Source organism: Micrasema longulum, unplaced genomic scaffold, assembly GCF_059751315.1.
Source record: "Micrasema longulum isolate JH-2025_06_02 unplaced genomic scaffold, ASM5975131v1 h1tg001541l, whole genome shotgun sequence".
NCBI classification, from domain to species: domain Eukaryota; kingdom Metazoa; phylum Arthropoda; class Insecta; order Trichoptera; family Brachycentridae; genus Micrasema; species Micrasema longulum.
Window position 1 is genome coordinate 1 of NW_028278724.1, and position 144,179 is coordinate 144,179.

The window sequence follows — 144,179 nt, forward strand, 5'->3', positions numbered from 1 at the left end:
AAAGTTGTTTTCCACAAAAAAACTTAAGTTGGCCAATTGAGTGTATTACTTTATTATCATTTGGGATACCCTCTATAAATTATACTGTTTTAAAGCAAATAAAATTTTGGTAACCAATGGGAAAATACTTTTTTATCTTATGATATTATAGTTTTATAGATTTTATTGATTTCTAAATGTTCCACTAAATCTTTTAAATATTCATTTGTTAATAGAACCTGCAATATGTGTAATCATCAATTAAATTAAATCGATATTAATGGCATACCTTTGACTTTCTTTAAAAATGAAATCTACAAAAAAAATAAAGTTATGATGTTGCGCCTTGAATCCGCAGCCTATATAACGCAGGTTATGTGCAGTTCTGTATGTAGGCACATAATAAATGTACACTGTTTGGTCAATTGTAGTTGTAATCTGTCTTAGAATGTGCAACTGTGTGACTAATATTCAAAAGTAGTTTTGTTTTTAACAATATGTATTACATAGGTTGTGCATGATTAGTTATTTTATGTTATGTATAATTTTTATGGGACAACATTTACAATAACAAATTACGTGGAAGCCTTTAATTTGACTTTATGATATGTATTTACTAAATAATTGTATTTTATAAACATATAAATGTCTGTTGGCTTTCCAATGAAATAAAATAAAATAGCTATAAAATATTAATATTCGAATAGTGGAAATGGGAAAACGTATTACCATGTTTCTGAAAAATACGCATTTAAAATATTTATTTTTTTAAAATGCAATGATGGTCAACGTTGCCTTCGTAGCAATCTGGGTTCAATTCCTGGCCGTCACCGCCAGAGCTATGCTACATTTACCTATATATTCCGAAATTTACTATCCTCGATAAAAATGAATAGCCCAAAATAAACTGCATGGTCATAAGACTTCAATTACAGAGAAAATAAATTGAAAAATCGCAAATATTAAAACGAAAAAGTTCGTAAATCAAACTAAAACGATTTTATATTTCAAAAGAAAAAAATGCGTCAACGAGAACTATCTTAGAAACATACCCTTTTTTCAGTAAAACAATAATGCCTTTACTTACAAAACAAGATATTCTGTCTTATGAATACAATAATTTAAAGACAAAAAACAATTTCAGACATGAGCACTTTTCTTTTCAAACAAAAAAGTGCGAAATACTATCTTTATCACTTTTAGTTGGGTTTTTTTTTATAGTTTATTGTCCGCAAGAAACTTCTTCTCAGAAAATTTGTTTTAGTAACAATTGGTATTTTTATAGTTATAAATTATTTTTATTTTATTTTTGCACCAAAACAGGCCAGGAGGCCCAATTACAGCCGTGAATTAAATCACAGAACACCCAGGCTTGAGAAAAATCACATTTAATTTTTGTGTTCTCACCGGGAATCGAACCCGGAACCTTCCGTCTGTGAGTCAAGCGTCTTGACCACTACACCACGGAGGCCGCCGTAATTAATTTAGAATACTTACAATACACGATATTAAAGTACACATAAATTTTTAAAAAATGTAAATTAGTTCGTGGAGTACCAATACAGTTTTCTAAGAACCTCAGACGTGGACTAATGAGGGTATTAGAAGGAAACTTAGAGATCTCCATTGAGTTGGTGAAGCAAAATTAGAAATCTCGCCACTCTTTTTTCGCAAATATCTCGGTAATTCTGACTGAGCTTCGATAAGTATGGTGCAAGAAGGGTGTCTAATGGTAAATTACAAAGTTCAAACTGTTATTACTTTTGAACGCAAGCAGCTAGAAAATGGAATAATGGCGAAAAATGACATTTCGATAGTGGCGTTGAAGTAATAGAAGTTGCAGATTTTCTAATTATTATTATACTTTGGACGAAAGAGTGACATGGTTTAGCTATATGCGCGGCGGTTGACATTTGTCGATTTTTCAACACCGAATCACTTCCGCGCTAGACCTTTTTATCAGACGCAAACAATACAGATGAAGCTAGGCTTTGGCTACGACCGTTTACAGCTGTTTTTGAAGCCTTTTGTCTGTCGACTAAATTTTCCATTTATTTTATTCAACGTAACACGTAACTTATCGCACAAATATTGCAACTTTTATAGAATTTGCGTAGCGCCGCCGTCGCTGTGAGCAAAAACCGTATTTTAATTACGCCTCGATAGCGAAACAACGCTGCCCTTTTAACCAATGTGTTTGAGTAATAAAGACGTATTTTTGTGATTTAAACGCCATACTTCAAATTATTCTAGTTACTTGCGTTTAAAAGTATTAACGGTTTTAAGTATGTAATATACTACTGAACACCTGTATAATAAAATACCTCAAGACGAAAGCGGGGGAGGAGCGGGGAGTTTTGAGTGTTAATTAAGTACAACATCTAGAACACATGTGCAAAAAATCAGTTGGTTAAGAAACATTTGATGTTTAATACCTCAAATTCCTGGGCTATAAGGCTTTTTAAAATAAATTTATTTATATTTACAATGTAAAATTATCAAGAAAGGCAAATTGTAAGTTCATTTAACTTAAAAGAGAGAGATTCTCTCAGTTTGAAAAGGGAAAATCAGTCAATTGAAATTTTGTTCATAAGGATGAACAAAAAACACATAATTTGATTTGGAAATGACATTGTATTGCTATATAACACCAATAATAATATACAAATAATTCCCGATAACAGATGTAAATCGTTACTTATTTTTTTCTGAAACATGTGTTGGTGTTTATTATGTATTAGCAAATTTTTACATTATCAATAACGAATTCTTAACGAAATTATTTTATTCTTATAATTTAACTTCTTTTCCACATTCGCTCATAATATAAATAGAGCAGGGGTCCCTCCGGGAGACCCAATCGACAACCAGAACTTTCGCCTCCTCCCATGTCAATCATTTTATTTTTTATCGTAGAAATACATGAGTTTTTGATTAAATTTAGATATTATTCGAAAAGTCGGTTGGAAGACTTGTGAAGTCTCATATTGTTGAAACCATTCAAAATTAATCAATTTATCTGAACACGATTGGGTATTTTCACAAATTACGAATAATTTTTAAAACACATAAAATACTTAAGAGAGGATATTTAACATACAAACGATACTAGCGATGCATAAAAAGCAAGTTTTCCTAAATTTTATAATTTTCAGGTTCAAAAACAAGTTCATACAAAATGGCTCGCAGTTGGCGTCACATCGCTTTAAAGTGGCTTCCAACAAACATTGTTTAAAAGTATGGCACGGTAACGTAATACGTGCCGTTTGTCTCAAACGTCTCTTTTTCAGGTAATTCAAAATATGCATATTTTAAAGTATTAAAAATAATAAAGAAAGAAAAAAAAATACTGTTTCTATCGTATTTTTTTGCTTATTCAAAAACAATCATACCAAAAAACGTTACAAAAAACAATATCGGGTGAAACAAGATTATTCTCACACGTTTTGGGCAAAGAAATATTATATTCCGAAGAATTAATCCTAATTGAAAACGGGCTATTATTCTGGAACCAATTAACGGAACGCTATAAATTAATCGAATAAAAAGAGCTGATATAAAAGGTCCTCTATCATTCGCTAAAAGCTGACTTGATAGACACTATAATGGGGAATAAACGCTATTGAAAGTAGTAAAAAAGGTATCTTTCGATGAATACCTGACGTTCGATGAAAAGTGTAAACCAGGGATTTTCAATTATTTGGCCCAAGAAACAGATTTCTGTTTTAAAAAATAATAATATTTTTAAGGCAAAATACCGGATTTTTTTGTCGTGATAGAACTTTTGATTGGTAATACTGTCTCTTGTCAAACTAATGATGCCAGTTTTTTTTAACTCGTGCTCTGTAACAATACTCAATGTAAAAGTGAAATAACTTACACTCGGAACGACGCACAGTGTTTCGTTTCATACAAGCTAGAAACTAAAAATTCTGAATGTACTTTTAACTCACGTATGCGATTCATTTAATCCTAAAAAGAGGTTTTTTTTATTAAATATATAATAATAATTCGTTGTATAAAAAATATGTCACATTTTGTTATTTAATAAACGAAATAAATTTTCTGGAAATTGATATCTGCATCCAATAATGTATTTAATGATCATAAATAATTGAAATTTTTACTTTAATTCTATTGACTGATAAATCGGTCAACCTATAAAATAAATCATTGAAAATTATATTAGATACTTAGGCATAAAATAAAGATTTCACCCGAGAGAACTAATCTGCCTTCACTTGTTTTGTCAGAATAACCATTTTACACCTGATTTTATTATGTTAAACATGACAACTGAAAGGGTTTAAATAAACTTAAAAGTTTGGCATTGTAAGGAACACAGAAGTGAGGCAACGGACACAGCAACCCTTGGTATCTACTGTCATCCAAGGCGTTTTGGCTGGCAAGGCCATGTACTACGTATGCCTTCCGAGAGCCTTAACCATGCTTGCCTATGTTACAAGGCATCAGGTTCTTGGCGTCCTGGTCGTCCACTGTTGACGATTTGTGGGCAGTTTGCGTCAGAGTTGCGGTACGTGGACTTAACTTGGGAGGATGTACGGGAGGTCGATCGCTTGGCCGGAGGCAGATTATGGAATCCATATGCTCCACATAGGGAGCGGATATGGTATGATGATGATAAAACTTAAAGGTTTTTAAATAAAACATTTGTTATAAGTGATTTTCAAATAGATGTATTTTGAGAAATATAAAAAGAGCATGTAATGTAGATAAGCCAAAGGAATAAAATTCTTGTTGAGAAACTCTATTAATACTAATAGAGTTCATTTCACTGGGTTTGGCGCCACAAATATAACAGGACATGGTTGACTTATTTTCAGTCAAAACGTTGCAAATTTTACCATCTACCATTGTTAAAAGCATTTTAAATTTTATGGACAATACTACACCTCCAATATTAACATTAAAATTTTCAAGTTTTTCAATTGCATCTTGAAGTTTTTCGATTTCAGACTTAGTAAGAATATCAGTTTCTTTGGCGAAAATAAATTTAACGTCAAACTCTTCCACATCACGTACAATTGTTGCCTGGAAATCTCGTATCTGGTACCTGTAAAATAACAAAATAAGATAGATGCAACTTCGTGCGGTAAAATATCGAAACTGTAATAAATTAACAATAAATTGGTCTATTGAAAAATAAAAATAATATTTTGCTACTTTGATATACTCTCCGAGATAAATTCTCGAGAAGTTAGAAATTGATATTTTTTTAACTACTGAAAAATACATAAGTTAAATTATTGTTTTTTTAAATACCTAAATGAAATACATTAAAATTTTAGAAAAAAAACTATACAACATACCTTCCAAAATAGCTTCCATTTTTTTTTAAATCGAAATAAAAAACTTTAAACTTGCTAAACAACCTTTACACGTCGGACGCCAAAATGCAAATAAATGTAATTAGGCTTTCAAAAACCAATTATCCGACTTTCATATTCTGGTATGAATCACCCTAAGCATCAATCACCCCAATTAGGCTTACAATCGTCACACTAACTATCTGGTAATGCCCCCATGACGTCATCGTTTAAGAATTCAAAAGTGACTTTTTATCTTGTAGCTTGTATGGGTCAAAACACTGTGCGACGCTTCAACGTTCAGTTGGCCAAACGTGGAGAGGTTATTGGTGAAATCATAAATTTTCTGCGCGACAACATTATTTCCAGAATTGCTCCGGTTAATTGACTTCTACGATCCAGTGGTTTGACACCATTGGATTATTTCCTATAAAACTACGTTAATATTATGAACAAACTAACAATTTTTAAAGCATTTGAAGCCAATATAACACTCAGCATTTGGAAAATAACCCTGGATTTGAATTAGAATCTGGAAAAACTGGCCAAAAATTGGACCACCAGAATGTGCTACGTAACTGCTATTCCCGGAGGACATTTCTCGGATATAATTTACCAAAAAATAAATGTTTGTTTTCATTATTTCGAAAAAAAAGAACAATCTCATTCAAACAAACATTTGCTTCGTTTATTCCAACTCAAAATTGTTTTACGCTTCAAAAAACACGGGTATAAGATAATTAAAACACCGTTATCTGGGGCGGTAGGTGATACATGCGTAGGTTGGTTTAATGATCAGTTTTTTTCATTTGCTGTTTTTTTTAATGTTTATATAAATTTATTGAAATTATTATACTATTACCCGCATCTGATAGTGCATAAGGCATTGCATTATTACACCGAATGCAGAGTATCTCGATCATTTTTTACACGAAAATTCTAGTTCAAATTTTTTAAACAAAACTGTAATATTGATCTGCTCCGATATGAAACATTTTATATGTAAATCTAATGAAATCAGTTTTACTAAAAATAATAGTAAATGTATATTCAGGAAAAAAAATAAGATGAATAAACAATAAAAGTAAAAAAATCGTACAAATGTTTTTCTTGTTCGATTGTTCGTTTTTTCATATTGTTATAATGTCTGTTTTCAGAATTTTATTATTCGAGTTCACCGTTTAAAAAAAAAATAGAATGTTTGTATTTCTACCTATACTATAAAGAAATATAAAAGCGTTATATAATGTATCACGAACGCTAAAAAAATCATTATAATATGACAATGCACTTTGACAAAACAAGACGCTTGAGTATCACGCACCGAAGTTTTTGATTGTAATTGTTTTTTCTATTATTTAAATATTTTAACTAAAAATATTTTAATATGCGTTTTCATTTTCATAAAACAAAATTAGGGGTCATATGCCGGGCCGGACGCAAGGTGCTTGCAAGCCGTTTTCACTTCGCGGGCCATAGTTTGCAGACCCCCGTTGCAAACCCGTGCACAGACGGTGATTGCTTTTTTCCAAGAAATATTGCAACGATTTATTTCACATCTTCAAAGTAATTTAATTTTCCATCAAGTCCCGTAACTAAGGAATGTTTCCGTCGAAGCTATAATCTTTCACAATATAACTTTAAAAGCTTCGTAATTTTTATGCTAATTTACCTTAAATATTAAAAAAAGCATTTAGGGACGGTTTTAAACATAATTTAAAAATATTTTTTAATGAGAAGACAGTAATGAGTTGATGACCGGATTGATGATGCCTCTAAAGCGATATAACCAGTTTGTGGGTAAACCATAACCAAATGGATCCAAGTATCAATTAATTACATACATAAATTTATAAAATAAAAGAATTTGAATCGGGTTGTCGTCCTGTGGCTAGTATCTCGGACTCACGGACCACCGGTCCGTGGTTCGAATCCCACTCTACCCCAACTTGCTTCCCATTTTCTAATAGTGAGTTATTTACAACTCGTTGGAAATGGCCGTCCAAATGAAGTATTTGGGTAAATCATAAGAACGCAATCATTTCTTTTTTTTTTTTAATAAAAAAATATAAAAGTATTAATTTAACAGCCCTCTCTCTTGAATCAGTGCCTCATGTCTGAGGATGGTGATTACGCCCGATTTCAGGCATGGCTCATCTGCGGACAGTCTCTCTCCATCTGGAACGGTATTGTGCTGGTCTGTTGGCATTTATTAAAGATAATTCTGGTAATTCAGCAACCAAGCCGTTTCATCTTGTCGGTTGACGACCACGCGTCCTTCTTTGTCCCTATCAGACTTGATATCAGAGTTCCCTTTAGAAATACGTCCAAAGAACTGTAGGATTATTTTATCGCACACGGATGTTAGTCTTTCTCTTATGTCTAGTTTCTAGAGTTACGTTCGTACGTTTGGCTATCAATGGAATTAGCTGCGTTCGTCGCTAACAACACATTTCGAAAGTTTCGATTTTTTTATTTTCAGATTCTCTCGATATCCAACATTCCATACCGTACATGAACACTCAGAAAAATAAAGCCTTCACGAGTCCCGTTTTGGTTTTAATAGTTTTGCGATTTTTCCAAATCTCCACCAGCCGACTCCTAGTACATTTTAACACCCCACGTGGGTACAAAAAATAACGAATAAAATTGATTTAGAATTACAGAATAGATATTTTGTTGTATCATTGTTTTCATAATTTTAGAAAGAAGAATGCAACCTTCACCTCCGCTTCCCTTTTTTCATCCTCTCTTACTATTTGTCACCTGCCTTATAATTTTTCCCCATTATCTCCTTATATTGTAGGCATTTCTTCTTTTTTCATTTGCCATACAGAATATGTATTTTGTTCAAATCGTTGCTTTATATGGTTAAATTTAAGTAAATCCGTCTAATTATATGGCATGCTTAGTCATTATTTTTCCCTGTGTATTTATGAAAACCTGTACATCTGTTTGTTTTCCCATTAAAATAAAAAATTGAATTAACTTTTAATAAAAAAATTCAGTAACTAATTTGGATATACGTATATTGTTTTCGAATTTGACACAGTAACTTTTTTATAAAATAATACTTTGAGGATTCTTAATAAAATGTAAATATATTCTTATTTTTAATATTTAAAAAAACTAACTTTTTGTAAAATTATTATCCAATATATTGCAATGGAACAAATTAGTTTTTTTGTATGTGAAAATTTAATACCATTTCAAAGTAAAAAAAATGTTAAGCCTTAAATGAGTGTAAAATTTCAAGCATAAACAGAAAAGGAATTACACTCAATAACTTAGAAATATAAGAAATAAGAAAGGCGGTAAATAACGATATAAATGTTATTAATAATCAAATAAATTTAAGTAATAGTCCTATTTCGAATATGTTCTCTCTCTCAAAATCCATACCCCTAGTTTTTACCCCTTCTTTTTTCCCTAAGCCAAACCTATTCTACCCTCGTTAGTTTGTAACTAACTCGCTCCGACTCGGTAGAAAACCCGTGTTGAATTTCATAAATTTACTAAAAAAAAAAATATTATAGAAACGGAGAGATAGAGGAGCTACTTATAGTGACATAGCCAGGAACCACCCATGCCTGGGAACTTCCCCGACTCACTAGAAAATCCGCGTAGAGTCGAAACCTACCTGGGTATGTTTGTAGACAGGGATTGGATCTGACTTATTAAAGAGTTATTAAGATTAACATATTACAAAAGAGAGGAAGAATATTTTTTAGAAGAAAATACAAAAATCTAGGGATTTACAAGGCTTAATGTCACGGGCTAGTTTATGTGGCTACTCTAGTCCTCGTCTACAAATATTTGGACGAAGTCCAAATATCATTGATTAAACCAACTGGTCCAAGAAGCATAAAAATAGAAAAATACTTTCAGTTAGTGCAAAATAATATTTTGTTAATAAAAAGGATACTAACACTAAATAGTATTCAGTATTTGAATGTAACCACTTACCGATTTTTCTATGTCTACCAGTTTCGAGACGTACCCGTTTCTTCGTCAGGACACCAATTAAACCGACATGCGAAACTTACATTCCTTCACCGTAGCTGTGGCACAAAAATATGAATCCAACACGGCATGCATTTTAATAAGCACACCTTTTAATGCACTGATTATTTATAAAAATATTTTATGTTGTGGGAGAAATAGTTGAAAAAAGAGACAGAGGATGAAGTGAAGATTGTAAGCTTAATAGGTAAAGGGTGACCATTACAATGGAATAACGTATAATGAGCTTTATTGAATGATTGTTTGATTATTGATCCAAGGAACATTATTCTTTAAAGCTTTCCTAATGTGATATATTTCCATATTATTTACTTTTACCCCTTTATTGTTTGAATGTAAGATTTTGACTCCAGTATCTTTATTAACCTCAAAACTGAAATTCACTTAGTGATTTGTGAATTCGGAGAAATCGTTATTGTGAAGACACCTCATATATTATTTAACACGAATTTAAAATTTCTTGATGTTCTACCAACGTAAATTGAAAGACCAGAAATGAATTTTATTTTGTAAACACCTGATGTTTGAAGACAACGTTAATGTTTTAAATAATGATAATATGATACTTACAGTTATATCTAACGGTTCATCTTCAGGTGTCAAAGCCAACGATGATTTCCTGTGCCCAATTCTTGTCCCAGGTGAACCTCCGGAGCTCCCTAAAAAAAACATACAATGAACTGTGAAAAAAGACGTGAAAACCCTGTGAAAAAAATTAAATCTGAAAAGTGGATAAAATATTTGGTAACGTTAAGCCGTCAACTTACATGGACTAATCATTTTGAACAAAATGTTAACAAACTGAGATATTCGACCTATTTTCTTTTTAAAACATTAACTTGATATGTTCATCCAAACACTAGCAAAATGGTTTACAATTGCCTCGTACAGCATTCTCTTTCTTATCAAATAATTGGATAGCGGGGCCTAAAATAATCACGCTAAGCTTTTAGAAACAGTACAAAAACAAATCATTAAATTTCTACTTTATAAACATTTAATTTTACCATTTTCAACCAATTATTCTAGGAAGCCGAATTTTTCGAGCTACGCAAAATCTATGGCAAAAAGTCTCTAAAATATGTTTTTATGGGACAACATTTATCTCCTAAAGAATAAATGGCGTATTAGAAATTCCTTATTTTTAATCAAGATTCGCGGAATCACTTATTTTTCATAGCCAAAACAGTTCAATGCCTAATAAGAGTGGACCAAAAGAAATATTGTTATTTATAATTTCTTTCTTATTGTGAATCGCTTTATTAATTTCTAAATTTTCCAAGTTGCCTAGTTTAAATATTTTATTTTTAACATAAAGAACTTTTGATCCAGTGTCTTTATTGAAATATGCATACTTTGTAATTATTGGACCACACATAAGAATAAGTTTGCGTGCTCAACTTCAACCTTAAAAATAAAAAGAACATAATATTAAAAAAATAAAGGTTAAAATTGTGTAATAAGATAGATGCCTGAAAGAATGAAAAATGAAAAAAAAAAATGAAAAAGAAATATGTTGTATTTATTGTAATAACGTAGATTTATAAATTAGTAAATAGTATTTAAATTATTGTAAATATTAGTTGGTAAACATGAAATAAATAAATAAAACAATATCGGGGTTGTATACAATCATACTCGTATATGTCCACATTTACCACATGATCATTGCAAAACATAACGTCTTTATACCCCTAGAGATTGCTTTCAGCCAGAAGGTAAAGCAAACCACCCGAAAGGGAGAGCCTTTTATACGTACATGTAACATAGAATAGGGTTAATATGAGGTTAATATGAATATTTTTAGAATCTAAAAGCGATTAAAACATATATATCCATTGTCACGGTCGGTTGGGAAGGATCGATAAACCGACTATAATTTAAACTTTGTAAGCATTTGTCCAAAAAACACTGCCTAAAAAATTTGCCCACACGAACCTGCGATCCTTCCCTCCAAAAACCAGCGGCTACCGGCTGGGTAACGACGATACAACATCACAGGGACACAGATAATCAAAATTACCAAAATTGAACACATAAATGTATTAGAGATAAATATCTGCAATGAAACACCTGCTAGACAGTATGTGAATTTACACAATTAATATTTGCTACATTTGACTCTACCTGATTTCAATTAAAATACCCGATTCTTATTGTCTATGCGCGCGGTACCCAATGCATGTACATAAGGGCGCGCAACACGTCATTCGCCTTCTGGCTCCACCGACATTCCTGTTTACAACTTGTTAGCGTCTTTTTCATTTTATATTTTATTGTGACCACATTTATCATGCGTGAAATAAATTGTAATTTTCAAATCCATTCATTTTCCTTAAGGTTAAAATATAACTATAGGTTTACAATATTTTGTGTCATTGTTTTAACTTTTTACATATTTCGAAACTAGAAAATATAATCTAAGGTTTGATCCCTATAGGGGAAATTTGTTCAATTAGTTATAAATTTAACCCGTTGTCGTTGCGCCGGCAATACCCATAAAGTGTTTTTTTTCTTAAAAGTATTTTTAATTTCTCGTTAAGATCACACAATTTTGTTTCAGAAAAATACACTTTGACTTTATATAAAAAAAAAAAAACGTATTTTTCTTGTTTTTTAACAATAAAAACATCTCTTTTACAATATTATTCTCAGCCCAATAACAATTAATGTTATTAATATAGGTTTTTTATTCAGTATCCGTTACAAGAAAAAACCAATATAATTTTAAGGTTGATAAATATATCCACAAATATACAAAGTAATATATTTTCTTTTAAAATGAATCTTAAAAGCCAAATAAAAAAGCACTAAATGCCCATACTTACAATATTGAAGACCGCAATAATATCTTTGTGTTTTTTAGAAAATAATAATTAGAAACCTGGAGTCAGGTTGAGGATGTCACTTTTATTTTTATTTATTTATTTTTATTGAAACCAATACAACCGAAATTATTAAAAATAAATACAGATTTACAAATTAAATTGACCAATTACGGGTTTTATATAGGAAGAATATTATTTAAATGCTATCTTTTACTTACAATGCAATACTTGGTTCTGCTCGTATGTATATTATTGTATTCGGAACTATTATGTAGAAGGTACTAAGTGCAGTTTATTTTAATAAAAAATACACTAATAACTTGTTTCAACAATATAATGATAATGATCTCAATAACTAAATTTATTAGTTACTCAAGTTGTTTAATAAAATCAATCCATCAGATTTGTGCACCACAACAAAATTACCCCACTTTACGGTACCTGTGTAATGGCAAATAGGGTACTCCGCACAGCTAAACCCAAAACGAATATTTCTCATACATTGATTATATTTGAGCAGCAAAGAGCTTATTACTCTATATTATTTGAAAAGGAAAAGTTTCAATCATTGCGATACCTGAACGAAATAATATTTTTTTAGGTAAAAAATAGGAGAGCGGGTTTTAAAAACGTTTATTTAAGGGCTGTTAGGTCAAATATTAAAAAAAAAGTTTATTTTAGATATAATTTGGTTATCACAAAAACCATTTAAACAATGAGTTTAAAAGACTTGAAAAATTTACTTTGTTTATTAATAGAACAAAAAATAAACTTTGCCGTTTGAAAATTAAAATTTATGAATAGTTATAAATTTTAATCTTATTTTGAAAATATTAATCAAAGTTATTTAATTCTAATGAAATTTCATTAAACTTGTTTTAGTAACAAAAGGTCTCGAATCAAACAATCAGCCATGTCAACAGGAATATATTTTTATTAAAAGGGAATAAAAAAATCTAGGCAAATGAGTGCACAGCCCGTATCATATGGAAAGTAAACATTTATCTTCAATTTATCTACAAAGTAAAATAAAGTTTTCCGTATGAAAAATAAAATATGTATACGGTTTTTGTGTAAGTGTTCAATTACAAGTTACCAACGAAAATACTTTTAATTTTCATAGAAATATACACGTTTTAGTATATAGATATCGATTGTACTGTGTACCGTCGCGATGAGTATCGATATGTACCGTTAAAATCGCGGTCCATTAAAACCACTCGCAAACGAGTGGAGGCGATATACAATAAAAATAATCGCGGTCCATATTTCGAGTAAATACGAGGTTTATAACCTGTCTTTTACTATATCACATTCCACACTGTGAATGTTCACTATCCTATCTTACCCACCCAGCAATCGGTATCACAAAAAAATATTTATAATAATTTACATATTGACAATTATTAATACAAGTCCTACTGAACTGCATATTTACAGTTTCTCGGTTGGTAGGTTACACACATTACACACTTGTCGGCCTCGTGATGTAATGGTCAGCACGGTTTACCTACTATGCGAGAGGACATTTTTACCGGACACGGAGCTATGAGAAGTTATCTATATAGGTTTAAATTAAGGAATTATGACGATTGTCCATGCGATGATATTTCTTCACAGAGTATCGAACATCTGTTATTTCAGTGCCCATTTTTCAGTTTACAACGCCATATATCTTGAAGCAGAATGCAGGAAAGATGAATATCCTTAACTAATATCCACAGTGTAGTTAAAAATAGTTATCACGCGCCATTGTTCTTGAACTTTGCAACAATGGTGATTGGACTCGCAAAGGTAATAAACCAATTTAGATTTATTTCAACAGAGAGGGAAAAAGTTTTTGAGAAGAAATTTGGAAGTCTAGGCATTTACAGGGCTTATGACCTGTCATTGGCTGTTTAAGTGGCCACTTTACACACTGTGTAACATTCACCATTCTGCCCATGTTTGAACATCCACATTTCCTCAACTCTTCCATCTGTTGACTTTTGTGAAGTGAAAGAGCTGAAACCTTTATCACGTGGGTGAGATTCATCCGGCTGAACCAAATCACCTACTAGGCAACGCCTGGAAACAATTTTCCAATTTTTATACTTCTTCTTTTACCAGGTAGTAATTCACCAATGTTTGATTATGTCCAAATGCTTGCAGACTGGCTGGATTTCCTCCCTAGGGAGTTGTTCATATTTAGATTTATTTCAACAGAGAGGGAAAAAGTTTTTGGAACAACTCCCTAGGGAGGAAATCCAGCCAGTCTGCAAGCATTTGGACATAATCAAACATTGGTGTAATAAACCAAAATCAGTGAGCGAACATCCCATTTCCAAGACAAACAAAACCCATTTTTTCCGAGTACCCTAGCTTTGTACATGACACGTAAAGCTGCTAAATACAGGGGTCCAAATATGTATTTAAAAATATATAAATAAAAAAAACCATGCAAGAGGTTTTAGGTTTGATTCCCGATACGGTAGATATGAAATATTTATTTAAAAGGGTGTTTTCCACTAGAATATGTCATAGTCCCTAGACTCGTACCTGATCATCTTACCTTCATGTAACAAAAAAATGATCAAGATACGCTGCAATCTGCAATCGATGTACCAATGCAGTGGCCTATGCACCATTAGGTGTAGAAAGGGAACGATGATGATGCTGATACACATTTAAGTCAATAAAATACAAATATATTGACTTAAGCTTCATTTTTAAAAATGATGTAACACTAATCAACAAGTATCTAGGAAAATAGCATTAAGCAAAGAAAGTTATTGTAAAACAAAATCGTGCACGTAAGTATTAACCTTTACTCTCACTTCACTATGTAAGAGGATCAGGAGAGGGTGAGAGGTTACGTTCAGTTTGGTTTTAAAATACTACCTTCAATAAGCCAAAGGTAAAAACGAACATTAGCTTGTCGAAACTTTAATATTAGCGTTGGTGAAATAAACCCTTTTGAAATAAACTTTATAAAGTATGCATTCCAAGTTTTCAAAGATTCTAGGATTTTTCGAGTGTATTTTTCTGAAAAATGTAACAGGATTAAACATTTTATTTTAAATGTGGAATAATATAACTGAAATTATGAAAATATGGTAATTGTTACACAGTGTGTAAAGTGGCCACTTAAACCAGCCAATGACAGGTCATAAGCCCCGAAAATGCCTAGACTTCCATATTCCCTTCTCAAAAATGTTTTCCCTCTCTGTTGAAATAAATTTAAATAATAATTAAAACTTGTAAATGAAAGAGGGTCGTAGGTTAGAAACCGGAGCTTAAAACAACGTCGTATAATGTCGTAAGAGTCACAGGCTAAGAAAGAGGTTATTTACTGACTGCTTTTTATAATGAAATTTGGTCGCGGAGAGTCTGAGAGGTTGATGATAGTTAATACCAACACCGTGATCTTGTTTGAATATTTATGGTTTGTAAATGAATTTTCATTATTATATAACCATTTTTTTCTAAAAAAATATTTTTTACACAAATATATTTCTGTTTTTGGTAAGAAAAAAATGTATTTTGAAGGAAAGACGGGGAAGCATCTGCGAGAGAGTGACAGAAAAACATTGTTCAAATACCAATTCATCACAATTTCCTGTCACCGCAGATGCTTTAAACCTCTCAAAGACAAAACCTATTTTCAAGAGAGGGGTTCGGGACTGGCTTTCCTTGGGGGGAGTGATTTGAGTGAGAAACTCATGGATAAGTTTATTTTCCAACATTTGAATTCGTCGTTTCATGCAATTCAAATGTTTGTATTTGTTATTTTTATATGGATTTGGTATTTTTCAATGATGTTTTTATTTCGCATATTATTCGGCTGTAGTTTGGTAAAAAGAACGCAAAATTTGGCAATCATACGATTTTGCCATTTTCAAAAAATGTTTTTTAAAATCGCGCAGTGATAAAAAAAAAGCTTAAATTAGATTAAAAAAATATATTTTAAAGGTATTTCCGTTAAAAAACATACTCAAGAATTTAATGTAACTAAAATATAATTACTTTTAGACCGTCAGATTACGCCATTTTAATATTAGACTGAACTTAGGTTTCTAGGATCTCAATAAAGAAGTATTGAACTAAAATTTGTTGCTATAATTTAAAGATAATAAATTAAATATGAAAGTGGCCGAAGCCCAATTTTAATTTTTTGATTTTGAAAAGAAATACAAGCATTTTAAGCCACATACAATTTTGTGACATTTTCCTTTTTTTTTTACGTAAAATCATACCTTCTGTTTTTTATTTTTTTACTATTGCGCGATTAAAAAAAACGTTAGTTTTAAAATGGCAAAACCGTATGATTTCCTAATTTTGCGTTCGTTTTACTAGACTACAGCCTTAACCCAGGGCTTTAGTTGTGTGGAGGACTTGCGTAAAATAAGTATTAATAAAATGACATTTATATTTAGTGGGTATACTGGCAAAAAACATTAATTAAAAAATATACGGATTTAACTTTAAATTATGCAGTTTTGTAAAATTTTTAACGCTCTACAAACTGGCAAAATACACTGGGTCAAAAACATTTAAGTTTGTAAGTGAAAATTCTCAATACCAGTCTCGAAGATGTTGCGAAAGCGACAAAACCGCTCAGTGGACATTTCAAATTTGTGAATTAAAGTATCACTCGTCTTTTATTTTTATAATAAATTACACTAGGTCATATTAAATTTTATATGTCTGTAGTTTTGAAAATAAATTTAAGGTTAAGTCATATACCGGGTATTTTATTCAGGCTAAAAGCTTTAAATAACTTAATATTTACTTTATCTAAAATTAAAAAACGGAAAAATAAAAACATGTTCCTAAATGAGCACTTAAAATCTTACTATATTTAAATTACAATGTGTGAAATTGGAACTTAACTTAAATGCTTGAATTCTCAAAACAGTGATTTGAGAGTTAAAGTTTTTTGCCAGTATACCCACGATTTTATGAAAACATGTATTTGTACAAAGTTAAAGTAAAATGGTTGCATAGACTTTGTGGCTTGCTTTCTTATTCCGTTTTGTTTGCCGTCTACTACGCTATGATACATTCCCACATATCCTATCTATAACGTACATCAAACGTGTCAAGGATATCTACCGACAGACAAAAATACTTCCTTACAAGGTGAAGCCACTGCATGACATAACCAATACTATTTTGAATATCATAAACTTTTCTGCTCACACAAATTTAATATACACATTTGGTCATGATATTTGTTATCAAAATATGCGTTACTCAGGGCATCTTCATGTGTATAAATTTCGCTCAACGAAGTTCGGCAGAAGGTCTCTGAAAAATATATGCCATTACGAATTTCATAAATTGCCCGATGAGCTTAAACATAAAAATTCGAATAGAAAATCCAAAAGTGTCGCAATCAAAACATATTATTTAAATCTTTTTGATAGTGATAGTTATTTATGTAATTTATATAGATAGTGTAAAGTACTGAGTTTCATATTTCTTATATAATGTTTTCTTATTGTTTCGAATGTATTAACTATGTATGATATTATGTATTGTCACAAAAAGGTTTTTTTTATGTGTACGGTCCCAAAAGAGTTTTTTTTTAAATAACTCCTGGAAGTATAATATATACTATATGTATTTTATGTTTTTTTTAAAAAAGATAGTTATTTATATACAATGCCAACTCGTAAAATCATCCATCATTCCTGAAAGTTAAGCCGCCATTTGAGATGAAGCCATCGATATATACCATACATGCATATGTATATATGTACAAACTATTTACGTTACTCAGTAGGACCGTCGTAAAAGGTCAAGTAAATCCCTACTTTTCCGACTTTCCGATAGGAAAATGTTCAGATCAAAATAAATATAATACCCTTCTCAATGTATTATGCTGTGCATATAGAGGGTTAAAAAACGATACTAGGTATCTAAAAATTCAATCTTAGCGGAGGAAAAACGTGATTTCTTTTATATTATTTTTAGTACCCGACCGAAACAAGATTTTCTCATTTAAATAAGTTAAAAGCCACATCAAAACGCCCAAAATCAGGCGATTTTATTTCTCACAATTTCTTTTTAAAAAAGGCATACATTTAATGGTTCGTTGCTATTTTATACGTATAACTTATATGTAACAGTTCCTATTTGAACGCAAGAGGAAATTTAACTTAATGACTACTTACTGATTTAAGTTATTTATTGACAATTCTTGATGGATCTCACAGTACACCGCCAACACATTGTTTTCAATAATTTGTCCTACTCTGTTGCATCGAAATATTATATATTGACAGGCGCCGTGGCGCAGTTGTTTAGACGGTCAACTGTGAAACTGATATTGCGGGTTCGGTTTCCGCCAGTTGCAAGAAAAAATCAAAGTAAGATTATTTCTCAATTGGTCTGGGTGTTGTGGTGTATTATTCATAAATTCCTTTTATATCATTTCTTTCTTATCTGCTGACAAGCCTCTTAAATAGAGGCTTAGCGAGTTATTCCTTTTTAAAAAAAATGTATCTACTTGTAATTAAGATAATAACATTTTATCATTCACTTTTCGCACCAAATGCTGAATATGGCACTGCATTGGTACACCAATCCCAGCGTTTCTTCGTATTTTTTTGTTACATGAAGGTAAGGTGATTAGTCTTACGCTTCAGGTACCAGTCTAGGGACTACGTTAGACTCGATACGATAGACTCGTTTTAAATAATAATGTATAAAAAAAAACTGTAAACTACTATTAACAGAATAATAACAAGGTTATGTTATAGCATATACGTTCATGAATATTTATTTTGGAGGATGGTACATAATCTAAAAATTGAATATGAGGGTTGTTGTTGTTTATTGGCACAAAGTTTATCAAATTTTGTGAGCAATGTGGAGAGTGCCACTCCTATCTTCTTTTCGACTACTAACCTGGCCTGATATTTGGGTTTTCTTGCAGCCAGTGCCGAATATCCCGTTTTGCATAAATAAAACGTTAAAAACGGTAGAAGTACTTGCATTTATTTGCAAAACAAAGATTTATACTCTCCGTTAAGATTCATGCAAATTGAATTAAGGTATCATTTCGAAACTTTTGTTTTAGTTAGCTATTACATGCTAATTCTATAATTTTATTTTTTATGTTTTATTGTTGGCGCCTCCCCTGGCAATAGTCCGCACTTCCCCTTGAAGGCACGCCTCCCAGGTTGAAAGCCGCTGCTCTAAGGTACATAATTAAGTTATTATTTAAAATCTAATTTCATAATTTTGAACACCATGTATGTTACAAAAGTGGTGGATCTGTGCAAGGAATCAGTTGGAGATCCAAATTGAACTTTTCACATTTCCCTAATCCCCAAGTTGAGTTCAAACATAGTTATTGTGAAAACAGAAGCTTTGTGCGATTTGCAGCAACGTTTAAATCCTTCTAAGCTTTTACCAGGTCCATTTAGTAGATTTGAAAGATAAAAACAGCATTCAAAGATCCTTAAATTACCGCTGGGAGAATTGAAAAATCTCCAATATGGTATTTGGGGTTTTCTTTATTCCGCGCCACGCAAATAAAATCGTACAAACAAAATGAAAATTTATAAAAAACAAAGATGAAAAACATTTTTGAGAAGAGAATACGGAATTCTATGCATTTATAGGGCTTATGAACCGTCGTTGGCTGGTTTTAGTGGTAACTTAAACATTATTTGGAATTTTATTTTTTAAATTTTATTACTTTTTCATTTTTTTATTTTCCAAAGTACAATACATTACAAATATTCGACAATATAATATAATCAACGAAAAAATGTAGATAAAAAAAAATTGTCTTAAAACTAAGGACGAGACCGCAATTTGGAAAAAATGTCCCCAAAATTTCACGGTCTGAGCGTGGGACATTCCTTTTTAAAATATTTTTATTACTCTGTAGTTATAGTACAGAAATATAATATGAAACAAAAAGCCAATAACGATATTAGTTTATACAGAGATACAAAATTTTATGTAGTTCATAAATAAGCAAACGAAATTTGTTTTCAGAAAAAATAAAAACAAAATCATGAATAGGCGGCATAAAACTCATACGACTCAAAATTATAAATTAAAAAAAAAAAACAAGATAAGATTATGCTGCTGTAGCACATACATGATTTGAAAAAATCAACTACAAAAACAAGATTTATTTGCAGTACAATAATTATTCAAAAAAGGTGTCTATCTGTGTTTTCCATGCTAGTCCAGGACCTTAAACCTACTTAAAACTTAACCAAAGATGTTTTGCTATTCCTTAGGAAAGAGATTGGATAGGAGTCTGCAAACATTTGGACATGCTCCAAACATTGTTGAATTAACTGACTGGTAAAAGAAAAGTATTTAAAATGAAAAGTTGTTTTCAGGCGTTGCCTAGTAGGTGAATTGGTGCGGCAGGATGAATCTTACCCACATGATTAAGGATAAAGCACTTTTACTTCACAAAAATCAACAGATGAAAGAGTTAAAGAAATGTGGATGTTTAAACAAAGGCAGAAATGTGGATGTTTAAACAAAGGCAGAATGGTGAATGTTACACAGTATATAAGGTGGCCACATAAACAAGCCAATGACAGGTCAAAAGCCCTGTAAACGCCTTGACTTCCATATTCCCTTCTCAAAAATGTTTTTTCCTTCTTTGTTGCAACAAATTTAGATATTACAAAGCACTCATGGTATTATATCGTACATATTAATTTTGTTAGAATGAATTGAAATTTTTCATCTCATGGTTTTGCAAACATTTTATGATAAAAAATATGCTTCGACAATCCCGTGGGTGTACAAGAGATAATGATATTGCAGATTTCATTTTGTAAAAGCTTTCGAATTAATCCAGTATATGAAAAGCAGAGAAATAACTTTTTACAATATGCATATGCTCACAATAAAAAAGGGTTTAATACAGGTAAAAGGTGCTTTATGTTATACATTTAACAAAAACTTGCATAAGACTTTTTACTATTAAACTTAATGATAATATTAGGTGCTAACATAAGTTGTGTCCGTATTTTTTCTTAATTTAAAAATGAGCACCAAAAGTTAAACAAAATAGTTAAAGTTATACGTCATTTGAAATAAAATTTTCTGCTTTACAAGACATTATTATTATTATGGATAACTTATAAAGCGCCATTTTCGTAATATAATACTTAAAAGGCGCTTTACATAGTGGTTCTATAGGTAAGTGAATTTATTTCAAGCTTTTAAATGTGTGACTTAATTCAAACAACTAATTTTGTTCTCACATGCACATATTATACGAGGGTTGCTACTTAAGTTTTGAGATATGGCAACATCAGTGTGAATATGTCAAATCTAAGATTGTCATCGTAAAGTTTTCCATTTTTAATGGTAAACGTACTAAGAACATTTTGTCATATGAGTGATATTTGTGTTGTTTACAGATAATAGAAAAAATAATTTTGTTAAAAAAAAATAGAACTAAATCGTGAACATTTTCGTGCGATGATTTTCTATGACTTTCGACGTGGATTAAACCAACAACAGTTGGTTGCAGCAATACACCGGTGAGCTGTGCTGTAAATACAGCCAAAAAAGTGTAAGGTATATAAAACTGTGCCACAATATACAGCCCTGGACAAGCTTTTCTGACATTGTAGCGCGAGTGGGTTGTTTGATGCTACGAGACTTACTCGCTGGATGGACGGCTGCGACCTGCGACTCCGTATAGCAGGCCTCAGAAAAAGGCTGGGGTAAAGCCCAAATATTATTATCAGCCAATGAGGAAGTTTAGAGTTTTTTTCATTTGTTAACATACTATTTTTTTTTCTCAATTTTTATACATCGTATTATCAGTGCTACAATTTTTAAAATTTTGTATTTCTGTAATAACTCCGCGTGTGGCGTCAGTGGTTTTTTCCAGTTATTCTCGACCAGTTTTCCCCATTGGTCCATCCACGGCAAGCAAACCGCAAGTCTTCCATAACTCTTATATCATAGGTTGATTCACACGAACCAGTGACGTCATTCTAAGTAGTTCGATTTTATTAAAATGTTTTGAAATATTTTTTCGTACAAGAAACTTTGCAGTACAATTTAATGCACTAATTTTTGGTTTGTTGTGCCGACTAACTCGCGACTTGTGATGATAAAGCACCATCATGAGCCACCGTGTTTTGCTGGTTTCCTGAATACAATCGTGGTCGCACTTCGTTACAGGACGAATTTCGTGAAGGTTGTCCGAAATCGGCAGTTTGGCCAGCAAAAATCGATGCTTTGCGTGATGATATTTCAAGATCCTCATGTGATGTATCGTGTGTTTGAGGCGTGCTTGGGCATTAGTTCTACTCACATACATTCAATATTGCATGGGAATTTGGTCGTCAAAAAGATTTGTTCGCGTTGGATACCGCATAATTTGACAATCACTTAAGAAAAGGCTCGTGTCGATTGGTGCAAATAAATATTTAAAAAGTTTAATTGCTGTGCTTCAAAAGACGTCTATAAGATTGTGACATGCAAAAAATCATGGATCTATGCATATAAATCCGAAGCTAAATAACAATCGACTATATGGGTCTTTCAAGACGAGCCAAATCCAAAAAAGTTCTTCGCGCACGAAGCACTTCGAAGCAAATGGTCGCCTGTTTTTTCGGAATAACTGGACCTGTCGCCACCGTTCTATGAGAGCAACGTAAAACGGTCAATTCTGAATGGTACACTACCATTTGTTTGCCAGAAGTCTACAAAAAAATAAGGGAAATCAATTGCAGAAGACGAACCATTTTCCTCCACGACAATGCAAACTGTCACACATCAGTTCAAACAAGTGAATTTTTGAGCATTCAAAACATCGAATTGATGGGTCATCCGCCGTACAATGATTTTTTTCTTATTCCCACATATCGAAAATAAATTGCGAGGTCAACGTTTTTCGACGCCTGAAGAGGCGGTTAATACGTTCAAATCACATGTTTTGGAGGTATTTTTATCGGACTGGAAAAAGTTCCTCGAAAATCGGTTCAAACGCATGCAAAAGTGTATTGATCTTCAAGGAAAATTTTGGAAAACAATAAAACCATTTTTAATTATAAATGTTTGTTTTTACTTGTCTATCTCAAAACTTAAGTAGCAACCCTCGTATTCAAGTTATAAGTCAAGTAGGCGAAGGTGAGCAATTTCGACACATCCTTCTGTTCGCGTTCAATCGAGGGAATAAAGCTGCTCGTGATATTTGCGCAGTGTACAGAGAAGATGCTATGAATTATTGACTAATTTGCTTATTTTTTTTTGTTGTTGTGTCTTCTTGTTTTCTTCATTTGGAAATAAACGGACAACGCTATTTTTTTGTGTTATAAAACTATTATTTGTGAAAATAATAAACAATTTTTATAAAAATGAAACAAAAGGAACACGCCAATGGTATATATCTATAGAGTTAAAAATCATTCCTCTTGTGCCATAATCCAAAAAGAAAATACGGGAATACGTTTGTATGAAGAAAAATCGGACCGCGTTTCCTCTTTAAAATTAATATTACTAAGTATACCCACAAATCTTCAGTAAAAACCGCTCGGATGAACGTAAATGAGATGTTTTAACTTTTCATTGGTAAATAGGTACCTAGGTACTTATTTATGATTGAATTCCAAAACTTTAAATAATTTAATTTCAAATATGGAATTCTTTTTGCAAATGTCAAACTCTGCTCCCCTCAACAGGGGTGGACTGTATTTAGGAATGCAATATTCAAAAATGTATCGAATGTTAGATGATTTTATTTTAATATTACCAAAAATCCAGTAAAAGGAAATAAATGAATAGAAATTATACGTAATTTAAGGTAATAATCTGATTGGGATCCACAAAAAATTAATGTTGTTTGAAAACATTTAAAAACTAACGATTTTTATTCACTAAAAAATATCATTTTTACGATATTTTTATTATATGCATTGCCGTCGAATGTAACCCTGGTAATGATTAAAAAAAACATTTACGCTCTTTACTTTTTTTCTACTTAATAAATTGAAGATTTTCTGAAAGCCGCACGTAAATCGGTCCGATAGATATTCAGTCTATAGAAGACTCACATACGAACATTGCCTTTTATATATATAGAAGAAGATGTCCAAATTTATGTAGACAAAGACTGGATTCAACATTCTAGGGAGCTGTTAATATTAACATATTGCAACAGAGATAAATAACATTTTAGAGAAGGAAAAAAAAGTCTAGGCATCCACAGGGCTTATGACCTGTCATTGGCTGGTTTAAGTGGCCACTTTACACACTGTGTATCATTCACCATTCTGCCTATATTTAAAAGTCTATATTCCTTTGATTCTACCATCTGATGACGTATGTGAAGTTAAAGAGCTGAAACCTTTATTGTTGCGGGTGAGATTTATATGATTAAATTATTTCACCCACAAACTAGGCAACGCCTCAAAACATTTTTCAATTTTTATGTTTTTTTTGGACCTGGTGCATTTATCAACAATATGTTGAGTTTGTACAATTTTTTGTAGACAAGGACTGGATTCAGCAGATAGAAAAATCAAACGAATATAAATATTCAAATATAGGCATAATGGTGAATGTTTCAGTGTGTAAAAGGGACACTTAAACCAGCCAATGACAGGTCATAAGCCCCGTGGATGATAAGACTTTTACATTCCCTCCATTAAAATGTTATTCATCTCTGTTGTAATATATATATTTGATTTTATAGTAAAATGCACGAGTCTGTGCTTGTTTATTTTAGATTATTTTTAATTATCAAAGATTTATTGTCAGCTTTTAAAAACAGTTTTCCCTACATAAATAATGAATATTGTTTTCATAGCTAAATATTGCTTAAATTTATTATGGTAAAAGAAAATCTTATTTTCTTCTACGGACTCAAAATGAAAAGACAATATGAATGTATACAGTAAAAATAATGAATGAAATATAATGATGTAGAATATGATTGTATGTGGCAAGTGACAACCCTGATATTTTTTCAATATTTTAATATGGAAATATCACAAACTTCGTAGTTACTAGGTATTCGTATACCGATAAAAAATTATAAAATGGATTTAGAATAATTAATTGTATTTTCAAAATCACTATGGCTGTTGTGGAGAAATGTTTTCATATATGAATTTAAGAAATATTTTTTTTAAATACGTCGCTAGAAAAACGCGACATACTTGGCCTTGATAGTGGTGACGTCAAGATTTGTAATAATATTCTAAACAAATTTGAATAGTCAGGAACAAATAAACATGATCGTGACGTATTAGGGGCGTGGCCAATGAAATAACCAATTGATCGGGAATTCAAAATTACAAATTTAAAAATATTTTTTATGCTACTAATATATTTTTTTTATTTGAGAGTGTTTCATAGACCTTTATTACTTTAAACATGTAAAAAAATAAATGTCCGTATTGCGTTTTTCTGAGACAATGGTGTCTTAAATGGCACGTCGTGTATTTCTTTGGTAAGCTTAACTATAAATGTTTTAAAAATAATAAATTTAAGTTTCATCTTCTTTTACAATTACCAAAAAATTTGCGGCCTACTGCAAACTAGAAAAGATTTTGAATAGACTAGACTGTGAATAGATTTTAATAATATAAATACATTAAAATATCTTTACACATCTCTAGTTAGAAGCCAACTGGATTATATTTCTCCAATATGGTCACCGAATCAAATCATTTTCTCAAATTCTTTTGACAGAATTCAGAATAAGTTTCTTAGATGTATTAAATTTAAGATGGGTTTTCTAGTAATTAATTAAATTCTAACAAAATTCTAGACTCTCTAAAATTAACTAAATTGCAAGAACGAAGAACATCGACCGATATAATAAAAATAAAATAAATAAATAAACTGCAATAGCGACACCTAGCGGCACATAAAAGTTTAAGCTGTTTTATGTTAAGGTATTATAACCTTTAGTCAAAAGTTAAACGGTAATCTGAAGGTCGACTTTAATTCCGAAAGACACGTTATAAAAGGAGAATGCGGTATATAAATCTAGTCTCCGGACAGGTTAACTACCTGAAAAGTGTTCTCGGAATATTCAACGAGCTTTTTTTTGACTCGGGTAAAAGAGAGATATTTTCATTAAAACTGGGAAATCAGCCATTTTGGAGGAACGTGGTTAGGCGTTACCAGAATACATATTTATTGGAAGGATTTTCTTTCATTAGATTGTTGCGTTTTAATTTATTACTTCATTTATTAAACAATACAAATAGAAATGTGTTTACTTTAGTGAATACTGTTATTTTTTTTTTAATTTGAAATATATATATACGCCTGAGAGTCTTTTAAAAACGCGTGCACCAATTATGATAAAGGAAAAGATACACAAAATATGAACAAATGAAATATAATTTATACATAACTAGTTACAATTAAGAGCAAATAACATGGCCAAATAAACATTTGTATAAGGTACCAACATAAACTGTCCGTTTTATTCCAAATTTAAAAATGAGCACCAAAAATAAAACAAAATGCCAAAGTGTGTTGTGTTTGCTTTTACGTTACATTTTTTAATTTTTTTATTACATGCAAGACGAAGTAGACGAAACTGAGCATTTTCGACACGTCCTCCTGTTCACGTTCACTCGAGGGAATAAAGCTGCTCGCGGTATTTGCGCAGTGTTCGGTGAAGATGTTATGAAATATTGAGAAATTTGCCGTTGTAATTGGCTTGGGTCGTATATATAATAAATACAAAAAAATATATATCCTCATTCCCTTTCCGCACCGAATGGTGTACAGGGTACTGCAATAATACACCGATCGCAGCGTATCTTGATCACTTTTGTTACATGAAGGTAAGATGATCAGTCGTACACTTCAGATACCAGTCCAGGGACTATAAAATATTCTAGTATAAAAAAACACATTAAAATAAATACACGAGTGTGCGGACGATGTATGAAGTTTTTTTATTTTTTTAGACATCAAAATAAAAGTTGTCTAATGAGTTGCATTTTTGATCAAATTTAACGTAAAAATTGTTTAAAAAATATTCCATGCTCCTTTCGGCCCCTTATCCGAGGTTTGAAGTTTAAAACTGTCTGAACATTTTGTTAATTATCTATATTGATAAAAATATTTTTATTGTTAGTAAAGATATGATTTAATCACATTACAAATTCGAACACGTTTTAAAACCACCGAAATGCAAAAAGTTTACACTCCGCGGAACTGATTCCGTTGAGCGCCTGGCTAATATTGACGAAAACAATGGCCCATGTAACAAAGCTACCTATTTATTACAAAAGTGCAACTCACGCCCTGAGATGCTTTTTTAATAAAGTTTAATGCACATTATAAAATTTAATTAGACTGATTTTCTTACTTAAATACGAAATGACAGCCGGTTTAAAGCAAACATTTTACTTTTTCATAAACTTCAAGCTCTAGTTGCGGGCCAAAAGCACTATCAAATATTTTTTGCATTCCGAGTAATCCAAAAGGCAACTTTTAAGACTTCTTTTATTTCAAAATACAGAAAAAAAATATCGGTCCACCCTAATACACATATTTCTACATAGCTAGTTATTATAGATACGACACTACGTTGCAGGTGGCAAATGTTTAAATAATTTATAAATTAAGGATGTTCATTGTTTTTTTTTTATTTGTTAATAGACTTTTAAACTAAGCCAAAATATTTATGATAATTTTTAAGTACCACTATTATCAGCGCTATGATTTTTTAAAGTTTTGTGTTTCTGAAATCACTCCACGTGTGACGTCTCAAGTTCTCTTCCGCACTTTTCGGTCAGTTTTGCCGATTAGTCCGTTCATGTACCGTAAACCAGAAATCTTTCACAACTCTCTTATCATTGGTTGATTCGTGAGAACTTATGACGTCGTTCATGGTAGTTTTTATAAGAATATTTTTTATTATTTTTTACAAGCATTTTTAAGAAACTTTGCGGTACAATATTTTTACCGCTAGTAAGCATTGTTTATATACAATTTCACGTAGGAAACTTCTTCATTGTAAATAACGTTCTTCAATTAAATAAAACTTATTATTTACTGTTTCAATATTAAAAAACACAAAAAAAATAGTAAATTGATTTAGTTTTGACATTATAAACTAATACCTATCAAGATTGTTTTTTTTATATTAAGTTAAACAAAAACCTACTTGCTTCAATTCTTACAATTTTATTTTACATTTACGCAACATTATTATTGATTTTTTTTTCATTATAAACGATGATTAATAATAAAAAAAATGTAACGTCACTGAGGGGGGGGGGGGGGTCATATAACTAATAAAATACATTTGTACATAAACTCTATCTTTATAAAAACAATCCATAGTCGGGTTGTGGTCCCGTGGCTAGTGTTGCGGACTCACGGATCAGAGGTCCGAGGCTCGAACCCCATTCTACCCTAACTTGATTTTCATTTTCTAATACTGAGTTTTTTACAACTCGTTGAAAATAGCAGAGGCATCTCTCATTTAGCGCACCGAGAGTGTTCAATATTTTGGAAGACCGTATTAAGCTTTCAAGGACAAAAACTATTTTCAAGAAAGTAATTAAGTACTGGATTTTCCTTAGTGGGAGGGATTTGAGTGGGAAACTCCTTGATGATTTTCCGAATGTTTGAGTTTACTATTTACCATATTGATGTACCATATATATCTGTATTTTTTAAAAAAATATTTTTAATGTTTCTGGTTCTATATTTGTGGTGATATACTCATGTGTCTGTGTTAACTAATTGCTAGTCCCACTCAACACAGGACTTTTAGTCCCACAGAGTTGGGACTTATGTCTCAAATTATGTACAGTAAACCTATGTATATAAATAAATAAATAATAATAATAATAATACATGATGTTTTGATTTGAATATCAAGAAGAATAATTATAAAAACAAAATCATTGTTATTAGTGTTAAATGCACGTTTATTCTCGAGAACTCAAAATAGGAATGTACAGTTATATATTTTTTTATTTATATCCCTACAGAGATGAGGTAGAATTTTTTCAAATTCAAGATTCAGGATTATGGATATTCGAGCGTTTACAGGGCTTATGACCTGTCATTGGCTGGGTTAAGTGGCCACTTTATGTAGGTACTACAACATTCCCCATTACGCTTATTTAGCGAATATCCACACCAGGTAACATTTTTGGTTTTTGTATATATGCTACGAATCAAGAACCCATCCACAAGCAAGTTGGAAGTGCCATCTATGCACTGATATTGAAGTTAAGTATTTAATTAGCAGATTACTTTATTTTATGTAGTTAAGACTCATTTACTAGTACTTAATTTAACTCGGCTGATGATTAATTTAACACGAACCAAAAAATGTTAATGTACAGTTAATTTAAACTAATATTTAATAACCTCTGCTTTATTCGTGCGTAACAATAAGTTTTCACATAAACTATTCTAGTGTACCTAATAACACAAACGAAATGTGTAGTTGTGTTTACTTAGTTCACTAGTAAGGCACTAACACATTAAGAAAGGGTAAATAAACTAATAATAATAATAATATTATTTGTGGAATGAAATTGTGTGTATTTTATCAACAGTAATTCGATTATGATGACGTTTTAAATCCAATAATATATTATTTCTTTGCAGTGTATTCCTCACTAGAAAATACCATGTTGATGAATAAATTATGTAAGTATTAAAAATATTGAAAGCACTAACTTTGTGGTCAAATTGTAAAATAAATGATGTAATAACTGATATTTACATCTAAGTTATTAATTAAAAATACTTTGTACACTTCCACCTATTTGTTTGACCAATTAGCACTTTCACCCTCTAATGGGCATCTTTAGACTGGACATTAATTACTAACTTATATTATAAATATAAGTTATGACATCATTGCAATGGATTTACGTCAAGAATTGTCAATAAATAATTGAAATAAAATAATAAAATAAATGTTAGTAAATAATGTTAGTAATAAAAATAAAGGACATATTGGTGAACAAATTGAAAAACAATATTTTCAAAGCTAGAGTCCATAAATGGATTGCTAAAAAGACTAGACAGAAAGATGAGGAATATGTTTCATATATAAGAATATAATTTTAGTTTCTTGAAAATCCTTTTTCGTTTTATTGATGTCGGTATGATTTTTTTTATTTTTATTTCTTTTGTATTTTTACACAATTGATGTGAAATTATGTGCAATTATGTATAAATAAATAATACACTGACACTCCGTACCGTGCCTGTGGGCCAGTAGAGTGGCTACATCCATAAATAAAAGCAAAAATATATTGAATGTACCGTACCTATTGTATAAACATTTTTGTTAACTATGTATTTGTATTTTATATTGGATTAAATAAATGAATAAAATTATAAATGACCACTAACCGGCTTTTGTCTGTCTACTAGTTTCGAAACGTAATCGTCTTTTAGGCAGAACATTTATCACGCTAACAAAAATATCTTACATGCAAATAATAAAGGCTTCAAAGTATTTTACTAAAATATTTTACATTAGGAAAGCTTAGAAAAATATTTTCCTTCAATTAATAAAAAAATAACCTTTTTGTATAGTCCATTATTCGATGTTTTAATGCAGCGGTCTCATTTTAACTATTAAATTCATACCACTCCCTTTTCGTCTTCCCTTTTTTAACAATCGCTCGGTAAATATTAAATAAAAAACATAATCAGTGATTGTTAGTGTTAGCTACTAATGGCGCGTGTCCTATCAGCACGTTGGTTTTATTTATTTGTGCAATTGGTTATGGAGAACGTGTTCAATGATATTTGCATGTTATTGTAATTAGTGTCCTGATGAAGAGACGGTTACGTCTCGAAACCGGTAGACAAAAAAAAGTCGGTTAGTAGATGTAAAAAAATATTTACTAACATTTATCTTCAAATATTTTTTCAGTTTATAGCTTAAAACGTAGATTCCGAGTGACGATCCGAAAACAGGCTAAAAGGCCAGTAGACCTAATTAGAGGAGCTTTAAATGCACTCATGACTTACCGTTCATAAATTCGTAATCTTCGTAGCAGTCTTCGGGTCCATAGTCTATAGGCATCTCTTCGTAGCTCGGAATCTCCCTGGTCATGATGCTGTCCAGAGATTCCAGGGTTGGCAAAGAACTGTCTCCCTCTTGGGTATCCATTGGAATGATCATTATCGCTCGTGGCGCACTTTATCTCGTTGTCAACACATCACTTTGTTTTCCACTTTTCTATTGCATACAATTGACACTAAAAATCAGTCCATTTTTTATTTTACACTGTCCTTTGATAAAAACGTAGCATGTTTTAAGGTAATTCAGTTGTATGCTTTTGTTTACTCCGATTCATTAAGTTTGAGAGGAACTAAAAGACTAACATTACGTTAACAAATTACAACAGAGATGGAGAATATTTTATAGAAGGGAATATGAAAGTCTAGGCATTTTACCGGGCTCATAACCTGTAAACGGTTGGTTAAGGTGGCCACTTTACAGACTGTAACATTCACCATTTTGCCTATGTTTGAACATCCATATTTTTTCAAATTTTTGATCTGTTGATATAAGTGCAGTTAAAAAGCTAAAACCCTTATTATTGTAAAGAGATTCATCTGATGGTATTTTTTTTACACACTAAGCAAAGCCTTGAAAACAATTTTCCAAAATTCTTCATGAACCAGTTGGTTTTATTAAAATATTTTGAATTTGTGTTAGAAGACAAAATACTGCATTTTACCCTCTATTCATTAAGAATATAATTTGTTAATCAATGTTTCCCTAGGAGGTGAAATCCAGTCTTTTGTCTACAAACATTTGAACGAACTAAAAATATTGTAACATTACATTAGATAAAAATTATTGGGTTTGAATTTCCGGAAAAGAAGCTTCTAAAACGCCGTAGTAATATTATTATAGTCATATTTGACTGAAGTTAATTTTGTTTTTTTTTTATTAGAGAATACATACTCGTATATATACGGAAAACGTTATTCAGAAAGATAAAAAAGACGTTAATATCTGGGCCTCGATTACAATGGTAAGTAAGCAGAGTTATCTTCAATTAATAATAAAATAAAATAGAAATTTCCGTACGAAAATGTGTATATTTGAAAAAAAATTAAAATATCTTCCTCGGCAACGCGTAATTGAACAAATTTTGATATAAAAATACTAAAAAAGATATTTATTTCTGAAAATAGTGTCGATCACAAAAACGGCATTTCTCGATTTGCAGAAAACACCCATAGGACTAAAAAAAATTACGGTAGGTACTTTAAAAACCATTAAAATTGATCAAATACATTATTGTTTGTGATATAAACAAAATATAATGTATTTATTAGGTACGAAGGTGTTCACGGTCACTGTTATCAATTTGGTGATGTATTGTGGGTTATGTCTTTCATTAGAGAAAGAGTAGTTTTTGAATCTATAAGTGAGTATTGTTTTAGCGTATAATTGTTTTGGTGTCATAAGTTAAAAGTGTTTTTTGGATACTTAATTTTAAATTCATAATGCAAAGGGTATTTAGTATCTAGTATCTTCAACGTGATGAATAAATTATATGGTGATTATATTACGATATTGTGCGGCTGTAAGCTCGGGTCTCAGGACTGATACAATGATAATTCGTTAACTATATAACCGTACGGCCGCGGACGCGGGTGGGTTGAATCGTGTAATTAATGTTGGTAGTCGGTATTACCCCAGTATCCAGTCGACCCCATCGTAAAATTTAATTACATCAATAAAACAATAAGACATGTCGATTTCACGTACTATTTAGCTCCCGTTTCAAGATCAAACAGCCGTAAAACGTGTATACGAGGGGTGGTCCGAAAATTAGCGGAATGAAGGGGAAGGAGGGTTAAATATAAAGACAGTGAAATTTTTCCTTTTCAACATATTCTTTTGTAACACGTATGCATTTAAGAGATCTTTTAAATTATTTATTTATAATATCGAAAAAAACGTTTTGATTTGATAATGTATGATTCTCAAAATATACAGAAATGAAACTCCTACCATTTTCGCTAATGGTTTTTGTCTTCAAACAGGCATCCGCTAATACAAAAATTTTCTATCAAGTTTGATGAAGTAATCTCAACAGGCCGTTCAGGGCAGAGGTCATCTTCAATTGACTCTCTTTTCAATGAATTAATTTATTTTATCAATTCATTTGTTTTTATTTATTTTATAATCTTTTATTTTATTTTATTTTTATTTTTATTTATTAAGGAAAAACAACAGTTGTAATATAAGAATACAAAATATAAAAAATAGTACATACACCAAGTTAAAGTTTTTCACAAATATAACGAGAGAAAATGTTACACAGTAAAGAGAAAAATAATATAATATTAGACATGAAAAAAAAAAGAGCTCGTAAGAAGGTTAAGGGATGAGGAAATAGAGTGGAGGAGTGAAGGAGGGGGATTTTCATAATATAGTTGACCAATTCAAAATTAGGATATTATAATAAAATAAACATAATTAAAGGAACATAAACTTATTACTGACAAATGTTTAATTTTACAGTGTTTCAAAAAGTTTTTTTTTGAAGTCACAAAATTTTGTATTAGAAATACTAAATAGGGACAAAGTAAATTAAATTTGGAGCAGCTACGATAAATAAACGAGTTTTGGACATGTTTTTTTTTGGTCAATGAATTACAAAAAAAAAAAATTGTCGTGTTGACTTTACGGGACAATTGATTGAAATACGCTCCAAGAGATATGAAAAAAAAAATAATTATATAATTGTTAGTGATATGCTGTGATTTATTTAGTCATGTGTTAAATTTAATGACAGCTCGAATCATAGTTTTATCCATACTCGATATTTCTTCCGGATTGCCCTTACTTATTTATTCAGGTGTGATTGGAAACAATTTAGTCATTTATGTCAATACTTGGTAATATACTTGTGATGAGTCACACTAATTATTTATTCATGTATATGAGTACACCTTACTCCCCTGGAAACCATTCCATTCCTAGAATTATTGCATCTACCCTCGTATGCATACCTACGTAATATGTGTTCACTGCAATGAAATGGTTTTATTTTAAAGAAATAAAAAAAAAAACTTTGTTTTATGAACCACTTATTTATTATCACAACCGACTAGTTTCGGCAACCGACGTTGCCCTCTTCAAGGTTATTTTTTAAATTATATCACATGATAGAGAAACAAATAAAAAAGAAGACACCCAATGGGTTTTTGAAAATTACAATTGAACGGAAAATAATAATTTAAGTAAAATATTATGAACGAGATTTAATAAAAAAATACATAGAATATTTTAATTTAAAAACGTGATTGTAAGAGCCTATTTTTTTTCCTGGAGTACAGTTTTGCGTGTGAGAACACACAGAATTTCATTCTTCATCCACAGGAACACGGACAGATGAAGAATACAATTCTGTGTGTGGACAGATTATTGACAATCAATTTAACATGGATTTTTTCTAGCAAGTGAGGACACAAATATGAAGAAAAAAAGTGTATTTATTTTAAATAACCATAAAATATAAACAATATTTTGAGTTTGTCTAAATTTTTGTAGACAAGGACTGGATTCAACTCCCAGAGGAGCTGTTAACATTTACATATTACAACAGAGATGAAGAACACTAAAGAGAAGTTAATATAGAAGTCTAGGTATCTACATGGCTTATGACCTGTAATTGGCTGGTTTAAGTGGTCACTTTACACACTGTGTATCATTCACCATTTTGCCTATATTCGAACATCTATATTCCTTCAAGTCTTTCATCTGATGATGTTTGTGAAGTTAAAGAGCTAAAACAGCTAAAACAGCCAATGACAGATCATTAGTCCTGTAGATGCTTAGACTTCTATATTACTTTCTCTTAAATGTTACGTATAATGAGTTAGAAACTACCTTGAATATATCTTCTCTTCAATACCGTCGAAACAAATCCGACCTTATAGTTCTATTTAAAATTCTCAACTCACTCTTTGATGCGCCTGAACTACTGAGCTCAATAAAATTAAATATGCCAAATAGAAACCTCAGACAAAACTAACTCTTTCATACCGTTAACCATAGAACTAACTATGGTTTTCATTCCCCTATGCCTAGAATTCTTAGGTCTGCCAAAAAACATACCAGTCTTGATTTATTTGAAAACAAGTTGTTTTCTTTCAAACGATCACTGAATCAAATTGAATTATAAACACCTCTCTCCTGCTTCCACTCCCACAAAGTCTACTATAAACCATTAAATCTTTCTATTTTTTAAAATAATAATTCTATATGTATAAATGTGTCTATAAAAATGCCCATTGGGCGTATATATAAATAAATAAAAATGTTATTCATCTCTGTTGTAATATGTTAACATAAATATAACTAACCAAAATCTCGATTACAGCCGTTAAAATAATTAGACTTTCGCTACCCGTTCTCTACGAGATTTTCCATTTGTATTGAAATAACTGACATTTTACACCGAAGACTCCTGCGTGTCTCTCGCGCACTGCAAATTTGTTTACTACGTGTGAACATTATTTCAACATGAATTATTTTATCAGTTGACTCATTTTAATGTTTTAATTAGTAACGTGGTTAAGGGAACATGGAGAAAAAGTAAAATATACCTTCGTCGTAGGAACAGTAAGATACACTATTACATTTTTACTACCCAACGAAATAAAACACATAAATGTGATCATTACAGATACCAGCTTTTTATTCCAGGTTTTATTTTTTTTTTAAATATTTATATAACCCAACTAAACAAGTATAAAATGATAACTTTTCGTACTTATCAAGCTATGACAGTGTCAAAAAAAAAATAAACCACTCTCATACAAAGTTAAACAAAAGAACATGCGTATTTGTTCTACGATCATGACGAAATGATGATGGCATTTTGTTTGCAGTCTTTTTTTACTTATTATAAGTCAAGACCACGAAACATAAACATATTCAATTTATTGTGAAAAAATATCAAACTTTAAAATATTTTTTTTATTATTTTAAGAAATTTATTAATTTATTAAATTATTTACATACATAAGTTTATTGTACATTGTTTGAGACATAAGTCCCAACTCCATGGGACTAAAAGTCTTGTGTTGAGATGGGACTAGCAATTAGTTGACACAGACACATGGGTATATTACCACTAATATAGGATCCGAAACGTAAAACATAATTTAAAAAAAAACATAAATATGGCTCATCAATATAGTAAAGAGTACACTAAAACATTCGAAAAATCGTCAAGGAGTTTCCTACTCAAATCCCTCCCATTAAGGAAAATTCAGTCCTCAACTCCTTTCTTGAAAATAGTTTTTGTCCTCAAGAGCTTAATACGCTCTTCCAAAATATTGAACACTCTCGGCGCGATAAATGAGAGATGTCTCTAAACAAAAGCCGTACGGGTTTTGGGTATGACAGAATTCATGCTCTGGGAAAACCTTGTACTGACATTTTGCTGAGACCTCTCCTTATTGTTCGTCCAGATGTGTGTAAGTGCTTCTTTTAGGTACAGTTGTCTCATATTCAGCACCTTCATGTATTGAAACAACTGTTCTGACGGGTATATAGGAGGGCGCCAAAATATTATTCTAAATAATAATTTCTGTGAAATTATGAGACGCTTTAAAATGGATGCCGCACAACCCCCCCAGCCAGCTATTCCATAGGTTGCAGTGGATTGAAACATAGCAAAGTACACACTTCTGAGAGTGCCAATATCCAGAATATCTCTAAAAGAGCAGAATAGATGGCACAGTTTTCTCAACCTAGAGTTTAGTTACTTGACCTGAGCCTCCCATGGCCAACTCCTATCAATGATAACACCAAGGTATTTTATGGAATCTACCCGTTGCAGAAGTTGGTATGTTTTATCACAGTAAATTCCTAGATTATTAGATATAGCAGTTGACTGTACATGGTTGGGAAATGGGTGTAGACACATATGTCACACGTAATGAATAATTAATTTTATCAACATTGAACACGCAAATAGCAACTGTGAAAATTAAAAGAAGAATCGCCAATTACTTATCACGTTTCCTTGTCACTAATTTGTGGATTAAACTGGATTTAGGGAAACAAATTACTCATTAGGATGCTACTTTTATCTTTTAATGACTATATCTCCTAATCAATCATGAAAAGGAATTACCATTTTAGTAGAATTTCAAACCGTATATTGATAAAATAAACATAAGTTTTTGTCAAAATAAAAGTAAAGCATCGAAAAAAACTAACTGAATGAAATATAATAAAAAAGATAACTGCTTGAAAGAACTGAAAGGCTTAAGAATGGGAGCAAAAATGGGTGATTTAAGTTTCAATTGTCTTTTGTATGCTGATGATGCCGTACATCTTGCTTACAACAAAGATGAACGGCAATTCTTGGTAACAAAGGTCTACGATGTATGCAAGGGAAGCAATTTGCTGATGAATGTCGATAAATCGAATGTGATGGTTTTTGAAAGAAATAAAAGTATGACTAAATGTGAAATCACTGTGGATGGGGTTATACTAAAAGAGGTAGAGGAATTTTTGTATCAGGGAAGTATGTTTACTGGGGATGGAATGACTGAGAAAGATACTGAAAGGTTGGTGAGGGCCGGGAACAGAGTAAACGGTGCACATAAATCAACTTTGGCAAATAAATGTTTGTCGCAAGAGACAACATTAGAGTCCTGGTCCCGACCCCGATGTATGGGAACGAAGTATGGACTTGAAAAAACAGGGATGAAAGTAGGCTGAATGCTGTCAAAATGCGATATCTCGGGCAAATGTGTGGTAAAACAATGTACGATAGATGCACAAATGTAGAGATCCGTACGTTATGTAAGGCTGAGATAAGCATTATCGACAAAATCAAGAAAAGAGCTCTGCGCTGGTTTGGACATGTAAAGTGAATGGACCGCGAAAGAACGGCTAAAAATATTTACAATGCGAAGTTGATGGATGCAGAAAAAGAGGGAGACCGAGAAAGGCATGGCATTATCAAATCCAACAAATACTTGAAGATGGAGATGTTAAAAGTCAGAATAATCGGCGCGCGTGCATGAGAAGATGTATGAATGTAGAGGAAGCGGGATCTGTAAGCAAAGAAAGGGTGATGTGGCTTTCTATACTCTCTGCCTACCCTTACGGGGAAACGGCGTGATGGTTTGTTTGTTTCGTTTGTTTTAATATCTATATTATGACCATACGAGGTGATTAGCGGTTCTGATACTCTTACCCCGGGTAACGGGGCAAGAAGAACAGTCGTGCAATAAAACTATGTTTGCGGTGCAAACAGTAGCTTTGTATAAAATAATTCAGTTTGAATTTACAAAAAAATATGACACCATTACCCCCCTGACCTTATTTGTTTATTTTCTCTTGTATTTCTTAATTTAAAAAAGCATCTAAAAAATCACAATTTACGTGTTTTTAACGGGTATGAATTAAATTAAAAAAAATAGAACAAAATGCCTGTCTTTTAGGCAAAATATCTAAAATCTAGTTTTATGCTTTTAAAAAAATCCTTTCAATGGTCAAATCCAGAGTAGGGAAATAATATCACGTTTTTTTCGTAACTATAATCTAAAATTAGAAGGCTTTATGAAATACTGTCGAATGAAAATTTTTTAAAATATTTTTTTCGTACCTTAGAAGCATAAAAATATATTTTTAAATTCCCGCCCGTAATACGTCATGATTCGGTTAAATTTTGAACTTTGTTTGTAACCGTTTAAATTTGAATAAAACACCGTCACGAATCTTGACGTCACAATTGTCAAGGACAAACATGTCGCATTTATGTAAAGACATATCAATTTTACAATTTAATTTTAAAATTAATGTATGAAAAAAAATCTCCACAACATTCATATCGATTTTGAAAATACAATTAATTTTTCTAAATCCATTTCACATGTTTTTATCGGTATTCGTAGAATGTGATATTTCCCTGTTTTTATTACAAATTTGAACATAACCTAAAATACTGTTAGACGTTTGAATGATAGGCATATCACAGTACAACTATTAAGTAGCTATTCGTTTTGTAATCTTAATGTATTATGTAACTAAAATATCGAGCTACAATCGCCAAAACATCGTAACCTACACGAGAAATCTTTTACGTGAGAATATTTTATCTTCTTAATTATTAAGGAACATAAGTACTTCGAGAACCAAGTTTTTTTTCGAAGATTTATTTTATTGATATCAATAAAATAACACCCAAAAAACAATAATAATAGTTTTTTTAATTGAATCGGCATTCACTTCGTAACACTTCATTATAAATTATTATGAAAATAAAACTTTGTTATCAGTGTTACACAATTTTATTCTTTTACAAGAACACAACTATAGTTTCGGGAGATTCATATGCCAACACCTTAGATAAGAAAAAAACCCCCCTGCTCTAAGTTTCACTGATTAATCTGTTTATTTTTTGTTTAGATTCGATGACATTGTGAACAATATTCTGTGTTTATTATATTAGTTTTATATCACCCGTCGATGGGAGAAGAGCTCTCCCGAAACTATAGTTGTGTTCTTGTAAAATAATAAAATTGTGTAACACTGATAACAAAGTTTTATTTTCATAATAATTTAAATTAATAATAATAGATTTACGGGTACATGGATAAAATGATATTCATGTACTCGCAAATTCTATACAAAATGCAAGAACCCGTATCTTTTTTGATACCTAATTAAACAAATGTTTGGTTTACAATTAATCGCATGTTACCATTTCTGTATTGAAACACAAATGAAATAACCTTTAACGCTCTTAAGATGTAAACCATTACCACAACGATACACTGAGTAATATGTAACAAATGCATCTCACGGAATAATCAAAACACAATCTGCAAATACGGTACATTTTCACTATTGTTTAATACTCTAAATGCATTCGTACAGACTTGAGTTAAAGGGCACTCACACGAAATAAGCGACACCGACAAAATACACGGCATAATTCGATGTCGTAATATTCCAAGCAGGTGAAATTCGACGTACAAAGTTTATAAATGCGATTAATGACAAGTTAATCAGCCCGATGACTGCGTTCGACTGTCAAGTTTCAACACAACAACGTGACGACTGGGCAGTTCCAAATAATAACGTTCCATCTCCACAGAAAATAAAGATAAGACTGGGTCCGCTAGAAGGAAATGTTTTTCGAGCCCTGACACCATTCTGGCTCATTATTATCTAAAATGACTTCCTGAATCCGAATATGATCCCCGTTTTCCACCCCTCCCCCGCCGTTCAAGGAAGCCTCCCTTATTTTCACCAATTTTCAATAATTTCATGGCCATGAATTTGATTTAAAGTGGTGAACGGGATTATTTTAGCTGTAAAAAATAATATAGGGCAGGTTGTCGCTGAGCTAAAGAGTTAAAACTCTAGACATTTTTTTTACGAAGGCGGTGCTGTATAATCTTTGTCTAAGGAATCCACCAAATTGAGTATTGAAAAAATACCCGAAAGGTAAAGAAAAGTAAAAGAAAACGATAAAAAATATTTTTAAAATGAGTTTTTTTTTATGCGATTTTTGTAAATGAATATTTGGTTGAAATATTATTCGGTTCCACAATACGAGAAAATTAAAAAAAATAAACGATCCTTTTATCGTATTGTAAGACAGCGATCTTTTCTTTTAGAGATAAATAATTAAAACCGTAAGCTCTTTATGTTGTTAGAACATTGTCGTACAAGCCCGCAATCTAGAGTTGTCAAACGGCTCCCAGCCGCAGTACAATAATTTATGTAAAATGTCATAATAGGCCTGCGGGAGACTCGCGTGTGTGACGAGCATGCGACAAAATCACCACCTCAGAATACGACATTTCATTTTTGAAATACGTTGATTGATATGTACGTACTTCAAATAATCGCTAGGAAACCTCAGATATTGATTCAAATAAACTTGATGGGTGGCGTGAAAACACCTTTAGTCAAAAAAAAACCAGAGTTTTAAAACATTGGATTTATTGTGGGGCATACCAAAATAAAATAAAAACATGTAAAAATAATAAGTTAATATGAAGATATAGGCAATGCAACTTAACACATACAAAATGCATACACCCACATGAATACAAATGTCGGACACATACAATTATGTTAACTCTCTCCTTATATATTATTAGATTAACAGTGTATTTTTTTAATTGAATCTAGTTTTGTTCATTTGTTTCTACTCATTGTTATGCAATAGCTGTAAAAATTCCGAAAAAAAAAACATACTTTCGGATTTATTTTTGGTTCATAATTTCTTCATCTTTTTTAACCTGGAGACCAAACTAAGTTTTCCAGTGACTTCTTATTAAACTTTACTTTATTAATTTTTAAGTATTATTAAGAGCGTACGTAAAAAAATACGAAAATAATAATGTATTTATTTAACTTTTTGTACATTATGTTATTTGTACATTGGCGGGCTTATTGCCAATGTCAATTTCTTCCAACCAACCAATAAAATAATAGTTTTATTTTTACAATTCAAGTTACAGAACATTTTCAATAGAAAATTAAGATTAAAAAGCTAAAGATATATAAAAATATCATAAAACGTATTTGTTTATAAACTACCTTAAATCAAAACTATGACTCAATAAGGAAAAGTAAAAAAGAGGAAAGGAGGAGAGATTAACTAATTATGATATCAGTCATCAAATTAAAAAAGTCTACTTGCATATTCGCTTCTTAAAAACCTCTTTTGTCTCTGTGAGATATCTTTAATAATTTTCTTTTGATTGCTTATTCGATTACTGTACACGCAAGTAACATGATGTATGCATAAATTGTTGAGCATTTAAAACATGAATGAAGGTATACAAAATGATTTGTAATTTCGAAAACTCAACATCTATTATACTTGCATATGCGAGTGAAAGTAATTTGTTTGACACGCCCACAGAAGACTAATACATTCAAAGTTAATTAAACGGTGGGTATAAATAAAATACTGACCTGCTTAAAGACACAAAGACTTAACCCTTTATAAAGTAAGACCTAGCCGTAATATGCGAATCAAGACTGTATTTATTAAAGGAAATTTTATAACCAATATCGCGTTGGCGACGACTTCTTTTCTCTTCTATCCGGGCCTCGATTACAGTTGGGAATTAACATTTATCTTCAATTTCATCTACAAAGTAAAATTAAGTTTGCTGTATTCCTATTTCACCAACAATAATGATGGATAAAGACATATTAAAGGAAGTGAAAGAGATAAAATATTTGGGGATTATAATATATTCTAGATTGACTTTTTCCCAGAATACAAGATATGTGTCAAATAAGATAGCAAGGGAGGTTTCTCTTATGGGAAGAATCAGAAGATATATAATTGCAGATTCGTGCAGGATGATTTATAACTTCATAATTATGCATCATATAAATTATTGTAGTAGTATTTTGTTTTTGGCAACTGAAAGGGAAAAAAATAAACTTACTGTTCTGCAGAATAGGGCAGGGCTATGAGAGTAATTTTGAAAAAAAATAAATACACCAGAATAAAGTTGATGCTGAAACTAGCAAAAATTATGACAGTACGTCAACTAATATATTTTAATGTAATGTTTTTTGTTCACAAAATGATTAATGGTTATACCTCAAAAGAGTTGACTCAAAAGGTTTTTTCTAATCAATGTGAACATGTATATAAAACAAGAAATAAACATGAAGTAAGACTACCTTTTTGTAGGAAAACAAGTACACAGAACTCATTGATGCACCGAGCTGTACAGTTATATTATAAGGAAATACCATTGGAAATAAGAGAGCAAAAAAATATTATTTCATTTAAATGTCAATTAAAAAAACATGTGTTTAGCAGATAAATTTTAAAAAGTAATCTTATTCGTGTTAGCTTTATAGAAGTTTTCTTTTTAAGTGTACGTATATCGTTTGTTAAAAATGTTAATTATTAGTATATGTTTTAATAATAATTAGATATAAGTTGATATTAGGACATTCATTTATTATGTTTGTACTTTTTAAAGACAAAATAAAAAAATATAAAAAAAAGCGGAATGTGCACACATTTTTCTTTTAAACATCTTCAATTATAGGTTACGACAAATATACTTTAAATGTTGATGCAAATATACTAATTTTCGTATACAAATATCGGGGTCGAAGATAACTCCGTTGACTTCCTATTGTAATAGGGGCCCAGGAAGCTTTGATTTTCTTTTGATATATGTTTGAACGTGTTGCTACAGCAAAAACAAGTACCAGGAAAGAAAGCAATTCTTTATACCCTTATAAACTCCATAACTTGAGGTTTTGGCTCACACTTTATCTCTCTGTACCATGCTTTATTAGTATATTCTTTATAAGTTAATGTAAACCACAAGACACACTCTTAATTAAATGTAGTTATGCAGAAAGCCATAGAAAAATTAAACTGAGATAGTAAAGCACTTTAGTGAAAGGGGTGAATAATCGAATCTACACCACAGTCAAACTGTTTTTTACTAAGAAAAATGATTATTTATCATTGCATGCATGCATTCATTTTTTTATAATACAAACAAGAATTCAATTATGTATATGACAACATTGAATGATTTTTAGAGTATAGCTGACCACACAACCGAAGATGTGCATTTTTCAGAAAACAATCAGATCTTATATTTTATTTATTTATTTTCAAGAATTACCGGTACAAGTACCTTTTACATTACATACATACATAAGTATTTACAGTGGAGTATATACAGTAACAACTTTTTCAATGCTTACTTAGAAAGAACATAATTAAAATATTGACTCCACACTAAAATGTTTTACAAGTAATTGTTCATAAGCTGGAAATTTCAATAAAAATATTGAATGAAACCTCATACAAACTCAAAATGTATGACGAGACATTCATTTTTATAACATTTTGATATCATACATTTTTCAGAAGGTAATTATTACAGTTTTTTTTTAAATGAAAGTGGCCTAGCCGTTTTAATCAGAACATAGAATTGACTTTCCTGAACTTCATAACACCAATATCTATTTTTTCTCAAAATGGTCGACTGGTTGCTTTCTGCATAACTGCGTTCTATTGTAAATGTAAAAAAAACATAATAAAACTATAATTATAAAAAAATTAACATTTAAGTGTAAATTCACAATAATTATCATCTCTCTTTTAAAATAAACTTTGTTTCATCGTCGAAAAGATCAAAAGTTTTTAAGGCATTTGAACGAGATGTATTTAGTTTTTTTCACCGATTAATCATTTTATTCTTCCCCGTATCTATGCCATTTTTACATTTTGGCGTGATTAAATGACATTTCTTCGTTATCGCAATGATTTCTCAACCTATCTGAATATTTTGTTTAGTGCTGGTAACATTGTTTTGAATTACAGATTCTTCTGTATTATATTTCGATCGCTCAAATTTAAAGGAGTCCGAGATATCAATTAACCGAGGGCAAAAGTGCCGATACACTGAGACCCAGAGGACCGATTAAATAAAGTTCGAGAGACCAAATTATTTTGAATGTAACAGTCAGCTATAGCCGACAACCTGCTTATAATATTCTCGTTTTTAATTTAGTGACATAGTCTCCTTTAGACCCGAACTATCCAAATATTCAACCGATTCGCGTGATGTAAATAGTAAATACGAGTACAAGTCTTACACGAAATAATATTTGACTTGGGTGTATTTGTACGGATATAATTATAATTCAGAGTTATTCATGAACAGGGTACAGGTGTTCAGAACACACGAAAGCCTTGCAATAAGATTGACTCTTCGAACACATAAGGTGCTTATTAATAATTATGAATAACACGTCGTATTAAACATTAAACCAGCTTGTATTTGTATAATAAATTAATATGCTAAAAGATATGCGTAGATAGCGTATATAAAGAGTAATATTATGTTTTCCAATTTCCATGCATAAGTAAATTTATTTATATAAACAATAATAAAAAATATTGTGACGTCATCATCATCATCGATCTCTTAACTGCACCTTATAGGATTAGTTAACTGAGCAGAATGACATAAGTTCATTAACAATACGTGTTTCAGATAGGATTTGTAGATGGTTCCACCTGTTTCATACACCAATAAGTAATACATCGTATATTAAAAATTGCCTTCTTCGTAGGACTTATTCAGTGTATAATGTCAAATTTAAAGACATAGACTACACAAATATCACTCTGTCAGATTAAAAATTGTCAATTTAAATGTCATATGTAACTTGATAGACACTACAATAACAAATATATACATCTTCCCCCCCCCCCGACTATTTTCTCTTCATGCACCCGTGTCCTAGTTCCACCCCATTTACAGTTTTAATTTAGTTATTATATTTTTTTCTTTACATTTTACGATAGGTATCTATAAATAAGTTACAAATACAAAAAAAACTATTACATTAACACAAAAAAAAATCTCACATAGGCATGGCCTGTGTATAAGTATACATTTACGTATTTTGAAGAATACTATAGATATCAAAAAGATAAAAAATGAGTGTTAATATTAGAACACAATTTTTTGTCGCTAAAAATGAGAAAATTACAAAAAATTAGCTATGTAAATCTGCTTTTTTTATCCATAATTTCACCGACAATTTTAATCGAAATATATTTAAATAATTAATCGCTATCACATTGTCCTTATGAAATGCATAAACCAGTTTTGGAGCCATGAAAAATGAATGTCTTTGCCCGAGTCTGGATTTACAATAAGATTTCAAGTTTAGTAAACTATTCAATCTTTGACTAAGTTTATCCAAAAATTTTAGCAAATAAATGTTGGCGCATAAAAACATATTTTAGACATTGCTGATAATAAATTTCTCGTAGCTTCGAAAGTTCAGCTTCCTTAAATAATTGGTTGGAGAGAAAAGTTGAATTTTAATAATGAGTTTTTGTACGGTTTTTAAAGGCTAAGTATCATTATTATAGGCTCCTCTCCATCCAATTATTCCATAAGAAAGAGAAGACTGAACAAGAGCATGATTTACCATTTCGCTTGTGTTTGGATGAACATAACTGGTTAAACGTTTGAAAACATAGGTTAAATATTTTAAAATATCAGGAATTTCTTAACTAGGAGTAAGTTAATGCAATATTATTTTTTTTTATTTTCAAAGTTCATCTTAAAAAATTTATATCCTGGGCATACACGAGAAATTGACCAAGTGACAAAATCAATAATGTTCGGGAGAGTTTTTCTAGAGTTCAATTGCTTCTCAAAGATAAGGTTTTTCAAATAGGTTGTTGGTAATTTTAGATTTTATGTACGGTACTTTCAACCTTAATGAAAAGTATAAACATATTTAAAAAACATTATCACTTTTATACATAAAAAAAATTTAAAACATTGTCAATTTTAGCTATAAAATTTGTCATGAAATTTGGCAGATATTTATTTTTGTTTTGTTCATTAAGGGAGGTAGAATTTTATTTTATTTTATAACTATAAATAATGTTTTTGGGATTTTTTAATTCAATTATTTTTTAAAAAAATTATGAAGGTTAAATAAACACAAAAATACAAACACGTATCTAATAAAAACAAATAATTAATAATGGTTACGTAATAATCTAAAGAATAAATTTTATTACTGAACCTTTTATAAAAAAAATCGTATCTGTCAAATACAAAACGTAGGTATACTAACTTACAGACTACTGACTACTAACCCTTCTCTGGTGACACCACCTACAAGTAAAATTGACTAACTGTTACTTGGTCAATTCTTTGGATCTTAAATTTACTAATAAATGTGACTATGTGTGTTGGTCAGGTTTACTTGTCAAAATCTTCGAGCTTCTATCAAATGGTCACATATTTTACAAATTAATTTTTTTTTAGAGTGTCGGATCGACTTGGCATTTTTTCCAGTCAAACATTATGCTAATACGATGTCAAAAAGTCAATAATCTCAATTTCGTCATTTTTGCAAATGGTCACTTTTACTTGTATAACCACAATATATCTTCTTTCATTATAAAAAAAAAAACACTTTTAAATGTATGAATTATATACCTCGCTATTTGCGACAATACATTGATGCCAACGCTTAAGTCCATGCACTTTTCGTAGGCTTGCAAAGGTATAGCCTTTAGCTCTTGCAGCGAATTCTCCTTTGTTTTATTTTTTTACATTTTTTTTTACATTGGTATCAATTGTCTTAAAGCGCGTTCTTCTTAATAGCAATTTTAGTCTTGGGAAAAGAACAAAGTCAGAAGTGGCCTGGTCTGAAAAATACGGTGCTTGGCTGATGACATTAGTTGATTTTTTGCCCAAAAACAATCACCGCTGTATGAGATGGCGTATTATCGTAGTGTAAAATAATTGTTCTTCCACAGTAATTTAACGCTGCTCTTGGACAAAATTCCGTGTTTTTAGGACGAGGGGGGCAGCGACGCATTTTTTGCTCAAAACATTGGTCAAAATATGATCTGCCGACCCATATAAGACGCTCAACTACACAACAAGCTCTCGGATCGGTACACATCGATTTTTCACACGATTTACTTCGCCGATTCGATGTTTTCTTCGGTAACTGACGTTGTTGGGCGTCCAGTATGTTCATCATCATATTATAAGCAATCACGACCGTCTTTGAACCTATTATACCATTCGCACACGTTTTATTGAAGGCTTTATTCAACATTTTCAATGATTCCGCACACTAAATTTCATTAGCAACATAAAATTTGAGGCACGCTCGTTGTTCCAATTTTTATCCATCGTAAAAATCGCCACACAACAATTTATCGGCTCACTCAAACAGACGCTGATAGAATATTTAACATTCGATCGCCGTCAAACTTTGACAGATTGTCAAAAACAGTGCTGCCAACGTGATTGTAAAAATACCAATTGGTGTAGCACGGGAATTTCTAACTAGAATTTCCTATTTATTTTTTAGCATATGGGATGTATTATATTTCTTACACTAACTTTGTACAATTTGTGTCAACCTGTTATTGGTTCTGAGTTTATATAATATATCTCTTGTTTACTATAAATATGAATTAAAAACTGTTCGTTTCCTAAATAAAATAAAATAAGCATTTAAGAAATTTCTTGGGTAGGAGTAAATTAATGCTTAAAGATCTATTTTTTTATTTTTACTGATATTTTATTTAAATACCTTAAGACATAAAGAAAGTGTGAAGGTCTAGGCAATTAGATGGATTGTTGCCTTCTTTTGGTTAATTTAAGTGATCGCTTTACACATTGTATTCACCATTTGGTTTGTATTTAATCTTCCATTACTCTACAATCAAAATTGGCTAGCGAGATTCGAACATTAGCTTTTGATTTTTGTATTTGGTAAATATACTCGTATACAGGATGGCCAATTATTTGACGTTTAAATGCAGGGGGTAAAACACCCCAAGGGCTGTAAAAAAGGGGAAATGTCTTAAGTAAATTGTGAACCGTTTCTAAGACACAATTTTTTTATTTTTTTAGTTGATTTCGCGACTGTCGTCTGAAAAATATTTCTCTCGGGTAAATATTTACTTTAAAAAAAAACATTTCTTCTTTGGTCAAACGTAAGATATATATTATTGAAGAAAAAAAAGAAGTGTCATTCAATCGAAATTATGATATTATAGTGGAAAAAACGATAGCAAATCTTTAAATGATTCAATTGAATCTCATAACTCTCACTTGTTGTATTGATTAGAAAAGAAATATCTCCAGAAGCGGTTACAAAACTTATTTATTCCCAATTTTTTTTAAATACCATGTAGCTTTTTGTACCCGATTTTAAAATAAATATAGGTGTCGGTGTCTCCGATACACTGTTGAAAACCAATAATATTCAATAAAAAAATGATAATTTTATAATACTTTCAAATGAAAGACATGTCTTATTTTTTATTTTAACTATACTTAATATTCTACAAATAAAGAAATAAAAAAATGTCCCAAAAACAAATTTTCAGCTGACTGGCGAAATCAACGAAAAACATTAAAAACATTATTTCAGAATCGGTTCATACTAATTTATTTATGATTATTTTTTTTACGTAAGTACGTACTTAAGTATTTATTCTGTATATTTTAAGTAAATATTTATTTTATATTAACATTAAAGTATGTTAGTTTTTTATTTTATTTTAGATATAAATATTAATAATAGTATTTTCTGCATCACAAATGGCCAGCCTACAGTTTAGAATTGCAGCACAAAAGGTGCCCATACTCGAAAAAAAACACAATTAAATTCGTAATTAACTCTTAAAGGACTGTGGTAAATAATCCCTTTGCGCGCGGTGTTGTAACATCGTGTTACCACTAGTAAAATATGGAATATTCTAAAGTTTAAACATTTGAAAAAAAAAAACATAAAGACATACTTTTTAATAAATCTTTATTCATAATTTATGCAAAAAAACATATAATTTAGCCCTGTTATTGCAAAATAAATTAAAAATCACAAATACGCCGCTCATATTACGCGCGTGCGTCCCCCATAACTGTCATCAACCGGCTGAAGACTGAATCTGTTTTAAACAACACCCGCCACATAATAGCGTCTCTGTCTTCCTTGTTATGATTTTTATCTTCGTGCTCTCTCTTGTATAATGTATCTGAATAGATGTGTTGCTAAATTAGCGGACTCATTCTTCGCGTAGCATGGATAAATATTTTTCGTATTAACATTTAGCATAGTTATACAAATTATACTTTGCAAATCAGGTGTGAAAATGTCCATTTTAAGATTACAGAAAATACGAATTCATTATTAAAAAAAATAAGAGAGATATATCAAATCTTGTATCCTATGTCGACTAATGTGACATCACAGCCACACAAGAGTTAACGCTTATCAGTTCATGGTTTATCTTATCGTTCTTATTCTAGAAGTACCCTCTGAAAAGAGTGTTTTCACGAGTCAAGAGTAATGTTTAAAATATATTATAGATCGGGTTGTAGTCCTGTGGCTATTGTCTAGGACTCACGGACCAAAGGTCTGTGGTTCGAATCCCACTCTACCCCAACTCGATTCCCATTTTTTAATAGTGAGTTATTTATAACTCGTTGAAAATGGCCCTCAAAATCAAATATTTGGGTAAATCATAAGAACGCAAATATTTATTTTAAAAAGAAACAAAAATATAGATTTAGAGGGGATTTGTACGATTCTAATGATATAAAATTATCGATGTATTTAGAACATGTTTTCATTATTATTAGTATTTTATATATTACCCGAACATTACAAAACTATAACCCCAATTCAATTAAATAAATTTGTTATAAAATGCTTACTTTATTTAGGTAGAGAAAAACCGGAAAACTTACTAAAAAACATTCTAAAATAATAAATGGTATATACATATTGTATAACTTTATAATAAATAAACTAGTAGGTTATTGTTTATTGTATATTTATGATAAATGTTATTGTTTATTTTTGCATAAAAATGTCTACCTTAAAACAGGTTGTACCTTGTTAGGCAGACTAGACATAATCCAGAGGAATCTATTACATAAGCATGTATGCAGTAGATAAATAATTTGTATTTTTTGTTAATAAACCATTATTATTATTATTATTAAAAATAATAATTTTCTGGTTTAAAATGGGCACATACAAAACGGCTCGTTGTTGGCATTGCGTCATTTTGACGTCGCGCTTTATGGCCGCTGACTGCCGCTAAAACGTCATATTTGCCGTTTGTCCCACAGGGCGCGAAGCGTCTCGTTTTCAGGTAATTCAAAACATATATTTTTTAAATCTTTGCAGAAAATGTATCTAGCGTCGCACGAAAAAAATATCGATATTGCTAGCATAAAAATACGTGGAAATACTCTATTTCCATCTATAATTCCACCCACTTTTCTACTTATATTGCGTCCTATGCGGCTAGTCTGTGGAGACATCTCCCCATCCACTAACAAAGAAATTTCTACAGAAGCTTTGTTTAAATCACGTTTTAAGAAAGATCTCCTGCTCTTCCTTAATCTCTTTTCTTTTACCCTTTCTTTACTCCCCCTTTCTCATTGAAGATAAGTATCGATATTCATTTATCCACATATTGTTAATTTTATTTTTGTATCTATTTTATTTTATTTGCGAACGTTTTAAAACTAAAAGTAAATAAATGAACCTTTTTACTTTAGCGAATGTTGGGAGAAATTACCATTTGAGTACTAAGTCCTCCAATCAATGTACAAATATGAATGTAAAAATATTTAATAAATAATTGATGATCTTATCGAGATCCAACCAGGAACCCCTTTGTCTAAAACAAGAGTCTTAGTCATTTAGTCATTACATCACGATTGCTGCAACCAGAAAACAATCTTAAAAAAATACGCCAAAAGCAAAAAAATATTAATCTTTTATAGGGTGAGTATTTTAAACTCATAGTCGGCCTCGTGGTGTGTTGGTGGGCGCGTTTGCCTACCATGTGAGAGGTCTCGGGTTCGATTCCCGACATGGTTGAAATGAAATATCTATTCAAAAGGGTGTTTTCACACCAGAATATTTCAAAGTCCCTAGACTGGTACCTAAAGCGTAAGACTGATCATCTTGCCTTTATGTAAAAAAATAATCAAGATACGCTGCGATTAGTGTACCAATGCAGTGCCCTATACACCATTAGGTGCGGAAAGGGAGTGATGATGATGATGACGATCATTTTCAACGGCTTTTATTTAGATATAAATTTGTTGCAAAAGAGAGGGAAAACATTTTTGATATGGAAGTCTAGGCATTCACAGGGCTTATGACCTGCCATTGGCTGGTTTGAGTAGCCAGTTTACACACTGTGTAACATTCACCGTTCTGCCCATGTTTAAACATCCACATTTCCTCAACTTTTCCATCTGTTGACTTTTGTGAAGTAAAGGAGCTGAAACCTTTATCATGTGAAGTTATCAGAATGTGCATGTTTAAACATGGGTAGAATGTTGAATGTTACACAGTGTGTAAAGTGGCCACTTAAACCAGCTAATGACAGGTCATAAGCCCTGTAAAAACCTAGACTTCCATATTCCCTTCTTAAAAATGTTTTCTCTTTCTGTTGCGACAAATGTTGATTTAAATAAATAAAGCAAAATAGCTTTGTCTTCAAAAGTGTAAAAATTAAAATAATCTTCCCAGTGAACTAAAAACTATTAAAATTAAATATCAATAAATAAATTTAAAGTTAATCTAAAGAAATTTGTTGAACACGTGTAAAAACAACATTAAATTTTAATTAGTATGATTGTATTATTGTTTTATGTTTTTTCTTTATATGTCCTATGTTTTTATTTTTCTTTTACATGCACTCGTATTTGAAATTATATAAACTCTTATAAATAAACAACTAAAACAGTGTAAGACACTCTCCAAGCACAAGAGTTAGTCTCTTTTTTTGGAGAGTTACAGTGATAACATTTACTAGATGTGTAAAAGAAGATATGTTTGGAATTTTACAAAAACATGTACTTTTTATAAAATTTATAAATTTAAAAAATCACTCTCTAGGGAGGAAATCCAGCCTATCTTCAAACATTTGGACATGCTCAAAATAATGATAGCTTTAATTTAAATCAAATCAAAATTCAAAATATTTGGCTTAACAATCACAAAAGTCATATTGCAATAAATTCCCCTTACGTCAATTTTTATTTGATCAAACAAACAAATAAATTGAAAATTATATTTTGCAATTTCAGATGACTCGAAATTTTTAATTAAACACTTAGTGCTCAAGTACGTCTCTGTACAATCAAGTTTAAAACGGGTATTTCCAAAAAGTCTGAGAAGAACGTAAACACTCCAGTTTCAAAGTGCCTCGCGGCCAATATCACTTGGACAAATATTTTTATCCTATAATTTGTGAATTTACGCCCATAGGGCTTTTATATGAATGACAATACATTTTTTTAAAGGAAAAATAACAGATGTTTAGTAATAAAATATCAAAAATTGTACATACATCCAGTTGAAGTTTTCACAAATAGAATAATACATGTACAAAATAAACATAAGAAAAGAAAAAATGAGTACTTTAAGGTTAGGGATAATAAATGGAAGTGGAGGAGGGGTGGAGAAGTATTTTTATCAGATAGTAGACCAATTCAAAATTTACTTACGATAATAAAACAAACATATTAAAATTCACAAAAATTAATTACTAACTGATATTTTTTTTATATTGATTAAAATAACTTTGTGAGGAATGAGTAATAAGAGAACGGAAGCAGGAAACTCTGGTGACAACTGTCATCACGGAGGCGATACGGTTGGCTGGGCCATTCACTGCGGATGCCTCCTGAGAGCCTAAACCACGCTAGTCTACTTTACAAGGTATCAGGTTCTCGACGTTCTGCACTAAAGCTTCTTCTAAAATTTGTTCATTATTACAAGAATTTTAAATAAACAAACCAGCCGCATGATACCCGACGGAAAATAGCCTATTTAACACATTTCATCTTAATCTAAACCTCACGGTAAGATTAAAGTGGATTGACATTTATTAGATTCACCAATTTAAATTGAATAGTGTTTATATATATATATATATTTTTTTGTAAAACTCCATGGTTATTGACTAATAAGAATATAAATAAAAACGCCTCGATTAATATATTTAAAAAAAAAAGAAACATTAGTTCTTATAATTCGGGGGTTAAGGGTCATAAGGGCGAAACTACAAAAACACAGTTTTGAGATAAATGATAAAACAGTTTTCAAAAAATAATACTGTCTTTTAAGGGTAACAAATAAAGAAAATAAAATATACAGTTAATAGAGCATAAAATGTTTTAGAGACAAAAATATGAAACTACGCTTTCGTCTATATGACCCTAATTTGCGCTTACATTAGTAAATTAACAAAATGATGTAAAAGGTGTTTTATTCTTCTGACTTTAAACAAAACGCTTCATTTGTAGTTTCACACAAATTTATCTAGGTAACTACTTATCGGATGAGTTTCATCTTTTTGTCACTAACAGGATATTTTGTTTGGATATCAGATTAGTACTTAACACAAAACAGCATTTTTTGTAGTTTCGCCCTTATGACCCTAAGCCCCCGAATTTACCTAAATATTTCAATTTTGGTGACCATTTTCAACGAGTTGTAAATTACTCACTATTAGAAAATGGAAATCAAGTTGGGGTAGAGTAGAGTTTAAGCCCCGGACCTCTGATTTGTGAGTCCATAACACTATCCACGGGACCACAACTCGATTCAAATAATATAGTTAAACTTAACAAAAGAGGTTTTAATGATAATTTTATCAAAATCATTATTTAAATTTAGTGAGTGCTTTCGGGTAAAAATCTTGCAAAAGGAAATCAACTGGAGACTTATCGATCTCATGGTGTACGGGTTATTGCGTTTGCCAGGCATGAAATAAGTAATTAATTGTAACACAATAAATATCAATCCGCAGTATTGTATTTTATCATGTCGTGGTGTGAAATGGGCCAATCATGCGATATCACGCAGTGGGTTCGTGGTTTGCGCGTGCACAGTGCAGCGGTCCAGTCTCCGCGAATGTACGGTAACAATAAACTTTTTTTGACATAGGCACTTCTGGCGCTAACCCCCATATATACGTCACCGAAAATAGTTAAATAAGCCACTTTTTTTTTCCAGCCAATCAGTTTTTTCGTGCAAACATGAAACTTTGTTTCCGAAAATTGATATAAAAATGCAAAAACCAGTCTATTATGATGTGTTTCAGACAGTTATTTACTAAAAAATAAGATAAAAAATACTTTTTGTCATAAACAACAACAAATGAATATTGTTTTTATTCTATCGATTTACATTGATCAATTTGTCCCATCTCTAACATTTTTGCAAAATGACGTAACCTTGTAAGAACGTCGTTAATAATTAGGTTTATTTTAGTTGTAAAGCTGATTTTATATAATTATGTTGAATTATATGTCAAGCATTGTTTTGAAAAATAAATTAGCATGCCAGATACGAATGATTTTTCGTAAATCACTTCTTAGACGTCACTACAAAGTCATTCTAATCAAACTGTATTTTAAGGACTATAGTGACGTCACGCGCGGAATCATTTTAAAATTACAAAACATTAAAAATCATAGCGGTGAGAATACAACTAATTTCCTAACTGTTTAGTTTCAAATAGTTTAACATACAGAAAAAGGAGTTTTGAAAAATAATTGAAATCTCAAAAAAATAAATAACGAACAAAGCATGAATACATTTTTTTAGAGCTCATACTTTGCGTCCTATATTTACTATGCAAATTAAAGGTTTATTTTTAAAGAGAAAAACGGGCTAAATTCGAAACGAGTCAATACGAAAATAAATACCCACGTAACTACACACGTACACACACAGGCTTGCTATGAGTTTTCTGTTCGACATGGAAATTCTATGTGTAATTTACCAATGCTCAATGTTTTTTGCCTTACCAACCCTCGAGCGCCCTAACGACAAGTTTAGCTAGAATCCACAATCCACCATCCACAACTCAATCACTCTCAAGCGCATAAACATCGATTGATCCAATTCATATTAGACAAATTCAAGAATGCTCTTTTTAGTGGGGTATTCATTTCAAAACGCTTATTTTAAACAAGTTTTCTGTACCCTCCCCTATTTTATTAACCTCTCAACACCGCAGCGACTATTTTTTTTAATTTTTTTTATTTATTCATACAAATACATATATATTAAATGCAACTGAACCCTTTAAACTAGAATCCTTAAAATTTATTCATAAATTAGCCACTGATGTAATTTTTGTGAAAAAAAAAAGTGAAAAAGAAGAACTAAAACTTAAAAAAAAAAAAGTAAACATGGACACAGTACAAGAATATCAGAAAAATATCATATACAACCTTCTAAAACGAGACAAGGACAGTCGAGACGAATAAACCATGTACTGAAATTATCCAATAAACTACCAGACAAAACTAAGCAAAAGACTCAGACAACCTTTACAAAAGATGTTAAAAATATTATCATTAACAGTAAATGTGAATTTTAACCGCGCGGTGAAGCGCAACTGTAGTGCGGTTTGTTTAAACCAAAACAATGAAAATAATATGTTGTGTTTCCACGACGCGCCGCGCAGCACAACTAAACGGGTGACAGCTTTACGCAAAACGAATCCCTAGGAGTCATTTTTTGGAATGAATTACTTAAAAATGGTTGAAATTATTCAATAAACGTCCAAATATATACCGACAGTTTTAAGTTACATCAAATTTATTCGCATATAGGTAAGAGATATGTAGGAATTTGATTGTTGAGAGTTGAAGCAGTTAGAGATTCACAGAAGACACGAGGTTGCTGTTTGGATGCGGATTTATTACATGGTGAATAAATATGGAATTGAGTCACGGTGATAAGGAGTTGAAGAGGTTGCGCCTGAACTACATGCTGGAAATGTGTGATTGCGTTGAACTGAACTGGCTAAACTGCGTCTTGTGGTCTCTATATAGGCCACGTTCTTTTGTTGTTCATTTGTCCATGGTAGGTACGATGTGAATATACTGCAGGACGACGATCTCGACTTTATATGCAATACTGTTAGAATTGCATAATTTGTTGTATTGGATTCTATAGAAAACGATGACATTGCTTCATCGGTCATCGCACTATTTCAAGTGAAATTTTTTGGCACGTGTGTGTCATCGATTATGGACTATGAATCCCAGACATGTTATGGGTTATTTTGCACTCGGACGAATTTGTACCGTCAAATAGCAAACAATGGTTGAATCCCGTAAGTTAATAGCCAAAATGGCTGTTGGTTGTATCCGAAACATATTCAAAAGAAAAGGAGTGAATGATTGTTTTTGAGTTTCCAACAATATTTACCGAGCTCAGGTGTGGTTCTGTAGATATTACCGACAGCATTATTAGCGTAAATATAGTCATATCAATCTCATTCAGTTTCTGACGAAACCCATTACTCTAAGCTTATCCAATATATTATAATACAAAACCGACAGTACATAGGGTGAGCATTGTAATTATTTTATTTTCCGTGGCACAGATTTCCCCTCCCCCTCCAGTCCCGCTGCTCTGTCCCTTATTAAGGTCGGAAATTTCACCTGGCAGTAATAACTCACCATTGGGCGGGAGGTTCTGCTGATTTACGCTAATTGCCCACCGGCCTAGTACCACCCTGTAGTTACCCTGCATTTATCGGGAACCCGGCGATCGGGAAAACGATTTTATTTAACGACTTAACGACAATTACTCTTCTTTTGATAAGGAAAGTAAATGTGCCTGCTGGCCTCCCCTTAATAATATCAGTAAGATTTAAGGTATTCATTTTCATATATTTGATACTTACTATTCAGGACTTTTTGCCAACCTAAAACATTAAAAAATATGTTTTAATATGTCGTGTTATTAATCGATCTCTGAGGGAGTTTTTCGTTACAAAATTTTCTTACTTTTTTAACATATTATTTTCAAGATACCTATATACCTGTATACCTACGACACCTACGTGTTATGTTTATATATACTTAATGTTATTGACTTTATTTTTATTATTTATGCAAGAGTTAAGATACTTTATTTTGTAATGTATACATATCCTCCGTGGTAAAGTGGTCAAGACGCTTGACTCACGCACGGAAGGTTCCGGGTTCGATTCCCGGTGAGAACACAAGCATTTAAAAATTTTTCTCAAGCCTGGTTGTTCTGTAATGTAATTCACCACTGTAATTGGGCCTCCTGGCCTGTTGTGGTGCAAAAAACTGAAATGAAAAAATGAAATGAAATATATGAATAAATAAAATTGAAATTGAAATTGAAATTGAAACTCAATAATGTATGAAGCCTATGTAAAAACTAAAATATGTTATACGCAACTATTATGGGGAACAGGATATCAAAATGACATAAACAGACTACAAAGACAACAAAATAAAATATTAAAGTTAGTATATGACCTTCCCTATCTAACTGCAACTAGAGAACTTTTTAAACAAACTAAGCAATTAAATATAACTGAACTCTTTCAACTAGAATCATTAAAATTTATCCATAAATTAGCCACTAATGTAATTGTAGACGAAAAACGAAAAATTGTTGTCAACATGGACATAAAACGAGAATATCAGACAAACACCATATACAACTTTCTAAAACAAGACAAGGACAATCAAGACTAATGAACCAGGGACTGAAATTATACAATAAACTACCAGACAAAACCAAACAAAAGACTCAGACAAACTTTTCAAAAGATGTAAAAAATATTATTTTGAACAACAGAGTATGAATGAAAAATGTTCAAATTATTTTTGTAAAATGAATGTAATGTAATCCGTAAGGGTTTATAAATAAATTTTCAAATTAAAAAAAAAAAATCCTTGAAATCAGGACGCGTATTGACGAAATAGTAAACGAGTCTGTGTAATGAATGCGCGTTATTGACGGAACAGTGTCAGTGTAATTAAGTGGCGTTATTGACGGAAAAGTGCATTGACCAGTGTAATCTTAAATTGGATTGTACCGAATAGTATAATCCGTGAGGAGAAGGTGTTTATTTTTAATTCTGTAATGTCCTGCCGGTAAAACAAATTTGTGGCTGCCAATCGATTGCAGATCACTTTTTTGATCCGGAATATAAAAAAGAGTTTCAAACACTCACAATACTAGATATAAAAACTAAGGGTTCCCTGGTCGATCCCCGAATTACAAATCACTTTGGAGACCGAACAATATATTGCGTTATTCCAAGCTTGTTAATAATTAAAGACCTAAAACCATTATTAATATAACTTCACAAACATCAGCAGATGAAAGAATAGAAGGAATATAGATGTTCATGTGTTATTCATTGTAATTTAAAAAAAAAAAAAAAAAATTCATAAAAGCCCAAGGGGCATTTACAAAAAACAATTGCTAAAATACTTAAATACAACACAAATGTACAGAAGATGTCAAATAACCTAAGCTGGAAAAATTCATCATCATTATCATCATCATTCCCTTTCCGCGCCTAATGGTGCATAGGGCACTGCGTTGGTACACCAATCGCAGCGTATCTTGATCATTTTTGTTACAAGAAGGTAAGATAATCAGTCTCATGCTTCAGGCACCAGTCCAGGGACTGTGAAATATTCTAGTGTAAAAACACCCTTTCAAATAAATATTTCATATGAACCCTGTCAGGAATCGAACCCGAGACCTCTTGCATGGTAGGCATTCGCTCTGACCATTACACGAGAAAAGTTAGAAAAGTTGTAGTAAAAAAGTTATACAAAGTAAAAAAACTATTTTAATAAAGCCAAACAAGAAAAAAAAAAGAATATTAACATTATAATTTTATATTGTTTTCAATTATTAAACTTCGGAGGGTGCTGTATTATATTCTTCTTCTTCTTTTGCAGCCTTATTCTCTCCACTGCTGGATAGAGGCCTCTTCCAAACGTCTCCATTCCTTCCTATCACCCGCTTTCATCATCCGCGTTTTACCGGCAACAGAAGCAATGTCGTCAACCCATCTTTTCTGTGGCCTTCCAACACTTCTTTTGTTTGCCCATGGTCTCCACTTTATTATTCTGGGTGTCCACCTGCCATCATTTTGTCTCGCCAAGTGCCCTGCCCACCGCCATTTCAATTTCACTGCACGATCCATGATATCCACGACTCCGGTTCAGCGCCTTATTTCTTAATTTCTTATTCTGTCTCTTAGACATACACCGAGCATCTGTCTTTCCATGGATCGTTGCGTGCGTTTTAATTTTCTGGCTACTTTTTTGTGTTATAGACATGGTTTCTAGTCCATATGTTGTCACCGGCAATATGCACAAATATCGCCAAAACTCTATACGCTAGCCTTAGAGGATGTATTTAAAACCCTAAATTGGGAAAATAAAGGTGTAAAGATCGATGGCATGTACTTGAGTCACCTCAGATTCGCAGATGATATAGTAGTCATAAGTAAAGACATGGATGAACTAGGCGAAATGATTATGGAACTACATGAGGCTTCGAAAAGGATTGGTTTGGAAATGAATATTCATAAAACAAAGATTATGAGTACAATAGGATGAAACATTTTCATTAACGATAATAAAACCGAAGTGGTTGATGGATACATTTTTCTAGGACACAAAGTCAAACTTGGTAAAGATAACCAGATAGCGGAGTTACCAAGAAGAATAGGGCTAAGTTGGGCTGCTTTCGGCAAACTTAAATATATTTTTGAAAATAAACAAGTCCCTATATGCTTGAAAAGACAAGTATATGAATCGTGCATATTGCCGGTGACAACATATGGACTAGTATTATATTGATTTTGCCAAAATGTAATGTCATAACAGTATCTAGTTACACGGCATATGATATGTCTGTAGCAGTACGAATGGAATCAGGTTTCTGATCAATATAATATAGCACTTCTCGTCCTTACATTCCTAGATCGGATGCATCGCATTACCGTAGAACGCCATCAATCAATGCACTAATACTGTTCATTATCTCCAAGCATGCAATAATTATACGAACTTCACGTTAATTCGCTGATCAAATGCTAAAATTATGCTGCAGATAACTGGATTTGGCGGGTTTCAATTTGAATATACGAGTATGATTATTGAAATCGTTTGCTGTTCTGGCTAATTGCACATACCTAATGCAAATTTCGACAAATATGTGATGCGAACAAGTTAATGAGTCGTAAATAATCAAAAGTAGCACAAAAGCGTGTTCATATTTGTTAAAATATTATAATAATGATGGTTTTTGTTGATATTTCTTGATAAAACTCCATAGTAAATGATTAATTTATTTTATTTTATTAACATAAACGGCAAATCTGCCTTTTACAAATATTTATAATACTAAAATATTTGGCTTAATATATATGTATATATATATTTTTAAAACATAAATTTCCTTTCACGGAAGATTTATAAAAAAAATAAACCTTTAAATGATAAAATTATAAAAAAAAGTTATCAATGAAACTTCTTGGTTTAGTTTTACTTTCTTTTTTTTAAGAAGTCTTGAAGATGCCTACTTAGGCGAGAGCGCTCGTCAGTCAAAATAATAAAAAGTAAAACTTAACCAAGAAGTTTCATTGATAAGTTTATTTATAATTTTATCATAAACTTTTATTTAAATTATTTATTGACAATTATTGATGGAATTCCATTGTAATGATGTAATACTTAATTTAAGTAATGCCCATTAGAGGTTGAAAGCTCTTTAACTTCACTTAAATCAACAAATGGAAGAATTGAAGAAATAAAGATGTTCAAACATAGGCAAAATGGTGAATGTTACACAGTGTGTAAAGTGGCCACTTAAACCAGCCAATAACAGGTCATAAGCCCTGTAAATGGCTAGACTTCCATATTCCCTTATTTAAGGTATTCTTCATCCCTGTTGTAATTTGTTAATCTTAATGGCTCCCGAGGGGGTGAAATCCAGTCTTTTGTCTACGAACATTTGGACAAACTCAAATATTGTAATTCTTACTATATTATGTTTTATTAACCGATGGTCATTTACTGGGGGTGGTCATTTACCGGTGCTTTGACCCTATACGTAATTAATGATTACAATACGTGAAATTAAATAAGGAAACGGTGATCTAATTTGCAGGATTTTATAAATAAAAAAACATTTCCGCTAAGCCTCTATTTTGGAGGCTCGTTAGCGAGTGGGAAAGTGAGGACACGGAAGAAAATTATGAAAAATAGAGTAACATATATTTTTTGTTTTTTTTTCTTGCAACTGGCGGGAATCGGTCCTGAGACGTCAGTTTTACAGATAGCCATTTTACTACCCTTCCCACGGCGCGCATATTATACAATCAAAACATAATTAGTATTATTGTTATTTTTTATTTACTTTTACGTTATAATCCTTACTGTTGCATTCCACTCTGTATACTTTTTTGATGTTTTTCATTTTGCTTTCATTTAATTTTTTTTTTTTTTTTTTTTTTTATTTATTGGGGATATCAACAGTAATACATGTAATACAAATATAACAAATAACATATACAGAGAATAAAACCAATGACAGATATCCACAGAAATACATTAAATACACGTACAATACATACTAGTGTGTTTGTGTGAGTGTAAGTGAGTGAGAGGGTGGGTGTGTGGGTGTTATTTATTTTATTTATTTTATTTTATTTTATTTTATATTGGAAAGAGGGTGTCAGGTATCGAAAATATTAAGAAATAGAGATAAAATTTAATAAAATAAAATAAAACTTTATTATTGAAACTAAGTATAAGACAAAAAAGTATGTTTTAAGACGCGCATTTTAAATGTTATTTTTTTACAATCAAATGGTTATTAAGTATTAATTATATTTTAATACTCGTACAAGATATTTAATCTGATGTGTTACACTGGAATTTGTTCAGTGGTATGATACTTACAATTTTATTAAAGGTTCTTTGTGTATATTTATTTATTTTTGCACCACATTGGGCCAGGAGGCCCAATTACAGTGATGAATTGCATTACATTACATCACAGAACACACAGGCTTAAGAAAAATCACTTTTTTTTGTGTTCTCACCGGGAATCGAACCCGGAACCTTTCGTGTGTGAGTCAAGCGTCTTGACCACTACACCACGGAGGCCGCCGATATTACGGTGGACAACTCATGCACACACTAAAAAAATTGTTTACACTTAAGATAATAATTTTAATTATCTTAAATTTAACAAACGTAAAAGATTGGGTATGAAAAATATGTACTTAATAATAAAATTAATTAAATATATGCTTCTCTCAATATTTGTATGATTTTGACTTAAATTAACGTACATTGTCATAAAAAATATCAGCCTCGGTTAATCTATTGTTATCATCATCATCATTCCCTTTCCGCACATAATGGTGCATAGGGCACTGCATTAGTATACCAATCACAGCTTATCCTGATCGTTTTTTTTATAAGGGTAAGGTGATTAGTCTTACGCTTCAGGTACCAGTCTTGGGACTATGATTGATTCTGTTATATTGCTCGTATATTACATGTATTGTAGATTGTTTCAAAAAGTTTGTTGACGCGTTGTCTGTGTAAAACAGAAGATTTTGTCTAATCGGTCTAAAAAGCACACGGAATAGAAGTCTATCAAGTAGATTAGGGGAATCGATTTAATTATTTATTAATTTGTATTAAATATAGATTAATGAATTCTTGATGGATTGAATAAATAACTCAAGAGATAGGAACAAAAATATACATAAACAAATTGTAAATAATAAAAAAATATATTTGAATGACAAATTATATTAACAAAAAAATTATACAAAATAACAAAACACAATAACAAGGAGAGAGATTTTTTTTCATTTAAATCGCTAGTTATTTTAATACAGAAAATAGAGAAAAGCACAAATTACTACAGCAAAAACATTGCAACTTGTTTAAGCACGACAGCAGTTTGTCCGCTTTATTCAATCCATTGAACGAACGAGAGATCTCATAATAACCCCTCTTGGGAGATAGAACCAAGTTTCGCGTACAATCTAATGCCAAACTCTTCTTGTTCAAATATAACTTTTTTTTAAAAAACAACTAATTTATACCTGAGAAAACTTCCAAAGAGCAGAGGAATACAAGAGTAAAGAATATTACAAAGTTAATAAAACACAACGTAGAAAAAAAGGAAAAAAGAAAACACGCCTTTTGCAACCCAAGCTAGGTATATATATTATTTGGAAATTTCGTTTCGCATATATACAGATTATCTTTAAAATATAGGTATTTAACATATTACAAGAGATGAAGAACATTTAAGAAAAGGTAATATAGAAGTCTAGGTATCTACAGGGGTTATGACCTGTCAATGGCTGGTTTAAGTGGCCACTTTACACACTGTGTAACATTCACCATTCTGCCTATATTTGAACATCTATATTCCTTCAATTCTTTCATCTGTTGATGTTTGTGAAGTTAAAGAGGTGAAACCTTTATTTATGCGGGTGAGATTCATCTAATTGAATTATTTCACCTACATACTTCTTCATCTCTGTTGTAATATGTTAATATAAACAGCTCCTCAGGGAGTTGAATCCAGTCCTTGTCTACAAAAATTTGGACAAATTCAAAATATTGTTGATATAGGTTATAATTTTTTTTTCCATGATCAAAATATTTTACTATCGAAGTTTTAGCAGCATCATTCATTGCTATTAAAAATAGTCTAGCTAACCGTTTTTCGGCACCGAAATATGTTACGTGTATTTATTTATTTTTTGCATTATACGCAATATCAAACATTTCAATTAATGTGGGTGGAGTTGTCCGTACTGAGAATAATTGACAATATAATCTTATACAGAAATCCACTTTTAAAAAATCACATATTGTACGCAGAGTTACTTACAAAATTTCAACGGTATCACAGTTTAAAACACTACACATACATAATAATTTTCTCCTTGTTTATTTAAATAAAATAAAATTTATTATAAATCGTACAAAAAGTCTTGTAGTGAAGCAGATAATTCAAAATTGGTTAAGGTTTTTGGCGAATAACATTAAAAAAAAAAAAAAAATATATATATGCATAAAGGCGGCTATGCGGCCTCCGTGGTATACTGGTCAAGACGCTTCACTCACACACGGAAGGTTTCGGGTTCGATTCAAAAATGCAATTTTTCTCAAGCCTGGGTGTTGTGATGTAATTCACCTCAGTGATTGGATCTCCTGGCCTGTTATGGTGCATATATATATATATATGTAGAATATTCAGTAAATAACATATAATACTGTAGGTAAACTTTAATTGAGAATATAATTAGTTATTTATCGAAACAAACTGCTGCCTCCCCTATACTATTTGTTTTCTAATTTGAATGTACTTCGTTTTATAAATAAACAAAAAAAAAAACATAATTTCAACAAACGTCATCCCACTTTCAAGTCTCACTCTGTACTGAAAAATATATGATTTTGATTTTTGATAAATTTTAGAATTTTGCGACTACCGCGCCGAGCCGTGCGCTCACAAATGTTCATACAAAATGGCTATTTTAACGATTAGAATTATTCCCAAAGTTTGACTGAATTGAATTACGTTGATACATTTTCAATGGATTTAGAATATTATTTAACTTATTTTGTCTTGGAATATGGAATCATTTTCGAATTATGGAAAAAGAATTTTCGTGTGATTTTACGTAAATTGCATCATTTATTTTTCATAGGACTTTTGAAATTTTCATTCGAAATTTCAATCAATGTTTATCTTAGGTATTTAACTATTGGTATAGAATTAACAATTTAGTCATTAGTAATATTCATTCTGATTTGGGTTACGCGAAGTGATATTTCTGTGACCTGACCCTTAAGCCGAATCACACAATCCACTTTACGTTTACCTATATTCGCTATCTATTTTTTATAGTCTTTTAAAATATTTTCTGGTTACTTGTTTAATTGTTCAGTGGAAAAATGGTTAAAGATTTAAACCGCATAATACTCAAAGGCCCAAATTGCATAATAGGTTTGTATTTGATTAAGCTCTAAAAAATGGGTAAAATCCTTTTTTACAGATATAGGCATACATAAATAATCCAGTCGATAATATTTTTTTGGGTTTGTTGAGTTGCATCAGAAAAGGTTATGATAAAAAATTGGTGCATTTGAATAAAAATGTGCGTTATCGTGTCATTTTTTTTACGCAACCCATTTGGTCAATTTTAAGAATTTTATTATATGTTACTGGTCTTTAAACTTTAAACAAACAAACAAAGAAATCCATATACAGTCGAAAATATATTTTTTTAGGGCACCACTAAAAAAAATTACCGAAAAACGTTAAAAGTTCTATAATTATTATTGCGCTTACCTCAAAATCGATTGTTTTTATCATATTTTTTTCGTACATTTGAACAAAAACGCAACCTTTGCTTTTTTATATGCAACTGACTCATCTTAAGGTTGTTCAAAGCTCGGAGCTTCTTTGTTAAAAAAGAAACACTTTTGATGGAGGCATAACAGTAGGCAGAATGATAATACAACTTGTATATTTTATTCTTCTCCAAAATGCTATACGATTAGCCAAATGCCGGCGAATGGTAAACAAACGAACAAAAATAACGAGCTTCTTATTTATTTATTTAAGAAAATTGCTAAATATTCGAAACGAAAAGACGTCATAGGGCGAAGGGCACCGCGTGCTGGCAGATTAAAGATGTGTAATAAAAATCGTTCGGTTAGTTGTAAAACGTGGTAACTTGTAGCTCATAAACACATCACACGCATAGAACAACACTGACTTCTCCGACGATTTTTTCAAATTTTGCAATTTTGAAAATCCCCATCGATATTGCACCGTTCGCGACGTCACTAGCTTGGTGAGTTTTCTGAGATTCAAAAGTTCAACCTCGTACAATTTTTGTTTGTACCCGCTAAACGTCGAAACGTCCGCCCCGTGGTGTAACGGTCAGCGCGTATGCCTACCATGCAAGAGGTCTCACGTTTGATTCCCGGCATGAAATATTTTTTTAATGAACAAAGAAAATAAAAAAGTACAGTCAGGAATACAACATATTTAAGAAAGAAGTTAAAAGTTACGTTTAAAATTCTTCTTTGTGTAACACAGATGGAAAAAAAACGTTTATAATTTATTTATTTTTTGTAATTTATAAGTATTATCCTAAAAATATTAATAATTAAAAATAAAATAAACAAACTATTGTAAGGCGTCACTCCCCATTGTGTACACAATTGTTCTTTTTCTTTTACGTAATGAGAAACGTTAATGTAAATATATTTATATAATTAATGTTAAAGTTGTATTTAGTAGTTAGTAGTAATATTGTTTACTTATATTTGTTATCTGAATAAAACAAATTTAAAAAAGTTGCTTTGACACTAGAATATTCCATAGTAAGACTGATCATTTTATCTTCAATAATGAAACGTCAAAATACGCAAAACGTCTAAAAAACATGGCTACCCTGGAAACCGGAAATCTGTCGCCTGTTGCCAGAACAACATAACAGCGTTATAATTTATTGACTTATTGCGAACATGTGGTCACATAAACCTGTGACGTTGCATAGAAGTCCATTTTTATCTAAAGTTTTCAAACATTTTCGAGAAACTTCTCGCTACAATTAAACGCTCTATTTTTTACCACGTGCAAGAAAGCATTTATTTATATAAAAAAAAATGTAGCACTGAACTTTCTCATCCGGCTCCTAGTTCTGTTGAGGTTCAAACATTATATTGGTTCATTTTATCAAACCTTAATTCATTTAATCTACAAATCTCCGTTTCACCGTTTCTTTAGTCAAGTACAAACGTCATGTTCCGGAGACCTTTCTCCCCCAACGTACGTGACTGAACTACAAATGGTGATGAACCAATTGTTTCTCGTTCAGATCCGGGCCTAGCCCGGCCTAGACCTCGCCCAAGGTTACAATGAGACGTTAAAAGATTTATCGATGTTTGTCGATATACTCAAATTTAATTTTTTACAAAATAAATTCAATGATTTCTTATAGATACCAAAACTAATTATATTTATTTTATTTTATTTATTAAGGAAATCATACAGTCTGTATATAAAACAAGGTACAAAAGAACAATTAAAAAAGTAAGACCAATTACAGATTTCACACTAATTTATTATGAATGCAGGAAGAGAGGGGACAATAATTGAATTCTAAAAAAGTAAAAATATTAAACGTACAATATTAGAAATCAAACACTGATTTGAGTCTACTGAACACTTTATTTTATTTTTACAAATATAAAAATAAAAACTTCGTAACAATTGTTTCGCCTTGTTAGGGCGTTTTTAAACGAATGTTTGAAACATGAAAATGCCCTAACAAGGCAAAACAATTGTCACAAAGTTTTTATTTTTATATGTGTAAAAATAAAATAAAGTGTTCAGTAGACTCAAATCAGTGTTTGATTTATAATATTATAAGTTTAAATATGGAGTTCTACAAAATAAACATTAAATCAATCAATAAAAATATTAATATTAAATAAAAAGTAAATAAAAGGGAGAAGATATTGTATAGCTCCAACTCTACTTTCCTCCTTCTCCTCTCTGCCTCTATGAACATTTATATTTCTTTGTAAAAATTCGCAACCAACAATAATTCATTAGATGCACGTAGTAGATGTGCATGTGAATAAGTATAAATTAAGAGTTGAAATCAAAAGTTAAAATTAAAATCAAAAGTAAAATTTAAAATTAAAATTAAAAGTTTAAATTAAAGTTAAAAGTCTAAATGAAAGTTAAAATTAAAAGTTAAAATTAAGAATTAAAGTTAAAAAGTTAAAATTGAAAGATAAAATTAAAAGTCAAATTAAAAGTTAAAAGTCAAGCAGGAGATAAATTTCAAATGTTTTTTACAGATCTGATAAAAGTATGGTATTTACAATGTAATATATCGATGTCAATAAAACTGTCATTTTTCATTTAATACCAACATAAACATAGGTAATCAAAATTAAACCCAAAACATAATACGTGCTATTCGATTTACTTTCTTCATAAAATGTGATGCAATTTATAATGACTTTGTTTAATCATTTAAAATCCTAGTTTTTAAATTTATTAATAACGTAAAGCTGAGACATGCATTATCAATAGAATCAAGAAACAGGTGCTGCGTTGGTTTGGACATGTAGAGCGAATGGACTGCGAAAAAACGGCTAAAAGGATCTACGATGCGAATATTGATGGATGCAGAAAACGAGAAAGATCGAGAAATGGTAAACATATATACTCATTAATACTGAAAAAAAATTGTTCCACAGAGACATTTTTGATTTTATTACAATTTAAAAAAAAAAAAAAAAATCCTGAAGTGGCCATTTTTTTACGACAAATAAAATAATTTCGAAGTCGAATTAAATTCTGACATGACTGTTATTTTGAATCCGAACGGCTAGATGCACATATTGCAAGCCCGATGAAAGCGATTTTTTGCATTGGAATAGCCGGAGATATAAGAAGTGAAAAAAGCTACTTTTTATCCTGAAAAAAATTACACTCCCTCGGGATTTTTTTTAGTGGAACAATGAATTAATATTGAAACAGAATAACGATACTTTGTCGACATTAAGCCAAGCTTCGGAGTATATGCAAATATAGCGATAGTTGGAGGGCCGGCAATCAACAGGGACTATTTTTTATCCTAAAAAAATATATCATTTCAACATTGTTAAACGACGAAACTAATAATTGAACTAACTTTTCGAGAATACCATGCAAGCAAATCCATGCGTGAAAGCTAAAATATTGAATAAAAAAATAATATTTTACAGTTTAAAAAAAACTTAAAAATGTATATTTTTTCAGGGCTCTGACTATACCTATCCCCTTAAGGCTGTAGTCGGGTAAAACGTACGAAAAATGAGGAGATCGTAAGATTTTGCCATTTTAAAACGAATGTTTTCTTTAATCACGCAAAAATAATTTTAAAAAACATTTATTAAATTTTTAAAGGTATTTCTATTGAAAAATATACTCAAAAGTTTTGTATTACTAAAATATAATTACTTTTCGACCGGCAGATAACGCCATTTCAAATTTAGAAAAAAACTTTGGGATCTCAATTTTGATATAAAGACTAGGTAATGAACAAAAAAGATCAAATGATTTAAAGGTAAACAATTGAAAATTAAAATGTTAGAAACAAAATTTTAATTATTGTTTTTGTAAAGAAACACAAGCATTTTAAATCACATAAATTTTTGTGAGATTTTCATTTATTTCTACGTAAAATTACGCCTGCGTAAAACTTTAAAAATAATTGTTATTGAAATATTTTAGTTGAAATCTTTTTATATAGAATTGTATTCTCTTTTATTTAAAAAAAAAAGATAATTCTGGTTGTAACATTCAATTTCGAAGAATATCTTATTTTGGTTTTAATTACCTTCATACCAGCCCTTACCGGTACTGGTTAATTTATATGATTTAACCGGTACCGGTATGATTTCCTCATTTTTCATGCGTTTTATCCGATTACAGCCTTAAGTTTCTCGGCTCTTGGCTTTTATTTTATTTTATTAACATAAACGGCAAATATGACTTTTACAAAAAATTATAATACTAACATATTCGGCTAAATATTAAAAAAAAAAAAAAACATTTCCTTTTACCCAATATTTATGAAAAAATTTAATCTAAAAATTATACAAGATTTATAAAAAAAATATACAACATATTCAGTAGAAAGTTAAAACAATTTAAGAATAAATGAAAAAACAAATTAAATAGTAAAATATTTTAAAGAAATATAAGAAGAAAATCGTAATTACTGTTTCACACAGATAGGAAAAGTTAACAAAAAATTGTATGTATTACGAAATGTATAAATAAATAAATATAATTACCATTCGCCGTCTTTGAAAAAGTTCAAAAGGTTCGTTCCATAAGAACAACACCCTATACTAAATATAATATCAGATACGTGGGAATAACTATTGCCGAGTTCATGAAGTCTGTTCAAAACAGCATTACAAGTATACACTGTCAAACATTAAATTATGAATTATTTGTTTTATGAACATTAAAGAAAAAAATTGATGTTCGAAGATATGCAGAATTATGAATATTACGCAGTGGTTTAAATCATAAAATAACATAGCACAGGCCGCAGATAATGCCCAGACTTTCATTCTTTCATTTAAAAGAATTTCTCAACCTGAGTAGAAATATTTTTTATCGTAAAATCTTACGATGGGCTAACAATAGTTACACTAAAAAAATAACAGTCGTTAATTAAGAAGTTTTGAGAAAAACAATAATCGGTGAAAACAAAAAAAAGTCTGTTTCAGTCGAGAACTTTAACAATCGAGTTGTGTTTAACTTCTCCGGTAACTTAGTCCAGTGTTCTTCGCTTTTACAAAACGATAAGCAATTTCTCTTAATAAGACTGAATAAAGCTCAAGAATTCAACATTTATAATCATCAATTATTTCAGTTGGATTCATTAATATTGTTTTTCAGACAATTCTGTATGCGAGAGGTAGACCACAGTTACTCCAAATATGATGAAATTAAGTTATTACTATGTCAAACCAAATTTTCCGTCCTCTGTTACGAGGTAAATAACATTAAAGATAATATTATTTTTAACTGTTACTTACCACATGAGAGGTAAAGGACAGTAAGAAAACATACTGCGGACTAATAAAGTGAGAAAAAAAATTGTTTTACAAAAAATAAAATACAGTATTACTTAAAAATACCAACTTACTTATTTTTAACAAATAATACAAAAATAGAGTTCATTTCCTGAAAAAAAATTGCTTTACTGCTGGTTTATTAAAAATCAAAAATAATTTTGTACGAGAATAAATTCATGAAAATTGATGTTGTGCCATGAAAGTACTTAGCGGTAAACAAATGTATCTACATTTTGAGCATTGAAAATAAAATAAGTAAGAAAAAAACATTACTTTATTTAGAACACATACAAGTTAACAAGTTTTAGCAAACAAATTTACTTTAAAGTCTGTCATTAAAAAATACCAGATGTTTGATGTAAAAAAACACTAATTTGTCTCGAACAAATCATTATACTTTTCAACAATATTTGATAAGTCAAAAATTTTGTATCCAAGGAAAAATACGAGTTAAGGAAATGTAAATGTTAAAACACAGGCAGAGTAGTGAATGTTACAGAGGATTTAAACTGCCCACTTAAACCAGCCAATGAAATATTACAAGCCCTTTAAAAACCTAGACTACTATACTTCATTCTAAAAGGGTTTTTTATCTATGTTTCAATAAACTTTACCCTTATAAAAAATAAATTATAATTGATGTTCATTCGTTATTTCAACTTTTTATGTTCTTTTAAAAAAATAATTAAACCTCATCTCGACACATTTCTATCCGCACCTGATAGTGTATAGGGCACTGCATTCGTACGCCAAATGCAGCGTATCTCAATACATGCAGGTAAGGTGATCAGTCTTAAGATTCAGGTACCAGTCCTTGAATTAAACAATGAAACATTGTACCTGTACAGTGAAATATTGCAGTGAAAGCACTCTCTCCACATACTCGAAAAACATTTTGAAGACGGGGGGGTTTGCTATTACCAAATTATTATTTTTTACAAAAATCGTGAAAAATTAAATCTTGTAGTATAAAATCAACTTATAGACAAAATATTTCGTGTTGACCTACCCAGAAATCGAACTATGGACTTCAAACACGAAAGACAAACGCGCCAAACATTGCACTATGAGGATATATCCGTATAAAAAAAAGAAGCCATCGAATAAAAAACAATCGTTCAGTGTTCTAGTTCTATTTCATACACAAAGATGTATTCTTCACTCCATCGGGGGATGAAAAAATTTCTTTATAAACCAATTGTTTGTATGAACAATAATTTGATTACATCTCTGAAGACGGTTAAATTGTTATTGTGAAGGCTGAATCTAAGTCAGCATTTTTTTAAGTTCTTTCCTAAATACGCTCTCTTCCTTTCCTTCCATTTCGTAGGCATCACTTTTAATTTACATGTTTACACTTATGCTAGTTAAGCATACTTTAGCATCTATTTATTTTGTTTTTTGCACGCATGTCCGTCAATGTAAATCCCACGTATCGGATATAATGTCTAATATAGGATATTGTTCCAACAGAACAAAATTATTGAACCTTTTCAAAGACGTGAAGGTTTAATATTAAAGACCTACCGAAAAAATATTTTCAGCTAAAACCGAAAACTAATTTCGGCTTCTGTTCTAGTTTCAGCCCAAACCGAAACTTATTTAAATAAATTAAAAGTCACTTTAAACGCCCAAAATAAGGCGTTTTTATCGTTAAACCTTTATAAATTTAATGACTTAATTAATTTATTTTAGTACAGCCAAACGTAATCCGACGACACATCCGGACCGCAGATTTCAGCTGCGCCGAAGTTTCGGCCGAAACTGTGGCCTAAAATGACCGAAACCGATACATTGGTCGGTCACTAGTAAATAATCCTAAAACCTATAATTATTGTTTTATTAGCTATTCATTTTGAACTGCTGCATGCGTTTTATAACTTTTATTTCTTATCAAAATAAACGTATTTATTTTATATGATTAAACCAAAAATGTTCATATTGTAAAAACCAATTGTGCCGTATATGTTTTTAAAAAATGTGCAAACATAATTTACTGTCCAAAAATAAAAATTAAATCATTTAAAAAAATATAAAATCAACAAATAAATATCTACGCCAACTAAAAGCTTCAAATATTGCAAACTCAAAATATTGTTATAAAAGCATAACCTTTCGTTTTCGATTTTTAAAAGTGTTAATTTATTTTGCAATATCTATTAATACTTATGTACCCGATTTCGTCAATTTTCTACTTAACTTTGCCAAAAGGAAAATAAGAAGCAGGACCCTTCAACTCTGGAACGATCGTTATTAAGGCAAACCAAACGGAAGTTTCACTAAAATGTTTTTCCCTACCATTTTCCATGCCTATGATTTCAGGAGAATGCAGAATGCTGGTTACGAGCTCAGCCAGATGCTTACGGGTCATGGTGGATTTATGAGCTACCTGCATCGCTTCAAGCTCTCCGAGATTGACAGCTGCCCATGCGACGATGAAACTCCTCAAGATGTCCCTCATCTATTAAAGCATTGCCCCCTCTTCAGCTTTCAAAGACAACAGCTGGAGGCGCGATGCAGTACTTGGGTGAAGATGTATGCGACATTCCATCGGTGATAGGTGATAAAGAACTTACATGAGAGGTAGTATCATACACGGTCAATATAGTGCAGGCAATTGGTAAAATAAACTAAATAAGGAAAGAAAATGCCGAACACTCCTCTAGTGGAACGGAAGACCTGTTGACTACTGCCAATAGGCCGGCTTCTCCTGAAGAGTTTAAAGTGGTTTCCTCTCCACATGAACAAATGCTGAGAAGTTCCTAATTGGCCCACATTAGTATATCCCTTCTGATCCCAACAGTTTAGATAAATTTAAAGAAATTTAATTGCAGAAAAATCCACTTTTGAAATATAAACCTTGTATAGTATAAGCAAGGTAAATAAAAAAGCAACTCCCATAAAAAAAATACTTCTGTACCCTTATTTAATTACTGATCTTTTAATAAACGTTAATTAATTAAATTTGAATACCCAGGTTGGAGTTTAAACGTTCTATGGCATTCGGCGTCACGGAATTTGAGATAAGGTTAGGGGTTATAACCGCAAATCAAATACTTTTAGCCCTTCCATTAAAACCCCCATGTAATAGCCATCCCTTAGAGATGTTAACACAGCCTGACACTCCAAATTTAGATCATGTTAATCCTTCTGCCAATCTCCATCAGAAGGGTATTATAATAAACGGTTATAAAATGACAACTCTACTCAGAATAACCTCTAAGAGCCCTATTTGAAATTGCGGTATTTTTTTATACGCTCATATTATTAATTATTTGATTTATTTATTGAGGTTTTTTAAAAAAATAAATTATTCGATAGACTGTCAAACTAAAGGAAATAAAAAAAAAACATTTTTATGACGTATCGTATTATCATCGCTATGGTTACTTAAAATTATGTAATTTTGAAGTTATACCGCCCGTGACGCCGTGAGTTCAAGTAGGTGAGTTTTCCTGACATTTAAAAGGAGAATCCCGTATTTGTTAAAATTCACTAAACGTTAAAAAATATGGCTACCCGGAAACCGGAGATCTATTACAAAACAGAACAATGCTATAGTTGACTAGATATTGTTCACCAGATCCTGTGACGTTTCATAGTAGGTAGTGGATTTTTATTATTTTTTCCATACATTTTCGAGAAACTTCGCCGTATAATTAAATGCTCTTATTTTTATCGCGTGTAAGAAAACATTTTTTGTACCCAACTTCACATAGTACGAAACATCCTTTTTTGACAGATTTTTTTGTTAAAAAAAAAAAAATTAGCAGTCTCAAATATGTATGTGATTTAAATATTACAATTATAAAATTCCTAGAGATATTCGAAAGCAAACACTTTAATAATTATTATTTATACTTACAAGAAAAAAGCCTCTAGGTAAATGATTTATAAGTTTTTAAGTATTATTAGTAAATTATTATCAATTTATTCCCAAAAAAACAGTTGTATTTATGATGTTTATTTACAGTAAATACTCTCATAGAAAATCATTTAATTTTTCTCTCAGTTATAGTTTAATATATGCTTTAATAATAGGAGTTCTGTTTGTTTTCATAATACTTTTAATTTATTTACCGCGTTTGTTCTGGTTACTAATTGATCGATCACCGTTGATTCTACAAAAACATAATACGAGAAGAAAAGAAGAAAAGTACTTCACCCAAAAAAGGGAATAAATACTTAACTAAATGAAAAATAATATTTTATGATAAGAAGACAATCAAACATTGAATATGTAATAATTGCGTAATAAACATAATTTGACCTCCCGCGTAACTCAAAATGGCGGCGAGTCATGCAGTCGTCACTGCAGAACACTTCTTACAACCAGATTGATAAATAATTGATAATGATAATGCATAATAACATTGACAGTAGGGTTGCCAACTATCCAAGAATAGACGGGACAATCCCGGAGTTGAAGAGTCTGAAGCATCTAAAGGTTTCCGGCATAACATCAAAGTTATTTTCGTACATCAATCTTACCTACATGCCATCAAAATTTTTGCTAACCTCTCCTGTTTTATGTGTTCGTAACAATAAGTTTTCATGAAAATTAATTTACAGTGGCTACTAACATAAAAAAAGTGTGCATGTTTACTAGGTTCACTGATATTAACATAGAGTTACTAAACATTCGAAAGCCTGTTCATATAAAAAGCGCGAAGCCATGCTTCAATAAAATATCACTTTTGAAATTATTAAAAAAAATGCATGTTGCATGTTTTTCGTGCACTGATCATTTGAATTTAAATGCCTTTATATCGTTTTATTTACAGGCTTGATTAAAAAGCTTTAAATATTCAAAAAAATATATTAATTGAACTTTACTTTACTTCTAAGTGTAAAAAAATTCACATGGCAATGTTGATGTACAAATGAATTTAGTTATGCAGAAGCAGCCAGTCCACATAAAAAAGACATATTGGTGTTATCGAGTGCAGCAAGGTCAATTCTATGTTCTGCTAAAAAGCAGCTCAGCTCAGCCAGGCCACTTTCGTACAAAAAACTGTAATAATCACCTTCTAAAAATAGTTGAGTTTTTCTACTGTTATTTCTTGGTGGAACTGCATTTTAATTACGAGTATAATAATACAAATACTTTATAGATTTATTCCACTTTTATTAATGATTTTTTTTTATAAATTTTTCGTCACGGCAAAACCGTCACTGTGAAGAAAAAATTATAAAAAAAATTATAAATAAAAGTGGAATAAAACCATAAAGTATTTTTATTATTATATTTCTAAAAATAGTGTTGATCTCAAAAACGGCATTTCTCAATTTATAGAAAACACCCACAACTCTAGAAAAATCTTTCGGTTCTTTAAAATTACAACTAAAACTGGTCAAATACGTAATTAGATACTTGTTTGAAATAAATAAAAAAAAACTAGTGTATAAATTGTTTATCATTGTCTAAGTCAAAAACATTCAAACTGTTGTGTAGATTTTATTATTCACTCTTTTCACAAACGTGTTATTATCTTGATTGCACTTTTCTTAGGCTGGCTGCTTTCTGCATAACTACGTTTAAATGAAATGCTATATGATTATACGTATCATGTGCGTGCGGTGAGGTTTTCGATTAGGGTAGGAGTCACTTGGTACTAAGTACATAATAATCTGTACCTAATAATATGTATGGATTGGTTTGTTAAAACTGCTTCCACAGAGTCTTTAAATATCTCAATTTGCGCATGCGCAAACTTTTGAATTCAGTACTAAGCAACCGCCTCAAAGGAATCAACAGACCTTTGTAGTTCCCTATTCCAGATTTAAAAAGTTACGTATTAAGTAAAAAAATTAAAGTCATTAATGAATGAACATCAAACACATCTCAGAACGCTACAATTCTTCATTTCAATTAACTAATCAAAAATATTTGCTGTAGTTACAAAAAATATTAGTTAGCTGATGTAAAATAGATTTCTTCAAATAGACGCTGATTGCTTAGTATTTTTTTTAGGGAAGCAGTGGTTGCTATATATGGATTCTACATATATTGGAAAGTTATAACAACGATTTTTTTGGCCCAAGCGTCCCGGAATTTAAGCACAGCAAAATTGGCAACCCTAATTTACGGCCATGCGAATGTCCGAGGCGCATTGCTCCGGGCGCAACCGTGACCCACATGCACACGGTTATTCACTCTCAAGTTTTAACTTTAGCCGATAGATAATAAACACTTAGATAAATCAAAATAAACCATTTAAATGTCAAGCCGACCGGCCAACATTGACATCATAAATCCCCGCATACGAACACAATACAAGAACCAGGCAAAGTACTGCCCTAAAATTGCACTGTTAACATTTAACATAATTACATCGTGTTGATGCGGCCTTATTATGTCGATAGTATTTTGGCGTGGGCAAGGTTTATTTTATAATATATGAATCGGAAAACTAAAAAAAAGTTGGTCCTAATTCTGAATAATATAATTCTGAACAAAAAAAGGTCCTAATAATTTTATAATGACTTTTATCGATTCTTTATGTGCTATGTGAGGGTATTACTTGCAAACCCGGCAAAATCCACAATAAAAAAAGTGAGATACGAGTATTAATTAAAACTTATTCAGAATACAATTTTTTACAATAATTTTACCATTGACAGTTAAAATACGGCTTAATTTGTAAGATTTGACTTTTAAATTATCGGCTTTGTTGCAAATATGGCAACCTCTACTTGAGTATTACAAAGTTGGTAATGTATATTTAAAAAAAAATTATTTCACTACTGTTTCTTGACATAATCATGCTTACGTCACCACTGCTAATGTATAAAATATTTTATGATTGTAATAAAAAAATTAAGTTAAAAAAAAATGAAGTTAAGTATTGTATCAGTTTTTTGTGATTTGCTCAAAATAAAGAAAGACGGATTTTGCCGGGTTTGCTAGTAGTACCCTCATGTACTCATCTATTGTATGTACTTTCCGTTTTTTTAAAAATTTGTAACTCTCCTTTGAATTATGATTCAGTTTTTTATTTATTTAGATTGTTAGTTGATTTTATTAGTTTTTTTCATAAATATGTAGCTTTAAAGCGGGTAATTTTGTATCTAGTGAGACCACTTAGAATGTTTTGACGGTTCTTACGTGTACTATCGAATCTGCATTTTACGAGGTTTACAGAAAAACAAAAAAAACTTGATTTTTGTATTATATTTCAATAGACACATGTATAGCAACTCTACAGTATCTGATAGATTCTTTAAAAAATACGAAGCTTTAACAAATTACAACAGGGATGAAGAATACCTTAAAGAGGGGAATATGGAAGTCTAGGCATTTACAGGACTTATGACCTGTCATTGGCTGGTTTAAGTGGCTAATTTACGAAATTTACACATTCACCATTTAGCCTATGTTTGAACATCCATTGATTTAAAAAAAGTTAAAGAGCTGAAACCTCTATTGTTGTGAAGATATTCATCTGACTGAATTATTTCACATACTAGTTTCAGTAAATTGGAAAGTTTTAGCTGTTTAAGTAATATTAAAATTAGTGTTCCTAATGGTAATACCTTAAGGAACCCAAAACCATTCTAAGTAGATTCGTTTAAGAATAATGTGTCCTTCTACAATTTTATATTCAGAATGTGCAAATTACATAACACCATCGAAAACGTAGAGATTGTCATTTTTGGCACTTGATTGTTTAGGTCTAAGAAGTATATATACAAGATGCGTTTTTATATTAATATATACATTTTTGTAATAACGTAATTTTTATAACTTACATTGCTAGTTTTCTTTCGATGCTTATTTTATTGTTTTTTTTGTTTGTTTTTATTGGTTTTATATTAATGAATATTTTTTTTACAATAATTTATATTGTTTAATTAATTTAAATTCGTATTTTGTCGATGTTTACAGAAGTATACAAGATTTTATTTTTATTAATGAATTATTAATTACAAAAAAATTATTTCAATTTCAATAATTTATATTCTTAGTTTTGTTTAAATATGTATTTTATTAGTGTTTACATGTTAGCGATGAAAAATAAGTAGAGACCTTATTTATTTAAATATTTCTGTATATTATGTATTATTTTTCATTGTTTGTAAACTAAATAAATAAATAAAAATGAATAAATATGAGAATTTGTTCTGACTTGATTGATTTCCATTGGTTTTGCCGTCCGCGATTTTTCGAAATTTGTATGGAGTGGACCGGGTGAATAATTATTTACCGTCGAACGCAAACTTAGTCTTTAAAAAAATATTTTGAGATAAACATTAGAGCAGGACAGACGTCGCGTCGCTTGAGGTTGATAAATTTACCTCCGAAAAAAATGTTTTTGTGCATCCAATAAAATATCTAACCTACGCGTGCTCGCTAGCCTACTGCCTCTCCTTTAAGTCCCAAGTCAGATTACTGACTGGTAGACAAAATAATCACTTTTAATAGTTATAAGTTTTGACAGCTTTTCTCACGTAAATAGTGCCTCTTGTAGCTATACCTTTGTAAGTCAAAACGTGCCAATTATTGTTACTTATATTGTAATACCTACATTTTACGTATGTACTTTAAAAGCGTTTTTGGGTTTGTGATTGTTAAATGTATAATAATTATTGTCTTATAACTTTTCTGCAGAAAGCAAAAAAGATGTCAGTAGTTAAGGTCGAAAATTAATAATAGAATTATAAAGGTCGTAGATACGCCTCCGTTTCTTCCGATCCTGGGATAAGTTGAGGTGGGCGTTTAATGAGAACCCGTTAGTTCCATTATTTGGTCGGTCTATCAAGTAATGGATTATTATATTAATATATATATGTATGTATATTTGCAAATATAATAATCCATTACATGATCCACCGATCTGACAGGGTACTCATTAAACGCCGCTATCAACTTGGCCTGGGGTCCAGAGAAATGGGCGTATCATAATAATATATGTTTAGAGAGAGAATAGAATAGTGAGCAGACCAGCCTCCGCCACATTTGGATGTCTTCGCAAAATTATTTTAGTAATAAACACATGCGTATAGAAAGAAGTACAAACAACAAGACATATCAATCAAGACATAACATCGGAAAGCAAAACCTTAGAGACAGTCACAGGAAAAACGCTTATAGATCGAATTTGTAATAGAAAAATAAGACGAATCTGTGGCACCGAAGATTTTGTGAGATGTAGCAGAGAACGAATGTTCTGAAAAGATTATGTAAACATAGTGGACAACTCCAGAATTCCTGACATTGTAGCCAATGATATTCCACCTGGTCACCGTCTTCGTGGAAAACCGTCTAAAAGATGGAGAAACAGTTGGATCTCAACGTCCCAAGAGTTGCAGCTTTCTGCTAGAACAGATCAACAGATCTAGATGAGGAGAAAGTAAAACAAGCAGATTTCGTTTCTCAGTTTCCTACTATAGTTAAAAACATAAAATTATTGTTAAGAAAATGTTTATTTGCTAGGACCGACCGAAATAATATTTTTATTTATTTATTTATTTATTAACGGACATTGTCCATGTATACAATTTATAAGGTTTAAATATTACAATAAAAGAGTAGTTTAAAACATTTAAAGAAAAAAGAAAGAAGCATTGACAAACATAAGGGACATCGAGACAAGATCTGGACTATTTATTTAGTGCTCGTTTAAATCGTTGTAAACTTAAACCAAAAAAGTCCAGATCCTGTCTTGAGTTAACAATACGACAAAGGCGGGTCATTGAAGAATTTAGGCCATAGTTTGTTCTATGCTGATCGATGAACAGTACTTCATTGTTTCTCAATCTACGAGTCGGAATATTGAAATGCGAAATATGCGAAACTCTAACAGAATTTCGGGTTCCGTTTAGATTTGGCAGAAACCGAAACTTATTTAAGTTCAAAGTCACTACAAAACGTACAAAATTAGTCGTTTATATTTTTAAACCTTAAGAGTTCATTTAAATAAGTGTTTTGAAAATACACAATCAAGTAAAAGGCATCAATTTAATGAGTAAACACGTTTATTTTTAGCGCTTTTTCGTTTGTTGTTATGTTATACATATAACATATGTGTAATAGTTGGTCAATTTACCCTATAGAATTAAAAATATAAGAATTCTTCTTCTTCACGTGTCATGTCGGGTCCCCCCGACGTTGACGATCACTTGGAAGAAAGCTTCCCTATCCTAAGCAGAGCGAAACAGCTCCTCCTCAGTTCTAATCCTAGTCCATGCTCGGATGTTTCGTAGCCAGGAAAGCTGTTTTCTTCCGACCCCTCTACGCCCCTCGATCTTCCTCTTTGTGACTAGCTGAAGTATGGCATATTTATCACCTCTCAACACATGGCCAAAATATCAAATCTTACGGGGCTTAACAGTGGTGAATAGTTCTCTACTAGAATTGGTAATAAAGAAATTACAAAAAATTACATATGAAACGTCACGCGGCCGAGTCACGAGTCATTAGATGCACCCGAGTACAGCTGAACGTAATCTGATACATATCGACCGTGGGTTTTGGCCAATTTTTTACCTAAACCGGAACCGAAACATCGGTCAGTCGCTATTTTCAAAAAAGAGTCAAAATATTCACGTACTTGAAACACGCACCACAAGGTATGGGTCTCTGCTATACCTTGCTTGTAATGAATACAACAGGCTACCGGAGTGCTATAGAATTTTTATTCAAATATTTATTTATTTATTTATCTGTTTTTTTTTTTTTTTTTATCCATACAAATATACGTATTTAAAAAAAAACGTATGCCTAACTCTATGAGGCCAAGAGCCCCCTGTGTTGATTTGGGATACAACTCAATGGAAAAGGGAAGCGTGTAAATCATAAATGAATACTATAATAAAAATTAATACATAAATATGGATTTTAATAAAAATCTGGGCAACATGCTTAATAGTATATAATGTATGAATATTATCTATTGAATCTAGAATATCAAAGAATGCCAACATAAATCTCAAAAAATACTATTTGAGGCGGTACGTGGAAGGTGAATTTTTTTTTAAAATTCGTTTTATCTCTTATATATTTTTCTACATTTTAATGTTTATTTTATTATTATTTATTTATTTATTCATTTCACAGAAACAAACAGTCATCAATGATTTTTTTTTATATATATGCCTCCACTCGTTTGCGAGTAATTTTGGCTCTTAGAAACAAGAATAAGAAATTTAAAGAATTTACGCTTCAGTGAACGACAAAAAAAAACCCATACCCACGAAAAAATATAATATAATGTGAGGTAGTTAAAATCAGTATGAAAGAGTTATGTGACAATAAAATATTATTACAGTCGATTAAACGTAAACATAACATGAAATTTTGGGCCAAAAGTAAAGAGGGCTATTCAATTAGACTTATTATTTAAATTTGGCAAATAATATTTAACAAATTCAAATATTTTTATTATTTGTCCTTAAGAATTTAGTCAGAAGTAAATAAGTATTCAAATCATTCTGGGCGAGTAAAAATTTTACGTTTTACGTATTATATTCTTCACAAATATTTTGAATCAACAATGATATAATTACATAAAAAAGATACGGTTTAAAGACAGACCAGCAAAGTTTCGAAATAAAAATCAAACATATTATATCGTGGTCAACGAAAAGGTGTGTGTGTGTGTGTTTGTATGAAAGTAAGTGTAGAGGTGTGTATTTGTGTGGGAGTAAGTGTTCAGGTGTGTGCAAGCGTGAGCATAATGAAATAGAAAGTGGGAGCGTATCGCAGCTAAAAAGAATGAGTCTTAATTTTATTGCATTTATTTGTGTTTGCTATTTAATTTGTTGAACTATTTCAGTTATATGTATGTTATAACTATATCTTTATGTAACTCTGCTTCTGTCCCAAAATGAGTTTGTTGTAGCTTCTGGGAACATGAAGAATATTTTGTTGGTTTGATTAAATAAATACTCGTATATTTTTATTAATGCGCATTGAAATAAATTCTGATTAATGTAAGTAGTTATCTATGAACTTGAATTTAAGTAAGGTACGTACTTACCACTATTCATTCTGTCTCAGGTGTTTTTAAACATGGGAAAATCAAAATTGATTATTCAATTTAGCAAGCTTATTTTCAGTAAGTACTGGTTATGAAATATTTGTGTGCGTGATTTTGTACAGCTGTGCGGTTTTATAAATATGCGTACTATTGAACAGGGATAGGAACGTCTGATGCATTAAGTGGATTTACACCACATGTAATTATGGCTACGGAGCATATAATATATTATATTTATAATATGCTCAGCATAGTCGGAGTTAAAAAAATAAAAAATAATAATAATTAACAAATCTAACGTAGTTATATGTATAAAATTACTGTAATGGACATAATATCTTGTGTGATACAAGTAAATACATTTTTTGCTACCATTCATATGGTCAAGAGGATGTGTGACAAAATCCGATAAAGGTTCTCCATATAATTTGCCAAACACACTATGAAAGTAGTAGTCAACTGCAATCGTAATCGCGAAATATGCAATTGGAAATTTTAAAACAGTAACCAGCTTATTGAAAAAAAAAACGTTGCTTTTTGTATGAACGGGAATACCCACGGTCTTTAAAATGATTTTTAGGTGTATACGTACTATATGTATGTATATTTAAGCATTATTCTTTCTCTGTAGATAAAAGAATAAAAAAAATACGGCTGGTCAAACATGAGAAAAATGGTTAATATTAAAAAGGTATAAATCAGCCAACGACAGGCCATAAGCCCTTTAAATGCCGTATTTTTCACCGTTCTATTTTTATTGAATAAACTTTTACTGACAAATTGCAATTTGTCAACGAATGTTTTATTTAATAAAAAACGCGATTTTTCCGAAATCTCCGGGCCTGCCCTTTTTAAAATGTGGCAGCCATTAATATGATATACATATAAGATGGAACAAAGCTACGTTATTTGCATCCTACTTAAAGTTTGAATAAGCCTTCACAGTAGTTAGACGTACAAGCCAGCAAAATCTGTTTCTGAAGTTTTGTTACGGAATATTTTACGTACACCAATGAGGAGTCTCTCTACCTGGGTATTGTTCATGGTAACGTTGATGTCTTTTACCTACATGGAAATATTACGTAATAACACACGAAAAAAATTACTGGTTAATAGTATCTGGGCTCTCTCATTCACAAAGGTGGAGGATGCGCACCAGATGTAAACCATAGAATAGATGTGGAATAGATGAAATTCAAATCGGTAACAGGAATCTCGTGTGACCCAAAAATACCTTTAAAAAGTTAACCGTTTGTTAGACCGGCGATTATGTATGGCTCCGAATGCTCGACTTTTTTTCCGTTCCTACTTCAGGCAACTTAAAACAGCATAAATGCAAATGCTTAGGTGGTCGGCAGAATTATCAATAAAAGGGAAAATTGAGATAAAATAAATAAAAAACAACTTTGTTTTTAACCACTTACTTTTATTTTTCTACCGACCGGTTTCAAAGCTACGCAAGCTTCTTTATCAATGTATACTTAACTAATGAATCTTATCCTATTAAAAAGGGCAAAATTCATTAGTAAAAAAGTTTTAAGATTAATGACAAATTATTGCGATTTTGACTAAATGGACGAAATGGGTTGTATTAAAAAATTTAAGAAAAAACTACTTGTTTGATGACAACGCACAATAATTGTACGTAGTTATGCACAAAACAGCCAGCCATAGAAAAGTGAACTTGAGATTGTAGCGATTTCGTGAAAAGAGTGAATAATTCAATCTAAACAACAGTCAGAATGTTTTTTACTTGAAAAATGATAAGTAACGCATTCGTTCGATTTTTTTTATAATTAAAAAAATTGATAAATTATGCATTTGACCAGTTTTAATGATTTTTATTATCTGCCTGACCACACAACCTAAGATGAGCGTTTTGCAGAAAACAGCCAGCCCTAGTCAAACTATGATGTATGTTGTGTCAGTTGGTTAGACGGCCATCTGTGAAACTGGCGTCGCTGGTTCGATTCCCGCCAGTTGCAAGAAAAAAATCCAAGAAAGATTTTTTTCTCAATTGGTCTGGGTGTTGTGGTGTATTTTTCATTACCTCTTTCCATATCCCCTCTATCTCACCTGCTAACAAGCCTCAAAATAGAGGCTTAGCGGGTTATTCCCTTTGAAAATAAAACATATTATTTTATATTTATATTAGGGTACTTAATTGTAATAAATCACTTAATTCATTCGTTATAGTAACTTTAAAAACGATTCAATCCTTAGTGAGAGGGATTTGAGTGGGAAACTCCTTGATGATTTCCCGAATGTTTGCGTTTTTTGTTTACCATATCGATGTGCCATATTTATATATTTTAAATATTTTTGATGTTTCTGATCCTATATTTGTGGTGATATACTCATGTGTTTGAGTCAACAAACTGCTTGTCCCATTTCAACACATGACTTTTAGTCCCATGGAGTTGGGACTTATGTCTTAAATAATGTAATAAACTTATGAAGGCAAATAAATAAATAAATACAATTAAAAAAAATATTTGTTTGTTAAAGAATCTCGGTAATTTTAAGTCAAGCTGACCATACAACCTGAAATGTGCATTTTTCAGAAAACAGCCAGATCTTATACTGAATGATACCTCATTCAAACTAAAAATGTACGAGGTGACATTTTGTATTTTTTATTACAGGTATTTTGAAATTTATGAATTAAAAAAATTAAAAAACTTTTGTAATAAATGAACTCTTACCCACTTGAATTTATTTAAGAGAAATAGACTTCTGAAGACATTAATCTTCCCACCAGCAACTATGCTGTAAGATTTTATTACTACTAAGAATGTTTTCTGCAAACTGAAAAATGCAATTTTTTTTGATCAACACTACTTTTAGAAGGTGGTTATTTCAGTTTTTCGTCCTAAAACAGCCTAGCGGGTTTTAAGAAAATATATAATTGACCTTGCTGCTCCCGAAAACACCAATATCTTTTTTTTCAAAATTGTGTTTTACACCACAAAAACTACACTAAAACAACATTAATTTTAACTCGCTCTCAGTGTTTTTTTACTTATAAGTATTACAAAATAGAATTTTTACAAAATCTAACTATATAAGGCCACAGTTGACTATCCCTTCAAATCCTTACACAATAGAGAAGCTAGAATAAATATACTTAATGCAGTCTATATTGCAATATGCATTACAAATATAGAATTCCATGTACAATGTGCAAGTATCACGTATTGAAAACATACAAAAAAATTGTCAAATACATGTGATTCCGCTTGAAACTTGACTTTAAATCCGTAAAACACATTCAAATATGTCATAAACATCACCTTTTATCTCCGCAAAAATGTCATGAAACAGCTGATATAATTTATCTATTAAAAATTGCTTCTGGTTCAATTGACTGTACTGAATTAGTATCTCTTTTAATTTTCCTCAGAAAATTCTAAGAAACAACCTTCTTCTTCATACTTCTCTTGTCTCAGCCAACTGCAGGAAAAATTCATATTTATGGCGAAGTTTCAATGATTTTAATGTTTTAACAAAATCAGAAAACATAGATTTGTTTGTGAATAATCATTATGACTTGCGGCGTTTGATTTCGAAATAATTTTGTGGTGCATTTATAATTATTTCTTTTGGATTTAGATCATTGTTTATTTTATGTTTGATAATATTTTAACTTACTGTGGTGATACTGTGGTGATAATTTTAACTTACTTGTGAAAACCTGTAATCGGCTTATTTGTTATTTGTTTTGTTTTTTTATATATGATAAATGTAGCTGTTGGTTATCTGAATAAATAAATAAAACATATTTAAAAAATAAACGTTTTATAAAATACGTAAAACACAACTTAACAAAAAAAAACGACGCACATATAAAATATGTAAATAAAAATCAATAAGCTGATAGGAAACATTGCTGTGGGCGATGCGGTACTTACCTCTTTTACATTCGAATTAATACGCTTACTTAGGAGCGTAAGTTTCGTGAAATCTCTTTATCATATGAAAGGCGACTATGGCTGGATATGAAATTCAAATAAGTTGGAAAAAGTTGACTGAGCTGCAGCTGAATAAATACGACAACTTTTATACAAGTGTCGTAATTTAATTAGACTCGAATATTTCTTTAAAAGTGTCGTAAAATATTTTTTAACGTAGACTTTTAGTTCCCGCATTTTTCTAGCAACCGCTCATTGATATATTATCAAAAAAAATATTTAAAAAATATGTGTAATAAATCAATTGCTTATTTACAAAATGTTATTAAATATTTGTATATAACCATTTACCAACTTTTCTATGTCTACAGGTTTTGAGACGTACTTTAGTCCCATATAATATAGTCCTTTATACAATGTTCCACTGTTATGTAACCTATTAAGCTAACTCCCTCCCCCCATCCCCTCTACTTTGATTTTATTGATTCTCAAACAACAGAATATTTTCATAATTTAATCAGTGCATGTTTGTCCTAATCAGTGCATGTGCTTATTAAAATGCATATCGTGATGGCTTTATATTTTTGTGCAACAACTATGGTAAAGGTGTATAGTGGGTTTTGCATGTTGTTTTAATTGATATCCTGACGAAGAGACGGATGCGTCTCGAAACCGGTAGACATAGAAAAGTCTGTAAGTGGTTATATACAAATATCTAATAACATTTAGTAAAATGTTTGGCCAAAAAGTTAATGCTTTAAATGTTATTAATTATTTATTTATTTTAATTTTACTGACTTCTTATATATACAGCCCAAGCTAATTATAACAGTTATATATAGAGAAACATGTGTACAAGAAACTGAATAAAAATAACATAAAACTATGCAACGAAGACAAACAAGGGCAATAAAATAATGATATATGATATATTTAAATACACGATCAACAAGACTTCGAGCTAATCCATGCCAATCCATCTTCATCCCTCACCGTTTTAGTGGCAATCTACGAAAAGCTAAAAGATCTATTCGAAGAATTTCAAGTTGTGTGACGTATCGACTAATCTACACATTCTGGACATATGGGCATAAAAACAAAAGTTGCACTAAGAAGATTTTTAAAATGAAAAAAATTAACTTCTGCTGATATAGTTGGGAACATGAACAGAAATGGACTGCCACAGAGATGGGACATCTCTTATAGCAAGTATTTTGAAAATGCATATTAGGTCCATCTCAGTTCTACGTTTCTCGAATGAAGACAGATTAATAGATTGCTCTATTTCAAAATTGGAATAATTACCCCTTTGTAATTCGAGCAACCATGCCACTTATATTCATAGAAAACGATGTTGGACAGACTCGATATGGTCAATATGACTCCCATAAAATGCAGACCAAATTGGAGAATCATATTCTATAATAAAATATACAATATTTCCTTTAGTTCCCTTCTGTCTAGTTTTAAAAATCGTATCCATCTCACCCATCTTTACAAGAACAACATGACAAAAAGACTTGACTTATTAGTCATATGTTTAGATTTAATATTTATTAAACACAACAAAACCAAGTATCAAAGGAGATGTATTTATTGAACTGTGACATAAAGAAAAAAAAAACTAAACCACTCTCAGGTAAAGTTGTAGAAAATCACACACGTCGTTGTTCTACGATCGTAATGATTTGAAGGTGATGAAAAATTAATGATGATAAATCGGCGGATTTTCGTGTTTAAAAAAAAGGACTGCTTAGGGTGATATATGGTTTGTATTTAAAAACATAATGAAATTCACAATATTCTTTAGTAAATTTGTCTTTTCAAATGTCACGTAGCGCATTCCCGAATCGAAATAAAAATACTCGTATATTAGCTGTCACAGAAACGTAGAGAAAATTTCCTTTGAAATAGGAATAATGATTATATAATGTTTCTGTATTGGTATTCTTTGAAAATATGCAAAATGCGAGACATATTTACGCAAATGAATAAAAACTTTTCAATATATTTTGTGAATACTAGCTTTTAACCGCGCTTCACTCGCATAGTATTAGGAAGAAGTTGGGTTATTAATTAGTTTCGTCGTTTATCAATTAAAAAATTCCTGATGGAACAGGTTCAATTTATTTAACACGCCCCTTAATTTATTTTAAAATAAATTAAGACTGATTCTTCCTGGCTGCGATACGATTCCACTTGCTATTTAATGATGCTCACACTTATACACATCCGAACACTTACTCCCACATACACACAAACACACCTACTCTCATACAAATACACCTACTCTCATACAAATACATACACACACCCTTTTGTTGTACCACAATTGAATATGTATGATTTTTATTTAGAAACTTCACTGGTCTGTCCTTGAACCGTATCTTTGTTATGTTGTAATATCATTGTTTACTGTTTGTTTCTCTAAAATAAATGTGTTTTCGAGTTAGTAAGTAGCTTGTACCGATTGCCGGTTATTTAACTTGCATTTTGAAAAAATATGACAATCCGTTTGTCCAGTGGTCGGCAAACTCATTAGTCAAAAGAGCTAAAGATAAGCAGTTAAACCATTAAGATTTTCTTTGGAAGCTAAATTCCTTAATGTTTTAAACTGTTTTTTCTGTATGATGTGCCATTTATATGTTTTTATAAATTATTGTTTGAGTTTCAGATCCTATATTTGTAGTGATATACTCATGGGTCTGTGTCAACTAATTGATCGTCCCATCTCAACACATGACTTTTAGTCCCATGGAAATGGGACTTATGTCTCAAATAATGTGTAATAAACTACATGTATGTGGCGGCATCCGTGGTGTTGTGGTCAAGACGCTTGACTCACGCACGGAAGGTTCCGGGTTCGATTCCCGGTGAGAAAACAAAAATTAAAATGTGATTTTTACCCAGCCTGAGTGTTCTGTGATGTAATTCACCACTGTAATTGGGCCTCCTGGCCTGTTGTGGTGCAAAATAAAAATTTAAAAAATTGAATTGAAATTTAAATAAATAAATAAATGACACCGTACCTTAATAATACAGAACGTGCATAAGCAGCAGAAAATATGCGTATTCGCTCTCCATTTTAACAATAAATTAAAATGATGCGATGGTAAAAAGCTTTAGCTAAAACTGTGATGACAATATTGATTAACAATATTTTGAGTTTGTTCAAATTTTTGTAGACAAGGACTGGATTCAACTCCCTGGGGAGCTGTTTATATTAACATATTACAACAGAGATGAAGAAAATTTAAGATAAGGTAATATAGAATTCTAGGCATCTACAGGGCTTGTGACCTGTCAATGGCTGGTTTAGGTGAAATAATTCAATTAAATGAATCTCTCCCGCATAAATAAAGGTTTCAGCTCTTTTACTTCACAAACATCAACAGATGCAAGAATTGAAAGAATATAGATGCTCAAATATGGGCAGAATGGTAAATGTTACACAGTGTGTAAAGTGGCTACTTAAACCAGCCATTGACAGGTCATAAGCCCTGTAGATGCCTAGACTTCTATATTACCTTTTCTCAAATGTTCTTCATCTCTGTTGTAATGTGTTAATAAATACTTTATTTACTCAACTTTACTGTGTTATATTTATATTTAGAACATAAAATTTTCTCATGTTATTGTTATCTTTTATTTAGAGATGTTATGTTTCTTTTTTACTTTTTTGGTTTTTGTATTTTATGTTCACTAAATTGTTTAGTTTTAATAATTTTATTATTTTATATTATGTACTAAATGTTTATTGTGCACTACTGTGATTATTTATGTAAATCGTTTTTTGTAAAAGGTTTTTTGAACCGTTGATGTATAAATAAATAAAAGAAAAATAAAATTTACTCAAAAGAACAAATGAAAACTAAACGTTTCCCAAACAAATAGTATCTCCAAGAAATTGTTGGCAATTTCTGTGTTAAAAAAGATTTTGATACCGTCATGTGAGGTATGTTTGCAGGTTTTGCATACATTAAATGTACCTTGGTAGACAGAAGACAATGATTTATTTTTGTTTATTTTCCATAAGTACTGTTGTATCTTGTGTTTTTACTGAATTCCGTAAAATACATAATTCATAAGAAAAATTAAAAAAATAGTGTCGAGGGTTTATATTATTCGACAAACATTGGTAAAGCTCTTACTTCCGCATTGTTATACTGGTCTTGATCGCGTGTCGGCGATAAAAAAGGGCGAAATAATAATCCGTTATTGCATATTGAAAATAAACCATAAAAGTATTATCACGATAAGATTTAGCAATCATAAAATGTTATTTACAACAGGTTACGAGTAATTCATCACGGGAGTAAGCAATAATAATAACGATTATTTTATAGAATTCCCTAATGACGTCACGGCAAGTTTTTAGATAAGATAACAATTTACGCAATTAGTTACAATAAAATAATATATGACCTTTTTACAGGAGATGTTTTCAATACCAAAGTATTTTATACTCATGAATCTGTACGAGGTACGCTTCAATGAAGGATTTTTTTTCAAACAATATTCAGATCATGTCCTGATATTTTTATGCAAGTACATCCATGTCCTATTGCTTTTCGTGAAGTGATAGAGCTGAAACTTATCGACAAACAAACAAACAAACCATCACGCCGTTTCCCCGTAAGGGTAGGCAGAGAGAATAGAACGCCAAAACACTCTATCTTTGCATACAGATCTCGCTTCCTCTACATTCATACATCTTCTCATGCACGCGCGCCGATTATTCCGACTTTTGACATGTCCATCTTTAAGTATTTGTTGGATTTGGTCATGCCATGTCTTTCTCGGTCTTCCTCTATTTCTGCATCCATCAACATTTGCATTGTAAATATTCTTAGCCGTTCTCTCGCTGTCCATTCGTTCTACATGTCCAAACCAGCGCAGAGCTCCTTTCTTGATTTTGTCGATAATGCTTGTCTCAGCCTTACATAATGTACGGATCTCAATATTTGTGCATCTATCGTACATAGTTTTACCACACATTCGCCTGAGAGATCGCATTTCGACAGCATTCAGCCTACTTTCATCCCTGTTTTTCCAAGTCCATACTTCGCTCCCATACATCAGGGACGGGACCAGGACTCCGTTGTACTTATCGATGTACATTATATTCTACTGGATTATGTTGCGTACTAGAAATGTCTAAAAGTCTTTCAATGTCGGTAACACAAAATTCGTATTACCCAAATATTTAATTTTGAGGGCCATTTTCAACGAGTTGTAAATAACTCACTATAAGAAAATGGAATAGAGTTGGGGTAGAGTGGGATTCGAACCACGGACCTTTGGTCCGTGAGTCCGAGACACTAGCCACAGGACCACAACCCGATTTAACAACAAAACTCATTATCAATGAGGAACTTCAACTCTACGGGAAATTGGATACAATAAATGTTTTCTTGCGTGCGGTGAAAATTGGAGCATTAAATTGTACTACAAAGTTTCCTGAAAATGTACGAAAAAAATAATAAAAACGAACTACTTTGAACGACGTCACTGGTTCATACGAATTATTATAAGTAAGTAAATAAGTATTTACAATGAGTTTAAGTTATTTTACTCAACATTAGAAAATGGTAATCAAGATGGGGTGGAGTGGGATTCGAACCACGAACCTCTGAGCCGTGAGTCCAAGACACTAGGCACGGGACCACAGCTCGATTCAAAAGACAATAGAATGTATCACAGTCCCTGAGCCCCGATTACAATGGGAAGTTAACAGAGTTATCTTCGATTGTCTAAAAAGTCAAATTGATTTTTCGGTACGAAAATGTGTATATTATTATAGGTTTCCATTTAAAACATGTTTAATTTCGTGTTACCGAAAAAGATACTTCAATAATAAGACTGATCGTCTTAGTTCATGTAACAAAAATAATTGAGATACGCTGCGGGTGGTGTAAAAATACAGTTCCCTATGCACAATTATGTTCGGAAAGATTGTGATGATGATAAACATTCGCCATTCTGCCTATGTATTTATATACATAAAAGTACGGGCACATTCCCTCAAGGCAATTTCTTCCTACCTACCCAAACCGTTTAGTTTGATGAAATTCGTATATAGACATATTCTAGGTATTAATACAGAATCTTATAATTTTACACATACAAAATTTGAAATAAAAATTAACTAAAAATCGACACTTTACTATGAGGAGAGGAGGTATGGTGGTCATATTTCTACGTGTAGCAATATAATATACATATTTTTATATTTCTTTGTTTATTAATAAAACAAGTACTTAATACCCAAAGAATAATAATATATCACCCATATCATACTCCTCATTTGGGACGGTGCATAAAAAAGCATACTTAAAAGATTAAAACATAGTAAGTATTAAAACAGTATTTATAAAAAAAATATATTAAAAACTATCACAATATGAATGGATTTTTCATGATACTGACTTTTGAATCAACACCATCCACATTTATTATACTTTCATGCATCCTCGCTCTCTCGGAGGGATAATTTCGATTTAGAGCTAATATATTCTACACTAAAAACCATTATTCCTCAAACGACCTTAGCAGCGATGATCTATGGCTCATTATAAATAGACCACTTAACGTTGCAAAACAGCTTTTGTCGACCGTTTATTGTTATGCTAATCTGAGTCTTCATACTTCACAATGCCATCCACTGTTCTCAATAATAATAATCCGTGTTTTATGACGTGTATCCATAAGATCTATAGTATGCTTAGGTGACGCCATTTCTTACTTCGTCTAGTGTTTTGCAAACGAAAAATTTAACGTGAATATCTAAATCTTTACAGACAAATGTTGTATTGAACACAAAACATTTGCTTTATTTTCAATCAAAAAAATACCTAGAAAAAAAGCTACAACAATACGCTTCTCCAAGCCACTGCAGGATGAACCCATTCACCCCTTTTTAAAGCAGTGGCTATGTTATTTTTATTTTTTTTTTTTTTTTTATTTATTATTTTTGCACCACAACAGGCCAGGAGGCCCAATTACAGTGGTGAATTACATCACAGAACACCCAGGCTTGAGAAAAATCACATTTAATTTTTGTGTTCTCACCGGGAATCGAACCCGGAACCTTCCGTCTGTGAGTCAAGCGTTTTGACCACTACACCACGGAGGCCGCCAATGTTATGTTGCTCCCAAATAGTTAAATCAGTCACTCAACTAGGCGGCTAGCCTGTTCATTAAATGCCAGCATTCAACTGAATGGCTAAACACTTGCTTGACGCTTAGGCAAGATGTTGAAATTAACGTTTAACAAAAGGGCTAAACCTTGCTTAGCCTCTTTAATTTTAATACAACTAAAATAATTGTTTTTTTTAAATATTTATTTTGTTTTGTTATGTTGGGTTGTCTTTAATATTTTTTATGTATGTGACATTTGATGAACAGCCAGCCGCTCAATTAAGAGGCTGATTTTACCATTTTGCGGCGTCAGCTACAATTGCTGTACCGCCGCGCCATAAGGACATTGTAATAGATTTTATTTTGTTTCTTTTTTGTGAAAATATTTATTTTTATTTTTTTAATTCGTATGCAGATATTAGTTATTTTAGTACTGTTTTATGAAACTGAAATATGTTTTTTTGTGTTACATGATCAAATTAACACAGCACTATTTAGCTTTTTTACTGTATTAAAATATGTAAATATAAATGTATATAGTATTATCACCCTCTCACATCGCAATCAAGTCCCTTAATCAATTTAATCTGCGCAAAAACGTTCAGTATATCTCTTTATTTCATATTAGCATTTTTCACAATCCTTGTGCACTGAAATATCTTATATTATTTACTCTTTCAGCATTTGCTTTGTGGAATAACATTTTAAATATAATATATTTAAAATAATACACTTTGTATATATATATGTGTATATATCCCATAAACGATTTCAATACTAAAGCAGAACTAGTTTCAGGTATTCCGAATTACCCATCATCAGGTGTAAAAATCAACTAAACCAAAGTTATTATACAGCTTAGTACTTAGGTACTGATAGGGTTGGATAAAGAGGGCAAGGCATAGTTGGGAGAAGGGAGTGGGGCAGGGTTTTGCCTGTTTATAGGGAATATTGAAAGCAGCGGTGAAGTGTTTTGGAATACGATATTATTAATTAAAGGTTCGACAGAATTGTTTTTTTTTTAAATTGCTTAAGAATAACGTTGTTTTTTAACCACTTTTGATTAAAATACTCGTATATACGAGTACTTGGCGAAAATTGTAGCTAGCACGGAAAAAACGTACACCAGTATAAAAAACTAATCATGAAATACAGATTAATTTCGCTTCACAGATTATCAAAGAATAAATATTTATTGGGTTGTGGTCCCGTGGCTAGTGTTGTTGGTGTAGTGAGTGTTCTGACAAAGAGACGGATACGTCTTGAAACCGGTAGAAATAAAAAGTCGGTAAGTGGTTGAATACTAATATTCACTAACATTAATCAGTATGTTTCAGGTTAAAAACATCTAAAAAATCAACAAAAAACAAGCAGGTAATCTGAGGACACAGCATGGCCTAATTTATCTTCAGGAATCTAGGTTTCAAGATCTATAACAGAGCACTGGATAATTTTGGGGTCTAGAATTTTTGGAATTTTGAATTCCGGAACGATTTTGGATAAGTTGTTCAATTCGATTCAATGTGTGCCATGTATTTCAAGTCGATTTTTGCGAACTCCTGGATTTAATAAAGATCAACATGTAGAACTAGGTAAAGTAATCTATAATATTACAATTGTCACCCTTCTCAAACCAACTACCTTTGTCACTCACCTATACCGCGTATACACAGACTAAGGAATGAATATCGACCTATACATCTCATTTCGACATTTTTAACTCGAGTCTCTGCGAATTCAAATCATCTCTACCTTATATGTAAATATTTTATAATATTCCATACTAACGATTAATTTACAAAAGCCACTAATGTTAACGAGCCACTGTTTACGTTTACTTATTTTAAGTACATAATATAATGATTTTTTGTATGCTAACAAACATATACACAAGTGTATATAAATATGTACATTATTTTTCTTGTTATTTATATTTTTCTTGTTAAACATGTATTTCCATGTTTAAATATTGATTTTAATTTTTGTATTACTGAACTTATTATATTGTAAAAGGCACAAATGAATTTAATTATCCAGCATGAACAAGAATAAATGGAAAATTTTATACATTTTCTTTTTATTTTTTTATGATTCTCGTAACTCGCAAGCTGTGGACAGTTATAAAATATTACTGGTTAAGTTAAATCTATTTTGTTTTGTATGTCTATGTGAGTGTTGCTAGTAATTTATTATCATTCTAAATCAAATATCCCTTGCTTATAACTATCACGGTGAAAACGGGTCAGTGTATTATGCATCTGCGTAATATCAGTTGTGTTCAGTGCTCGCTGTTCATATTTAAATTTTATTATGTCTCAATTATACTGAAATTGGCATTTGTGAATCAAACGATTAAAATTTACATATCATACGTATTTGCCATCGGAATATTTTTTGCAACGCTAGCTTGAGGTTAAATATCCGATTGGTCCCTACCAAAATTGTTGTTTTTATTAATTAAAATGCAAAATAATATCTGTACCAAAGGGTACAGTTATTTTTTGCATTTATCCAGATATTATCGCAATAAGCCATTTTGTATGAGAATAAAACACGGAAGTCCACTTACGTCATAAAAAAACTTTTTAACGCTGAAATAAAAAAATTAAGTACACTTTGTTTTAATACAAAAAAAATCAGTAGCCTGAGATACACTATTTTAATATGTGAACTCATTTGTTTTTTTGTTTTTTTTTAAAGGAATAACCCGGTAAGCCTCTATTTGGAGGATTGTCAGCAGGTGGGATAGAGAGGATATGGAAAGAGGTAATGAAAAATACAACACAAAACCCAGACCAATTGAGAAAAAAATATTTCTTGGATTTTTATTTTGCAGCTGGCGGGAAACGAACCCGCGACGCCTTTTTTACAGATAGCCATCTAACCAACTGCGTTACGGCGCCTGTTCAAAAGCTATGATGTTTTAGAAATCGTGCAATGAAAAAATCTTGTTTCCTGAACATTTTGCTCAATTTGACTCCCGTGATTTATCCTTTAAGATACTGATATATTCATATATTCAACGATAAAACGGCGTTTTTGATCAAATTTGTCGATTCCCGGAAGCACTATTAACATTTCGTATTTTTTTAAACAAAAAAATAAAATCAAAGATTAATAATTTCTAATGAAAATTTTGTTTTAGATCGTTTTAAAAAGTAATTTCGTATCGTCAACTCTTACAATTAGTGTGTATTTTTATTTGTTTAATGCACAAGTATAAAAAAAATTTAAAAACAGGAGTAACCCGCTAAACCTCTATTTTAGAGGCTTGTAAGCACGTGAGAAAAATATGAAATGGAAGGAAATGTAAAATACACCACAACACCATGACCAATTGAGAAAATAATAATTATTGGTGTAATAACTTATATTTACATGTATGTTACTGATTAAAAATACTTGGTACAGTTCCACTTATTTTTTCGACCAATTAGCGCTTTCACCCACCCTCTAATAGGCATCTTCAGACTGGTAAACATTACACAGAGTACGGATAATTTATATAAAATTAAATATAATCTTAAGTGTAGACACATTTAAAAATAAGTTGAAAGATATACAATACGTAATATTTCAATGAAATAGAGTGGGAAAAATTATTAAAACATGTGACACAAAAAAATCTTAGAGCCAAACATTAATTAACAGTAAAGATCGGGTCAACGAATTAAAAAAAACGGAATATATTCATTAACATGTAATTGTCCTGGTTTATATTATATAGGACAAAGCAGGAGAGCAATTAAATATTGACTGAAAGAACATTTAGCTTCACGTAGATTAAATAACGATATATCTAACGATGCATCATATTTTAATGAGTTAAAACATAATATTGACGAATCAAAAGACATAAAAATTGTACATGTAGAACCTTGATTTTGTTAAAAAGACTGTATACTTTCCATAATAAATAAATAAATAAAGGTCCGAAGTTAGATAGATTAGAAATTTTAGAAATTAATAGGACAAAAAATAATAGCGATAGAATTTTCATAAAACAGCAGATGCAATTCAAAAACTCACCCTTGGTAGTTGAACCCTGTACATTGTAATAAAACAATAAATATTTTTATTGGATAGAATCCTCTCTTACAGTACATCGCCAACACATGTTTCAATAATTTGTCTCACTCTGTTTCATTGAAATATTACGTGTTTTATCCCATTCAACTTATTTTAAAATGTACCTGCACTTAAGATAATATTTAGTTTTACATAAATTATCCTTACACTGTATAATGTTTACTAATTTAATGATGATCATTGGAAGGGCATAGCGCTAATTGGTAGAAAAAATAAGTGGAAGTGTACCAAGTATTTTTAATTAGTAACTTATATGTAAGTATAAGTTATAACACCATTACAATGGGATTCCATCAAAAATTTATTGTCAATAAATAATTTAAATAAAATAATTCTTGGGTCTTGCAACTGGCGGGAATCGAGCCCGCGACGACAGTTTCACAGTTGGCCGTCTAACCAACTGCGCCTCGGCGGATGTTTCTTATTTATTTATTTATTTTGTTCATTAACGCCCAAAAGGCATTTACAAAAAATAAAAATGAAATACATGCTAACATACTAAATGATAAACACAAAATATATAGTAAAAATATGTGAAATTAGTTAAAAAGAATATAATAAAAAGTTTTACAAAGTAAAAAAAAACAATAATAACAAAGGTATGCAAGAAAAAACAGTAAGCATATAAACAAAAAATGCAAAGATATAAGCTTAGAAAATAATTTCTGTAAAGCAAACAATAAATAAAGTGTTACGGTAAGCAAGAAAGACATTTTTAAGTTAAATTAATAAACAAGCAAGCATATATTATCACGAAAAAATAAGAAATAAAAATTTGTATCTATGAAATGCGTATTTGCCAATACTACAATGCAATTTGATATAATAGTTAAAAAAAAAAAAAAGGTATATGGTAAAAAAATAAACAAATAAGTATTTTTTTAATTTATGGAATTGAATTGTCAATAATAGTTTGACGAGCAGCTACAAATAAACTTGATATTGTGGACTTATAAGATAGTAAAGAATTGGACAGAATGTCTGCAGCCGTTCCATAAGTGTTACCGTACCTATGCAGTCTCGGTATCAATAAATTGTTTTGTTGGTTGGAAGAAGTACTGGAGCAATGAAACAATAAAGTACTCCTAGTGTTGACAGCAGGTACTCTCTTATTGTCGTGATAGAGATTTCGATTGGAAATACTGTCTCATATCAAACTGATAAAAGTTTTTTTAAACATTTATTGTGCTCGGTAACAATACTTAAATTATAATAATATTCCAATACACTCGAATAACGCTTGCATATTGTAGAAATTTAATTTCAATGATACGTTTGCCAAACTTTTAGGAAACTCTGGTGAAACTATGAATTTACCATGTGACAAGTTTAGTGACAACATTTATTTATTTATTCATTCAAAATTACGCTCGCTTACATATTCATGAACTTATTGAGGCTTTTTGGACATTATTTCCAAAAAAAGTTATGTTAATTGACCTCCACGATCCTGTGATTTGATCCGATTGAATTATTTCTTAATGGGCTACATTAAGCCCATGAAAACAAATCAACAACTCTTGAAACATTGAGAACCAATACAAAATTCACCACTACGGAAACAGCGCCGGATTTGTTGGAAAAACGGGCCAAAAATTGGAAAATTGGACAGAATGCGCTACGTACCTGCTAGTTGCGAAGAACATATTTAAGTCGGATAGTTTTTTTTAAAAAAAGTTATATCAATGAAATACATAAGAAACTAAATAGACTAAAGTTTCAAATTTATACTTTTAATAAAAATTGTTTTTGAAAATTCACCATGTTTGGACAAAAAAACACGAAACGTGATCATAAAACCTCAGACTGAAACGTTACACAATTATGAAATACTCCGCAATTAGGAAGCCAATGCCGAGCCCTTTACACCACTGTGTGTAAACAAGGGGTATAAGAAGTAAGTAATAAATTAATTTATCTGCAAACAATAAAAACTAATAATGAAAACACATAATTGATTAGATGCTCCTCTAAATTCAGATTTCATTTTGATGAACTATAGTGCCGTTTGTCGTCTAGGGTATTTGTGTAAACTTGTGTACTTAGATTTTTATCGCATCGCAGTTGTCGCATGACCATGAAGAAAAACTGTGTTTTTTCATTTTTTACCGCGCCTCTCCACGTTGCAGATTGGCTATCATCATGGCAATTTCGAATTTGACCGCAGCCGCTCTAAATAAGGATTTGGAGCTTAAGTTGAACCACTCTCTTAAGTTTTTGATCCAGGACGTCGTCGTCTTCCTACACTGCGTTTTCCTTCAACATTTCCTCTACTAATTTGCTAATTTGTATTTTTATTTTAAATTACATGTTGTATTTTATATGTATTTGTCAGTATAATATTATAAATGAAAATACTCGCGTGCTGAGAACTCTTTACAATTCCTCGGTGAGAAGTAGACTCGAGAGTGGCTCGATGATTTGGGAGCCACATAAACTGAAGTACTCTCTTATGATAGAAAAAAATCAAAAAAAGTTTCTGAAATATCTCTACATGGGAGAGAGCGGGTATTATCTTTGGCTCTGGCTACCCGACCGAGTTTCTCCAGAGTATGCTTAGCTACAACAATTTAGAGACTAGAAGGAATGTGTATTTGACTACATATTTTTATCGATTGTTGCGCGGTATGGTCAATAATCCTGAGATTGTGATGACCGTTGGTTTGTATGTTCATGATAATTAACCAAAACAGCATTAACATAGATTGTTTCATGTTCCAATATACAGGATCAACCTGCCGGTGGTCATAGCTATTGGAAGGACTACCGCTATGCTAAACAATATCACTCTGAATGTTGATCTGCTAAATGTCTCCGAAGGGGTTTTCCGGGGCAGGATTCTCCTTCTTATTTGACAAGAGTCTTTCTTATGTATTTAAAAAAATATATGTAAGGTCAAGGTGCTGACAGTGAATCATCTTTTTTTGAACGCCTGTATTTTTTAAATAGTTTGAAATCGAAAGCCATAATAGTCGGGTACAGTGGATCACAAATAAAACAACAGTGGCTCATTCTAGTACACAGTGAATCATCCAGAATAAATACATGGAAAATGGAATAAATAAGGCAAACATTAAAACCAAATAACTATTATATTCAAAAAATTTGGCTTGACCATAAAAAAGTGGCTTTTAAACATAATAAGTAATATTATAAAATAACCTTATTAGCTAAAAAATGACAAACAAAAACGCACTCGTATGATTCAAAGAACATTTAAAATAGATAATTCAACAGAGAAGTTGAAACATGATTGTTGACTGGTAGCACTACCACTTACAGTTTTTTTGGCAATATTCGGGTATGTAATCCTTTGTACCTGAAGCGGCCATTTTGATTTTTTAATGAAACAAACACAAATTACAAAGTTTGTTCTTAATAGTGATACTGTTAAATGTTACCAGAAATCACATAATTTACAGTAAAATCCGTATGAAAATATTACATTTAGAAAACTTGTCTTTAAAATTTAGTTAGCGAAAATAAAATGAATGCACTACGTGTTTAGTGTTGACTAGTTGAGTTAGTAGTTTGTAGGATGCTTATAATTAAAGTGTTTATACTTTTACGTCCCGGGTACTTGATCTACTGCACCCATCTAAGCCATTGTCGGCATCTTGACCCCAACGCCTTAAATTTACGTTTGTAATGTACATATTGTTTATGAAAAAATATTAATTGACTGAATATTTTTGAATGATTGTATTTTAAGGTATAGTTCCAACACAGATTTATGATACCGATTATTTCGTACTTTTCTCCCCGCATAAAATATTCAAAGTACTATACTTTAAAAAAAAAGGATTTACAAATTCACTTTTTTTTTTTTTAGTACCTACGTGACAAATAGAAAATTTTTTTTTAATAAAAAATGTGTATCAAAAGACAATTATGATTAAAAATGATAGGACGAAAAATCCCTCCTGTTGACATAATAATTGAAAGACAAAATAATGAATTGACAACGACGTTGTTTGTTAGCAGAAAAGAAAATCGGCGATAGCAAAGAACAAGTCAAATGAAAAATTACAAAACAAACGATTGGGTAACCGAATATTTATCTCTCCGATATCAAATGCAAAAGCGGATTTTCAACGTGGAGCGTAAAAATAAATAAAATACTCTAACCGGAAATGAAGGCAATTGACGTGACATTTTTTTAAACTTAGAGTAGATGCTTAACAATAATCAACTCGATGACTACTCTCAGGTCAAAGTCCAGAATAAAAAAATCAAGTGAAGTTGTCGTGTTTGCCTACCATTCTTGAGGTCCTCGATTCGATTCCTGGCAGGGTGGACGTGAAATATTGATTTTCAAACAACAATATTTTATTGTTCTTGGACAGGCACGTGAGACATATCACCGTACCTTCATGTAACGGATAATCGAAAAACGCTACATTTGGTTCACCATCACCAGCACAAGCAGCACTGGATTTCACCCCTAGGGAGTTTATTGAAAATTTTATACCATTTTTGCTAAAAAGTTAAATGTAGGTGTTCACACGGCTTAAAATTTGTCGTCGGTTAGTTTGAGTAGTCATTTTACATCGTGTTTTGTTTAAAATTTGGCTTGACTTCAAATTTAAGAAAAAAAAATCCGTTAAATAGTTTATTTTGTCATCAGATTAATTCAAATTACACGATATATTAATTTGAATTTTTTCCGAAACATCACTTCACTATCACAGTTTTGCACTTCTGCTGGGATACTTTTCCATGTTATAGGTCAGGCGTGGCCAACCATTTGATCGTAGTAATTAGGACTGTCGATCGGGACAAGGCAAAGAAAAAAAAGGTTATAAAAAGACAGAATTTCAAGATTTTTTATCTACCCAATTTATAACAGATGATCAAAATACGCTACATTTGGTGTTCCAATCCAGTGACCTATGCACCATTGGGTACGGAAAGGAGAATGATAACGATAACGAGTTTAATTCAATGCGTAACAATTTTATTTTTTTAATTCAACGCATGAAGAAGTTAACAAATACAGTAGGTACTGGGTGTAAAATACAACCAGTATTCTTGACTTATACCTACCTATCTATTTTCGACTCCTTGGGATTCGATGTTTAAATTTTGAAAGAGTCTAAATAATTTATTTTATTTTTTACTGCAATATGTCATAGTTTCTGGACTGGATCTCGAATAGTAGGACTTACTTATACTTATCTTAAACGTAACAAAAATGATCTAGATACGCTGCAATTTGGAGTTCTAATGCAGTGCCCAATGCGCCACTAGGTGCGGGTAGGGAAATGATTATTGGTCGATCGCACAGACACTGGACAGTAATAAGTAGATCTCGGGTTTGATCTAATTGGCTATTCCCGCCATAGGGTATGCAACCGCAAATGTGCGTTCACCAAATTTAGTCATTTGGATGCTGACAAGTAAAATGACCTATTCTATCGCTGTAAATGTAGCTGATCTAAGCGCAAGACGTCATGTCAGCTTGTTCATCCAGCATGAATAGTTCTTTTAGATATTTCAAAGCAGCGTTGTGTCGTGACTTATACATGAATCAACAGAGATTTTGTTCCACCTTCTGTGGGAAACGTAACCAGTGAATTTCAGCCAGGGTAGTAATGCCAGGGTCTGAGCCAAGTAAAGCTAGGGCTTCCTAGGACAGCGGTGCCCGTATCTTAACGGTCGTAGTGAACGGTGATGCGGTGGACAGCCGTCGTAACAGTGACTAGAGAGTGGTTTCCTAGGAAAACGGTTTTGATAACATTTATTTACACCGCTGTCCTAAGAAACCCTAGCTTAAGTTCCTAAAGTCATGTCACTGGGACCTATGTAGAACTATTGTGAAGGTCGAACATATCATTAATGCAATTTTCCACTCCTACTTTCCTTCAATCATCGTTCACCACTTCTCATCAAATTTTCTTCTTTTCCTTCCCACTATCTCCTTGTTTTGTCCATATTTTTTTTGTTTCAATATATGATAAATTCATTATTTATTTAGTTTAAACCGTCGTCGCTTTATTTTAGTATAATTAAGTAAATTTATATAATTGGATGGCAGGACCTACTATTTTTATAAAGACATTTTTTTAATAGTTTCTATTTATAATCATTTAACCTGTACATCTGTTTGTTTTCCAAATAAATATAATACAAATATCTTAACCAATTTAAAATATAAATATTTTTTTATGAAAACCAATCAGTGAAACGGTTAACTGAATTTTTAAAGCTTCGTTCCTTATTATTAATCCAATCTAAAGTTCCTCGCAAAAGGCTTAAATAAATATTTATAGAGAAATCCCAAGTTCGGGGAGAAATGCCCCAATAATATTATTGCCGCTAAAACTGGGGAAACTTTTGCAGTTCAATGGACAGTGGAAAAATAATAAAAAGAAAACAAGGCGATTTTTTATCTGAAAGGAAAAGCTAAGGGTTCATTCCCCTAACAGGCTGTTAACAGGGCGGAGATAACTTTATCCGGGTGAAGATAAAATATTTTCAGATTTTTTTACCCTTGGAACGCCATAAAATGAATGTTATATTAAATTCATATTTAATGTAAAAAAATGTTTTTATAATTACATATACACAAATATTATTTATTTATCTATTATAAACACCCAGAGAGCCTTTAAATGATGGGTACAAAATCAAAATTTGAACAATGCCACTTAATTAAATTAAAAATAAATTAAGCCTCATTCTATCTGGCTGCGATACGCTGCCACTTGCTTTATAGTGATGCTCACGCTAACACACACCTTACTCTATACACACACAAACACACTATTTTACATAAATAATATATATACGCACGCACACATTTAAAAATGTAGCATTATTTAATACGTATGATTTTTATTTAGAAACTTCGCTGGTCCGTCTTTAAATCTTATCTTATAATAAAAATAAAAATAAAATAAATAAACAAATAAGCGTTTCATAGTATAACAAGTGAATATGTAGGTCTAATAAATATGTATCTAATAAACATAAGTAATTATTATGTACAACCACCGACGTACAATAAAGAGACACGTTATTCTAATACTAACTGCATCTAAGATATAACAAATATTAAAATTTTACTTATATAATTGGTCAAATATACTCATATTTTTATATGTACGTTGATTGTCCAATTATAGTGGAAATTCATACATCATAGAATACCCAGGCTTGAGAAAAATCACCTTTGTAATTTTTGTGTTCTCACCGGGAATTGAACCCTGAGCCTTTCGTGTGCGTCAAACGTCTTACCCATCATACCACGGAGGCCACCAATAAAACGGTATTTTTGTTTTTGCATAAACAACAAAAAAAGCGAAAACAATTTGTGATCTTATTATTTATACGGGTATATTTACCAAAATATTCCATTTTCCAAAAGTCGTTAGTGTCGATTAAGCTAGAAAATGGGTCCGCGAGTCCACAATACTACCGCGGGTCTACTAGTCGTGGTCATAAAAATATAAAATAAAAAAATTATAATTTAATGTATTATTCGGTTTATTTTAAATAGAGACCCGGAAGCTTTAATTACGAATCAACCGGTTCCGATATGACTGAGATTTAGTTTTCACTCGAACATTATATTAATTAGTTATGTTTCTTAGACCATCATCTACATGAGATAAAAGAGGAATATCTGAGGGAACCAACTACAGGAGGCGCCTTCGTCGCAAATACCTCAAAGATTTATACGAGGATATGAGCTGCAGGTCATATGAAAAACTAAAAAGGCCGCACAGGACAGACCGGAGCGGCGGAGGAGGTGCAGAACTACTCCAAGCCAATGCATCTTATAGGATTGAAATCAGTTGAGAGAAATCATTATAGCTTACGAGAGGAGATTTATATATCAATATGCTATACTTTAGAAAGAAAATACTGACTTTCAATAAATGTTCCATTACTCTAATGATGTTTCGAAAAAATCACACCCTATCTATGTATGTCACGTGATGCTTTATACCAGTGTCTGCCAAACTTTTTCATTTCACGGCACACGGGTGAATGGCATTTGTTCCGCGGCACAAAAAAATAAATGCCCTAAAAAAGCATTATAAATATATTGACATATCGTCGCATTGGGGAAACAAAGTTCTATCTAGATTCATGATTTTATTGGGACATGGAAGTTTGAAATGAAGACATTATTTTATCTTAAAAAAATCATTAATATTGTCTTAATAAACTTAATAATTAAGTATCAATTTAGTTTTTCTTTGAAATTTTGATGCAGATAGAACCGATATTTAAATATAAATAATGTAAAAGTTAAGAATAAAAAAAACACATTTTGTTTGCTAGAACCTTTTCCCCAACACGACGATATGAGGTTATAAGCAAAACCACCACTCTCCATGATCACTGTATTTGGGACGACCAACAAAACCAGTAGCCAAATGACATTGAACGTAAAAGCAATTGTATTTTTGCTGCTAGTTTTGTTGGTCTTCCCGAAAACAGTGATCATGGACAGTGACGATTTTGGTTTTAACCTCCTCATAAGTACCTAAGTGGTAATAATTTTATTGGTGAGAAGGATGAAATAATTATGTCAAAACTCGGCTCGAAAATAAATACACGCATCTACCATCTGTAACCGCTCACATTTTTTTATTTAATTTTCGCGAGCGCTAAAAAATTAAATTCACAAAAATACGACGATCCAAACGGCAACTGAATATTAATGGTTTTTGTAGCCAATCAAGGATATGGACTCCAAAGCGATTTCCAAAATCCTGACAGAACGGGACACACACTCACAGCGCTTCGTTTATACCGGTGTGATTGTATCCCTGTATCACATTGACCATTATTTAGGTACGAACTTGAGAAAAATTTCTTTGAATATGTACATGTTGAAATTATTTGAAATTAAAGACATTTTAATTGAATAGATTTTGAATGAACAGGCTTTGGGGCTTCTTCCTTCGCGACACATCCTGAGACTTTTGCGGCACACTAGTGTATCACAGTACACAGCTTGGCAGACACTGCTTTATACTGTCACATGAGAGGTATTACTTTATTGGTCAGCTGTTACTTGATATTGGCTTTGCGAGGATTTTTCACGTTTCACATTAACTCCCGATGGACGTGCAGAGTTATAGAGGATGAAATCTAAAAAATACTTCCGTTACGTTCCAGCTTACGTCAAACATTTTGTAAATAAAAATAATAAAATATGAACTACGGAAAGAAGAATTTTCCAGGGCAATAAATTTTCAAAAAGACAACCTGAAAGGTTTGATTATTTTTGGAACTCATATTTTAAAAAAGCATATTCGTATTTGTATTTTGTATTTTTGGATTTGCGCCACAACAATTACAGTAATGAATTTACAGCACAGAACACCCAGGATTGAGAAAAATCTAATTATTTTTTTGTGTTCTCACCGAGAATCAAACTCGTAACCTTCCGTGCGTGAGTCGAGTGTCTTATCAATTAATGATTTAATGACTTAATGATTTTCATTACCCTATGCCTAGAATTCTTAGGTCTGCCAACAAACATACCAGTCATGATTTCTTTGATTACAAGTTGTCTTCTTTCAAACGATCACTGAATCAAATTCAATAATAAACACATCTCTCCCGCTTCCACTCCCACAAAGTCTAATTTACCATTGTGTCTTTCAACTTTTCTTTATAATAATTTTCGATATAAAAATATGTCATGAAAAATGCCCATTGGGCGTATATATAAATAAATAAATGAGATAAAAGTTGTTAATAAATTGATTCTAAATATGTTTTGCTATCATTATTAAAGATTGGTTGAAATAGTAAATAAATAGGTAGAATGTAAGTTGTTCTTTTTTTATCGTAACTCTCATTGTTTATTAAACTACACATTATTACGTTCTCCCTTTAAGGCGAAATTATGACCGATTCCAACACACTATAACAATAATGTTATGTGCTTAAATTCATTACTGTAATTGGGCCTCCTGGTACATTGTGATGCAAAATAATGTATATAATAACAATACGTGTGCCAGCCAGGATTTGTAGACGGTACCACCTGTTTCATGTACCAATAAGTAAAACATCGTATGTTAAAAATGCTTTTTTTCGTAGGACTTTTTCAGTGTACAATACAAAATTTAAAGATATAGATCACGCAAACATCACTCTGTCAGATTTAAAATTTACACTAAAAATGTATTATGTAACTTAGTAGACATTATAATAATAATAATGTACATCTCCCTTCCCCTCCTTATCCTCTCTTCAAGCATTCTTGTCCTAATCCCGCCCAATTTACAATAACTTACTGTTCTTAAAAAAATATAAAAAAATTCTATAATTATTGAAAAATATTTACGAATACATGAAAATGACATTTTTATATGTATAAACTTATATGTATTTATATATTTTCTTTACTAACTTTGTAAACTTTGTGGAAATCTGTTACTAGTTCTGAGTTTATACACTGTATCTGTTTGTTTACTATAAATATGTATGTAGAACTGTTGATTTTCCAAATAAAATAAAATAAATAAAAATAAAAATAAATCAATATATTAGCTTTTTCAAAATAAGAAAACTTGCGATTAAAAACTGTGCATTTTTGTGGAAATTCTAGGACTCTATCAAAAGTGTATAAATATGAATAAAAACGAGCTTAAATCAGATCAAACATGTCGTCAGCTCAGAGCAATAAGTCACCAACTAATATAAATTTACTAATCGAACTAACCAATTGAATATGACATCTTAAATGTCGTTACTATTTGTGAAACGAAGACCTTACATAAACGGAAAAAAATGACAAGAATATTAACGATTTAAAAGGAAGCTTTTTTATAAAAACATTCATCATAACTCATCATCAAACAATATTTTTTACTTTTTGCATTAACCCAGTGGTCGGCAAACCGCGGCTCGAAAGCCGCGTGTGGCTCTTTGGCCACTTGAGTGTGGCTCACACAGCCGAAGTTTCAATTTTCGATTGATTTTTTCTACGAGACCCAATAAAGCACTTTTAGGATTATTGCAACTGAAAGCTGAAACACGTGTCGAGAATATTGCAAATTCTTTCTTTAAATGCAGAGAAAAACATCATCAGATGGGCCAAAAAGTACGTCAGGAGTGAGAAAAGCTTTTTTTTTTATTTCGAAGGAAAAAATCGATAACGATATACTTGTTTACCATTCACCAAGAAACAATGAGCGCGTGGACATTTCCAGGAAAAAAGATGTTATGAAATTGGTCGCCACAATTGTAGCTAAAGCTCTTTATCGTCGCCAATGCATAGAATATTTACATTTGATGACATACGTGCCGTTTGTCCCACAGGGCGCGAAACGTCTTGTTTTCGGATAATTCAAAATGTGCATATTTGAAACCATTAAAAAAAAATTATCCGACGTTGCACAAAAAAAATATTAATACCGTCACCATCGTAATTTTTGGCATGCAAGCAAAATGAAAAAATCAAATTGTACTGCTGATATTTGGCTCTTTTGATTAATAATTTTGCCGACGAGTGCACTAACTTAACGATATGCACATGTTCAGTTCGTGAGCTTCAACAACGACAACAAACGTAGAAGCAGGCGGAGAAAATACAACGCTACTTTATTTTGCCTTTGCACATTGATTTACCTTTCTTTACATTCATATATCTTATCATGCAGGCACGACGATTATTCCAACTTGTGACATGTTCATATTTTTTCAAGTCGAAACATGGTTGTTCATTAACAAAAGAGATGCAACTCATTCTGGAACAGTAAAATAATCAAAATATATTTAAAAAACATAACTCGAAGAGACAAGATACAAACATTAAAATACCTTAACAGCTTGATGGAGCCCGTTACACTATCAAACTAGAAAGTAACAAATATTTTAAGAACGAAATATTGAAGGGTGGGTTTTGGGGTTTATCAATTTTATAGACGTGGTTTGAATTTGTAGAAGATGGATGCTCGTGTTTTGTGTTTGAGCCTTGAATATAGATGATAGAAGGAAAGCCGATATGGCTATATTACTCACGATCTCGTTGAAAAGTAAACGTCACAGAAGGCGGTACGTCACGGGTGAAAAATAGGATTTTAATGCGAAACGAATAAAAGTACTCATTCGAACATTACATAAGAAATGCTATTGAGCTACGATTTATTTTATTTTATTAATTTTATTAGGTGAACAAACAGTATTTACAAAAATATTGCCAATTTTTTTAAAGACACTCATGCACACACCAAAAAAATTGTTTACACGTATTACAATAATTTAAATTATGTTCAATATAATAAATGTAAAAGAAACAAAATGAAAAAATATGTATATAATAATAAAGTTAAATATCGGCTTCTCTCAAAATTTCTGTAATTTTTTACCTAAATTTACATACATTGTCACAAAAAATATCAGCCTCGGTAAATGTATTGTTATATTGGTCGCATATTCTAGGTATTGTAGATTGTTTAAAATAGTTTTCTGGCCCGTTTTCTGTGTAAAACAGATGGCACACATGGGTTAGGTTCAAATAGGTTAGGAAAATCAATTTTATTATTTATTCATTTGAATAAAAATAACTGGTCTAACAGTATTCTTCGATTTTTAAGAGAGTTTATTCCATGGTACTACATACTTTCAGCATGATTAGAGAAGTTAATGTTTAACCGGTAGTCGACCTGCTTAAATTTTTTTTGTTGGACCTTTCTAGTCTATTAATACTTACATTATAGTAAGGTGACCAAATATTCGATGATTATAGCAATTATTTTTTAATAAGTAAGGATTTGTTTGAGAAACTTTTAACCATGGTTGTGTCTTACTTAACAAGCACACAGCTGAGACATAATATACGGTCTGGAGCCTTATGCCGGAAAGATGTGACATTTTGTCACCCACTCGACAATAGTCGATTGAGCATCTCGATTGCTTTTTCATAATACTATTCTTGGAAACCCTCCGGCAATTTAATTACAAAGACGAATGAGAAAGTGGCAACACTTACCAATCCGTATTTATTTATAGCTCTCCTGCCACACGTAAAGTTTTATTGTTTCTTGTCAGTCTTCTTCCGTTGAATATTTTGGGTATGGAAAATTATGAAAAAAAAAAATGTTTTACTGAGACACTGCAACATTGATAATTATTATTTGCCTTTGACATTAAACATATCTACATGTTATTAGAAATATTAAATATATATTTAATGGATTTTAAAAACATATTGTAAAATATGTATCTCAAATACGTATATTGACATTGACAAGCGATAAAATAATTTTGAAATCATGTTTCTAGTGAATCTTCATTTGATAATGGATTAAAAATAAATAGTTATATTTGTTCCACATTTGTTGATACGCCATCAACATAAAGTTGATCAGTGTTGTAAATTTAAGTTAAAATACAACAATACCTACTCGTCATTCAAACATGAATGCCGAGCGTTTTACAAGAAATAAGTTTGACAGCTGAACTAACTATGTCGCATTCGATTGTCAATGTCGAGTGCTTTGGGGCACTCGAAATAAAGTCGATTGGTTTTTGATCGACTCCATCCATATGGGCGGGAATGCTGTCACTCGTCGAATTACAGAAGTCGCATACGATTCTAAAGACGAATGAGTCCAGCATAAGGCCCCTGGACGGTACTTTTGTGAGTTCCCTTCAATCATATCAAAACAGTTTGTAGTAGTTCATTAAATGTGTAAGAATTCGTCCTACGTACTACCAGGGTTTTTGGTAATGCACTAGTACAGAGAATTTTTTACAACTCGTTGGCATTGGTGCAAAGTATACTTGAAAGTGGCTCGATAATTTGGGAACCATGCAAGTTGATGTACTCTCTTATAGTGGAGAGGGTTCGGAAGAAATTTCTTCGATATCTGTATATGATGGAGTGCGAATATAACAAATGGCTTTATCCCACTGAGTGTCTCCGGGGCATGCTCGGTTACAACAGTTCCAATACCAGAAGGGATGTGTATCTACTTACGCATTTCATTCGATTGTTGCGCGGTACGGTCGACAACCCTGAAATTATGCGGAGCATTAGCTTTTATGTTCCGTATAATTAGACAACATAGATTGTTCCACATTCCAATATACAGAACCAACCTGCCAATGGTTATACCTGTTGGAGACGCTACCTCTATGTTGAACAATATTATTTGAACGTCGATATTTTTCATGTTTGAGGGAGTTTTTCGTTACAAGATTATCTTGTTTTTTCAAAATGTTCTAAAGATTTTCAGTATATCCAAATGCTTGCAGACTGGCGGAATTTCCTCCCCAGGGAGAAAAAAGCATTATTGAGAAGGAAATATGGAAGTCTAGGCATTCACAGGGCTTATGACCTGTCATTGGTATAACTTCTCTGAAGTCAACAAATGGAATAATTGAAGAAATATGGATATTCAAACAAGGCAGAATGGTGAATGTTGTGGCCACAAGTGGCCACTTAAACCAGCCAATGACAGGTCATAAGCGCTGAAAATGCCTAGACCTCCATATTCCCTTCTCAAAAATGTTTTCCCTCTTTGTTGTCACAAATTAAAATATGTTCTCAAGATATTTTATATCCTGTATACCAAAGTGTTATTTTATATACACCTAATTTTATTGAGTTTTTTATTATTTGAATATGTACATAAGAATAGTTTATTTATTTTACGTAATGGGAAACGTTAATGTAAATATATGTATGTGATTAATGTAAAAATTGTATTTAGTTGTAATATTGTATTTTTATTTGTTATTAAACAAAAAATATATATATATCGTGTATTTATATGCATTTTATTGCAAATTTTATAAATTATATTACATTAAAATGCATATTACATTAAAATGCATATTACATTAAGATATGCATTTTACACAAACCTGTCAATACAAGGTATTACACTTTCAATACGGTTTATCAAACCTCTAGTTTTGCCAACCATATTAATAGTAATACTCCACAATAAATCATACAAAATAATCCCAAAGTTGTAAAAAAACAGGCCATTATTTTGGATTTAGGTGGGATAGTTTTTTTTGAATGGGCCTTACTTATTTACTTATTTTATTTTATAAATTTATTGCAAAAAAAATAGTATGCATACTTAATAACAGGGAATTTATATAAAACTAATTAATGTAAAATGAAAACGGAGTGGTCTCTGTTTATGATAGTCTCCATCTAACATGGCTCAGCCTACTCTAAGATGGAGATTTTTTATCTTTAGAGCTTATACTTATGTAGTCCTATACTAATAAAACAATAACATAAAAAAGAAAAACTGAAACTACTTAATTATAAATGCCTAGATAATCAAATGTAAGAAATTAAAAATCGTTCTTATACAAATATAAAATATATATAGGTGCCAAGAATACATGTTCCTTATATATATAGTATAATATATAATAAAAAAACAAAAGAAAGCAATGAAATACATAAAAATATAAATAATATATGTACCAATTATATAAAGTACTACGTGTTTTGATTTACATATATTTTTCAAAAAAATCTCTCGCTACACTATTTATATGTGCAATTATTTTTATTTTAAAATTTGTTTTACATTTTGAGTGTTTTATATTTGGCTATGAATCATTAAATATTTTTTGAGCAATTACACTATATTTCTTTTTACCAAAGGCGGTTGTACAGTTAATTCGTGTTGCTGAACGAGTGTTTATATCTTGTTAGGTTCTTTTGACTTCACTTAAAATCGATATTAAATTTAAAAAATATATATTTATATTTAAAATTATATCTAGACATAGTGATAGAAAAAATATGAAATAGTAAAAATACTTATTTATAAACCACGCATAAAGTTATACTCGGTATAGAGCTGGGATACCGACTATACTAACTTCTTCCGCGCTTATTATACCTGGATTCTCGTCATTATCCTGGTCATCTGTCTCATTTTTCAGTGGTAAAATCTTTATATTATCACAAATTCATACAATTTAGAAAACACGCTCGCAATTTTTTAGAGATTTTAATGTAAAATACCGTTTATAAGTGTAAACATGATCAGAAAATTTACATTATGAATATCCAGATTTTTTTTATTTAGCAGATGTGTTATATTTTGCAGCATATACACATTAAAGATCTATTATATTAGATATTTTTTAATTTATTAAATGGAAAATATAAAACTAATCGTCTACAAATTTATTAATTTCATATTTCGATAAGCAAATTATTTTTTTTATGACCAAAGTCGATTTGTGCGTGGTGTAATATCTAAGAATTGTCTTTCTTCAATTACTTAGATAGAATATTTCCTTTCAAAAGTCTTATGTATGTCCAGAAACTACAGTTTTTTCCATTTTTATTATTTTAGAAGAAATTCTGAGTGTAAAGCGCCATCAAATAATACATCAATAAATCGATCAAACATCATCATCGATTTTGATCGACTTGGAATTTATTAGTTACGCTTGACATTTGTTCATTTTGATTTGATTTGTTGAAAATACAAATAACGAATTAGTATTTGTAACCACACATCCGCACGCAGCTTGTGCAGAAATGAACGATGAAATATAATTTATTAAACAAATGTTTTTTTTATCAGGATTCAATAAACGAAAATGAAGTTTAATGATAGCGGAAACATCGTAATGTATTTGAAACAACGAACTCCCATCACGGAAGTTAGAGAAATTACGGATGAAAATATTTTTACTATCGTCTCGCGCCCGTTATGATAATTCACCAATGTTCGTCGAAATATTAAACCAATAAAATAATAATCACGCAACGTTCGGCAGACCAATAAAAATTCAGCATCGAAAATTACCTACTTAGCATTCTAATTCGACACGCTGATAAAGAAAACATCTGAAGGAATAATAACCAAAAGCGATATGACGAAAATAGACGGACGAAATATATCGCCAATAACACGAACGTCACAACATTAGGATATTAGCACTAACCCTTTGCTCCCTGACGGTACAAATTTGATCTGGACCCGTATTCTAATGGGAAGTGAAAATTTATCTACAAAGTAAAATCAAGTTTTCTGAGTGAAAAATATTATACATTTGCAAATTGTTTTTCTCAACATGTTCAATAGCAGGTTACAGACGAATATACCTTGATTTTTTATACAAATATACACATTTTCGTACGTAAATATCTATTTTACTTTAAAACTGCCTCAATATGTACCGATGAAGGCCCTGGTGTAAAATAACTCATATACTCTTATAGGTCGATTATTAAGTGCTGGAGCGTTTGCAAAACTCACACAAATACATTTTTAATATACATCATATTTATTTCATCATCATTCCCTTTCCGCACCATATGCTGCATAATGCACTGTATTGGTATTTTTTTAATTTTTTTAATTTTTTATTTGAAAATTTATTTACAAACCCTAACGGATTATTTCATTCATTTTACATAGAATAATATATACATTTTTCATTCATACTCTGTTGTTCAAAATAATATTTTTTACGTCTTTTGAAAAGTTTGTCTGAGTCTTTTGTTTAGTTTTGTCTGGTAGTTTATTGTATAATTTCAGTCCCTGGTTCAGTAGTCTTGATTGTCCTTGTCTTGTTTTAGAAAGTTGTATGTGGTATTTGTCTGATATTCTCGTATTATGTCCATGTTGACTACAATTTTTTACAAGTTTTAGTTGTTCGTCTACAATTACATTAGTGGCTAATTTATGGATAAATTTTAATGATTCTAGTTGAAAGAGTTCAGTTATATTTAATTGCTTAGTTTGTTTAAAAAGTTCTCTAGTTGCAGTTAAATAGGGAAGGTCATATACTAACTTTAATATTTTATTTTGTTGTCTTTGTAGTCTGTTTATGTCATTTTGATATCCTGCTCCCCATAGTAGCACATATTTTGATCATTTTTAGTTACATGAAGGTAAGATGATCAGTTTTACGCTAATCTTATGCCAGTCCAAAGATTATGAAATATGATAGTGTAAAAACGCCCTATTAAATAAATAATTCATGTCAAGCATGTCTGGAATCGAACCCGAGACCTCTTGTTAAAATTACAACAGCGTAATTAAAATGCATAATACAAGACACTGGCGGCTCCTGACCGAAAACATTGGCAAAAACAACAAAACAAAAATTTCTTTACATTTTGTCAACTTGTATATTATTAAGTTCAATAATATTACAATAATATGATAGGTCTGACGTGATAAACGAGCACTAGTATGACAGCCCGCGCATCGAAACCAGAAACGCTAAATGCGCCCAACATAATACGCACGTTATGGTTAACTAAATTGGTACTAGTATCATGCCATTACGCATGTTCAAAGTAACATTACAAACGAACTTCAAATCTGCGGATGCGTTGGCAACGCCCGGAATATGAATATTATCGTCTCCCTTTAACGCACCATTTATCGGTATGAAGCATTGTCTGTCTCGCTCAAACGACGATTTTTGGAGATATGATATATTTCTTATAAATTCAGGGTAAAAGATTGTGCAAAACAGAATATGCACTGGGACGATTGCGCATGCGTAGACAAGATGAGAAAATCGTGCGCTAGAGTCGATTTCACTAGATCTTTTGGCGCTAGTATTGAATATTATGATGTTTACGTGTATAATATTGCAACAAATCCCTGTTTCTTTCTACCTACTTAAAACATATTTTACTATTAATAAAATGACTAATTTATTTACACAACATTTTACTTGGCAGTGCAAATGCACTTATGTACATACTAATAAACCACCTCTGATACAAGATACACCGGAAAAAATACATATACACACTTATACATCGTGTATGTAAAATAATAAAATAAAAATGTTTCTACCTCTTTAATAAAGTAAACACTCGTGTTAAGAGAGGGAGTTCGTTTTGATGTAACTAGTAACTGTTAATATGTTTTAGAATATTTTTGAGTAGTTTTGGCCATTTTAAAGTAATTAGTTTAAAAATTACTCCTGGGGATTAGTTTTCTGTAGAACTGTCACCATTTGGCATTGTAAAATTACTACTACTTTACAAACTTTAATACTGTAATTATTGTAATTATGATTGCAGGCAAGTTCTGTTTTTTGCAATACTCTCGTTGCTTGATTATAAAATAAACAATCGTTTTCAAGCTATAAACAACATAATTGACATTTGAAAAAAGTTCAAAAACTCTACTAAATCTATGTTCAGGTATCAAAGGGTCAACTTGTTTAAGAAAACAGTCGTGCGATCGTGAATGGAATTTTAAAGGTCTATCGATCTAATCAACGCATTTTTTCTGAAATCAAATCAAAATATCTGTTGAAAAACAAAAAGTACGTCGGCAGCATGTTACATTACAAAAAAAATAAAGTGAACAAAAAAATTAAAAAATAAACAAAATAAATGTAATAAAAAAATATAAAAAATAAATTCACTAAATTAATAAAATAATAGAAGTAAAAGAAATAAAAGAAAGAAAATAAATAAAGTAAATTAAATAAATTAAATAAGTAAAATAAACAAAAAAATAAATTAATTAAATACACCAAATTAATTAAATACATAAAAAAATTAAAATAAACAAACCACTCTGCGCTCTTCCGAAGCATATTCTCTCAAAGCTGTCAATAAATAGAAAAAAACAATGCATATTTACTTAAATACGTCTATAGATTTGAAATTGGCGGCCTCCGTGGTGTAGTGGTCAAGACGCTTGACTCACGCTCGGAAGGTTCCGGGTTCGATTCCCGGTGAGAACACAAAAATCAAAATGAATTCTTCTTAAGCCTGGGTGTTCTATGATGTAATTCACCACTGTAATTGGGCCTACTGGCCTGTAGTGGTGCAAAAAAAAATGAAATGAAATGAAATGAAATACGAGTATTATAGTTATTCGCAGCATCATTAAAGCAGTTCGTGCGAACTATGCCAAGAATTATCCACTGATACGTTTAGCTCCTGAGTATAATATGAACTATCCCCTTATTGATCTCTTTGATTGTGACTAATTTTAATTAATATTTAAACTGCGCGTTTTAAAACACACATTTGGTAGTTTCTATATTAAAATCTTATTTTATATCGAATTAATCATATCTTATATATTTTTGACACTTGTGCAATAATATACACACACATGTCCACCCTAATACACTAACATGTATTGTACGAGTATTTCTGTAGATATCTGTCATTGGTTTTATTCTCTGTATATTTTATTTGTTTTATATTTATATTACTGTTGATATCCCCAATAAATAAAATAAAATTAGATATATGAGTCATAAATAAAAAAAAACACGTTATATGTTTTTTACTAATATAAAATGCTAGTAGGTAACGAAAAACAAGATTAATCCTTAAAAAATATTAATTATAACAGTAGACATAAATTAGACGGCTCCGAAAATTTTCAAAGGTGTTTTTGTAACAATAAAACCGGTAAGTTTATTTGATAATCTACTTGGTATAGTTCATACCTTGTTTAAATGATGAAGAATAAAAAATCTATACAATATTTTTGTCTCAAGTTTTTTAAAAAATTTACCCTTAAATAAATAATAATATATATTTGTAGCCAAAAATATTTGTGGCATGTACTTAATCATAAATATTTTTATTATTATATTTAATGCCTGGCAAACGCAATAACCAGTACCGTACGTGCTCGATTAATCTCCACTCGATTTTTTTTGGCAGGATTTTTACCTGAGAGTCACCGCTGAATATTTTTTTAATAAATACAAAAGAATATGAAAAATTAAAATTAACCCTAATTTTATTGTTCCGCATGGATTTAGACGATAATTTTAAAATGGGTAAGAGTTATTATTTACGAAGAAATAATAAAATTTAAGATGAGCGAAAACGACCAACGTAATTTTTTAATTAGAAAAAAACCTGTTCTCTGACAGTAAAAAATATATTTAATTTATAAAAAACCGAGTTGTGGTCCCTTGGAAGTACTGTGGATTCTTAGACCAAAGGTCCGAGGTTCAAATTTCACTCTACAATAACACGATTTTTAATTTCCAGCACAAGTTATTGACCTATTTTTAGAAAATGGTCTGAAAATTTAAATATTTGAGTAAATAATAAGAACTTAAGTATTTACATTTTTTTTTAAATATAAAAAAATTTATGACATTCTTCATAAAAGTATTTTATTATTTGTAAAGTAATGCGTATAATTAATTTTATTATATGTATGTGAGTGCGTACAAAAATATAATGTGATGTATTTAATTTATATTTGTATATAGTTCTATTAAGCGTGTTGTCCAGATGTTTATTGCGGCCTCCGTGGTGTAGTGGTCAAGACGCTTGACTCACGCACGGAAGGTTCCGGGTTCGATTCCCGGTGAGAACACAAAAAATTTAAATGTGATTTTTCTCAAGCCTGGGTGCTCTGTGATGTAATTCACCACTGTAATTAGGCCTCCTGACCTGTTGTGGTGCAAAATTTGAAAAAATGCAAAAATTTATGTTTATGTAATAATTTTTATATGAAGTATTCTTCAATAATATGCATGCTTTTACTTTATATCTTGTTGTATCCCAACTCAACACAGGACTCTCGGCCTAATATAATTAGTGAAACATTATTATTTTTTGTAATATGTATCTTTATATGAATAAATAATTTTAAAAAACTCCTTGGGAATATTGTATATAATTATGTATAATATGTTTTCAATAAAATAAAAAAAAATTGTAGTAGATGTTTACATTGTTATTAATTTAGACGCTTTCTGATGACACTTGCTTTTTTTATAAAAAAATAAATATTTGCGTTCTTTTGATCACGCAGTCAACTTTGGGGCCATTTTAAATGAGTTGTAAATAACTCACTATTAGAAAATGGGAATCTAGTTGCGGTAGAGAGCAGTTCGAACCTCGGACCTTTGATTCATGAGTCCGCGACACTAACCACAGGACCACAACTCGGTCCAATAGTTACCTATATGAATGTTTGTTTTTAACGAAAACCATCGCCATCCCACCATATTGTAAGTATAAATAGATGTATTTAGAATATTATTATTATTATTATTTGCACCACAACAGGCCAGGAGGCCCAATTACAGTGGTGAATTACATCACATAACACCCAGGCTTGAGAAAAATCACATTTAATTTTTGTATTCTCACCGGGAATCGAACCCGGAACCTTCCGTGTGTGAGTCAAGCGTCTTGACCACTACACCACGGAGACCGCCAATTATGTTTATAAAAAAAGTGATAAGAAAAGTGTGCTGAAAGATCCCGCTGAACAGCGTGCAATATAAATGTGATTAATGTTATTAGGTATTTTGCGAGAACCAAACATATCAACAAGGCAAATGAAGTTTCAAATATTTTTTTAATTTTTGAATGTGGTATTTTTGTTCTGACGCAAAAAAATCGGCATATTATTTCCATCTCAGTGGAGTTCTACATACAAAATGAAAATCATAAGTTATGACCTTTGCAAACATTTAACAACGATTTTAATAGCTTACCATCAAAGATCCAGGAAGAATTTTGTTTAATCTATGAATACCAGTAACAATAACACTTTTTTAAACTGAATCTGTTACGTCCACGCTATAAATCAAATTGATATTGGAAAAAACACATTTTATCACTGGCCTATGAACCTTTTCCATCGTTTAGAATTTTGGACGCACTACGCTAAAACACGCTTTAACAACTTAACAATTTGTCACTTTTTCAAATGACATTTCAAACATTTTAGTACTGACAAGCACCACACTACGCGCCGAAATCACGTCCGCCAAACGAGAAAAATCCAAACACGATGAACTGTCAAACAAAAGTTGCCAGAAAAAATCGGGGTAATTAAGCATTTCGAAAAGTAGGTACTGAAGGAATTTAAGTTGTGACAGGTTATTTGACGAAAATATTATGTGCTACGTTCAGAAACGTTTCTTAAGTAATACTGAACGTAATACCGCGGTTCAAGACTGATGGAGTGTGTATAAGTACTATGTTAAAAATGTATTATGTATGTTACTACAATCATAGCGTGCAGAGTCGAACTGCGCAGGGTTTGAGGCTCTTGCGTCAGCTCGATAAAATTTATAGTAATGAGAGTCGTTTCGAGAATTAACAGCGGTAAAATACAATTAATTGTATAGAGAAAAACATTTTGTAAAGCCGCGCATAGCTGATCGGCATGTTTAGAAAGGTTCTTTGTTACCTTCAAATGAAAAGTAACAAGATATTATGTTGAAAAGTATCGTGAAAGCATAAAATAAAAATTATTTGGAAGTAAAACTGTTCTGTTAAAACAAATTGGATAATGCTTACACAACGCTTAAATGAATGTTTTAAATGGCATTCACATAAAGACAAGGTAAGTAAGTACTATTAAAAAAAGTTTTTTTGCTTAATGGAACATTTTATATTACTATTTGTTCAGAACCTATTAATTAAAATATATTACAATTTTGGTGTCTAGTAATTAAAAGGAATTACGATCTTTCATTGGCTAATTTGTGCGAAGTAGACTTGAAACTTATAGCCCTGGACGAATGTGTTCAACTAAATGAATGGCTAGGTACTCGCACGTAAAAATATTTTTAACTCTTGTGGGGCTGTGATGTCTTATTTTTTTTTATTTTGAAATTGTATTTTTTGTAATTTTTAGATCTAATGAAAGTTTTCACGTCGGATTTGGAAAATATTTTTTTGTATAACTACGCTGGATTTTAAAACAAAAAATATTTATCCTTGCAACGCGAAGAATGAATGCGACGCCAATACAGCATGAGATGATATGCATGAGAGAGCACGAAGATAGAACTCATAACAAAAAAGACAGAGACGCTATTCTTTTTTTTTATTTTTAAAGAAAAATAAATATTTGCATTCTTATGATTTACCCAAATATTTAATTTTGAGGGCCATTTTCAACGAGTTGTAAATAACTAACTATTAGAAAATGGAATCGAGTTGGGGTAGAGTGGGATTCGAACCACGGAACTTTGGTCCGTGAGTCCGAGACACTAGCCACAGGACCACAACCCGATTTCAAATTTTATTTAGTGGCCGGTGTTTCTGATAAGAGATTCAGTCGATTATTGACAGCGATGGGGGATGCACGCACGCACGTAAAGGACCGGCGTATTTATGATTGTTAATTTATTTTGCTATAACAGGACTAAATTATATTATAATTTATATAAATTATGGAAATGGAATTATTCAAGAGTATGTCTCTTTTTTTTCAAATGTCTGAACTCTAGAATATTCCGTCTTTTGCTTGTGGTAACACGATGTTACATCACATGTTACATGTTTACCATAATAGTTAAAATGAAAATCAGGTGGAGATTGGTCCGCTCGTTAGAACGTTTGCCTATCATGCCTGAGACTCTGGATTCAATTTCCGGCAAAGTAGACATGAAATATTTATTTAAACCGCGATTATCACACAAAAAATAAATCGATTCCTCTCTCAATACAGGCTTAATAGACTTACTGAGGTTCCTTACTACAAAATTATTCATACTCAAACCATCTCACGCATCATATTCAGTCCAAGGATTGTGAAATATTACAGTGAAAAATATTGTTTTAAATCAAAATTCAATTTCCGGGATCGATCCCAAGACCTTGTGGGAGGTAAACGCTCTAACCAGTAAACTGTGAGACGGAGAAATTTCAATTCGATTTCCTTTTCCATATTTTTTTATCTGATAGCAGCCACCGAGTTGAAAACACTCTTCCAGGATTTTTTTCCATTTCAGACAACGAAACATATTTGTCATTCCGCTCGGACAAGAAAAAAAAAATTGTAGAAAAAACGTTTTTACAAATACCACATAAAAATAAAAAGAAAAAACCGTAGACATAATTTATTATTATTTTTTTAAACAAAGTAACCATAACAAAAATAAAAAAAGAACGGCTTTAGTATTACCGACACATTCCACCCCAACTAAGAAATTTGGTGTTTTATTTTTATTTATTTATTTGGACTAGACCGAACTTAAAAAATAAATATGTATCGTATTATCAGCGCTATGATTTTTTTAAAAGTTTTGTTGTTTTGAAATTACTTTGCTAGTGACGTCACAGGTTTGAGTCGGTGAGTTCTGCTGATTGGTGAGTTAGCTTCCCGGTAACCGGAATCTATCACAACACTCTACCATTAGTTGATTCGGAAGAATTTGTCACGTAGTTCATTTTTATAATTTTTTTAATACATATTATATTTAAGAGATACTCGCGAATATTACGAAGATACACAAGTTTTGAGGTAGGTATATCAGTATGTTTTGACAGGTCCAGTACCCCTTGGTACGCATATCTACATATTAATAAAAAAAGTGTCAACATTTTTGTTTCAGCGAGCAATTTTTCCTTTAATTCAGATTTATTTGGGTTTTTAATATTTTAATGCAAATTAGAGCAGTTGGAAGGAACATACATTTTGCAGTAAATATAAGCCTTGAAAATATTAAGCAAGGCAAAAAATAGGCAATTACCATTATAGCATAACTCTTTCTGTCCCATTCTGGCTTTTTGCTGACGATAACAAGATACTTAAGCTAATTAAAAATATTGATGACTGTGTCAGACTCCAAGAAGACATAAATGCATTTCATACTTGGTGCAAAACTAATAACATGGAACTTAACATCGATAAATGCAAAATTATTTCATACCATAAATGTAAACATCCTTTTATTTTTGATTATAAACTTAATGGCCAAGTTCTTTCGATTGTCACCTCTATAAGAGATCCTAGATAATAAACTAACTTTTCTGGAACACTTTGATAATATAGTAAACAGATCCTTAAAAATTTTAGGCTTTATTAATAGAACTACGTCTGATTTCCAAAGTATGCTTACACTTAAAACACTTTATTGCTCTTTAGTTCGCCCTATTCTTGAATATGCATCTGTAATCTGGTCCCCTCATTATGCTGTTCATATCAAGCGCCTTGAATCAGTTCAACATCGTTTTATAAGAAAAATTGCATGGAAGATGGGATTGGAAAGAGGAGACTATTCATATTCTGATATGGAGAGGTTTTTAAGCATATCAAGTCTTGAAAAACGCAGATGCATTGCAGATATAATCTGCATGTATAAAATTATGAACTGTCTCATTGATGCCCCTGAAATTTTGCAAAAGATTCTTTTTAACGTTCCCACCCGTAGACTAAGAAATAATGAAATGCTTTTCCTCGGTCACTACAGGACCAATTATGGTGCACAGTCGCCTTTGCCCAGAATGATCAGGCGGGTGAACGATCATCAAGATCTTGATTATTATGGTGTAAGGATGTCTTTCTTTACAAATCAGCTAAAGAATCTGTATAGTTAGCCTATGCTTTTTACTTAATCTAAAAAATCTATCATCTGTCTTTGCTGCTTATTTCTGTTCCTTATATTTTTTTATTCCTTTGTAAAAATTTCTTTTAATTGTAATGTTTATAATGGACTTTGTCCGTAAATAAATAAATAAATAAATAAATAAATAAATAAATATTTCTGAAAATTTTGTGGAAAAAAGTTATGTCAAAAGACTAAGAAAACAAAAAATTAAAATAATTGTACAAGGGATTGAAGCTGTACAATGAGTTACCCGAAAAAATAAAGGAGATAAAAAAGATCAAAATATTTCAAAAAATACGTTATTGAGAAATTTTGGTAAAAAAATTGTAATGTTATTCAAAGTTTATATTAGTTTTTAAGATGATATGAACTAACTTAACAAAGCATAAATAAATGAGTCTTTGTATCGACTTGACAAAAGTTGTGTTTTTTGTTTATTATATTGAAGCGTATTAACGAAATTCTGTTTTATTATGGCATGGCACTGAAAACTGAAATAATAATTATACTGAAATAATTAATTATAAACTGAAATATTATGATGATCAAATTACAGCTGGGATGGAAAACATTTTAGAGAAGGGAATATGGAAGTCTAGGCATTTACAGGGTAGGCGGCAAAATCCAATGTTTTGTCAACAAACATTTGGATAAACTCAAAATATAGTAATAAAATATAATTAATTTTGCTAAATTCTTGATTCGCCCCTGTATCCCGTATCAATTTACGTAAAGTTTTGACATTGAGGTGTTGGATATACCATGCAGATCTACACAACGCAGATCTATCAAAATAGGTAAACCAGGTAAAATAAATGACAAAGGAAAAAGCAATATTGGAAATGAAGCAATCAAATAAGAGAGAGAAAAAGATTTCTATAAATATGAATCTTAACGGCAATATTTTAACGGAAAATCTTGACTGTTAATTATATTGATTATTTATTATGGGGCGCTTTATATTATCTGCTGATAATTTTACTATTTTTTTGCTTTCAATGCTGCTGAAAAGCGTTTTACAAATATATTTCAAGTTGCATTAAAAAAAAATATGCTTCGGAAGATTATTAAATAATCTTAAAATAATGCAATGGAATGTTTGTTCTTTACAATTCAGGGAACGACCAGGGACCAGCAGTTTTCTTAATATCAAAGTTACAGAAACGAAGACCACTTTGTAAATTGAAAGTCCACCTGTAGGTATACAGCTAAAATAGTTCACCTGCCATGCTTGCGGTCTTGTGTCCAATTTCCAGCAAGTTCGGCGTGGAATGTTAAATGTTAAAGGTAATTTTCACTGTGATATTTCATGGTCTGCAAACTGAATCTAAAGCGAGAGACTGAGCATCTTTTGTTCGTGTATAAAATTATTGGGATTTCCTACAATTCGTGTTGGTATAGTAGAACAACGACGCATTTAATACAAAAACTTTTTTTTTTTTTTGAATTTATTACTAAGCCATAGTCATGCGCCCATTTAATTTTTGCCCGAGATTTGAAAAATCTTCTTGAAGCATTTTTTGGGCAGTATATATCAGAATATAATTTTACTTTCTTGAAAATTTTTTCTCTTTTTATGAATGTTTTAAAATCTTTTTTTATATTTCTTTTGAATTTTTACACAATAATTGATGGGAAAGTATGTACTATTATGTATAAAATAAATAATACACTGACACTCCGGAACGTGCTTGTGGGCTAGTGGATTGGCTACATCCATAAGTAAAAAGGAAATTATATTTAATGTACCTATTGAATGAACATTTTCTTTTGTTGACTATGTTTTTGTATTATATATTAGATTAAATAAATCAATAAAAAAAATTAAATAATAAAAAAAAAAAATTAAAAAAACAATGATGAATATGGAGAAAACTTATAATATTAGAAATCAAACACTGATTTGAGTCTACTGAACACTCTATTTTATTTTTATAAATCTAAACATATAAAAATAAAAACTTCGTGACAATTGTTTCGCCTTCAAATCAGTGTTTGATTTCTAATATTATAAGTTTAAATATGGAGTTCTACAAAATAAACACCAAATCAATCAATCAATGAAAATGGAGTTCTACAAACTTTTTTAGGTAAAATAATAATTTAACCCAAAATAAAAATATAATTTCATGAATATTGTTTCGCATAAATTTTATCGCATATGTTCATATAGATTTTACAAAATGTTCACTAAACAGAAAATTAATTGTAATTGAGGTTCATTTTAATTGGTCAAGTCAGTTTTGATACTTTTACTTTTTTATGACATGTACCTATCGAGTGTTTTTAAACGTGATACAACAAAAAATGAAATAAAAAATGTGGTTTTTTACTAGAATATTTCATAGTCTCTGGACTGATGCCTGAAACTCAAGACATATTATCTTACCTTCATGTAATAAAAATGATCAAGATACGTTGCGTTTGGTGTACTAATGCAGTGTCCTATGCGGAAAGGAAATGATGATGATGATGCTGACAATATAAAAGCAAAATAAATATATGAAAACGGAGGAAGTGGTAAATCTAGAACTAAGCGAATCACATGCTACGCAGACGATGCAGCCATAGTGGCAGTGGTAATTTCTGATGATTAGAGCATATCTATTTCAGTTAGTAAAACAAAAAGTTTAAATATCATAAAATATTGATTTTTCAAAATCTTGAGCCACGACGTCCTAAACTCCGATGTGTAAACAAACAATTAAATCCTTGGTAGTACCTGGATGCCTAAAGAAGTCTTTTTTTTCAAACCTGGAAAAAGCCTTTCAAAAGTCAATGTTGCATTTTTAGCACATCCGTCATTATTCTACAATCACGACGATATATTAATTGAAACGATTTAGTTTTTATTGTATTCGAAATAATAAAAATACACATTTATGTTTTGAAGCTGATATCGAACAAATAAATGTCCTCCGCGACTAGAACTTAAGTAGCGCATTCTGTCGGTCCAATTTTTGGCAACATTATCCAACAAATATGGCGTTATTTCCGGAATGGTGCGTGTTATATTAGCTTCTAATTCTTTTTACTTGTTGGTTTCATTCCATAGACCAGGAGTCGGAAGTTTTTCAAGTTAGAAAATTCAAATCGTCATGGGAACAGGATAACAAAAGATAACAGAGAGCCGAATATGTAGTTGGACAATTTATATAGCATATTTTTTGTGGAAATCACCATCAATCATCACATGGGTACGGATTATTAGGGGGAAAAAATTGAGATAAAAAAAAAATGTAATTAGAACAGCGTCCATGCATCGCTTTTGATAGCTTATTTTCAATAGAAGAAATGACTAAATTAATTTTCATCCGTTATTCCGCTTCTTAGTTCATTCTTGATTTGATTTATAGTTGTGAATGTTTGTTCACATATCGGTAGTCAGATGGCAGAAAAACCATCTGTAATTTTCAAAAAAATTTAAGAGAGCCGAAAGAACATTCAATTTCGAGACTTTAATTCTCAAACTAAAATATTTTAGTTTAACAATTCAATAATTAATTGCCATTTTAAGGGATGCTGTTTTTTTCAATGTGTATTTAATGAAATAAAGATTAGAGCTCTTGAAAACTAGAACACCGAAAACATCACAGGTGGTCCCTTCTGCCATCTGACTACCTATACGTAGAGCCAAAGATTGTGAAAATACCAAAATACATAATAGTTTTTTTTAACGCATCATATGTTTCAGGCATCCTATTTCACGTATCAAATTTTTTTTTTCCTCTTTTAGAGTGTCCGCTTAGGCGGTCAGATCTGAAAACTTGTTGCTCCACAGTTCCTTGCTTTTAAAATCTGTCGATTGCATCTGGAGTGAACCAGCATCTGTTTCTAATGGTGTTAAGTTAAGTTCATCGACATTTATTTTGAGAGGACGTACGATAAAAGCTAGTATCGTCTTATTTGTTCTGAATTGTTAAAAACGTTCAACAAAACAGTTTTTTATTTTTTCTTATACGCCGCTGAAAAAATCTCATAACCATGCCTGTGTCGACACGTAAGAGCAAATACTGAGTCCGTTACTCTATCATAGGTTTTAAATTCTAACACTTGCATGCGGCTCGTACTGACCAACACGAGTGTGGTCATTTGCAGCCGGGCTAAAGTGTGGTAGAGAGTATGCGGAACGAGTCAAAGTGATGAGATGAAATTGAAGTTTATGTCTGAAGAGCCACATGCGGCTCGTGAGCCGCCTCTGGCGACCCCTGCTATAGCCTATGGACCTAACGTAACGTATCCCCTTGGGATATAATCCAATGGCGTCAAATCACAGGATCGCGGAGGCTATTTAATAGGAAAATTTCTGTAAATAATGCTGTCGCCAGACTTGTCACGCAATTTACAGTTTCACAAAGAACACTATCTATGAGTTTTGCGAACTAAACACTGATTTTCATATAAATTTCCACAATTTTCAGGCATTTTTTCATTATAATTATCGGATCGGGTTGGGATCCCGTGGCCAGTGTCTCCGTCTCGGACTCACGGTTCAAAGGTTCTTGGTTCGAATCCTACTCTATCCTAACTTGGTTTCCATTTTCTAATAGTGAGTTATTTACAACTCGTTTGACATGGACCTAAAAATTAAAATTTTGATAAATTTAAGTATCATTGTAAAGCACCAATGTAAAAAAAAAACACAATTGACATGTATGAGTATTAACAATCGAAAGTTCTATTACGACAAATATTAAAGTATAGGTATAAATTTTTCTAACACCATCATATACTTAGATGATGTACACTGCGATTCTCTCAGAAATACGACAGCAAATTGGACGAATAATGGCATAAAAACCCAGAAAAACATCACCAGTTTCTCTCAACATATATTAGTAGGTAGTATATTACATTTGAAAAAAAAACATTCAGTTGTTTTTTAAACACCAAAATAAGTGACATATTTTGTTTGGAATCTTTCTTTCAAGTCGATGAATAGTTTTATGTGCCAAAATGTGTTTACCTTATTTTCAAGCGCTCGGATTTTATTTGAATTATATTTACGCAAAGTTTCCTTGTTCTATTTTACTTGCAGGCGACCTAGAGATACTTAAGTAATAAAATGAGTATAAGAACGCTTTCGTGTTATACATTTTATCACTTTTACTTGAACAATAAAACTTACATTTCTATGATGTCCAATAAAACAAAAGAAACAAAAGGTTTATAAATATGTAGGAACATGAAAGTTTTTTTTTGCGTCCCTACATACCTGTTTTAGTACTATTTTATTGGTACATACTACCGGCAAAAATCTAGTTAAAATTTTCAAATGAACAGAATAATAATAGAGTTTTATTTGGAGATCTTAAAATGTGTTTTTTCTTAGAATGTAAATATAGGGAAAGATATTGAGTGGGTGAGAGCCATGAACTGAAATAATCCAACTAATTTAGATCTGAATAACTCTCAAAGGAAGACATCTAACCAGTCTGCAAACATTTGAAAATACTCAAAACATCGTTGAATCAACTAACTGGTAAATAAAGATGTATAAAAATTAAAAAAATGTTTTGAGGCATTGCACAGTAGGTAAAAAGTTCAGCCGGATGAATCTCACCCACATAATAAAGGTTTCAGCTCTTTTACTTCACAAAAGTCAACTGATGGAAGTGCTGAGGAAATGTGTAAATTGTAAATGTTACGCAGTGTGTAAAGTGGCTATTTAAACCAGCCAACGAGAGGTCATTAGCCTTGTAAACGCCTAGACTTCCAAATTCCCTTCTCAGAAAGGTTTTCCGTCTTTTGCAATAAATTTAAATCTGAAATAATCAATTTCAAATAAATGTTTGTCGTTTTACATTAGAGTCCTGGTATTGACCCTAACGTATGAAAGCAAAGTATCGAATCTCAGGTGAATGTGTGGTAAAAATGTCTACAATAGGTACACAAATGTCAAAATGCATCCAGTAACGACAAAATTAAGCGCTGTGTTGATTCAGACATGTCTAGCGAATGGACAGTGAAATAACAACAAAAAATATTTACGATGCAAAGGCGCTTTAGGACTGAAACCATTTATAAACCAAGATTTATTTTAAGATTCATATTATTTATAATACACTTCAAACTTTAATGGAAATTAAAAAATTTTCATTATAGGCAGAACTCGGAATGGTAGATGTTGCACTGTGTGTGGGTAGAGTGATCACTTAAACCAGCCAATGAGAAGTTCAAAGGCCTGTTTAGTTTTATCTATTTTATTTCAATAAATTTACGGACAATGTACATTTTGAAGATGATATATTATAATGAAAGAGACAATCATATACAGTAACATAAACCTAGAAACGAAACATTAAAAGAAAAAGAAAAAGCAAAGACAAATAAATATAATGGATAAATATTATGGAATCCAGGGGTGGTATTCTGAACGCAAAAACGCGCGTAAAAAACGCATTTTTATCGCGTATTGACGTACTAAATACACGCTAACAGGGCGATCTCTTCGCGCGCAATTCCGTCGAGAATACTAGCCCAGGTTGATTATAATCAATTATAGATCAAGAAAATTTACAAAATTTTATTATTTAATTTTTAATTTATTAGTTAAGTCTAATTTTAGCTACATGAGGCTCCAAAAAGGATTGGTTTTAAAATTAATATTAATAAAACAAAGATTATAAGTTCAACAACGAGAGACCTTTTCATTAATAATAATTTAATCGAAGTGATTGATAAATAAACGTATCTAGGACACAAAGTCAAACTTGGTGAAGATAACCAGACAGCGGAGTTGCCGAGAAGAATGGGGCTTTTGGCATGCTGAAATATATTTTTGAAAATAAACAAGTCCCTGTATGCTTAAAATGACAAGTCTATGAATCGTGTATATTACCGGTGGCGACATACGGACTAGAAACCATGTTTGTAACTCTGTAAGAAAAGTAGCCCAAAACTAAAATGCATGCAACGATCCATGGAAAGACAGACGCTCGGTGTATGTCTAAGAGACAGAATAAGAAACGAAGAAATAAGGCGCAGAACCGGAGTCATGGATATCATGGATCCTGCAGCAAAATTAAAATGGCAGTGAGCAGGACACTTGACGAGGCAAAGTGATGGCAGGTGGGCACCCAGAATAATAAAGTGGAGACCATGGGCAAAGAAAAGAAGCGTTGAAAGGCCTTTAGAAAATATGACATTGCCTCGATAGCCGGTAAAATATAGATTACGAAAGCGGATGATGTTGGATTTGGAAGAGGTATTTATGCAGCAGGGGAAATAATAAGGCTGAGGAAGAAGAAAAAGAAGTTAAGTTATTTAATTTATCAATGACCAAGGAATAGAATTTCATTATTTCCGGGTCTATGAGAAAGAAAAGTCAGAGATTGAGTTGAAGAAAAGTCAAGACATCAAATATAAAGTTCCCGATTAAGTTTGAGTTCAATCGGCTTTTTGAAAGACCCAATAGATTTAGAGAAAGTTCCATATCCGTATCCGTATACGAGCAGTTATAGTTAATAGCTTGAATTTTATATTTCCTTCTTAATAACTTTCTACGTCTCTGAATATTTCAAAGAACCCCTTCAATTCTTATCTACAATTCCTCTTTCTTCTCGAACTCAATAGTGCTAATACGACTCGACTGTGGAATCATTTCCCATCCACTATCAAAGATCTGACATCACGCCTGAAGAAACATCTCCATTCTCTTCTTTTATCTCTCCTCGTTTTCTTTCTTTTATATTTTTTTCCATTGAATACCAGTATTGATTTTAATTATTTTTACACAAATATTGCTATTTCTATTTTTATACATATTTAGTTTTATTATTTTATTTTTTCTCGAATACGTTTCGAAACTTAAATAATATGAATGACATTTTTTTTATTGGTCGGTTGGAAAAAATTGTCAATATATTACGTACAATAAAAACAACACCATTCAACAATACGAATATTCCGCCGCGTCGCGTCGGTTGATTAAAAAATAATTCGTGCGCGTGGGAGCTAAGTAATAACAAACCCACGGTCGCGGTCGTACGTGTGCGTAGCAGTGTATTAATAAAAGTGTATCGAACTCGATTTTTTCAACGTTCGTGTAATGTTGTGACGCGCGGTCTGTCTTATGCAAGGCAAATTGGCCTTAATTACTGGCTGCGATAAGACGCTCATTCGTTCACGCAGAATCGTGTTGATATATGTTATCTGAAACCGGGTCACATTGCAGAGAGAATATGAATGAATGTACAAACATACATAAATATGTAGAAAAAACAGCAGGGCTGGATTAACAAATTAATCAAATCTGAAAAAAAAACAAACGGTTTTGTATGTGAAATAGTTTGGTAGAATCTCCCAATATAAATTAATATTTTAGCTCTTGTAAATCAGAAAAATCTTGACACATCAGAATCCGATTAAAACATCTAGAGAATCTTTGCATTGGATTTACTCAAATTATTTTATTTTATTTTATTCGTTTTGTTTTTTAAGACAATTCAACAAAGAAACAAATTAAAAAAAACATACAATTTGTATAAGATGCAATTAAAATTCCACACGCATAATTTTTCAATATCACAGAATAGATAGAATTTCATTTGACATTTAAGTTCGTTGGAAAAATATATCTGGGGCAAAATAAGTTAAACACGTGTACGAATAGAATATTTTTTATTAAAATTGATTCCTAAGAAATGATTCGCTAAAGTTGGGAAAGGATCATCAAATATGTCTATTTTTGACAAAAATTGAGTAATTTTCTATTTCATAAATCGCGATTTTGTTTGAATTTTACTCCACTCCTTTCATTGACACTTTCACGATGATTTTGGTGTTGTGTATAAGAGCCTTGTATGACCATATTCCAATAACACAAACGGTAATAAAAACTGCGTTTATTCACTCGGGTAATCTTGCAACAAAAAGCATTTTCCGCATTGTGGTATCTACAGGATGATCGCCGGGATGGTTAACTACTTTTTTTGGACGCCATTAATTTTGACAGTTTGTATTCGTGAACTATAGACGCGGAAAATTTATTACGGAAAAATAATCGATAAAGCAACTTTTTTTATATTTAAAACATTTTATCTAAATAAATCATTAATTATTGTGATGACTAGAAGATCACGTGAAATTTGGGTAGAAATAATGTGCCATCGAAACCCACTTTTTATCGTTTGGTGAAAGATTTTGAAGACACTATTTAGCAGATAAGCACAAACCTGAGCCGCAACATACGAGAGAATTATCTGGAAACATTGCTGCTGTCCTAAAAAGTGTTCAAAACAAACCATCAACCTCAATTCGACACCGTGCTTGAGAAATTAGACTTTAGACAACACTTTGTGGGAAATTATGCATAGAAATTTGCATTTGTATCCATTTAAAATTCAATTGACTCAAGATATTCTTCCACAAGACCATTTACGACACCGTACATATGCCAAAATGATGTTACAGCTTGCTCATGATACCCATAACTTTCATGAAAACAAAGAGTGATAAGGCGTATTCCCATTTAAATAGATGCGTTAATGAACAAAATACTCGTTTTCGCTCAGTAAAAAATCGTCGAATTAGTCACCTTTATATCCATCAAAATGTGTTCTAGTGTTGTAGAAGAATCATTGGCCCTTACTTTTAAAAATATAAACGTGAAGTTACGGTTACTGTTACTGGAGAACGTTATCGTAACATGATCGATAACTTTTTGACACCAGAAATGAATGCTTTGGGCTTGATTAACATATGGTTTCAACAAAATGGTACAACTTCACATACAGCCAATTTTACAATGGAAGTCCTGAGAGATTTGTTTCCACAACAATTAATCTCAAGAAATGGTGATGTCGATTGGCCTCCATGGTTGTCAGATTTAAAAGCTCGGGACATCTTTTTGTGGAAATATCTGAAGACCGAGATTTGTGTGAACAAACCAGAAACACTTTAGTAACTTAAACAAAACATTCGTGATGAAACGAATGAAATATATTCGCTTGAAAATGCCCTAACAAGGCGAAACAATTGTCACGAATTTTTTTTTAAATATTTGTAAAAATAAAATAAAGTATTTAGTAGACTCAAATCAGTGTTTGATTTCTAATATTATAAGTTAAAAAATGGAGTTCTACAAATTAAACACCAAATCAATCAACAAATGAAATACCGGTTGGAATTTGTGAAAACGTTATGAAAAATGGTATAAAAAGAGCCAGCATGTCAGGCCAACGGAGGTGGACATTAAGCTCACATTGTCTTCCATGCGTAATTCCCAACATTCAATAAAATCTTTATTTCCATAAAACTATTTCGTTTTCATTTTCCATAAAGTTATACCAAAACCAAAATAATGTAGCAAACCTTCCCGGCGAACACTCTGTATATGTATGTATAGTTAGGTATATCATTTTCAACGGAGGGCAACAAATGGTATTCAAAGGGTCCCTTTTTGTATGATTTCTTCCGGTTTCTCCTTATATTTGCTTTCTTCGCGGATTAATTACTGCTCCGGAATTTCACCTGATAAGACCGGGGATAGTTATATAAAAACACAAAGTCGAAAGGTTAAAAAAAGATCAAGATGATTTGACTTTTTTTACTTATTGATCATTTTATTCTTCTATAGTTCTAGGAATATATTTTTTTAGTTTTGAAGTAGTGACATGGAACCACATAGTTTTAAATGAAAGATAAATGGGGGGGTGGGCGTTATGCCAATTAAATGAGAACCGAAGAACCGAATTTTTTAGTTTAGAATAATTTATACATGACTTCACTCGCATTATTTCCGTTTTAATACTAATTAAAACCTAGAAGTATGGACAAAACATTGTTATTTAAACACATACAGAATTGTAAATGTAACACAATGTTTAAAATGATCATTGATCAGTCAATTACAGGTCATATTACACTTTTGATTTCCCTGAGTTCTAGTTTCCTCTTATCAAAAAACTGTCCATATCTGTTGAAATAGGTGCCTGATCTGTAAACAGCACTACACTATCTGTTTATATTTAATTGAATTACCTATGTTTTTCGGTTGGAATTCGGCAAAGATACAGCCTCGGTCCATTTGCTTTTCCTCATTACGCACGACGACATCATTCTGAGTAGCGTCACATCTAATCACGATGAAGGTCCGTGAATTCCCCATAAATTATCATCATTCCCTTTCCGTACCTAATGATTATAGGCCACTACACTGGGACATCAATGGAAATGTACCCATGAATAGAAATTATATTTTCTTCACGCTTATGTATAACGTGTGTATTTAATTTTACGTCATTGTTTACGAGATTATATTTTATTTTGTTAACAATAAGGCTTAATATTAACTGTGTTGTGCAATTTGATATGCAAGCCCTGGTTTTCATGATAAATGGACTAATCAACGTAGACACGTTTTAACCGGCGCGACGTGGCAAGCGCTCAAAAATACAAACCCATCTATGTATTTTTTATTTTATTTTATTTTATTTCATTGGAAAGCCAACAGACATTCATACATTTTTAAGAATCAATTATACCATAAATACATATCATAAAGTCCAATTAGAGGCTTCCACATAATATTGTTATTGTAAATGTTGTCACATAAACATTAAACATAACATAAAATAACTAATCATACAAAACTTATAATATTACTAGAAATGTAAATGAATATTGGTCACACAGTTGCACATAACAATAAATAATACAACTATAGTTGACCATACAGTGTTCATTTATTATGTGCCTACATACAGAACTGCACATAACCTACATAATATAGGCTGCGGATTAAAGGCACAACGTCATAACTTGAATTATTTTTGGAAATTTCACTTTTAAAGAAAGTTAAAGATATGTTATTAATATCAATACAATTTAATTTCTGATTACACACATGGCAGGTTCTATTTACAAATGAATTTTGAAAAGATTTAGTTTTACACTTAGAAATTTTAAAAAGAGATTGGTTTCTGGTCTGCGTTACTGGGATTGTAAAATTAATAAGTGACAGAATCTTAGGGCAATCTATCATGTTATTCAAAGTTTTATACATAAAAATGGCATCAGCCATGTTCCTTCGAGTTTGGAGAGATTGGAGTTTAGGTAAGTTTATAGATTCATCTGGACCTGTATTCTGAGTCAACCGTCTAAAATTGCAATACGATAAAAAATTTGATTGTATAGATTCAATTCGGTTAATGTATTTTTTGTATTTTTTGTATTGTATTGTATATATTGTATGTATGTTTAACATTACTGCAAGATTGTAGATGTTATCAAATACACAAATATACAAGAATAAACCTTAATTACAATAATATGATACGTCTAGTCTGTGTGAAGTACGAGTAGATTTTGAATTATCAAAATAACTTATGAATTGTGTAGTGTTATGCAAAAACGTGTCAAGCCACAAAATCTAAAAAAACGAATTCGTGTCAGAATCATGATCCAAAAGTGATATTCTAACTTTGGAAACACAGTTTGATCCGTTTAAACCTACAAATATCTCGATGTGTCAACCAAAAACCATGCAACTGAATTAAAAACAATGTAACATGGCTTTAAGATATTTAAGTTTAGTTGCGAATCAAGATCGATATGTGGCTAACATGATAACAATTTTGCAAAAATGTGTTAACCCGCAATAAACGCTTTCTTTGCCAGAATTGCCGACAAGTTATGTATATTACAGCAGGCAGCTAACGTTTTGTAATTTGGGGATTCATATTGCGAAAGTAACTCCCAAGGTGCTTTCAACCTCTGGTTCAGAACATGAAGCTTTTATGAAAAAAAAAAAAATTCCGACACAATAAAATATATTCTACTGATAATTTAACATAAAAAAAAAATAAAAATAGATTTATGTACGTACTTTTTTTTTGAATCAGCATTGTTTAAAAAAAAAATCGCATTATTGTTATAACAAATGTTATAGTTTTCAAGGAGTTCTGTAAAAATATGTTATCCCACTTTTTTGATAAATTTTATTAAAAAAAATAATAAATATGAAATTGTATTACCTTTTTTTGTTATATTAAGTACATGTCTTAATAGAACAAAAAAATGATAATTAAACTTAATTATTGGTAATTAAACAGCCAAGCTAAAATATTAATCATATTTGAAATATGCGCCTTATGCCAAACATCAATTATTATTTTAGTTTGAGGTTGGTGTGGCTTAATGCAGTTTTGCACGGCGAACTGTAATTTATTATTTATTTATTTATTGACGGACTTATTCAGTCTATTCCAACAATGGTAAATAAAATTTCTTATAATAAATATAGGTACTTATCAAACAAAATTAAAGCTAGGACAAAAAGCAAAAAAAAATAACTACCTCTAGACAAGATTTTTTAAATCTATAAAGACTTACACCAAAAAAGTCCAGATCTTGTCTCGAGTTTACAATACGACACAATCTGGACATTGGTGCATGCAAGCCATAGTTTGTACTGTGTTGATCGAGGAACAGCACATTATTATTTTGCAACTGGCTGATTGTAACATTGAATGCCACTTGCTCCAGTAACGATGGTACATCAATTAAACTATTCAGTAAATTAAACATAAATATGGAGTCAATGTTATTTCTACGTTTTTGGTGACTTGAGATTTTTAACATTGACTCCATTTCTCCGTAATTGTAGTCTCCCCTCTCGAGGCCAATCATCCGTGCTACTTTTCTTAGCAAACGATGTTGCACCGATTAGATATGATTTATCCGGCCTACATAGAAGGGAGACCCGGTCAAATTATTTTAAAAAGGTGCCAGTGTTTTTTTAAAACGCAACAACCACATTTTTAAAAACACTATCCAATATATTTTTCCTTATTTACTGTATTGCACACATTTTATCGTTACTTTCTTCCCGCATCGCACCTTATGGTGCCCAGTGCACTGCACTGGTACATCAATCGCAATGTTTTTAAATATTTGTACATGACCACCAATCGACTCCGTTCCTTTGTAACGGTCACCCTAAACCCATTAAACTCATGTCCCTCCCTTCATACCCTCACCTTTTTTTTCAACTATTTCTCAAACGGCATAAAATATTTTTATAATCTAATCATCATCATCATCATTCCCTTTCCGCACCGAATGGTGCATAGGGTACTGGAATGGTAAAACAATCTCAGCGTATCTTGATCAATTTTGTTTTACGTTTCAAAGTCTTACGCTTCAGGTACCAGTCCAGGAACTATGAAATATTGTAGAGTGAAATCACCCTTTTAAATAAATATTTGATATCAACCATGTCGGGAATCGAAACTGAGACCTTTTGCATGGAAGGCAAACGCGCTGACCACTACACCACGAGGCCAGATCAGTGCATGTGCTTATTTAAATGCATGTCGTGTTGGTTTTATATTTTTGTGTAACAACTATGGTGAAGGTTTATAGTGGGTTTTGCATGTTGGTTTATTTTATTTTTTTATTTTGTTTATTTTTCCATACATATATAACATAGAATTTTAGTTACAAAAATACACTTTAAAAAATACATCTTAAAATTGAGCTATAACATAATTTGGAAAAAATGCCCACAAAGACTTCAGCGTCTGAGCGTGGGCCATTCCTTTTTTATTGATTTATAAGTTTATAGCATATTAATGTGGTATGACATAACCATGAATGAAAACAAGATTTAACATATGCTGATAGCACAAATTTTCATTTTAATTATTTTTTTATAGAAGGTGTTTATCTATTCCTTCCATGCTAATCCAAGACCTCAAACCTACTTTTAACGGTATCGGTGATTTAATGTATTGTAATTCCTTTGGTAGAAGATTGAAGGATCTTGGACCAACATGTAAGGAGTGCCTCTGTGTAAATTAGTGTCCTAACGAAGAGACGGGTGCGTCTCTAAACCAGTAGATATTTAAAAGTCAGTAAGTGGTTACATACAAATATTTAATAACATTTAGATCAGTTTTATGATTCGGCGCCAGTTCAGGGGCCATGGAATATTATTTTTTAACCGAAAACTTTTGCCAATAATATTAATACCATGATTAGCGATGGTGATTGTTATTTAGCAACTTAAAAATACACATAGATTAATAGCAATTCTGCAAATGTGCGTTAATTATGCTTCATTTATGATAAAATGACATTGGTATGTAGCAAGAACTTTATTATTGATGTAGGCATTTGGTATAATTTTTTTCATACGGGATGTTCTAATTTGAATATTTTAGATATTGAATAGCGCACATTTTAACAAGGAGATTCCTGGAGGCATCCTTCTTTCAAATTATTCTCATGGCTGTATTACAAATATCAGATTTCGATTAAAAATACTGAGTCGTGTAATACAAAAATTGGTTGAAATCTCGCGAATGCAAACGTCATTTGTAATTTTTGAATTTGGTACAATTTTCAATTAAATTTTGTGTGCATTCAAATATAGTACTTCGCGAATATCAGAAACCGCCATTACCTTTAAAACAAAATATTCGAAGGTTGACTTTAATTTCTAACTTGAGAATTCATAGATTATCTGGTTCAGAATCTGGACACGAGAACGATGAAAAACCGTTTACACGTGAACAATACAATATTATTGTTCTGTCCCAGGACTGAACCATTGTCTATGCATAATCAGCAATTTACAGGACAGAAATTAAGAAAGACGGGCAGGCTACCTACGCGAAACAATGATTACCCCCACAACGTGTGACAATAGCGATTTGCTTGACATGAACGTGCGCTCTTGCAAATTTTTTCTGCCGACAATGGAGACAGATTTTTCGTTTTATATTTTATTTAGTTCATTTTTTAACAATTACAAAATATCTTAGTAATTAAAAAAATAAATAGTATTTTTCGTGAACTCGCTCGTAATAAATGTAGTATTCATTTTTTGAACTGCGGTCGAACTTTCGTATTATCCCAGCGTTCTGTCCCGCGCGGTAGAAGCTGTTCACGGAGCTTGGACAAGACAATATTGTCATATCTTTAGTATTGCCCACATGTAAACGTCCCTTAAGTATTGTGCGCCATAAAGGCGTATTAATTATTTTTTTCGTATTGCTTATTGCGCATGACCACTGGCTTATTTTATGGCCGAAAATTGTACCGCGTAATACAACAGCTTACCACCACATACCATACATCGATATAAGAACATTTGTGTAAGTCTCCTTGGCGCTGTACCTACACACATTTTTTCAAATAAGTTTTAATGTCAAAGTATTTTAATTTTGGGGACATTTTCATTCAGTCGTAAATAATCGAGCTGGAAAATTTGAAACAAGTTGTGGCAGAGCGGTATTTGAACCTTACACCTCCTGATCCAGAGTTTACGATATCTACCACAATCCACGTCGTCTCAATTTGACAATATTATAAAACACTAGTTGGCAACTCCTTGATAGTTTTTAATAAATTATTTTAGTTGATTGTTTAATATAAATCACATGTTTGTATTTGTTTGTTCATTATATATTTACGTGCTTTGTGTAATTCTCAATAATGTTATTTTTGTACTATAATTTTATTATTGTATTAATTTATTTTATTTATTCATATTTTAGTCTTACAAACTATAAACAATAATACAAATAATGTGACCTCACTGGGGTTACCCGTGTCGAGGACACCAAACAATATACTTTTTTTAAATGTTTTTACATTTGAAAATAAACAAAGAATACTAACTTAATAAACAGAGATAATAAACAAAATATTCAGACTGTTTTAAAAACTGGGTATATGTGTAAATCTATTGTATTTATATTACAAAACGCACAATGAAAATAACAAAAACCTAACATAAGCTATACACTTGTGGAGCAGTTGATTCAATATTGGTTTGGGCAAATAAGACAATCTATTTTACTTCTACCTAGCTCTTCTGTCCATTTTTTATAGCCTTTTTAAACATTTTCTCGTCACTAATTGTTTTAATAGATAGTGGAAGTAGGTTATAGATTTTAACTACCTACAAATATTATTCGTCCCAACTTAGCACAGGGATTTAGACCCATGTAGTTTGAACTTGTGCCTCAATTAATGTAAAAATAAATATATAATTTGTGAATTGATAAATTAATTAAGGAGACAAACGGGGCAAAGCGCGCTTGGCGGGCCACGAGCTGGACAAGTATACAATTTTAAACAATCATCCTGTATATCGCAGTGTTCATTAGAGAGATCAACCAGAACACGCCTTATGCTCTGTGATACATTTTTAAAGGCCATTGTGTTAATATAATCATTAATATTAATATAACGCAGCTCTCTGTGTCTGGCCTTCAGTCTTGAGTGATGCGAAATGATACAATAATAATACGAGTGAGAAGCAAGTCAGACGTCACTTATTTATCACTTTGGGAATGTTTCACAAATAAGCATCGCAATGCATATTTTTTAAATTTATTTATTTATTCATTAAAACCCAAAGGGCTTTTACATATACAGAGGTTATAAACAATTCGTAAATATAAAAATACAATTAAAAATGAAAAAAATATATATTCATAAAAAACTAGAAACTAAAACAATTCAAAAACTTTTAAGAATAATTCATTGGCTCTTGGAATTTGATAAAATTATAGCAAATATATCTATTTTTTGCAAAATAATATCTCTCTAAGAACTCACCGACTAGAACTTCTAACATCACTGGTAAAGTACTTTAAAAATTACAAAACTGTAAAAAATCATAGCGTTGATAACACATAGGAATAAATTTTTTGAAAATTTTGTCTTAGTTTGACCATCTATTAACAAATAAATAAAAAAAGAAAACCACTGATTTTCCTCATTGTATTGTATTGTATTTATTTATTTATTGGAAATATCAACAGTAATACATGTAACAAAAATATAACAAATAAAATATACAGAGAATAAAACCAATGACAGATATCCACAGAAATGCATTAAATACACGTACAATACATACTAGTGTGTTTGTGTGAGTGTAAGTGAGTGAGAGGGTGGTTGAGTGGGTGTTATATTGGAATGAGGGTGGACATGTGTGTAAATATTGCACAAGTGTCAAGTGTCGAGAATATAAATATATATAAAATTTTAAGAATTAGAGATAAAATATAATAAAATAAAATAAAATAAGATAAAATAAGACTTTATTATTGGAACTAAGTATAAGACAAAAAAGTATGTTTTAAGACGCGCATTTTAAATGTTATTTTTTTACAATCAAATGGATCAATAAGGGGAAGGTTCAAATTATATTCACTAGCAAAACGTATAAGTGGAGAGTTCTGGGCATAGTTAGTACGAACTGCTGGCACATGAAATAGAGAGCTCGACGTGTGACGGGTGCGGTAGCCGGGGACATTTAATGATAACTCCCAAAAAAGAGCCGGGCTATCAAGGCGTCCACTAAGTTATACATTGTTTTGGCTACAACAGTTTAGAGACTAGAAGGAATGTGTATTCGACCACACATTTGTATCGATTGTTGCGCGGTATGATTGATAATTCTGAGATTATGATGAGCATTGGTTTGTATGTTTTTGATAATTAAAGACAGCGTCAACATAGATTGTTTCATACTCCAATATACAGGACCAACCTGGCTATAGTGATGCCTGTTGGAAAGGCTACCGCTATGTTGAACAACATTGCTCTGGATGTTGATCTGTTCCATGTATCCGAAGGGGGTTTTACGGAGCAGGATTCTCCTACTACTTTGACATGAGTCTCTTTCATGTATTTTTTTCTTTTTTATAATATGTACGTGTTGAATATATGTTTGCGCGTATATGTTATATTTAAAATAAATTAATTGAATTGAATTTATATTGTATTGAATCGTATCGTATTGTACCGAAAAAGAATAATTTATTTTTAATCCAACATACGAGTATGTAATTTAGAAGTTCCTAGCCCTCTCGAGACTTTCGGGCAACTCGAGCCCGTATAAAACAGGTTTCCTATTTTATATTCCAGACAGTCTCACCTTAGAAAGTCTTAAATCGTCTCCATTTCTCGTTTGATGCTTGCAAAACCCTCTACTACCAATATAGCGTCCTATGAATCATGGGTGGGTAGGGAAATTATGAATTAAAGATATGCCGTTTATAGATTTTATCGACTTTCATTCTAATCGGCGCAAAAGTGGTATTCATGAAAAATTCACGCTTCAGGGGTTACTTCAATAATCTCCTAGTCGATAGAACTGTTCACGTTTATCTGATATGCAAATAATCGTGTCCTTGGGAACACTGCTGGGCCCCGATTACAATAAGAAGTTAACAGAGTTATCTTCAATTTGTCGTGATCGTAAAACAATGACGGATGTGCGAAAAATCCGACATTTACATTTTTTTAATATTTGATCTTGAAAAGGTTGATGGCTTGAGGCTTTATATTCTAGATTTTGAAAAAAAACTATATTTACAACTAACCCAAATATTGATTAATTTTATTTATTTGTTTAATCCAATATTTAATAAAAATACATAGTTTACATAAAAAATGTTTATATAATGCAATATTTTTTTATTTATGGATGTAGCCACTCGACTGGCCCACAGGCTCGTTTTGGAGTGTATTATTGATTTTATACATAAAAGTACATACTTTCACAGCAATTGTTGTGTA

General features: G+C 31.2%; 1 long non-coding RNA gene across 1 annotated transcript; it reads right to left on the minus strand.

Moving 5' to 3' along the window:
• Positions 1-9,899: 9,899 nt before the first annotated feature.
• On the minus strand, positions 9,900-120,892 carry LOC148274970 (uncharacterized; the record flags this gene model as incomplete). Its single annotated transcript, XR_015824145.1, has 3 exons — positions 120,824-120,892; positions 31,130-31,473; positions 9,900-9,988 (listed from the first exon to the last, which is right to left on the minus strand). It is a non-coding gene; the product is annotated as an uncharacterized LOC148274970 (long non-coding RNA).
• Between the last annotated feature and the right edge of the window lie 23,287 nt (positions 120,893-144,179).